The sequence below is a fragment of the Rhipicephalus microplus genome, chromosome 4 (genome assembly GCF_043290135.1).
Source record: "Rhipicephalus microplus isolate Deutch F79 chromosome 4, USDA_Rmic, whole genome shotgun sequence".
NCBI lineage: Eukaryota > Metazoa > Arthropoda > Arachnida > Ixodida > Ixodidae > Rhipicephalus > Rhipicephalus microplus.
In genome coordinates this window covers 33418133-33540638 of record NC_134703.1, presented here as the reverse complement: position 1 = coordinate 33540638, position 122506 = coordinate 33418133, and the positions used below count along the sequence as shown (strand labels likewise).

Sequence of the window (122506 nt, the reverse complement as noted above, 5' to 3'; positions counted from 1 at the left end):
GCAATACTGCACATTCAGTGATACTGTTAGCTCTCATTTGAAAGTGCGCAAAGTATGCTTTATAATGAAATATTACTATCATTTTCACAGTGGGCATATGAAGCAAGCTGCATCCATCGCTCATATAATTGATTGATATGTGGGGTTTAATGTTCTAAAACCACTATACGATTATGAGAGACGCCGTAGTGGAGGACTGTGGAAACTTCGACCACCTGGGGTGCTTTAAAGGTGCAGCCAAATCTGAGCACACGGACCTACAGCATTTTCGCCTCCATCGAACTTCGCTTATATAAGGAAAAGCATCTATCTTGCTTACAGACTCCTAATCAATTTTCTCAAGGAATAGTTGCAAATCCAGTGGCTCGTTTCCTTCAGGTACTTACACAGAACTGGCCGAGGCTGAAGGTAACCAATGACGTCGAGTTTGATCCCAATATTGGTGCATACACATCATGATTTTGAATCGTGTTCTGATTCTGCGACTTCAATGCGCTGACTTCGAATGGCTTTAAATAGCAGTCAACTGAAAGCTGCTTACTCCAAGGCTATATAAAGTGCTTCACCTGAGAAACTTGTGCTACAGCACCCTAATATGGTTACCGCCATGTGAATTCTCATTACAGCTTGCACGCAACATCAGATGCCAGCTCACATACACAATAAAGATAGCAATCTCTAACCCATCCTTTTAAGTAGATGCTTTGTCAACAAGAGGTGGAAGACATTCTTTGAAAGCATAGGCGGAGAGTTTTCGTACTCCCAGAGGAGGAGGGGCACCAGACTTGCATTTCCAGATTACTCTCTCTCTCTGCATATATATATTGTGAGAGAGAGAGAAAAATACTTATTGAAAGTATTAAGAAGATAATTAAGAAGACAGTATACATGTACATCCCTAACTTATCTTGCACATGAGCTGTGCAAATGCCACAATTTTCGTCACCCTGCGACTTAGTTTTCAAGGTGACAACGGTGCCAGGCTCCCTACTTGTCTTTGCCCAATGATCCGAATTTCAACGCCTGACAAGGAAAGGAAAGGGCATAAATAGTTCCCTGTGAAATAGCTGCAATAAAGGATGGCCAACAGTCCGTTGGTGGTGGATGAGAGCCTAAGCGAAGCTCTTAAAAGATATCCCGTTTGACCACCACGCAAGGGGGGGGGGGGGGGCTCTGTTTCTTATGATGCAGCCCTGAAAGGGCCCAAGGCCCTCAGCTCCCCTATACTCTCTGCCTATGTTTGAAAGGGTTAGTGATGAGAACGACAATAGCTGAAACTTATCTTTATTAACAGTACTATGCCTTTAGTATAAATCTTTGGAGCAAAGCTGAGATTCTAAGCCATGTTTGGCATGGCAATAACATGTGTCATACACTTTCCTGTACAACTACAACACACTGACAAATTGCATGTACAACAAATGCTTAACAAAAACAAAAACTTGCAACTGCATGAAATGTGCACAAGTGAGATGAATTCTTCCATGAATGAAAACACTCTTGCATGCCCAGCTTTTGTAATGTGTATTTACAGACTGTTGTCCACGATTAAAATAATTTCAAACTGCTGACTACAAGTGCACTTGCACCAATTCCAAATGTGAGCAACACGATTTTTCTGACAATAACTTGCTATTGAACTTTATTCTTGCGTGCTTTTCTACTTTTCAGCATGTTGTGAACTGGACATCTATTTTAAAACTGCAGTACAGCTGCTTATACCAGCAAGTGCATATACTGCTGTTACCTCAATAGTTGGTGAATATCGAGGCATGCAAAAGCTACAGACAGTAATCAAAAACTATGCCAAGGTATACGAAATAAACTATGAAAGACATGCGCGAGTTAAGCCGTGAGTGCGCGTGAGTGGTGCCAACAGCATGACTCTTGTGTCGAAATGCTAGTTGTCACCCAGGGCAGGCACACTTGCAAATGAAACGTCAGAAATTACCAATCATCAGCAAGCTGCGACAGTTTGCACGTCATCTCCTTGCTCAGTTGTGCTTTCGGGAACCCAAGCACATTAATGGCATCCACGATGTTCTCGGCCGGGAAGAGGTACACCATGTTAACATCCTTAGGGAGGAGGGGTGCCACGAGATTCCACGAGGCCTCGTCATCGCCTCGCCGCAAATGCTGTACCCCAAAGAAAATGCCGCGACGCTCGAGCTCCTCCAGCGCACTGTTACCTGGCCAGCCCAGCAGACCTGACAGGTCAAAAGCAAAGATGTACCGCCGGGAACGAAGTCGCACAACGTGCAGAGCGAAGGTGCTCGTGATTTGCACGCGTCGTGATGCCCGCACGCACAAGCCTTCCGCGTCGAGCAGTGCAGACAGCGACTTGCCATAGTCATTCACGAGCTGCGCGCGGGCTCCTTCCTCGTCCACAACGTTGCAAGTGAACCAGCAATCTTGAGCCATTTCGCGGAGCCGCTCACCAGCTGTCTTGCTCCATGCGCACACCTCTGCAGGCAGCTCCAGCTGTATCATCGTGCACTGTACAGGCAGATCACAGAAGCGCGACGCCAAGGGCCTCAGGTGACAGCGCTCGATCCACCGGCGTTCGCCGGTGTCCAACAAATCCACTTCCACGATGGTCTCGCCAACCAGATAGTCGACGACCCTGGCGCGCTGCCACGATTCCTCGAGGAAGGCGGCACACAGGCGACCCGAGGACGCGTTGAGGGGTCCGGGTGGCTTCTTCGGTGGCGTCCCGTAGAACCTGTCCATGGCTTCCGTCAGGCCACACAAGGGCTCGATTTGCTGCTGAACTGAGATTTCGGAGGGGCTGCGCACGTGGGAGACACGCACCCGCGACTGCGGCGGCAGTGGGGACGCGGGTGGCAATGACTGGGGACTTTCGACGTCGGTGGCTGGTAACAGAATAAGATCGCCCCTTGGGTCACGCCGGTCCACGCGAAACAGCGACGGGTAACGACGCACCAGGTGGAGTATGCCTTCGGTCAGCGGCCTGCCCAACAAGCGAGCGCTCACTTCGGCGAAATGCGACATGTACAGTCCTTCGGGGTATTGCTCCAGCACAGCAACGATGTCTTCCTGAGCTCGCGTGCGTTTCCGTTTTTTCTCGGCAGGCGAACGGATCTGGAGCTGTGCAACACATTCGTCCAGCGAGGCGAAGCCGTAACGCTCAACATTGAGTGACGTGCCGAAGCTCCGTAAGTACACATCGCGCAAGACACGCGCGTTCGTACATTTGTCGCCCATCAACTCCACAAGGTTTTCCTCCACAAGTTCGGGTAGCTGAGGCGCTCGAGCTTGCACCTTGGCCGGAGGCGATGTCGAAGTTGGAGGGTTTTCGCGTACTTTCTGAGCCTGCACCAATGTTTGCACATGGCGTAAGTTCTCGTCAATCTTGGCACTTACAAAAACGTCGTTTCCATTGTGTATCACGACTACTGTGTCAGTGAGGCTCTCTAGAAAGCTAACGCAGTCGGTGTAGTCGAACCTGCGGTAAGGAATCGCACAACCCTCTTGGGCTTTGTACTGCTTCATTAAGGTCAGGTACGGCGTGGGGTCATTGTTCACAACGAGCAAGGCGCGAATCACGCACTTTACGTCTGATAAATCACCTGACGAACTAGCCATGGCTTTGATAGCAGTGCTCAGTGAGCTGTTGGCCACAATTCACCAACAAAGGGTAAGCGAACCAGCTAAATGGGCTAAGTGTGTCGTAAACGAGCCCTGGACCCACACCTTTGACAACTCCACTCACTTCATCAGCTCCGTCCCGCAGTGGTTGGCCATGGTCACTACGGTTCCGTACGTGCGATGTTATTTTTTTCAGCAAGGTTTTCTTCCTCTATGATTTCCTTCCTCCATGCGCACGTGTGTGTCACAGTGCAGAGCAGTGTGTACAATGGTACCAACGCCTCCTCTAGAAAGATGCTTGCGACATCGCGCGCTTTCCTATGGGGACGAGAGGTTTCTCGTAGTTCGGTGCTTCATTCACAGGGAGCGCTCACAGCCAACACTATTGACACTACTGAGGTTATCTGATTGGGGGCTAAAGTCAAGGCACAAGTGAAAATTAAACTATTCACTGTACCAGTCCTCAACTGCACAAGTGAAAATTAAACTATTCACAGTACCAGTCCTCAACTTCACTCTAAAGAAAAAAAAAAAGATAAATCTAGTGGTTAGTTCACTAAGTATTAAGGCTAGGTAGCGTTAGCCGCCGCCCGATCTAAAGGATACAGCCACATTCATCCATCCACCCATCCATCCACTACTTTCGCACCCTACTTTCGCTCAATTAAAAAGTATGTAGAAAGTGACGCCATTGTGGTGATAATTATAGAAGTGTGGCAGCTTGGGTTAGTTGGTATTGCATGCCGATAGTTATAGCGCGAGAATAAAACGACGACACAGAGACCTTCGTGTCCTTCTTGTCTCTCTGTCGTCTTTTTGTTCTCGCGCTATAACTATCGTCATGATAGTTATAGCGCGAGAACAGAACGACGACACAGATACAAGAAGAACACGAGCGCTAACTTCCAACGCTCGTGTCCTTCTTGTCTCTGGGTCGTCGTTCTGTTCTCGCGCTATAACTATCAGCATGTCATACCAACTAGCCCAAGCTGCCACACTTCTAAGCCATTATTGAAACATAATTGGGTTGCCTCTGAGATGGCAATGCACATTGCTTTAATCTCAAAGGCGGCAAGGCCTAAAAACGGCCATTGCAACGAGCGCTTGCAGCTGACACTGTTTTTCAAAGCCCTAGGATTTAGATGATGGATGGTAGCGCAGACAACGAACACGGACAAGAGAAGGCACATAGACACAACACAGCGCTGTGTTGTGTCTATGTGCCTTCTCTTGTCCGTGTTCGTTGTCTGCGCTACCATCCATCATCATGCAACCATACCAACAAGCCCAAATTGCCACCCTCATTGACTAGGATTTAGAGACACGGAGGGCAAAATAGACTTTAAGCGGGTAGAATTAACTAGAAGGAGGTTATCTGAGTGGTAACTAAAAATCAAGGCACGAGTGAAAATTAAACCCTTCACTGCAAAGTACCAGTCCTTAATTTCACCATTTAAAGGAAAAAAAAAAAGAGATAAATCTAGTTTTGGTTCACTAATGACATCTTCGGCTGAGGTGCACTGGCACCGTGATGGTGGAAAAGAGTGTGGCAGCTTGGGCCAGTTGGTATGGCATGACGATAGTTATAGCGCGAGAACAAAACGACGACACAGAGAAGTGTCTTTCGTGTCCTTCTTGTCTCTGTGTCGTCGTTTTGTTCTCGCGCTATAACTATCGTGGTGGAAAGGAGTGTGGCAGCTTGGGCTAGTTGGTATGACATGACGGTAGTCACAACGCGAGAATAGAACGACGACACTGAGACTTCGTGTCCTTCTTGTCTCTGGATCGTCGTTCTGTTCTCGAGGTATAATGGAAGTTACGTCAAACACCGCCCGAGTTTCACGCCTCGCTACGGGTCAGCCGAACGTGTGAGCCACAAAACTCGAATCAGCTACAGCAGCGCTGTATGCAAGAGGCGTCAGTTAGCAGACGATATGGTACAGCCATATCAATCCACCCACACATCCATCGTGTTTGGGAGCAGAGGAGGAGAAAACAGAAGAGGGCCGAGAACACGGAGTCGAGAACCAGCTTTTCGGCTCAAGTCGCAGGCATCTTTCTAGCAGAGGCGTTGTCAAAATTATAGATAAAATTTTGTAGTTTCTCACAAAAGTACCTAGAAAAAAATCTGGCACCACCATCTATGCAACTTTTGCCGTTTACATCTGTCCACGGTCTCAAAAATAAGCCAAAAAGATCCAAGTTCCAGTCAAGTTCAAGCCGTTTCGTTTTTCTAGCGCCGTGTGTCAAGTTTCGCTTGCTGCTGTTGCTGGTTCGGTTTACAGTTCACGTCTGATAAGCCGGCGACACTCATGATTATACGGCAGCTGCTTTCGCTTAATTTTCGAGGTATTAAGCGCGTTCTAACCTGCGTTAGATCAGCTGCCACAAGTATGGAGCATGGGAAAGGTGGCAGTACGCTTTGCAGCGACGGGCTTGTGTGGATCGACTTGGAGGTACCCCTTAACGGGCTTTTGCTGTTTCATCAACCGTTATAATGTGAAGTAAAATGGAAAGACGAATTGCTAGGTGAATATGCATCATCACTCAAAGTTTAGAGCGCAAAACGAGACATGTACAAAAACGGGGAATGACACCAACGCTTTAATAACAAAATGGAGTTAGCCAATTCTCGCTTGAGAACGAAATCTACGATGACTGTCTGGCTGTCTTCAGTATTTCAATGATTATGAAGGATTCCGGCACAACGAGTCTGTCTGTCACCGCAAGCTGCTAAGTTTGACTGCACAATATCACGGGGATCATTTGCTGCTCGGTGACACATCAGTGGTGTGACCTGCAGGACAAGTTGCATCCTAAACCCTGCCAACCCTTACTTCCTGCTTTCACGAATTCTTCTGCTCAGTGAGAAATGTCGCGCTTGAATGGGAAAAGTGGAGATGATATATATTTGGGGCTGGGTGAAATCAAACCAGCATCATGTGTGTTCAGAATATCTGACGAAAGACAGTTTTCGCACTTACCGATTCAATGCTCCTGCTCCAGCCTAGCAAGAGGATAACTCACATTCTATGGTCTAAAATGCTCAGTACAACCCGTGTCACACTTATTAGCCTACTTTTCAAACTAATAATAATAAATCAAAACTAGACTGTGTTAATAAGGAAGTGAGGTGCTCCAGTGTGGCTCAGTGGTTAACGCCTCGAGTTCACAGTTAATAAGGAAGTGAGCTTACTGTCAAGGCACCATTAGCATTAGAGCTTAGTTTATGCTGCAATTCTAGTTCGTGTGAACTTGCTTTGCTATGTGCTCGCTGCCAAAGAAAGCAATAATTTCCGGAGAGTTGCCACAAGTTCATAATAACATCTAGTTAATTGTGCACATGCCTGTGCATATTTATAACAAGATTAGCGTAGAATTCGTGGAAGCGTCGCTGGCTAATGTGGTGGCGCATTGTGTGGCTACATTAATTCAATGCAAATCGCAGGAAGCTCAAAATTTGTCTTGACATCATTCGTGCCTAAACTTTTTAGTGTTCCCATTCTTTCATGCTTGATCGGGTGACACAAATTATCGCATGTGATCGAAATTTTAAAATGTGTCACCTCTGACCTCTCTCTATGTGGGCATCTACAGCTGACTGGCCTAGACCTGGAAAAAGACCGCATCATGGAGGTGGCTTGTGTGGTGACGGACAAGGATCTCAATGCTATCTCAGGGGTCAGTGGCTCCACTCTTAATATGCATCCAAATACATAAACTCTGCTGTCACTGTGATATGAGTCCAAGCTGATTGTTTATGTGCAACATTCACGAGGTGCTCACCTTTCAGATCTCACTTTGTTCACTCTTTCCTCAACCTGCCTCTTGGTGCTGTTACCTGCAAGCATGTACAAAAGATCGCTTTGCATGCATATTATGATTTCATCTTCATGTTATACACCGTACAACACTCATGATAGCGTATAACTCACAAAGCACTTATTTTCTTAGAAGAATGAAGGATGGAAAATGCACACAGGGCTCACTTGTTTTGCAAAACTTAAACTAATAGAGCTAGCAGAAATTAAAGCAAAAATAGGGTGGGGGACAAAGTGTAGTTTATACTGTAGTGCAGTAATATTCACATAAATGGCAAGAAATCAAAGTGAAAGAAGAACAGCTTGTGACCGGTAGGTGCCAAACCTGTAAAATGTTGGAATGAAGATGCTGTGGTCTGTGTAGTGAAAAAAAAATTATTAAATTTGTGTGTATATATGTGTGTGCGTGTACTTAGCTTGTAAATACACAGAAAGAGGCTCCTGATTGAGGTAGTGGGACCTCTTCCTATGCTTAACTGCAGTTGAGCAAAGCCTTAATCTGTGTTTCTGGGTGTGGTTGATAAGTACGAGCACACAACGAGGCACACGGCAAACCATATTTATGTCTTAGGCCTTCCTCACTGCTTCCATGGCTTTATCAAATTCGTCTAAAAATAGAGCATGCTTTTCCAACTAGTCGAAGAAAGGGCAGTCCTGTAGCTTAATATAAATATGGCGAGTGAATTCTGCTGAAGCAAGCTAGACAGTGCCGCCTTGATGAGAGGTAAAAGTGACCAATAACCCATTTGCATCTTTTAAAGCTGTTTTTACAGCTGATATTAGGCACTTATATTTTTACTAAATATAACTGGCGTCGGCAATTAAATTCAGAAGCGTAAGGTAGCACAAAACTGCTGCAACAGGATGTAAAGGAGGGCTACAGTGCAAGCTTATAACAAATGTGCATAAAATATACAAAACGATACGTCCTTGTCTTTTACTAATGTAATCTCCAGTATGCCACAAGGTACAGTTCTAGGACCCCTTCTCTTTTTAATTTATGCCAGTGACTTCCCCGATAATATTTTATCTAACATTCACCTCTGTGCAGACGACTGTGTAATCTACCAACCCATTACTAATGTTTCAGATACTGTTACTCTCCCGCATGACCTACTAAAGTTCAATGAGTGATGTCGCAAATGGCTCATAGTTTTTAATGATTATAATATTAAGACTGCTATTGTTTCATTTCACAGATGACAAAGTTTTCCCAATGCTAACCATAATATTAATGGCTCCGTAGTTTCTTTCCTCAGCTCTGTTAAATATCTTGGCGTTAAAATCTCACGGAATCCAAACTGGTCTCTTCACGTAATAAGTAAAATAATGAACAATGCTAACAGAGTCGTTGGTTACTTTCATTGTAACTTACATCTTGCCCCTCCATCAGTCAAATTATTAGTCTACAAAGAACTAATTTGCCCAGAACTACAGTATGCGTCTGCATTGTGGGACTCATAAGTCTATCAAACTAGTAAACTGCACAGTTAGATTCATCTACTCAGATTACTCATAACACACCAGTGTTACCACCCTTAAAGGGGCTGTTCAACATTATGCAACCCCTCATGTTTCATTCGTGGGTTGTGTAGACTGAAGTACAGACAGACTAATGCAGCAGAAACAGCGGCATGCAGTCTCAAGTTATTCGACGTAGACAATTCAAAATATAAGAAAAAAATGCCGACCCTCAACCTGATTTTGGTGGGGTTACTTGACCACATTTCACTGGCCTGTGACGTCAGAGTGCTGCCCCAATGAATTAAGATGGAAGCGCCTAGGTAGGAGAAGCTTGCTCCCTATTGTTGCTTGTTTTTTCGAAGTAACGTTGACCTCGTTGCCACAGTAACCAATGTGGTGGCTGCTGCCTGACTTGCCAGAACATGAGCGGGCGCTACTGTGTCGAAGTGAGGTATCTTCTGCTGGTTTTCGCAATGTTTCGAGTTACTCCCTCTGCTTATTCTGAGAAAGAAACTTGTGGAACGACCAGGATAGTGAGGTACTGTTGACACTTTGCGCTTTGTTCAGTGAGCCGCCCGACGACACAACAATGGTGCACTGCACCTTTTCAATAGTGCACGTGTGGAAAGAGACAGCTCGCAAACTCCTAAAAGCAAGAAGAAGGAAGAAAGAGAGAGAGGGCTTTCATATGGACGATGATCCGACCCACGCAGGCCAAAAGTCCAGTGGCGGAATGGCAGCCAGCCTCTCTGTTGTGCTTTGTAGTCGCAGTGATATTTTTTCGTTGTGCCCACGTCTGTTCAGGGTTTGATGAAAAAGCACAGAGAAGAAAAGTGAAGCAGAATGGTAACCTCAGCTTTAATCCGACACCACGATCCCTTCTAACGTTACATTCATCTAATCATATGGCGGCAACCTTTCAGCATCGTTTCCGCCCACAAAGTTCTGGGGAGCGCCACTATGTGGTGATGCGGTCGACAGCGATGTGGTGACTTTGTTGCGTGATTAAAATACTAAATTCATTGATATCAGTGCTTAGACCTATGCTAAAATAATCTCTATCTACTGTTCTGTGCAAACCACAAATAAAAAATAGGTGTTTCAATAGTGTCGGAGGACTTCTTTAAATGTAAAGCAAGTCTACCTATACCTATGCCGTAAGGTTTCTAGACTGTCCTTGTATCACAAAATGTATCGTACGTTTCATTATAACTTCCCCACTTAACCAGCCCATTGTACTTCAGCCTGCACAAGTCTCCACGAGGCTGTCTGCCCCCCTCCTGCTTACACGTCAGCCCACCATCATTCCTTTTTTTGCTCAGGCAGTTAGGTACTGGAATGATCTTCCCTCAAGTGTCATTCATCATTTAAATGCTTATTAACTGAGAAATTCCATAGAATTATTGTTTTATTAACTCTGTTTTATTTGCCCACATTCTCATGTAAAGCTCTCTGTAGGGGGAATTTGTGGCACTTTAAATAAATCAAAAGTGTCAAGGCACAACAACAGCAGTACATTGGTTGCACCGTGCTTTCAGAATTGTTACACTAAAGTATGATTGTATGTTTTGACTTAATGCAATAGATGCCATAACAAGTTTTATTGACTTGGTGTTACTTGAGTCTAACATTTACAGCGGAACCTATTATGAGCTCACAATTGATTTTGGTTGTGCAGTTGTTCGCCTTCGCCGCTGGCATTTGTTGCGGCCATAGAGTTTTCTGAATATCCACTAGAGGGACTGTGACACTAGTGTCTATGGGAGTTGCAATGCATGGCTCTTCAGCCAGCATGGGAATGATGGGTAGTACACGAATTTGTCTAATCTTCGTACCTCTGGCTTTATCTGTGTTGGAAAGGCTTGGAGCTGTTTTCTCACAAAACGAAAAAATCGGCAAATGTTCAGCGGTTGCGCTTCACCACCTTGTTTTTTTAGGCTTATCATTTCAAATATGTCCACGAAGTTCAAAAGGGTTTGTTCTTTCCTTCGAAACAAAGCCGAAACGCAACAATAAATGAAGCCGTAAGTGCGATTTGCTGCCCGCAAGTATGAAGACTGGGCCAATCCGTGTACTACCCACCATTCCCATGGGGGCTGAACGATCGCAGCGCGAAAGTCCCCTCTAGGTCATTTTAGAAAACTCTATGGTTGCAGCTATTGCACAGAACGAGAGAAAAAAAAAAAGCAAGATTCAACGCAGGCACTCTGCATCGTAGTCGGGTATTCTGATACAGAGGTGCTTAAAAGTTCTTGCAAGAATGTGCTACACAGGAGACCACCATGGTGGATCAGTGGTTATGGTGCTCCGTTGTTGACCCAAAGGTGATGGGTTCGATCCTAGCCGTGCTGGTCTCATCTCGATGGAGCCAATATGCTAGAGGCTCGTGTACTGCGCGATGTCGGTGCATGTTAAAGGACACCTTATGGTTGAATTTCTGGAGCCCTCCACCACGACATCTTTCTTGATCATGTCATGGTTTTGGGATATGAAACCTCAGATATTATTGTTATTATTATTATTATTATTATTATCACCCTACACATATGTCATGCCACGCAGGAAATAGATATAACACCAGGCGTCGCACAATTTCAGTTAAATAATTAATGGGTGTTTTAACTTTTTCCAGTGCGGTGGTCACCCCAGGTAATCACATTTTCTTCACTTTTTTCTCTTGAATTACGCGAGCCCTGGCTGTCCAATATTATGTGGTGCCTATTTTAAAGCACTTGGCAATCTAACAGAGATGACGGTACTTCATTTAGGCTTCAACGTAACATGTTAAGTTTGCTTTTTTCCGGCTGCCATCGTCCTTGAGGTGCATTAGACCTGGGATATTACTATAGATATATACGTATGGGCTGTTTCTATGCTGATAGTGGAGGAAAGCATGTTGTATGGGTAGCTAACACTAAGGACTTCAGAAATGAAGAGGTGTACTTTTGTTATAAGTGATTAGTAGAACCTTACAGCATTGACCACTTCGTATCTTTTAAACTAAAATTGGTAATTTTTCATTTCTTGCGAGAAAATCATTTTCTGCAAAATATTTTCCATTTCTTCAATAAAATTTTGTTTCTCACCAAAAATGGAGTTCTGTGCATGAAACAGTTAAAGCTTCTCCCTCATTACAAACGCCTTAGCCATAACTCATCATCATGGCCATGGCATCAAGAAAGCTACATAGGTGTGCACGTTGCCTTACAGGTGTGTTGTGCATATCTTGCTTCTGTGCAAAATGATAAATATGGCATAACCGGTACTTGTATACTTTGTAACATGTGAATGATTATGGTGTAGTGGGCATCTCGCAGCTGCACTCACAGTAGTCATTTCAACAAAGTGTACGTTGGACTCATCCAAAGTGGTTCCTCCAGCTTATGCCGTGACTGGGCTTTATGTTTCGTGCAGACCTGACTTTTTTTTGTGACAAAGTATGCAGTCACATATGAATTTCGTTGCAGATGGTCTGAATTTCACTTATGATGTCTCCGAGAAACACTGACTGTGACAAAGGAGCATAGTTTTTGAGGTATTACATGCTGTGACTGGGCTGTATGTTTCGTGCAGACCTGACTTTTTTTTTTTGTCACAAAGTATGCAGCGTTGTATGAATTCTGATGTAGATGGTCTGAATTTCACTTATGATGTCTCCAAGGAACACTGACTGTGACGAAGGAGCATAGTTTTTGAGGTATTACATTTTGAGGTATTACAGTTTGAGGTATCACAAAGTAATTACCACAAGCTTAAATTTTTGTTTTGCTTTCATGTACTTAGAAAGCTAGATTTTCTGCAGAATGTAACACCAGTAGGCTGCATTGAAGTATAGAGTTTGTTAATGTGTTCCTTTGGCTGCTATAAACTTGTTGGACCTTAGAAAACCACCAGGCATCCAAAAGGCTTTTGCAGTTAGCCATAAAATATGGTTGCTTAGCACGAAACAGTTGGAGGCCACAGGCGAATGAAGCATTAAAGCATTTCACGTTCCTCTTGCTCCTGTTATTTTTGTGCCAAGCGGTCATCATTCTCTCTAAATGCAAATAGGTATGCTAAGGATGTATTGCCATCCAATTTGTACATTCACCTTTTGGCGATACTACGTCCACTGGTTTTGATGCACGCAGGGTCTCAACTTGGTGTTGCACCAGCCAGATGACATTCTCACGAAGATGGGGGACTGGTGCAAGGAACATCATGGAAAGGTTCGTGCATGTCCACTCTATTGGTGTTATTCGCTCAGTTGGCCATAAAGAGTCACAGTTTTATCACAAGGGCAAAGCAGCGAATGCAGCACCAACAAATTAGTATGATACATGAAGTGAGTCTAGCAGCCAAATTTATTCAGACCAAGCCTAACGAAACCCTAAAAAGTGCTGGCTCAAGGGAGTGCAACCACTACCACAAGTTAAGTGGTTTTCACGCTATCACATCAGTACAAAGTAAGCTGTCAGAGCATGGCATGTACAAACCTAAAAGCTATCTGCTGATGCTAGTCAAGACTGTATGCGCAACCACGCCTATTGGATCAAAGTTAACAGTTTCTGCTTGAGCAACGCCTCTATTCCACCAGCCACCCTTCATGCTCTCTTGTGCTATGGAGCCGCCCAAAATTCATTTGCCTTAGAAAAAAGGTGGACGTAGCTAGAACCGGGGTCCATACTATAAGGTGGATGATAGAAAATTCTCCATTTGAATCTGTCCAACTATTGTAAAAGCAATGAAGCAGCTGAAGAGCATTTCTTTTGGAGTTAATCGGTGAAGCTCAACTTCAAGTGAGCAATAATTAAGGCTGTTTTTTGGTGTTTCTCTTAATTGACAAACACACAAAAAAACAACCTCATCCTATCTTGTTCATGTTTTATGTTTAATTTGCCCACCTCACCTTAGGGTTGTGAAGTATTTCAATTTTTTTAGAAAGCTCTCCATACCTGTTGTTTTTAATGGCTCGCTGTAGCCTTTTTAGACTTTCAAAATAACAACTTGCATTGATATTAGTGTCTATAGTATGAGGTCCACCAAAAGAATGTCTGTATGATCTTAAAAGGCAGCTGCTTTGACCTTAGGATATATTTTTTTCTAAATTACCCTTAAACTTTTTCAGGCAATTAAAAGAGCCGTGGAGAGTTTTGCATTCGTTTTACAAAGGCTGAAGCTTAAACTGCATATCGATCTTCTTTTGTTTTTCATAACAGTGTAATTGTAGCCCGAAAAAAACATGGACAAGAAAGAGTACATCACAAGCACTTGTAGTGTACTCTTTCTTTTTCGTGTCTTTTTTGCGCTACATTTACGCTGTTATGGATCAGTACCAACTCGCTCGCCTCTCCATTTTGTTTCACTTTTTTTTGTAAGTCTTTTGCAATTGTTAAAATAGTATGTGCCCTCTTTGTTTACAATTTCTGTGTGAAATGCAATTCATAGTTCTTTGCATTGTAATTTGTTTGTTGATGTCATAGCTAGCTATTAAACAGAAACGCAGCTCCTAGCCCACCGTCGTAGGGCGGCTTCTATAGTTGCACTTAAATATGCAAGTGACCGACATCAAGGAACGTGAAGCTACAACTTGTAGTGCTGCATTTCACAGAAGAAAGTGAATGTGTAAAACTGAGCTCATTTTTAGATCTCGGTGGTTGTTACTGCAGTTACATCTTTTACATGAGTGATGTGCTTCACAAAGATATAGTACATAGAGATTGAGACAGTGAGTTCTACCAGTGATTGATGGTCCTTTGCAAAACCACTATGTTTTTAGTGTTTTCAGAATTTCGAATGTGTGCAAGGGGGATTGAATGAAATAGGAACAATGTGGCATCTATATTATCGGCTGTTTTGCATTAGTTTTCAAGTGGCCCTATCCTGGATGACAATAAAAATGTCACTAGTATCACCCATGATATAATCAAGATTCGTTCTGGCATCTTTTTATTGCCACCAAAATCAGAGCGTGCCACGCGGTTCGAGTTTCTCTCCATGCCTTCGTACATTGCGGATTTCCTTGCCAGCTGCACTAATATTTTTACATTGTACGAACACTTACAATGCAGTCCACTTATAACGATACCACATATAACAATATATCGGTTATAACGGTGGGTGAACAGCTCTTCTCTGGCCTTGTCGATTACCACGCCAAGTGCACTGGTACTGATCGACGAGCTAGTAGACTTCATGCGTGCCCGAGGAATGCCGCCAGAGTATTCACAACAGCTTGAAGGTATGCGAACCGCGCTTGTTAAGCTGAAGCTTCCACGGAAGCAACTGTGGGTATCAGACTTCTTCATCGTGCCGAAGTCATAAATGCTCTTTGGAGTATAAAATAAGGTTATTTTTTTTTTTGGAAGCCTTTAATCTACATCATCTGTTCATTAGTGGAAAAAGCGAATTCAAGCACGGAGCTGCGAAAGGTATGCGTCTGGCGATGATTTTTTATGGCAGTCTTGATATAACGATCATCGGTTACAACGATCGTGTTTTGAGGTTTCCTCGACATCGTTATAAGTGGACTTCACTGTGTACTTTAGCAGGCATTTTAAGCCATCCTATTTCCCTTCAATAATTGATACATTGTGTTGTACACACAGTCGGGACTGACCGAGGCCTGCCGTAAGAGTCATCTGACACTCAAAGAGGCGGAAGACCAGCTTTGCAGTTATGTCGGGGGTCTGGTGACACCTGGCCAGTGTCCACTTGCTGGCAGCACAGTTTACATGGACCGTCGCTTTTTGCAGCGAGACATGCCCCGTCTTGACAGCTTGCTCCACTACCGCATTGTGGATGTCAGCACCGTCAAGGAGCTTGCAAGGTAATGTAATGGATTGTACTTGTTACCAAATTTTGCTTCATATAGTCAGCACGTTGCAGATGCTTGGTAATTCCAACTGTGCACCGTGAAAGCTGTCGAGATTTGATGGCTTCGTGTGATTAACTTTTTTTTTGTAGTTATCAATACCCTCGTCAGGCAACTGACATGTGTCATGTATATATATATATATATATATATATATATATATATATATATATATATATATATATATATATATATATATATATATATATATATATATATATATATATATATATATGAAATAGATGATCAGAGTTTCTTCCGGCTACCGTAATAAATGTTATAAACTTCGAGAATAGTGCAGTATAGGAAACAAAACAATAAAATATTTATTTAATCCTAACAGTTTCGACTGGTGGACCAGCCTTCTTCGGAGGATGTAAGTGAAATGATACAAGTTCCTGTAGCAGAGGGTCACCCTCACAGTTTAAAGACCCTCCAAAAAAAAAAAAAAAAGACAAGCGGGCGAACGAGGTAGCAACAGACAACAAGAAGCAGAAGAAGGAGAGAAACTAAAAAGGAGCGACGGAGAGCCGCCGGAAACGAGCGGGTAATTCTGGCATTGTTACTGGGTATAGGTAAGACGCGCCGCCAGCGGAGGCGACCAAGAAAAACGGAAAAATGTGGAACATGTTGCCGCTTACTCGCATCCCACACATGGATCGAGTTTAAGTTCACGTGGTTCGGCGGCTGGCCCGCGGCATCGGGCCACACACACACACACACACACACACAAGAAGCATACGACCCGCTCCAGCTTTCGGAATATAATATATAATATATATATATATATATATATATATTGTGACGAGGTTTATTAGTCGATAACGACAACGGCAAGACAGCGTGAAGAACCGTCCAGCAGAGATCAGCATAGCGAGCCGAAGCACGAGCCGAGAGAACCGGGCGTTGGCGATGCTGCTCGCCGCGGGCACATCTTCTTCTTCACAATCGCCCTCGCTGAAAAAGGAGCCATCCTGGCGACTTAAGAGGTTTCAGGCAGAGGCTCATGGTATGGTTTCAGTCGGGAAACATGGACGATGTCACGTGCGCGCCGACGCATGTCGTCCGATCTGGAAACTGGCTCAATTAGGAAATTAACCGGAGAGGTTTTCTCCAAAACGATGTAAGGCCCCTCGTACCGGGGGACAAGTTTCGAGGAGAGTCCCAGTGTTTGGTGTGGAATGGCGAGCCACACAAGAGACCCTGGGGCATAGCTGGGATCTGAAAGGGTGGTGCTACGGTGTTCTTTCTGGCGTTGCTGCTCTTTTGAGGTGAACGCACGGGCGAGCTGGCGGCACTCTTCGACTTGTCGAGAAGCATCGGAGACAGGTGGGCACTCGGAAGCATCAGGACGGTAGGGTAGTAGGGTGTCGATTGTATGGGAAGGCTCGCGTCCATAAAGAAGAAAGAAAGGTGAGAATCTCGTGGTGGTTTGAACTGCGGTGTTATATGCGAATGTGACGTATGGGAAAACACGGTCCCAGTTGCTATGATCAGATGCCACGTACATTGAGAGCATATCACCCAGCGTGCGGTTGAACCGTTCCGTTAGCCCGTTAGTCTGCGGGTGGTATGCTGTCGTTTTCCGATGAATGACGTGGCATTCCGAAAGCAGAGTTTCAACGACCTCGGAGAGGAAAGCGCGGCCTCTGTCACTAAGGAGCTCTCGAGGTGGACCATGTCGAAGGATAAAGCGACGTAAATTGAAAGAGGCGACATCCTGAGCTGTAGCGCTCAGCAAAGCGGCTGTTTCGGCGTAGCGTGTCAGGTGGTCAACTGCCACTATAATCCACCGATTACCATTTGATGTCAATGGAAGGGGGCCGTAGAGGTCAACGCCGACGCAATCAAATGGCTTGGCAGGGTATGGAAGTGGCTGCAATGCGCCAGTCGCGCGTGGCGCTGTTGATTTGCGTCGCTGGCAGTCAGGACAGCACTGCAGGAATTTGCGTACAAAATTGTACATGCCGCGCCAGTAATAGCGATGGCGAAGGCATATAAGTATGGCCAGAATTTTCCAAGCGCCCACACCAGAGCCAAACACTCTTTTTCTGTCACGCTGTAATTAGTTTCGACTTTCGTCAGAGTGCAGCTAGCGTAGGCTACAACGTATTCTGAATAGCCGGGCTTTCGTTGAGCGAGGACAGCGCCTAGCCCGACGTCGCTGGCGTCAGTGTGCACTTCGGTAGGAGCCATCGGGTCGAAAAGGTGAAGAATAGGTGGGGAGGTGAGCAGACGGCGTAGAGTAGTGAAGGCAACGTCACATGCAGGGGACCAGGAGGAGAGGTTCAAGTCACTGCGAAGAAGCTGGGTTAATGGTGACATGATAGATGCAAAATTGCGAACAAAGCGTCAGAAATACGAGCATAGGCCTACAAAACTGCGAAGTTCTTTCATGGTCGTCGGCTTGGGAAATTCTGCGACTGCTCGAAGTTTTGCTGGGTCAGGTAATACGCCGTGTTTGGACACAATGTGGCCTAGTATGACGAACTCGCGTGCAGCGAAGCGGCATTTTTTCAGGTTAAGCTGCAGGCCAGCGTTGCTCAGAAAAGTCAAAACGTGCCTAAGGCGAAGGAGATGCGTAGGAAAATCATGGGAGAAAACCACGACATCGTCGAGGTAACAGAGGCACATATTCCACTTGAGGCCACGTAGCATATTATCCATAAGACGTTCAAACGTGGCAGGCGCGTTACAAAGCCCAAAGGACATGACGTTAAACTCGTATAGTCCGTCTGGTGTAATAAATGCCGTTTTTTGGCGATCGGCTTCAGCCATTGGGACTTGCTAGTAGCCAGACCGCAAATCTAGCGACGAGAAAAATTCCGCTCCGTGAAGGGTGTCGATGGCGCCATCAATGCGCGGCAAAGGATAGACGTCCATGCGGGTTATCTTATCCAAACGACGATAGTCCACGCAAAATCGGATGGATCCGTCTTTCTTACGCACGGGGACGACAGGAGACGCCCAGGGGCTGTGAGATGGTCGAATGACTTCTCTACGAAGCATATCTTCGACTTGATCGTTGATGACGCGGCGCTCTTCAGCGGAGACACGGTATGGTCTTTGACGCAGTGGCTGATGTAGGCCGGTGTCAACATGATGTTTGACTTGTGACGTGCGGCCCAGTTGAGGCTGCGACACATCGAAAGAACTCCTGAACTCTTGCAGAAGATCCAGCAGGTCGGCATGTTCGGTGGGAGTGAGAGTGTTGACGATGGCGCTGGAAAACGTATCATTGGACGACTCCCCGAGTTCCGACAGTGCTTTTGGGTGGTCGCAGTAGTCATCCGGGACATCATTCAGAGCCGAAGGGTCGAGATCCTGCACGGGGCCGAGACATTCCTCCGCAAGCAAAGTGACAGGTGTGGAAAGCGGATTGCTTACGAACATATTGCTTCTTCCGGCGGCAAGGTCAATTGTTGCGAAAGGCAGCGGCAGAGCTTGACGACTCTTGAAGATATCGGAAGGCATAAAAAGGCATGTAGCGTCAGTGTAGGCGTTGCATGAAACGGGAACAAGGACGAAATTTCCAAGTGGAATATCAGTATCTTCATGAACGAGCAACTTCGCCGGCTGATGAAGAGCGTCAAGCAATGAGACATCACACAAGGGTGAAAACTCAACTTCGGCACGAGCGCAGTCGATGACGACATTATGGCGGGATAGGAAGTTCCACCCGAGGATGACGTCATGCGAACAGACAGCGAGAACAATAAAATCCACGATGTAAAGATTGCCTTCGATGGACACTCTTGCAGTGCAGGCTGCAGAGGCGTTACTTGCTCTGCGCTTGTGGTGTGGAGCGACAGTCTCGAAAGCGGCGTCGTGACTTTGCGCAATAAACGGCAGAGATTAGCGGCAATAACAGAAACAGCTGCGCCGGTGTCCACAAGGGCGAAAGTACAATAACCTTCAACAGTTACTGCGACCACGTTAGCAGGAGAGGGGCGAGGACTTAGACAGTTTGAAAACGGCGCAGTTCTTGCCTCTTGAACTGCGGTGCATAGTTTTCCTGTTCAGAGGGTCCGGGCCGGCGACGCATAGGGGAGGGCGATCGCCGACGAGGAGACGGTGCGCGCTGCGGCTGAAAGTCAAGGTGGTCAGAAGGGGTATAGCGAGGTGACGAGACCGGCCCGTATTGGTCGAAGGATTGGCTGCCGGGTTGCGACGACCGGGCATAGTTGCCGAACGTCTGAGGTCGACGGCGGCAGTAGCGGGCAACGTGTCCGGGAGTGAAGCAGGCGTAGCAAATTGGTCGGTTATCGGGCGTCCTCCATGGATTGGCGACTGGTGGTGTAGTATAAGCAGCCAGCTGTGCGCGCTGTGAGCGCGTGGTGTAGGGCAGTTGCGGAAGCCTACGCACAGCGTCTGCATATGTGAGCTGGGCGGCTACGGGCTGCATCTCTTGCGAACAGGCGACAGGAGGAGCCACAGGCTGCGCTGCATACGTTAGGGGTGCGGCCACAGGTTGAATCGCTGGCGGATAGGCGACAGGGGCACCTACCGGCTGTGCGACACGCGGGCAGTGGACACGGCTAGATAGAGGCGGCTCGTAGTGCGCAAGGGGAACAGCTTGTGCAACCTCTTCCGATATAGCAGTGCGAAGCGAGGCGGTTAGACGGGTGGTGGTCTCGTGAGCAAAATGCACTAAAGTTCCTCACGGACGAAGGCTCGGACTTGCTGAAGCAATGGTGAATTGTCAGGCATGGTGTCGAAACTGGACAGCGACTCACCACCACGCTGAGGTTGTCGAGTCAGAGAGCGTTGCTTCTTTAACTCGTCGTAGCTCTGACACAAGCTGACGACTTCAGAAACTGTGCTCGGATTTCTAGCCAAGAGCATTTGAAATGCGCCATCGTCGATGCCCTTCAGGATGTGTTTGACCTTGTCCGACTCGGGCATGGTGTCATTCGCGCGTCGACAAAAGTCGACGACATCCTCAATATAGCTGGTGAAATTTTCGCCAGTCTGCTGAGAGCGGACGCGTAAGCGCTGTTCTGCCCGCTGCTTGCGGACAGCCGGCCGACCAAACACTTCAGCACATGACGTCTTGAAGACGCTCCATGTGGAGATGTTGTGTTTGTGGTTGTTAAACCACAATTCTGCGATGCCGGTGAGATAAAATATGACATGGCCGAGCTTGTCGGCTTCATCCCACTTATTATTGGCGCTCACCAGCTCGTAGTGCTCAAGCCAGTCTTCCACGTCGGTCCCATCCACACCGCTGAAGACCTTCGGGTCCCGTAGCCTAGGATGACCAGGGCAGTTGAACTGGGGCGACGATGCCGATGGGTTGGCGTTGTCAGTCATGAGGGGCGGTAGCGTGCGGCTTCGCAGTTCCAGGGTGTAGCGACGGGGATAAACAGCACTCTCCACCAAATGTGACGAGGTTTATTAGTCGATAACGACAACGGCAAGACAGCGTGAAGAACTGTCCAGCAGAGCTCAGCACAGCAGTGAGCCGAAGCACGAGCCGAGAGAGCCGGGCGTTTGCGATGCTGCTCGCCGCGGGCACATCTTCTTCCTCACAATCTATATATATATATATGCATGCCTTAGGCGAATCCCACAATTTGTAAGCAGGCTACATGACCGGTGATTTTTTACATAGCTCCCATGAGCTGACTTCGTATTTATCATATTAAAGCCTTTGCAGCACCAAAGTGGGAATGAGCACATCTTTCCCTCTTCTTAGAGGTGATTGAAATTATGTGATTGCTTGTCTTCATTTCAGGCGATGGTTCAGGGAGGAGTATTACCAGGCTCTGAGGCTGAAGACAGCATCCCACAGGTACAGAGTTGATGCGAGGTTCAGAATGTTATGCATAGGGCATAGGCACACTCAGACAAGAAAGAAATGGAAGAACCAAGAGCACGAAGCCAGACCACATGTAGACTGCCGTCATTGTCATTCGGTTTGCCTTCCTTTCATAGTGCCTTATAACTCCTAGTTTGCTACACTAATGTCGAATTCCATTGGAAGAACAGGAGCACTCAAAAGCATGCTGAAAGTGCTCTCTTCAGAGCTGGCGTGATTCAATGGTTGAACAGCAACAGGAGCACTGTCTCCGAGTAACGTAGAGAGAGCACTTTTTCTGCATTGAGAGCAGCCAGGAGAAGTTTGTGGTGTTCTCGCCTGAAAAGCGGAGTGAGCACAGTCAACGAGAGTCATTTGACTAAATTTTTCTTGTCGGTAAGCACGGTGGCAACAACAGCAACCATGTTTAGCTTGATACCACTGTCATTTGCCGTATCGATATGTCAATATTCTAGCGACCCTAGTATTGGTGCCGTTTGTACGAGTGGGGACGATGATGGCTAGCAAGAGTACGCAGCTACATTTGCTTGATGCGTTGTTGCACAAATGTACTACATAACTGCGAATTAGGATAATTGTGAATATGCGATAGACAGACATTAAGCATACTTTGCTGCTGTCCTGTAGAGAATGCCGGCATTTCGAATATTTTGATCACGTGGCATATTTCCTCCCACTCGTCACCCTCTCACCTGCTCTTCGAAAGGGTGCTGCATTCCAGCGGCAGGTAGAGTGGCCCTGCTCTCAGTGCCCTGCTCCACCACTCCCACCTTCTGCTTCTGTTCTCTCAATGGAATTCACCATACTTTTAACTTTCCAACCAGCTACTATTATGAAGTATCATAAGGGCATGTGGCATGTTTTTTAATAGAGTGAATGAACTTTCTTAGTTGACCTCTTGTCATCAGAGCATGATACAAGTATTATTCTTATTCAGTAGAATCTGACTGATATGTTCTCAAGAAAAAACGCCAGGCCTGCGCAGTATAGGTGCAGCACAGTCACAGCGAAAGCTGGAAGAGCGGCCTTTCAGAGCTTTTTCAAAACACTCATTGGGTAACTACCGCAAGCACACTTGCTTGGTGCCCACTAGGGCTATAATAATAAACTTTTGGGCAGAAGGCTGGCATTCGCTATGCTATTTTTTGTCATTCTTCCGAGAAGCATAGTATCCGCTAAACACTTGCTAGAAATTTTGTGCAAATTGCCATGCAGTGGCTGACGACGATGAGGAATTATGGCTGAAGTGGGTATGCGCCACAGTTAATAGGGGAACAAGAACAAGCTATTGTGATGATTTGGAGCATCGACGGCCCACTCGTTACGCTATGCGCATTGTGCGATGACTGGTTGTTCTTTCGCTGTTGTAAAATGCTTTATAAGTTGTATTAACACGATTGCTTTCCAGGCATCAAGCCTGCCTAAGACAAGTTTCACAACAAGTCACAAGCACAGGTGTAGCTCAGTGGTAGAATACTGAGCTGGTACCCAGTGGACCCGGGTTCGAGCCCCACTGTGCCATTGGTGCTAGGTTATGCCTGCCTAAGGCAAGTTTAACAACAAGTTACAAAACTCAATGGTGGAATATTGGGCTGGCATCAGCGGACCCGGACTCAAGCCCCACTATGTCATTGGTGCAAGGGTTTTCCCTAATTTTGCGCAATGAGGTTACGGACACCGGCGGCGGACAACAACAACTGCGCGTGACCCGAAAAGTAATCTCATAGCAGCTTTAGCTGTAAAAAGAAAGAAGAACATTGAGAGAAAACGTGCTACCTTAAAAGCCTCCCTGCGGCACACCTCAGCAAGTCAAAATTACTGGCAAATAGGGCGGGGGTTGGAGGTGGTGCCTTTCCGGACAGGCGCCAAGATTCAAAATGGTGGCAGCGTCTTTCCGACAGAAGGAGATGAAGGTGGACTTTCTCAATACTCTGGTTCTCATCTGTGGTGTAGTGCATTACAACAACAAACACGGAGGCAACACAGTCAGACTGTGGGAAGAATCACATGGAAGCATCTTTGATGACGAGCCCACTCTAAAGCAACTGCTCTGGGCAACAGACACAGATCTTAAAGGCCTTACTTTTGCGAACTGCATGTGTCGTAGGTACTATCTTATGATTGCAAATGCGCATCTCAAAGGCCTTGCTCTGTTGCTCATGGCCAACTGAAAGTGGTGATGGTTGTCGTGGGCCAAGTTTGCGGTGGGATCACTGTGCAAGAAAAATAGAGAAGAAATGGTACCTCGGACCTCCTTATTTCAGGTAGCCGTGGGCCTTTGTAATCTCTCGCGCTCATTGAACCAGGCACCTTTCTTCAGGTCTGGGACCGATAACTTGGCCTCCCACTGCTGTTTTGTTTGCATAGTGGTGCTAGTGTTTTGCACACTTCCCCTACCATATGGCATAGAGCGCCTGGGACATCACAGTACTATAGCACTTGTACCGTGCGGGAAAAAAAAGTTTTTTTTGAGCCCCGATGTTGGGGATCCACTCTGGGCTGTCCAGGGGGTCCACGATGCAGCGATTGGGCTTGACCTGACTGTCCCAAAGTGGGAGTGTTGAGTCGTGCACCTCAGGACTTCAAATAATGTTTCTCATCCATTCATTTGATAAGTTTTTATTGTGGGCACTTCGAGAAAGGGTTGCTAGGCAGGATCGGATTGTCTTCATGCAGGGCAATGTTTAATGATCGCGGGGCATGATCAAGGTTCAGCAAGGGGGAATTATCAGAGACGGCCAATGCTATGCGCACAGTCATTCATTTCATAACGGCACGGTTGTAGTTTGGACCGAGAACCGAAGTAGGCTAGCAGTTCAGAAGGCGATGCTCACGAGTCTCGATTATGCTATCACGATCTGCTCTTGAAGGTGAAGCTCAATTAAGCGTGCTCAAATTTATTTAATTGGTGCACGGTGTGACGAGGAGCAGTCGCTGAAGTGAAGCAGCATACTTTCCAGCTGTAGGAGAAAGGGTGCTACTCAATGCTCTGATTGCATTCAGAGCAGTGGAGAGGGAGAGTATTTGGCTTATCCATGCCACGTGGGAACCCTACTCCAATGTGAGTAGATAGTCCTCATAAAGGTCAGGTAATAAGGACGCGCAAAATAACATTTGTGTATGCCGAGTAGTATATTGTTGCACGTATTCACGAAGAAAACGAGAACCAGTAAACGTGCTGGCTGCCCCAAGTGGCAGCTAGAACGAAGACGACGACGCTGCGAGAATCAACTTGTTGGCCGCTCCCGCACTGACCTTGCGACCTAATAAACGGCCCCTTCAGTCGTAAAAGTCTCTGTTTCCTTTGCGCATACAATATGTACATCTGTGGATGATGCTTCTGTTAAACAGGCTAAATACACAGAAGCTCGCTACTAGTGCATAGCATCTTGCTGCATCAATAGTAGTTGGTATGTGAATTCATTTTAAGTACAGCGGGATAGATCCCTCTAAGTACATTCTTGTGCACCTTAGCTGAGTTCCCCAGCGTAGGGTAGCAAACTGAGCATGTGTTTGGCTTACCTCCCTTCCTTCTCTTTTGTTGTTCTTGTCCTTCCTTCCATCCTTAGCTGAGTTGTTTTTTCGTGCCCTACTCAACATGAACCACCGACTTGGCAGTTAAGGTATAGTGCTGCCGAGCATGCCTGGGTTCGCTTCTGAACACTGCAGCCTTTTTCTTATTGTAGCAAGAATGCCAGCGTGCTGCGCTTTGTGTGACTTGTTGCTAACTCCGCGGTGTATCTACTATATCCAAAATTGCTTTGTGACATTAGACACCATCAAGCACTAGTGGCTGTGTACCGCACAGTTACAGAACGCCATTCCACCTTCGAGGATGTTGACTGTAATGCTGAACGCTGATAGATGAAAGCAACTATGTTTATACACCTTAGCAGTACATTGATTATAAGTCTGGACCCCTCTGCTTGTTGCTTGTGAAATACACCACATGATAAAACTGGCACGGTTTTCAGGGGCAGCATAGGGGCCTCTGTTCTTCTGTAGAGTAAGTGGTGTCTGAGTTGTTCTTTATAACGGTGTTTTAAATTTTGTGACATGCATGATTCGCATGCAGAGAGCAAGGTTTCTGTTCAGTAACATATTCCTCTCATCTTTTGCATTTCAGGGCCATGCCAGACATTCTAGAGAGCATAAAAGAGCTGAAGTTTTACCGGAACAAGATATTCATTGCAAAAGAGTCCAGCAGTCCAAGCAAAGTAGAAGTAAATATGTCTATTTAACAAACTTTGCCGCCTGTGGCAGTGTATAAGCGTTATATTTTTGAAAAGTTACTGTGGTACTCACACTTTCATATCATACACTGCATCATCACCATCATCATCATCAGCCTGACTGAACTCACGGCATGGCAAAGCCATCTTCCATTTTAATGTTATAGCGTCAAAGAGCTCGTTTCGCAGAAATTTTGGCATGGGCGTCGCTGGTTTTGAGTGAAATTCATCATCTCTGCATGACCGAAAAATTAAGAAAGATGCAAATAAAATTCCAGGTCTGACTGGGAACCCAACCAGAGTCTCTTGCGCGGCAAGTGAGTCTTCTACCACACAGCCACGCCTCTGCTTTTGAATACAGTGAAAATGACTTCCTCTGCTTGGAAATACAGTGAAAGTAACCTTCATGCTGTACAAATACATGCGTCCTGTGTACATGTTTCTCAATATACCATGAAATACTGTGGTAATAATGCCTACGACAAGCATACGTTGCCATCGAGCGTCAGAACATGGAATTATCACGACTTCATAGTTTAGAGGCAGTCACCCACTACAAAACGCACACACGCTACCGCACCTTTAAGGCCACGTAAGTGTGCATAGCAAGTTTGAAAAGATTTTATACTCTAAGTGTTTAAAGTACGCACTAAAAACAGAATATTGCTATCGCAATAATTTGTTCCTAAAGGTTCCCCAATTTTTTTTTCACCAATAAATTGGTTCCTGTAGTTGCTGATACCAAAATATCTGTCTAGACTTCCTAATTGCATTCGCCCACCTGACTTTCGGCCTCCCCCTTATGCAATTGCCTTCTCTTGGAATTCAGTCTGTTACTCTTAATGACCAGCATGCCTTCTTACTACAAGCTGTGCTCATGCCCATTTCTTCTTGATTTCATGTGAGATGTCCTTAGAACCCGTTTGCTCCCTGATCCTCTGCTCTCTTCTTGTGCCTTGATGTTACTTCTATCATTTTCCTTTTTGTGGCTCGCTGTGTCATCCTCAGTTTACGTTTAACCCTGTTCATAGGTTTCCAGGTTTTTGCTCCATATGTAATTACCAGCCATACACCATACTTAATTCAAAAAATTTTTGCTTTCCTTATGGAGTACTATGGTAGCTTTAAAGCTGCTGTAGCTTTCTACCGGTATTTTTATATACGGTTCGTCGACGTCTTGATTCCATAGTGCCTGTATGATTGCTGAGTTTTCTACCGAATATGCTTTCTCGTAGTCTATGAAGGTTCTGTACAGAGGATGGCTGCTATTTCTATATCACCTGATTGTGTGAATATGTTCATTAGGCATAATGCTTTCCAAGAATAGTCATTAGTGTCACATTCCACTTGCTTCGCTAGTTGGTGCATTCATGAACTGTGAGGTGCGAAAATACTCATCACTAACTGGGGTCCATGGATAAACCACTTTTTATTGTGTGTTAGTTCATTCCATGCGGTGCACATTATGGTGTGGCCGAAAAGTGACGGTTGGGCAGAAAAGGTCATTTCACAAGTGTCTCACTAACTTATAGAAAGCCTCAAGAATTTTATCGAGTCTATTTGAGCACTTGAGTGTATAGGTAAAAAAACATTCATTGCAGACATATGATTTGGTATGCACGACCAGATATGAGCAACTTAATGGCCTCTAACTGCCATCCTTAGCAGTGTAAATTGATATTTTGATGTGATTGCAGGGCCTGCATGCAATCATTTGGAGCCATGCCGATGGTAGTTTACTAAAACCTCTATAGTTGCTCAGACCATACTATATCAGGTATTCTGACTGCAGGCACTAAACACCACATCTTGAAGACAGTAGCACTACCGTGTCATGGTGGGTAACATTGGTCAAACAGCTGGAGAGGCACTCACAGGTGACGCGGTGAGGAAAATAGCAATGGCAGACTAGCTCCTTACTCAATGCCTATAAAACATAATGAGTAGAAACATATTGAAGAAAACTAAGTTAGTAGAACTCTCTGGTTTGAAAGCATCTGCTTCTAGAAGTTTCTAAGGGCTGTATCAGTGACGAGTTATGCTATGGCATCTTTGGCTCCGAGTCTTAGTGAAATGAGAGGACTAAAAAGGAATCCAGAAGCTTCGTATGAGGCACTTGAAATTTTAGAATTGCGTATTGAAGTTTGGGAATAAAAACGAGAGACGTGGGAATAAAACATTTTTTTTTTCTATTTAGGATTGGCCAGCTGAAAGGGATAGTCACATATTTATAGTTTTTTTTTTGCCCTTGCACTGCCTTTTACATCTAACATTCTTTTTACTCTGACAGTAAAACAATATAAAGCAGAAGCAAGGCAGGAGAAATAAAAAAATGTACTGTAAACCAGTTAGCAATAGCATAATTCTACTCTGGGTATAGTCGCCCAATATACTAAACCCTTCTTTAAACACTCCAACTAGCTTGTGAAAAGATTGTAAGGTATCTTCCATGTTGAAATCTCCAAAGGTGCACAGCACATCTTTTATTGTTTTCTCTCTCTATTTACACACAGAGAACACCAATAAAAATGTGCTGTGTATTTTTGGCAATTTCGACGTGAAAGTTACGGATGAAGGAGCACCAGGACATTGGCAAACTTGATTTGAGATACTGAGAGGATGGCACAGCAACGACAATATGTGCAACGTTTGATTGATATGTGGGGTTTAACGTCCCAAAACCACCATATGATTACGAGAGACGCCGTAGTGGAGGGCTCCGGAAATTTCGACCACCTGGGGTTCTTTAATGTGCACCCAAATCTGAGCACACGGGCCTACAACATTTCCGCCTCCATCGGAAATGCAGCCGCCGCAGCCGGGATTTGAACCCGCGACCTGCGGGTCAGCAGCCGAGTACCTTATAGCCACTAGACCACCGCGGCGGGGCATATGTGCAACGTTCGCAGTGCCATTGATATCTTTATGTGCTACACTTTCTTCACACAGCACCCATATGTGTTATCAGTGTATAATAAAACAGACTGGCTATGTACATGGTACTAGCGAGTAACAAACTCGAAAAGCTCGAAAAATAGCTGTAAAAGCGCTCCTAAGAGCTTTTGTTGCGAGTCAGATCGTCATCTCAAATTTCAGCTGTACTTGCTGGTAGAAGTACTTGCTCACACCCTTGTTTCTGCTGAATGTATAGCATCGTCGATCACCGATGCTGAGAACTACAAATTCGAACTTCCATAAGTAAACCCCACAATTTTAATTCGCGTTCATTATCCGGACGAAAGAGCTTTCCGCGAACGCTGCACGCATAATAACGAATCAAGTTTCTTTGGAAAGTGACAGAAATGGTGTTGTAAGGCCATAGACATGTTCGGAATTCAAACTAGAAAAAAAAAGCGTCTATAACTTGTTCAAAACAAGAACCGAAACACCATAATCACAAAACCGAAACTTATTTTGTACGCATGCGCGGTCAGCTGCTACGCACGGCGTACGTTTCATCACATGAGGCTCCGCGATAGTGGACACAACCTGACCGAACGTTCTTCGAGAAGTTAGTGTACCAAACGCTCTGGTGAAACGGTGCAAGCATGGTTGTCTTCGGTTGTGTGATGCTGGGCCAGGCAGCCAACGTTTGTTACTCTGCATCTGAGTGACGTATTCCCGGAGCTGATTTTCCCGATCGGTCGCGCCAGTCCTGTTGGTCCTGAACGGTAAGTAACCGCCGTGCGAAAGGTCACACGTTGACTTATGTTCTCAATTACTTTTTAATTTGTTTCGGCTTGGGTAGAACGCACGGCAATGACAAGGTGAATTCGAATAGATATAAACAACATTTGGATCTGCCCCGGAGAAAAGCGAAGAAGGATCTATCAGACGGTCAAATAATAATGTATAGGTGTTCTGTGGTCAAGGTTGCCTGGCTTGTTTTTTGATTCGCGACAAATTGGGTGAGCGTAAGTTTTTGTGTACTATCATAGCCTCCTATATATATATGTTGCCTGCCGGATGAGCGCAAAACGCCCGTCACCAACGTAGGGTTAAAGGTCTTTGTACTTGGCCTTCCTTTTATATCGGCAATTTTAGCGTTTGATTTACAAAGGCTGTGCCTTGCATTGCAGGGGTTGCGTGCTAAATGAGCGCCAAACGCCTGTCATTTGTGGCGGCGTCACTTACGTAGGACTAATTGTAATTACGTTTACGCCTTTTTAAAACTTTTTACGGTATTTTTGTTGCATATAAGCTCTAACAACGTAAAAACTTACCTGAAGACAACCCAACTTAAGTGGCGCCATCACCGCAGTTACGACGACGGCCGCTTCCCAAACCGTGTTCCCAAGTGACCGCCGATAATCCGGCAGGCAAGGGAAGTCTAGGAGGCTGTGGTACTATACACAGATGACGCATGCTGTATTAGTTGCAACACGCCTCCGTGAGTTGCAATAAGGTTGCATTATTATCGTTTGCTCGAGCGCGCGATAATTTGAGAAGCGTTTTAAAAGAGGGAGACAGAAAGTCATGGGCAGATAAGATTAACAAGTTTGCGACTGTAAAACGGCAGCAGCAAGCATAGGACCGAGTTGACTGGCGGAACATGGGAGGGGCCTTTGTCTTGCAGTGGACGTAGTCAGGCTGATGATGATGATGATGATGACGACGACGAAAGTAGAACACAGGAACTATAATGTATACGAAATGCTTTTTTCAGGCAGTATACAAAGTTTCAGAACTAAAAATATTATTACAGTAAGGCTCTGTTGTCTTCGCACAGGAGCTCCACGTCGCAGGTGAAATACTTTGAAGCAGCTGAAATGACACCGTTGCCACTAATTTACAAAAGCTCGTTAATCAGCTCTTTAATGACTCGAGGATATGATGGATAAATGGGTGGACGTGAAACTTCATTGATAGTCCTGAGGCGCAAGGCTCATGGTGCAGCTGGCTGCTTCCATGCATAGAGTTTCCTATAGGTCCATTCGTTTCACCTGCATTTTGTGAACCGCTGAAACAAATGGCAATGTGCGCACCACGTAAGCCAGTTCACGAGGTGCTGCACTTTGCCATTCGTTGACGATCTCTGAACCCTGCCATTCGTTTCAAAAGGTGCAGAAGAGGTGCAGCACTGGTTCACAGTTTTTCTGCACCTCCTACTCTGACGGTGCCGGCTTGGTGAAGCCGCACGTGCAGCTGTGCAGACGATGCAGCACTTAGGCGTAGGCGCCGTACCCGCCTATACCAATGCGGTGTGTTTTGCCCAGATGCTTGCGCCTCATAAACTGTCCGCATGTGCGGTTTTCCATCGTTCAGTGTTAGCTGAACGGTGTAAATTAAGCGAACAGAATTGTCGGCACATCGTCATTCGTTTCGGGTGTCGCGCTGCGCCTGCACCGCTGAACCAACGCAGCACAATTTCTGGACTTCGCGTGCACAGTCGTGAACCAGTTCTAATTGGTGCAGGTGAATCGAACGGACCTATTGTACCGAGTCCGTGCAGCACAATATGGCTGCAGCTGCCGCAGACAACACATCTGATTGCATTCGTGTCTGTTTTAGCGATGTGCAACAAGTACGAAAGTGAACATTTTGCGTGAGACACATGCCAAGCAACGCAAGCGGCGCCGTCTTTTACCAATCACAGCCTCCACTACCCTTGAGACAACCGACGAGAAGCATAGGGCTTGCACGACATCTGCACTCTCGTATTCATTTCCGCGTCTCGTCGCCGCTGCACTTGTTGAAAACGTCACCTGCACGAATACAACACCCCACATGACACCACTGTGAAGTAATTCTGGTGGGTGAATCGAATGGACCTTATATATATATACACTTGAGGGACCTCTGGCGCTGGTGTCTGTGGGAGCTGAAACGCATGGCGCTTCAGCGCCATGGGAATTATGGGTAGTACACGTGTTTATTTGCCTATAGTCCTCGTACATTACGTTTCTTTTGGCTGCGCGCGTAGCTTGAAGCTGCTTTGTCACAAAGCAACTATCGGCGTATGTTGAGCTGTAGCGCTTCATCACCTTCATCTTGTAGGCTTACCATTTCGAATAGGGTCACGAAGTTCAGAAAGGTTTGCTCTTTTCTTTGATACGATCAAAATAAAGGAAGCCATATGTGCTATTCGAGAACTGCAAGTACGAAGACTAGGCAAATCCGTGCATTACCCATCATTTCCATGGTCGCTGCACGATGGCAGCGCCAGAGTCATCTCTAGTTAATAATAGAAAACTCTATGCTCTCACGTTGACACAGTAAGTTATGCCCGGCCGCCGCATTGTGGGCCCTCGGGACAGCCTATATGTGCCATCATAGCCTATAGTTGGCATCGCAGCTCTCGATAGCGGATAGCCACTGTTCTTCGTTGGTTTGGTTCGAGCCCCGTTACGAGGGGCAAATCCAGAGCATATGGTCAAAGCTGTTTGTTACAGTGCTGCAAGAGCTATTGAGGTAATTGTCAGTATAAATTTGATCTAAGAAAGCCGGGATGGAATACGAACCCATCTGCAATAATGAGTGCACGTGCGTTTTTTTCCCTCTCTATCTACCCCCTCTTTATTGCCCCTATTTCCCCACCCCCAGTGCTGGGTAGCAAACCAGATGCCAATATCTGGCTAACCTCCCGGCCTACCTTTCTTTCTCTCTCTCTCTCTGAGAGTCAATACCTACGCCTTATTTAACTTCTTGTGAGGATGATCTGTTAATATCCACAACTGCGCGCCGGATGAGGGAGTTCTCCATGAACCTGGCGCCTTGGAGTGGGCCAGTTCGTTCAGATTGGCGGGGCCGCCCATGACGGATGCCATGTGAGCGGGAAACCTCGTGAGAGTGTGGGTGGGGTTGCTTTCGCGGAGTCGCTTGATATATTGTCATGTTCGTAATCGAGAAGAGCCAGGGCAATAGTCGCTTGTTTGGCTGGTCGTATAGACCCAACGTGGCTAAATTATGGAATTTCCGAATAATGCTTATTCGCACTACCGGTACGGAGCCTCTCCGTGGTTTCGGTGAGGAGGCGTTAGAGAGACGCCGTAACGCCGATAAAGTGCCGCGCGATGAAGTTGACCAACCCACGTCTGAAGGAGGGTAGAAGTCTGCCTGCTTGCGTTGATGATATATTGTTTCTGACCCAAGTCAGAAAGAAAGACGCACACGTCTTCCCGCGAAACGACTGTGCTTTGCTGAACCACTGTGATGCAAATGAGTTGTGTCGGTGTTCACCTGTGCTGCTCTTTGATTTCCATTCCATGCATGTGCACAGACGATATGGGCATTTAGTTATAGCGGTGCGCATTAATTTGTACTTCATTTTGAAAATGCCACTGTGCTAATGATCCAGTTTCGTGGTCCGAATCAATGACGAGTGGAGTCGCGTCTTCATTGTCGTCTTTTTTTTATTTTCAGCGCACGCACAATGGACGCACGATGTCCTATTCCGGAGATGAGAAAATGTGCGCAAGTGGGTCCCAGCCTTGACTTGCAGAGGAAACTTTCTGCGTTGCACAGTTTTCTGGCGACGCTGAAGGCAAGCGGCATTGATCTGTTCCAGCCCTGCGGAAGAAGCAACGGCGTGCCGTACTGCTGGACAGGATCGGAGGTGCTCGTGCTGAACGGCGTGCTCCTGAGTGTCTCATTGGAACTGCGCGAGGACAGCCCGGGTGTCTTGTCACTGGTCTCATTAGTAGCGCTAGGCAGGACCGACCTTTCTGATTCCGCACTCACGTGTGCGGTTTTTCTGGTGTACTGGCTCTTGTGCTACCACCGCTGCGTGCGAACCGTTCACCTGGATTTCGACGCAGTCCTGTGTCTCTGCACTCCTGTTGTCGTCGCCGAGGCGCTGCGACGCGGACCCAGCGTGTCGTGCCTCAGGCTCGATCTGCCCGGCATAGCAGAGAGGACGCACAACCTGGCGGTTCTGACGTCTGCGCTTGGGTCGATGGTCAGCCTGGAAATGCTGGATATTCAAGGAGTGACTCTAAGCTACGTGAGCGTTGGTGGCATCGTAGCAGCGTTGAAAAGTGGTCGCTTGCGCGCGTTAGTCCTGGGTACGTGTCCACAGGGGAAAAAAGTTGCCCTCAGGCTTTCTCGTGCCTTGAGGAAATGCACAAGTCTTCTGTCTCTGACCATAAATGGCAGGGCTAGAAGCCTTGCTCAGTCAGTCAGTCAGCAAACTTTTTTGGGTCAAATTCCATCTCTTCTGCAGACAAACATGACCCTGAGAAGTTTGTCGCTGTCGGGGGTAACAGGGGAGCTCGTCGGCAAAGTGTTACGCTGTTTGGCCCGCAACGATACCCTCAACGAGCTTTGCCTCAGCGACGCCCCCCGGGGTGATATGTCAGTGCCAGTTGGGTCCATTTACGAATTCACTGAGAACCGACACCTCAGGGTCCTGAAGTTGACGCAACTGAAGCTCGGTGATGCCGCTGCCATGGCGTTCGCGGAATTGCTCATTGACAATGTGACCTTAGAAGAAGTGGATTTTTCTGGTAGCAGTGTAGGAACCTTCGGCGCGCATGCACTTGCCAAAGCGCTCTGTATAAACAGGTCATTGAAGACGCTTTGCTTGGAACGGAGTAGCCTGACCGAACAGTCCGTGGAACTCTTTGCCAGAGCTCTCTCGCTGAATGACTACGTCGAGAAGGTCAGCCTTGGCAATGTGTTCTTACCTGAACAGTGGTGTGTGCCGGCAGAAATCTGTGACTTCAACAAGCTTTGTGGCCGCTTGGAAGTGACGTGGAACACATGGGGTCTCGAACAAACTAGCATCTGCTTGTCTACTGCGCAACCCAGGCAGGAGCGGATTAAGCTATGCTGGAATCGTCTAGCAACCATTGCTAGTGTTGGCACCATTTTCGCCGCTGCGTCTAGTTTAAGTTTTCTTAACGAGGTTGTCGTTGGGAATATCCATTCTGATGTGCGAGGCTTCTCAGAAGCCATCGCTGGCCTATTGGTGTCTACAAAAACGCTCAAGAAGCTGGAAATACGCGAGCTGTTTGCAACCAGCAGCATCGTCATTGCTATTTTGAACGCTTTGGCGCGAAATTCAACTGTGTGCTCCGCCTATTTTTCATGCAGCCTAAGTGACGTCGAAGTTGTCAATGCTTTGATGGCTGCGCTAAATACCAACGTCACGCTTCATTGTGTCAAGTTTCGAGGTCTCTACGTTCGCAACATGGCTAGGTTCGTACGTGGTATTGAAAAGAACGACGTCCTTACAGACTTTTCGTTCGACGGCATACCCGACAAGGAAGACGTTCAAGATCTTTGGAGACTGCTGTGGAGGAACAGGTGCATTCTCAGTCGAGCAGTAAAGCATGTTCAGGGTATCTCTGTGGACGAAGAGGCATTCAGTGTGCTCGCTGGTCGAGACTCTCTAATATGTGCACTCGTCAAGGTTACAGGAAAGACGTCGTCTGAGTGCAGTGACATTGTGAGGCGCATGGTGGACAAACGGCGGATAACCTGACTTACTATTGCGTAGCGTCGTCAATTTTTGAGCCTCGTGTTACTTGTTTTTCACACCAAAAGCTGAGTGACAGAATGGCATTAAACCAGTGCTTCGATACAGCCTTCTGCGCATTGTCGCCAAACACTTCGATTGACGAATATGCTGGGAGTGCACGTCTATCCATTGGATTTTTTTTTATCTGTGCAGTGCGTCCGCTTCCGAAATTGATTAACCTCAGGCGGGCCTACTTAGATCGTTTTTTTTTTCATTGTACAAAGAGAAATGCCTCGTTGTGAAACTCGTAAACTGGGTGTACACATCTGTCAAGCGAAACTTATGTGGGCCTTTTTCTGACAGCAATAAATATTTCGACCAGTCTTCGCATGATGGTCGCGACTTACATTTCTATAAAGGTATCATTTGTGAACTCGACAACTACGTTATCTCGTCTGGTAACGCAATAAGTGTATTTTAAATTGGTGCCTGTTGTAAATGAGGCGTGTTAGGTTCTGCGGTTTTAGGAATAACTTGTTTTACATAAAAAAAAGTGAAGCCGCTTAAGTGTTAACGTGATTGCGTTAAAGAGCTTGTTTTGCAGAATAATCGATGTCCACGTTAATGTGAACAAAAAATTGATGTTGTCCGTAACCGAAAAATTTCGAAAAATGCAAATAATGAAAATCTTTTGGTTCAAGTGAGAATTGAACCTGTGGGCCTTCTGCGTGGTGTTGTACCACAGGCCGAGTCACGCCTTCTTTCATTTTATGGTGTTCATTGAGATGACTATTAGAGTGCACATTACAAGGGCACAAATAGAGTCAAGCGAAAGTACACTCACATAGCTACAGTATGTGCGCAAGTGCGGTTTCCAAGGAAACACAGACTGCTAACACAAAGTGCTGTTGAACAACGAGAGTTCTTCATATCGGGCTAGCGACGTCATTGCTTGAAACAGTTTAGGAAGAAAAACACCCATGTTGTTAACTTTGATTTTAAGGAAGTTTTACGCGTACTTTTACAAACTCGGGAAGTACAATCTGCTTAAATTTTTTTTAAATTCTTTTGTAGACTTATGACAAACCACCTTTTTATGAGCATAGCTCTTCGTTGTATTCTTTTCTCTCGTGAAATTTCTGTGCAAGTAACATTATGTTGTGCACAATCGCTTCCTAGGCATGTCCTGCTGCTGTTTACGCGGCTATCTCATGTGTGCATTGTTAAACAGGAGCTGCCGAAGAAAGCTCTACACTCATAAAAGAAAGTACTTGCTAACTTTGGGGTAGAAATGGTTTGTCACATATGTACAACTCTGCAAGTGCAGTTAGTAACGGCAAGGGTGGTAACAGTTACTGTCTTTGCCGTTACTAACATTATTTAGTAAATTTTACTACTCTAGCCGTTACTAACCATAAGTAGTTTAAGAAAAAAAGTAGCAACTGGTGCTATACCGTGTTAATTTTGCCACATTATTTCACCATTGCTTATACTTGTCAAATTATGTCTCATACTGCACGACTTCGAACAATTTTCTTGCATGGTGTGCCATGATTCATGAAGACAAGTTCGGCGCGGCGTCTGCTGTGGTTTACACACATTTACCACAAGTGCTTGCGCTCCCGTTGGGTTATCTTGGGCTCGAAAAAGATACATGCCAACCACTGACGCTGGCAAAATGGCGATACTTGTGCGACGCTGGCTTTTCATTGTAATTTTACGGCGCTGGTATGACGTAGAACATGACGTTTCTGCTCGGGTCACGTGACCCGGAGCTGTCGAGCTGCAGAATACAATCAAAAGAGCCTCTACGAAGTCAACCATCTGCGCGGCGTTGCTTATTTGTATGCAGAAGCACGCTATCTCCCGCTTCGTTGAAGATATGCGAAAGTCCCATGGCCGACCCGTTATGCTTCGGTGGCAAGTGTACTACGTGACATTGATATCGTCTCGCCGACATCGTGTTTCGAGTGACGCCCGCAACTAGCTAACATTCGGAATCTACTTCTGCGTTAAGTCTTTCTGAGCCGTAAGTGCGACACAAACTTATTACATGAGGTTTGGTAAGCGGGGTCTTCGGCGCAGTACGACGCTGAACTTGAGCAATTGCGCGACGTGTTAACTATATAGCTTCAGCCTACAGGCATCTGTCGGAACCGGGCGTTCTAGATAACCTCAGTATCGGTAAGTAAAACCTACTACACAAATGTTGCGGCAGTCTCGCACTTACTTGCACTGTTATCCCTGTACCCATGGGATGTACTTTCTAATACTACCACCTGTTGCGAAATGTGGGTTGTCGGGACAGTTGGGGCATAGCTGGAAAAGTTGAGCGCAAAACAGGACACGTACCAATGAATAAGGGGCGGCCGCCCCTCTAGTGCACTCAGTTGGGCTAAGTATAAGAAGTTGGGAGTCGAGGTGATGTTGACGCAACTTGTACAGCCGCCATTTTTTTTTTTTAGCCTGAACGCGTGAGCGTCGACCGCTGAGTCAATAGGCGCCGATTCGTGGCGCCTTGGTGTCTGGTTACCGGAGCAGTGTGGCAGAAAACAACCGCATAGGACTGTTCATCGAGCATGGGCGTATATTCTTGCTCATTTCGCCGCCGTGCTTCGTTATACGGCGATAATAGACTGGGTTGTCGACGCTGGTGCGTTCAGGTTAACAAAAAAATGGATGGCAGTACACCAGCACTTAATCGACTATGTCGTATCCTTAAAAAAATCTATAAATATCCAAGTAGCAAGTGAAAAACGATCTAGAATGACGAATGAGATGGCATTGCCGTGTGTACGATACTATTTGTGTTTTGCATCAGTAAGTTTTGCGAAAGCTATGCCGAAAGAACGTGAAAAAGGAATTGGATACCAGATGACTAGCAAAATGACCAAGTAAAATAGGCTAGAGATGTTCGCGTGGAATGCTCGTGAGTGAAATGGGACGGTAATTAATGCAGGGTGCGCGGTACACTTGATTTGGTGTATACCTGTTTTATGATGTGAAATCGCCTACCCTATCTTTGATTCCGCCGAAATACACTTGCTTTGCGGAAACGTCGGGCCAATTTTGTCATAGTCAGAGAAAGAAGAAATTTTTGAGTTATTGATGAGTTAGCCGTCAGCACGGGTCACACGAACGCTTTGATGCGTGGCCTTTCTTCGCTGGATGGATGGATGGATGGATGGATGGATGTGGCTGTACCCTTTAGATCGGGCGGCGGCTAACGCCACCTAGCCGTAATACTTAGTGAACTAACTATTAGAGTTCTCTTTTTTTTTTCTTTTAAATAGTGAGGTTAAGGATTCGTACTTTGCAGTGAAGGGTTTAATTTTCACTCGTGCCTTGACTTTAGCCACCAATCAGATAACCTCTTTCTAGTTAAGTCTACCCGCTTAATGTCTATTTTGCCCTTCCTGACCCTAAACCCCAGTGCTTTGAAAAACTCTGCGCCATCATCCTGAACTATAAGGTGAAGCCCTTTACAGAACATTATCAAGTGTTCGGCAGTTTCTTCTTCTTTACACGCACTGCATACTGTGTCTACCCCTTCGTATTTGGCCCGATATGTCTTGGTTCGCAACACTCCCGTCCTGGCCTTGTTATGCCAGCGAGTCCTCGTCAAACGACCGTGCCTCTGAAAAAGGCAATCTGGGTCAAGGCCAGCCCGCAGTCTGCCTGGCGCGATCACCTCGACGGCGTGAACACGCGCGGCGCTCCTCTGGCGCACGTGCAGTGAGTCAGTTGCGCACGTGACAGCGAGCCGGCGTCCTCGTGTCAGGTGGTCTGACGCATGGCGCGGCGGCCCCCATTGGCGGAATCTGCCCGGACGACCCGCGGCGCTTCTGATTGGACACTTTGGTTGGACCCGGTGTAAATAAAAGAAGCCCTGCGGCGCGTCGCGATCGGCGGTCCTATGTGAGAGGCGTCCCCGTGTCGGAGTGCCGACATGTGTGTGAGTCAGCGGTCTTAGGCGAAAGACTGACCGATGTGTTAGAGAGAAGAGCTCGGCTCTTCGAGTCTCTGTCGGCCCCAGTGCCGAAATTGTAACGCCTCTGTAAATATGCTGTACATAAACCTTGTTTAACTCACCGTCATCTCGTCCGCTCGTCTTATCAGCTCTGCGCAGAAGCAGTCGCGAGCTGATAAACATACGCTACCAAACGGCTGGTGACCTTCCCGGCGGAGTTGAAAGCAGTGGCGCCTCCGGGGCCGTGTTGGCGTCGCCGTCTTTCGCAACAGTGGTGGCTTCGGCGGGATCGGTCCGCCGTTTCTCAACAGTGGTTGGCAGCTGCGGGATCGGCCGGCGTCAGCGACACCGATGCGGTGAGTGCCTGATGTTTTCCCCTCAGTTCACCAGACTACTCTAGCTCAGGTTGTAGTAGTTTAGAGAAGGGCTGTGTGAAGCATTGGAGTGAGCTTTGATCGTTTCAAGCAAAGTCGAAGTGCTTTGAAACCAAAGTTAATGCAGAGGGGGTAAACACGGCAGTGTTAAAATTGCTTGCGCGTCTTGCTAGTAGGCTTATAGTGGGTACGGCAAGTAGATTCTTAACAGGGGCAAACAGCAAGAGGCTAGTGTGAACGATGGAGAACCTTAAAGTGAAGGAACTCATCGAAATTTGTGAGGAACTCGGCATTACTTTGGGCCGTGCGAAACGAAAGCAAGCGATCCTTGAGATCATGAAGGATGAGGGAGTGTCGGCTGAGGAAGTCGATGAGGCCTGGGTGGATATTAAAGCACGCCGTGAGGAGGCTGAAAGGCGAGAAGTAGAAGCTCGCGAACGTGAGGAGGCTGAAAGGCGAGAAGCTCGTGAAGAGGCTGAAAGGCGCGAAGCTCGCGAACGTGAAGAAAGGCGCGAAGCTCGCGAACGTGAAGAAAGGCGCGAAGCTCGCGAACGTGAAGAAAGGCGAGAAGCTCGCGAGCGCGAGGAGGCCGAGAGACAAGAGCGCCTAGAGTTGAAACGACTAGAATTGGCAATCCTACAGTGTTCGCAGGCGCCTAGCGCAGCTTCTCCGACGATTCAGGTCAGCGGTATTAGAATTCGGGATCAACTGCCACCGTTCGTAGTAGGCGAGGACATGGCGAAGTATCTCGTCAAGTTTGAACACGTCTGTGAGCGAAATGCTTTGGAGCAGTCTCTTTGGGCGCAGAACCTGTTAGCTCTTCTTCCCGGCGAAGTGTCCGACGCATTAACTTGCTTGTCTAGGGAAGAGTTTGAGAGCTATGACGAGGTTAAGGAAGTGCTCTTGAGACGTTATAAGTTGTCACCCGAGGCTTTCAGGCAAAGGTTCCGGTATGCTGAAAAGGGGAATGAGTCACACGTTGACTTTGCGTTTCGTCTTAAAGCCGATTTAATTGAATGGCTCAAGGGCGAAGGTGTTTATGACGACCGCGATAAAGTGGTGGAATGCGTTGCATTGGAGCAATTCTACCGCTGCATCGAGGATAATGTCAGGCTTTGGCTGCAGGACAGACTTGGTGAAGTACAGCTAAACAAGGCAGCAGAGTTAGCTGAGGAGTATTATACTCGTCGAAAGTTGCACAGCAGGGCAGTGCGCGTTGAAAAGAATGAGAGAAAAGAGGGCTTTTCAAAGAAACCTGATCAACGGAGACCCGCTCCGCACCGTAATTTCAAGAAGGACCCGTCTCTTACGAAGGACAGTGTAGGGGAAGGGCAAACAGAAGCGGAGAAATCGAGTGAGGTTTCTACCACACAGGCATTAGAACCGGAAAACAAACGGAAGCCGCTAATCTGCTACAACTGTAAAAAGGAAGGGCACATCGCGAGAAACTGTCAGGAAAAGTTTGCCTTCGCAACGATCCGAGAATCAGAAAAAAACATGCGGTTGTTGGAGCCGTATCTCCAAGAAATTAGGGTCAATGAGAAAACGTGCCGAGCACTTAGAGACTCAGCGGCAACCATGGACGTTGTCCATCCTTCATTGGTGTCTCCGGATGACTTCACAGGAGAATGCGCGTGGATCAGGCAAGTCGCCGAGGAGCAGAGTGTTCGCTTACCAATCGCCACCGTTGTCATTAAAGGCCCGTTCGGTGAGCTTCGCACCGAAGCGGCTGTGTCTGCCGCGCTAAATGATCGTTTTTCTTATCTTTTCTCCAACAACTCGGAGCAGCTTCTTAAAGAGCAGGGCAAATCGTTCTTCCCCGGCTTTGCGTGCATGGCCCTCACGCGATCGCAAGCGCGAAAGCTTTCGCGGAGGCTGGACCTGGTTCCATGCGGTGAACTCTCAAGTGACCTTGTCGGCGGGTCGACGGAACCCCAGAAAGGAAAGTTTCCGCATGAGTCATGTGAGCAGTCACGCGAGCGGCCCGTCGCGGGAGCGGCCGGCGCGGTATGCGCTGGGGGAGACGACGTGGCGCCATTGAGTCAGAGCGAGAGGGTTGCAACGCTCTCGCCTGTAGCGGAAAGTTGGAGCGAGCTGCCGAGAGTTGATCGAGAGACGCTCATTCGAGGGCAGCGTGAGGATCTCTCGATTGAAGCGCTAGTGGAAAGCCAAATTGAAGCGCGAGTGGAAAGCCAGAAAAACGCGGCAAAAGTGCTGTCGAAGGAGCACTACGAGAAATCGGGGAAGAAGCGCGCTTTTGAAGTTGATAATCAGGTAATGCGGCGGCAGCCACCCAAAAGGAACAAGCTTGAGGTTGATTGGGAAGGGCCCGCCACAGTATTATCGAAGCCTTGCGATACAACTTATGAGGTGCAAGTAGGAAGGCGGCAGAACAAAATTTACAACTTGATGAAACCCAATGTTCAACATCAAGCGGTCGTAAATCAGCTGTTGAAGGCTTCAGAGGAAGAGGAAGCAGAAATTTTGAGTTCTAGTGAGGTAATTGAAGGGGGATCGAAAGTAATCCGGGAGCAGATAAACCTAGAGCCTAGCGTAAGTGAAGGAGGACCTGAGAAAGAGGACCTGAGAAAGATTGTTTCCGAGTTTGGGTATGTGTTTTCGGACTGCCCCGGAAACATGAGGGTGATCGAACACGATATCGAGCTAAGCGGTGAGGAGTCAATCAGTAGCAAGCCGTATCGTTGTTCTCCTGTGGAACGTCGCAAGTGTGAGCCGCTCTTGGTACCGCATAGGTATCGTCGCCTAAAAGTGACCGGTTACTGAAGTGGAGCATGTTGCTCCACAGCGCAACTTTGACGTTCGCTAAAGAAAAAAAAAAAGGAAAGGTAAACGTTAATGCAGGTGCATTGAGCAGTGCGTTTAGTTAGTACCTTCTCAACCTTTCGGTTTCTGGCTGGCGATTCGGGGCAAAATTTTGACCTCATCACGACCTGGCCTGAGCGCTCTCGTTCAGAGTGATCTCAAGGGGCCAACTTTATGTGGTATTCTAATCCGTTACGTTGTTGTACGTGAAAAAAAAAATTGAGTTGTCATTTTAGGGGTCTTTTGTCCCACATGTGCCTCTTGATGTAGAGGGAACAAAATTCCGATAGACACGTAGATAGGTATATGTTGTACTATACTTTGTCTGGTGTTCTGTCGGGTGACCGAGGGCACTTGCTTGTGTCGTGTGTTGTCTGTTGTCGAACCGTTCTTAGCAAGTTGCAGAACCATCGACAAGTGCTGAAACCGAAAATGGTCAGAAGAGACGAGCGAAGTGGGCCAGCAAGTTGTGGCGACAAGCCAGTGGAGCGGGGATCCGTCGTCAATGATGGGATGTGTTCCCGGAACAGTCTGGAGCTGTATTCTCCCCATGGCCCTGGAGGCGAACCTGGAGGGACCTGGCGAACGAGCGCACCTGACATCCGAGCCCCGTGGAAGCAGCTCGTCTTTCCGGTGCATTGTCTGGCGGCGGGGGTGCTGTTGTGCCAGCGAGTCCTCGTCAAACGACCGTGCCTCTGAAAAAGGCAATCTGGGTCAAGGCCAGCCCGCAGTCTGCCTGGCGCGATCACCTCGACGGCGTGAACACGCGCGGCGCTCCTCTGGCGCACGTGCAGTGAGTCAGTTGCGCACGTGACAGCGAGCCGGCGTCCTCGTGTCAGGTGGTCTGACGCATGGCGCGGCGGCCCCCATTGGCGGAATCTGCCCGGACGACCCGCGGCGCTTCTGATTGGACACTTTGGTTGGACCCGGTGTAAATAAAAGAAGCCCTGCGGCGCGTCGCGATCGGCGGTCCTATGTGAGAGGCGTCCCCGTGTCGGAGTGCCGACATGTGTGTGAGTCAGCGGTCTTAGGCGAAAGACTGACCGATGTGTTAGAGAGAAGAGCTCGGCTCTTCGAGTCTCTGTCGGCCCCAGTGCCGAAATTGTAACGCCTCTGTAAATATGCTGTACATAAACCTTGTTTAACTCACCGTCATCTCGTCCGCTCGTCTTATCAGCTCTGCGCAGAAGCAGTCGCGAGCTGATAAACATACGCTACCAAACGGCTGGTGACCTTCCCGGCGGAGTTGAAAGCAGTGGCGCCTCCGGGGCCGTGTTGGCGTCGCCGTCTTTCGCAACAGTGGTGGCTTCGGCGGGATCGGTCCGCCGTTTCTCAACAGCCTCAAACAGTACAGAACTACCCCGAGTATTATCATAGATCCTTTCCTTGGCAATTTCCTGCTTAAAAGTTCGATAGATCTCTAGTGCGGACTTCTTAATCATGCCAATTCTCCACATGTCAGTCTCCGTTTCCTTCACTTTCTTCTTAACCGATAGTTCTTTTTGGTTTGGCCACCTGCTGTTTTCTAAGTATTTACCAGTAAATTTTCTGGTTCGCTTCCTCCATTTTGTATCGATATTTTTCATGTACAAGTAGCTGAATACCTTCTTAGCCCAACGCTCCTCCCCCATTTCTCTCAATCGCTTCTCAAATTTTATCTTGCTGCTAGCTTCCCTGCCCTCAAATGATGTCCATCCCATATCACCTTGTACTCCTTGATTTGGTGTATTCCCGTGAGCTCCTAAGGCAAGCCTATCTATTCCACGTTGCTTAATTTCTAATCTTGCTTGAATTTCTGATCTCATGCACAAGACTGATTCGCTTCGACTAACGCCAGCGCCACCAAGCGTTGGACGCGGCATGTTTGCTGCAACTAACAGTAAACAGAGCGGGCGTCAATTTCGCTATAGTACATTACTCTTTTACTTCGGCCTGACCGGTGGGTCAAATGGTCAAATACTCTCGCTTGGATGGTCCGTTTTCGCCACGTTTCTGTCGCTGCTATAGGCTCTCGTAATTTCTTGCGTGTGGAAGCTGCGATTTCAAACTCGAAAGAAAGGGGCGGGAGGTATCGCACGGTTGTGATCCTCGTTAGTAGGCGCCATGTAAAGGAGCGGCAAATTCGAGAGCTCGCCATGTAAGAGAGCTCGTCATGTACGAGAGCTTACCATGAACGTAATGTAAATAAATCTTCAAGTGACGACTGAAAATAGCGCTAAGAAACGGGGACACAAGACGAGGACACACGGCACAGGCGCTAACTTCCAACATAATGTTTATTACCACCGCACGCTCGCCTATATCACAAAGAAAGATAACATCACATGACATGAAAGATGCGCACAAAAAATTAATTTTTTAGAAAATACAATTCTTTATCACTGAGCGTAAGAGAGGGAGTGCTGACGCACTTAGACCCCAGTGAAGCGATAGCCTCAGCCTCAATAATCTCTCTAGTAAGCTTTTCAAACATTCTCTTGATAACTGTGCATGCATTGAATATCGGCGCGCAGCCGCAGGATTTACAATGTATGGCCAACCAACTCCCCTGGCCGTTTTTTACATTATTACAATGTTCTCTTAATCGATCATTAAGGCAACGGCCCGTCTGTCCAATATACTCTTTACCACAAGAAAGCGGGATAAGATAAACAACGCATATGATGCAGGGAACATAAACAGTTCGATGCTTCTTACTACAACCTTCAGCTCCCAAGAAGTTGGTCAGCCTTCGTGGCCTTCATGACCGTGACGGAAAACCCAAAGGTTCCGTGGTGCAGGAGACGAAATGCGACTTTATGAGTCGCCTGACTAGGCCTCTTACAATTAAACTTTCAGCATTATTCAGGAATAAATACCAGTTGCTTTGAACGCTACTGTTGATCCGTTGTATGTAATGTCGTGGCTCTCGGCGCTGATCACCAGTAGTCGCTTCGGATCCCACCGCTGATCACCAGTTGTCGCGGACCGGGGTCTGCCCGGTCTTTTGTGGTAGCGTGGTGTAGCTTCGGGTGGAGGTAACGAACGCTCACAAGATGGGGATATGAAAAAACAAACACGTTTATGGCACTATTTACAATTATTTACAGCATGAGGTTAGGAGTTCACAAACCACGAGCGTGGTAGTTGAACCGTTACATGGTTCAGAGCCACGTCCGGCACTCTGCGGCGCCGTTATAAGCCCTGTCGGGCTCCTCCTTCTTGAGTGGAACACCAATCACACACACACACAACAGGCGAGGGGTACGAGCATGCACGGCCCACCTGAACATCCAATATTGAGTCGTGATCAATGCACTGCAAGGTGGCGCCAGAGGGGCTCTTCCTCGTCGTGTGTGTGCCGCTGGTCGATGGGTCCCAAGCTCCGGACAGCATACATCAAACGGTCCGCCGATCTGTCCGCTCAATTAGCAGGGCAATTTGTGGCGGTGGCCGCGGTTTCTTCCAAGAAAGATGCTGTCTTTGTTGTCCTCTCTGGAACGGCTTACGGCGTCGTGGCGACACGACGTCTCATCCTCCGGTTAGCAGGGACAATACCTGGCGGGCATAGACAGCCGGCCGGTCGGCTACTTGTTTGAGGATTAAAAGAGCGCCGCTCCCCCGTCAGCTCTGGACGCCGGTTCCGAGGGAACTGGGGTTCCAGGCGTGGGAGCGCTGCCCGGCTACGCTTCTCGGCGACAGCATGGCGCCTGCTTACGACGGTCATAACAGTAAGCACAATCAAATAATGAAATAGATGTTGTTTATTGCACACAGCTAAACGTACATGTTTGCATCGGTGAAACAGTTTTGAAGATTGTTATAGGCTGTGTTTGCATGAATGTTCAGGCATTACACGAAGGAGCGCTTGCATAGACGTACATGGCACTCATGTTGACGCGTTTAGCATGGAAACAGAACACTAGAGAAATTAACGAACAATTCGACAGGGCCACCGCTGATGATCTGTCAGCAGCTCGTCCGGCTTTCATCGTAACCAATCTTCGCATGCATGTGCAGGCAGGCAAAACAAGACGCTGAAGCCAAGTTCATGTACAGGCAGTCAAAACAAGATGCTGAAGCCAAGCTACTTCCAGAGCTTATGCGTGATAAGACCATAAAAATTCGCTACGAGCTCCACAGTCAACCAGCAAAAGTGTATATACAGTACGTTTGAGGGGCTTTTCACAGCTGAATAAGGACCGGTTTCATGATATACAGGAGTGCTGCTTACTTAGGACACAGATGGGCACTGTAGCGAAGCTGCACAAATAACACAGTTGCACCTTTCGAAGTTTATGAAAATTCTGCTGTAAAACACGACAGAAGAGAAAGAAGAAACAAAACTTTCACTATTGCGGCGTCTGGGCGTCGTCTTCGGTTGTCGTCAAAGGCTGCTGTGCCACGGGAGGGTAGAGAATCACGGCACCAGGAGGATGGAGCATCACTGCGTCGGGGGATGGCCGATTGCTGTTCAACTGGAACGAGAGCAGTGCTGGAACACCGACGGCGACTCCCACGCCAGCGTGGTTTCTTCGGAGAAGCATGTTGAACACGTTTGGAATGCGAATGGTCATGTCCATCGGAACCTTGTGGTCTTCGTAACCGTGTCTCGGTTGCTGTTGAGACTGCGCCGCTGAGACCGCCGCCAGAACAAGCGCGACAGCTGTCAATACACTGTGATGCATAACTTCGATCCACCGGCGTTGCTTTTTGTAAAAAGAATGCACGGTCCGCGCTCGTACAGTGACGTTTCTGAAGCGGCCCGGAAGTGCCGTATATATATATAAGGGTCGAGCTAATCTTTGTTCGACAGGGTAGAGATGTAACGATAACGGAATGATTCAGCGAACTGATTTTTCAGTTCGTTCACATCTAAGTATCATTTCAAAACATAATTATTGAATCATGCGTCCTTGGATATGACAGCAACAAAAGTTTTCAGGCTTGTCATGCGCCATTGTCATTCGTCTTGCCCCCCCCCCCCCCCCACTCCTTCACCCACATATCTGTTTTACAGAGTGAGCTGTCATGGTTATCTCTGACAACGATCCGCTTCAGACGTGCTTTTAAAGAGCCCTTATATTCGACAGTTTCTGATTACACGAAGTCAGTGGGCAAAGTAGGTCGCGCAAGCGATAAAACAATTAGCAAACCCGCAGTGTTCTGAAGGAAATCGTCGCATGGCAAATATCCGTAATAGTACAACTGTTAAGGTTTCACGTTCAAAGATCACGATATGATTGTGAGGGACGCCGTTGCGGAGAGCTCCGGATATACCATCTGGTGTTCCTTAGCATGCTTCTAAAGCTAAGTAAACGGGCCTCTATAGCATTTTCACCTCTATCGGAAGGCGGCCGCATAGACCAGCACTCGATCTCGTGACCTTAAAGTCTGCAGTCGATAGCCACGAGGCCACATACAGTTACAAATATGCACAATGGTCCCGACATAACTGGAGCAACAGACAAACCAAAATGCTGATGAAATATGAAAACTATTTTCGATGAACGCTCATTATTCCCGTACAGTATATAGGGGCGGTAACGTCATGCTTGGCATTGTAATAGGTGCCCCGCCGCGGTGGTCTAGTGGCTAAGGTACTCGGCTGCTGACCCGCAGGGCGCGGGTTCGAATCCCGGCTGCGGCGGCTGCATTTCCGATGGAGGCGGAAATGTTGTAGGCCCGTGTGCTCAGATTTGGGTGCACGTTAAAGAACCCCAGGTGGTCTAAATTTCCGGAGCCCTCCACTACGGCGTCTCTCATAATCATATAGTGGTTTTGGGACGTTAAACCCCACATATCAATCAATCAATCATTGTAATAGGGTTTCGATCATCAACTAAAATGATAAATAGGTGAATTTTTCAGTCGGGAAAACGTATCACTGCTTTTTAAATGGTATTCGCTAAAACATTAGCCATTGTAGTGTCTTGCTTTCCTTCTGTTTTATTCCACTTCCGAGTTTTGCTCTATTGTGATACGTTTAGTAGCAACGTAAGTTCGATGAACGTCGTGCGAGCATTGGAAACTTTCTATAGAAATGGAGCCTGCCATCGAACTCTTATTCTATACTCGAATATTCGATTCTTTTCGCTATATGTGGACTGATAAAACTTGTTAAAATTCTCCGAAGAGAGAGGGAGAGTGATGGTGCTGCGAGAACACAGCTGTTATTGCGCAAGGGCACTGTTTTCACGATTGAAATGTCACTCGTTTCGCTCAATAATTTAGTCGCTTCGTGAAAGTGGATCATAGTTGACAGTCTACGTATGGTTATATCTATTTTGGCTAACGTCATCGTATTTTTATTTTGTTGCAACAGTTAATGGTAGAGGTTCTGGCGTGTGTCGTATACAGAAAATGATCGTCATCATCAACCGGCACGCAGTCAGTCGCTGCGCAAGCACTCCGTACATATAGTTAACAGGAAAAGCTGCAACCATGCTACCTCTAATATGTGCTCCCTTATTATTATTTAGTGGACCAGTTTGGGGATCGAGTAATGGAATTTGCCTGATTTCTGCGGCGCATACTCCCTATAGAAGCCTTACAGCAGATCAATTACGGTCAAAGTTTGCCTGAAGGCGTGTAGAGAAAGGTAAACAGACGCATACTAAAAAAAAAAAAAGACCTTAAAGCAAGCTTAGCTATGAAAGAGACAGGTGAGTTAGTAATGACCTTGCCATGTCAGGGCGAGCTGCGTGCCAAGCAGCTCTGTTGTGAAACAGCCTTGCGTGAGTTAGTTCAAGCTTCTCAAATTTCTTGTTACTAAATCAAGTGGTGTGGTTTCTCATTTATTCTTCAGCGAATCTAAACACATATGTGAATGATAACATGTAGTCTGCTTGTTTTGCTGCAGCCCTTACCATCGTACCTTGGATCATTTCTATCCGTTCATTGTAATGTCCCACCAATTATCCGATTTCCTATCAGTGAATTACGTGCATGACTGTCTATGTATCGGTCTGATACATTGTCATGAAGCATCATATTTTTTTTTAAATGATGAAGCATTCGATATCGCATTCAATATTCGGCAGTACTTCTTTTTTTTTTCCAAAGGTTTCAAGGTGGGTGTAGCTTGGCTTGGAATATGCCCATACACTGTATGTTTTATGAACTGGCACGGCATGAGTACCGTTCTAGACTGCTGAAAAAAAAAAAATGATCGCGCTCCCTCTTTCGCACACTTCCTCAAACGCCGTCGTGAACCGCTGAAGAGTTTCATCGCCGAACTCCTCGCTAATTTGCTTTGCCGTTGTCTCTATGCATGTAATGTGTGCGTACGTTTCAATTGTTTGAACCATGTATGCATCTGTTAGCGCGTTGTCAGCATTTCTCCCTATGCAACCGTTTATACCCGCAGCATTAAAACAGAAGCACGTCTGAAAGTTACAAAAAAAATTGGGGGATTCTCCGCGATAACTACATGAACATGAGTGTGAACGAGGTTGACGTATCGCACAACCGGAAAGAGATACGTATTCAGGATATGCGATGGTAAATACAAAATGCGTCGTTTCTTCCGTAACAAACGGTGTCATAGTACGGCAAATAACCTCGATTCTGGACTGTTCACCTGCACTATAAGCGAGTTCACCAACTTCATGCGCGCAAAGACTAACAATCCAGAAGCACGGGGCGTGCGTAATGAATTCTTCCGTTCCCTTTCTTTCCGAAGTCCTCCATCACTTTATTTGTATGTTTCCGTTCGGCCTCCCCCACCACGCGATTCAGCTGGCCAGCTCACACACGCCCTCTTTGACAAACACAGAAAGCGAAACGCGGTTCGGCAGCTGCACAAGCTTCCGACCGATTCCTCGACCAGCCAAGCACGACTCTGCTGGCCACGGTTCGGGGCACTCACTTGCTCATTCCGAATGGTTTCTCCCACTGGCGTCACAACGTGCAAAGACGTCTTGCAAGACGACTTCGGCTTCGACCGCATTGTGTATTGACGGACGGTGCCACTTCTCATCAGATTTGAAAACAAGCTGCCCTCTTCATCGGATAAACCGCACCCGTAATTCATTGCGCAATCAGCCCATCGAGTCAGCTCTACGGTTAAAACTGTTGCTGAAAATTTTCTTTTTATACTGCCACCACTCGAAGTACGTTTCCGGGTCAAGAAAATTGCCACTTGTCCGTTTCCGCGCTCTATCTCTCTCTCGTTCCAAGGTGCGTGTGCTGATTCCGTGCGCTAACTTCGCTCACTTGACTCAGCATGCGAGCGGGTTCAGTGGTCGGGTTCGTGGCAGCCGCACTATCGGTCGTTCTCGTGATGCTGGCTTACGACGGCGTTCTCGCGGACACATCCGCGCAAGAGAGGGAACCGAGGCACTTCGGCTTGGCCCCGCTCAACCTGGGCATCAACATTCCCTACATATTCAACATGAGGCTCCTCACGTCGCCCACCAACACGGGCCTGGGCCTCAGCGTGCCCGCCATCTTCAACATGCAGCTGGACACCGGAGGACCGCACCAATTGCGCCCCACGGGATTGCGGCTGAACTTTTTCGGACGCAAGGGAGACGGCACTCGCAGAAGGCGTCCCAGCATCTTCAGGCTTGCGGAGGGCGACCAGCTCATCAGTGCCAGGAGCGCCGCAAGAACGACGCAGTCACCTGATCAGCCGTCGTCGTCGTGAACTGTACCTTCCGTAATGACAACAAAAGTTGTATTAGTTTATGGCTTCTCGGCGACGTTTTTTTTTCTTCTAGATTTCGGAGCTTTACTGGTCAACGCTCAACGTTTACATCCAGAGTATAGTAAAGGTATTGTTGAATGGGGATTTCGTTCTTATTGATGCTTTTTGTTACTGCATGCTGTAGCAGAGATCATATTGTGAACACTGCGGTGACACGTGTGCCCCCTTAAATGGAGAACACTCCGCAAGCCTGTAATTGTGAATGAGTGCCGGTGTACATATCGGGACATCTTTGTTTTATGCAAATTCTCAACTTGATCAAAACCAAACGCGTGCACGTTGGGGCACACTATAGCGGGACAAATACAATGCAGTCTTCAGAGCCGCGTTTTGTGACGCTACGCGGAAAGCGCTATCGGGGCGTTGCTTTCACTGATGTCACCGATAACCGTATCTCAAACTCGCTGTCTCTCAGTGTAACTAATCGTGATAAAAGAAAAAAAGGCTATCTTTGATCGAGGGCATGGATATCGCTCAAGATGAAAACGCAATTACCGCGTAGTCTGGCTTTTCTTTTTTAGATCTGTCTTTTGAACTTACCCTAAATTCCTATTGGAGGATCGAGTTCAGTGTCGCAGGACGACATTTCTCGGCTGCCACTCCCGTTGACGCTTTTAATCACTCACACGGCCGAATCACCTGAATCAGGACACTCGGGTAGTCTTATACTGCACCGTCAGCAACACACCTTATCAGGTGAGTGCGCATGGATCACACAGCGATCAATGTGCTTTCTTTCCGTTCGCTGTCACACACAGACATTCACTGCCTTCATTGGCTATTGTTCTTCGTCGTCTTGTTCTGTCGGCTCTTTTACATCATTTCTGCTTCATTCCACTCATAGCGGCTGACTCTGCTTTTCATACGAGGGCTTTCTATAAAGGAAATATATCTAGCAATCTGTATCGCATTGTTACGACCGAATACTTTGAAGAGCTCACCTTTGTTTACATCATGACTGATGTGTATGGTATACAAGGTGTTTCAAGACACGTGTCCAATATTCTTTAAAAATCGGGAAAAAGCGCTGTATAGTTGCTCGCTATCTTCACAGTTGCTTTTTTCTGTATAGTGGCAGGCATCTTAAGAAAGTTAAAGATAGCATTTGGAGCAGTAATTAGGAAAGTTAAATTAACTAGCTTTCACAATAGTGGAGTTTGGTAAAATGGCAGATTTAATGCTTTTCATGCGAAGAACTGATGGCTGCTTTGAGATTTATGAAAAGCGGCTTCTATAGTAACAGCTGCGAATTTACGAAATTCTCCCCGATTCTGCAATGAAACAGAAACACAAAAGAGCGCAACTGAAATGAGGAAGCGTTGTTGTATCAACCACCAACCGACTTCGATTGTGTGGGTGCCTGGGCTGCGCTCGCAATCACAGCACGCATGACCCATATACATTATCGAATAGAGAAAAACTGCACCACTGTAAACGCTCTTTTGAACAGTGACGTCATTGTAGTCGTCTGCTTGTTGCGCTCCCTCGTCCGCATGGTTTCGGTTTCGCCGCAGAATTTAGTAGAACTTCATTCATTCGTAGATATTACTAGACGTCCCTTTTCTGAAATCTCGAAGCACGTAAAATTCTAACCAATTGTTGCTGTACTGAATGCGAAACGGGCACAGATGTGTTGCCCTTAGGTACTGCCGATCTCAAAGTCACGTGCTCAATCCCGACCCCGGCGCTCACATTTCGATGAAGGCGAATTGAGGTATGTGTACTGTGAAATGTGAATGCACGTCAAATAACACCAGTCGAAGTTTTCGGAGCCCTCACCTGCAACGTCCTAGTCATGCCGCGATTTTGAGACGTTAATCCTTATATTATTATTATTATTATTATTATTATTATTATTATTATTATTATTATTATTATTATTATTATTATTATTATTATTATTATTATTATTATTATTATTATTAACTTTATTATTATTATTATTATTAACTTACCCTGATATTCATCATCAATGGACATATCGTGTTGTAAAAGACGCAGTGTAACTCACTGGTTATCTTGGAACATTTCCCCATCGATAGTACTATCTTCTTAACACGTACATGACCTAGCCGTGCTGACTTTTTCACAAAACAAGATCTATTTAGTTGAACGGGGTGTTTTATTTCGGTGCTTCATGACGTCATCCAGTGCTTGCAAAGCGTCCTATCGCGAAAAAAAAAAAAAGCCGCAGCGCGAAGCGGCACTTGCAATAACCGAATATATGCATTATTCGGCTCGGCTTTCGAAAATTTTAAAATAACTGACAAAAATGACATATCTTAATACTAACTACAACAATAAAATGATGCCGCGCTATTCTAAATAAACTATATATATATATATATATATATATATATATATATATATATATATATATATATATATATATATATATATATATATATATATATATATATATATATATATATATATATATATATATATATATATATATATATATATATATATATATATATATATATATATATATATATATATATATTTCTTCCTCATGTGTTATTTGTTGCTTCCATCCGTAACCACTCGCGCGACCCTTATGTTGTTACATTGTGACCACGCATCAAAAAAAAAAGTGTCAAAAGTTGGAACTAAATATTTACCGCTGGACGTAACTAGTCTGGGCAAGCGAATAGTTAGTCTATTTATCTTCCTAGCTCATGAGTGCTTAGCGAAACTCAAACATAACGATAACGGACAGTGCACATGATGTCACCCATCGTCGAATCTTATCTCTCGTGTCCAGATCATCTTATGTTTGCACTTGTTTTGTCGTACGTTCCAAAGTAAGGTCTGCTACTTAGATATATGCGACTATACTTCACCATTTTCGTCAGGCGCAAAATCTGATTAGATAATTAAGGTCGAGTAGTATCGATCTGAGTGAGCGTGTCACGCATTGAAGAATAACTTGATGAACACAGCGGCAGTCCGCTGAAAGAAAAGATAGCTATAAAACCGTAAATTATTGCGTGTCTGGTCATGCCGCACTTACGATGCATTAGCCTTTGCCGTTTTCTTATATGTTATGTTCATGCTGTTCTTTTTTTTTTCTCTAGATGCCACTTTAAATCAGTTTTTTAGTACCTTTTTGTACAACCCCCTGATCGAGTTACTTCAGAACGCGCACTCACTCACACACACACACACTCACTCACTCACACACACACACATACACATACACACACACACACACACACACGCACACACGCACACACACACACACACACACACAAAAGAAAAAAATACACACAAAAATGAGCTTCTCAACGGCTGCGGCATGGTGGCTCCCTTTATCGCCGTCCGAACGCGAAACACACTTATGAATTACGCCGGCACAAAGTTGGCACCGATGTGATGCATAACTAGCACAAACGTTTTCTAAGAAACGGAGATATCTAGTGACCTGTTACAGGACTAAAGAGAGTACCAATGCCTGCTGATACCGATATCCGCTGCCAAAAAATGGAAGACACTTTCCCATGTATCTCAAAAAAGGCTGCTGGTTTTTCGAGATAAACATACGAGAAGCCTGCTGACTCATGCCGCTGGATGAACGAGCGAAAATACAACACTCGTGTTCCTCAGTCGTCTCCTGTGTGTTTTCGTCAGATGAGCCAAGTAAGTAGCGATACTAAACACCCACAAAAGCTTATTTATTTAGAGTAGACTGCGATATGGCATATTATTAGTGCCTGCCATATTCTCAAAGAAGATGAGAAACTTCGGGAAAACGTTCCAGTCACTCAGTGTGCCGATGGCACAGGATAGCGACGGAAATACAGTGAACAGTAAGGTACAGGAAGTATTTCGAGAAGATAGGAGAAGTAAGGGAGTGTTCAAAGAGTCATTTACTCGGGACGCTTTCGTAATCTCACTGCCCCATGATTCATGGCCGATCCCTCGTGGCGGAGCCGGCCCTTTCCACTAGGGCACAGCAAACGTACCGTGTGCTTGCAGTAGTTACCCAATGAGTGTTTCTAAAAGGCTCTGAAAGGCCGCTCTTCTAGCTTTCGCTCTAACTGTGCAGCGCTTTCCGCGCAGGCCTGGTGTTTTTTTTTTGTTTATTTCGCGCGATGTTGTTATGGACACCGGCGGCGGCGGTGGACAACGTACTGCGCGTGACCCGAGCTGTGACCTCATAACAGCTTTCGCTGTAAAATGAAGTGCCATGCTACCACGACCTCCTCTATAAACCTCCTCTATAAGCTTATACAGGAGATCGTGCATATTATAAACTGTTTAGTGGCATTCCCAGAAACGTACGCGTGCGCACGTACTATTCTAACAATAATAAAAAAAACTTGGTATCATTGTCTGTTGTCATTACTGTTGTGTCTAACAAAGAAAGCGAGCCCTTAAATTTGAGTTTCCTTTCATTTATAGCGATGGTCTCGTTCTGACAGACTTGATGCCTCAATTGAGGTGGTATGCGAGGAATTGTTGGTCAGCTTCCATCTCGTTCTAAGACCGCATACGACGTGACGCCAAACAGGGAAAAAAATAGTGTTCTTACACTAGCCGTAATGGCAGTTGGCCTGCTGTGACTGATGCTATACCACGTTTAAGCGCACATATATAACTTAAAAAAAAATGGTCGGGCGGACGTCCGTCGCCGTATCCATGTCTCAGTGATAGAGCATTTGAAGCGTTATTTGATGGTCGCAGGCTCGGATCCTGCCAACGGCAAGTTATCTTTTCGTCACTTTTCTCTTTTACATTTACATTGCAATTACTTCTGATAACACCTACAATATTTTTCTTGGTATTATTGTCTGTCGGTCGGCAATAATAGAAAGAAATAGAAAGGAATAGAAAAAAAAATAAAGAAAGATAACCAAACAAGGACGCCAAGCTCTGCTCTTTCTGATTGATCGTGGCACCACTACTGCGAAGCTCTAGCTTAATTTTTTTGACGGTGTGGAACTGTACTCTCCGACGCGCGAACGCCGCAAAAACAAAGTGGACGCGCAGCTAGGGGTCACGTGATATATTCTTCTTTCACGCCAGCTTTCAATTTTCGCCTTAAGGCAAAGACAGGGCCGATTCGGCGTCACAGTATCCAGGAATACGTCTGTGGCACTGCGTTCCCGCGTTTCAGTATTTACTAAACAGGTGTAAGAACAGGAATGGCTTCTGTGAACGGGCCACTTGCGGGGGCGCCCAAACCGACCTTGGAGATAACGCTAATCGTCTTGCCCGATCGCGACGCTAATAATTCTTATCTTCGCGCACAATCTTTTCAGTAACGACCACGCGTGTGCATAAAACTCGCTCGGCTTCGCTGTGGTTGCGCCAACTTACCGTGGTGCAGGGTTAACTGTAGTTAAATTACGGGGTTACGTGCCAAAACCACTGTAAGGTTGCGAAGCACGTTTGGGGTGCGTCACTGTAGTACGTTTCATTTCCGATGGAGGCGGAAATGTTGTAGGTCCGTGTGCTCAGATTTGGGTGCACGTTAAAGAACCCCAGGTGGTTGAAATTTCCGAAGCCCTCCACTACGGCGTCTCTGATAATCATATGGTGGTTTTGGGACGTTAAACCCAACATAATCAATCAATCAATCAATCAATCACTGTAGTACGTTTAAATGGAGACTAAAGAGAAACAATGACTTGGTTTATATTGACAAACTGCACTTTCAGAAATCGAATGTCATATGTTTACCTAACATAAGTTCGTTATTAGCGGAGAAAATCAAGGTTGAAGTGTCAATTTTAAACTCCGCGCCGAAATCTCCGTGCTTCACGTCAGAATTTCAAAACTCATTTCTTATTTTCGTGACTTTGGCTCAAAATTATTTTCTGAAAATTTGCGTGCTAGGTCTCTGACACCCGAAGATTCAAACGTACTTTATTTTTATTTATTTGAAGTCACGTAGGACTCAGTAGACGTCTACAAAAATTATGACGGCACGGTGTTTGGTGCGGGAATATCAAGGTGGCGTCTCCGCTCGTATTTTCCTTTGGCGCGTTTTTTCGCTGAGATTGGTGTCTTCGGGATTGTGAATTGTGCTTTACTAATACGCGAAAAAACTTTTGCTTTTTAGCGTCCCTTTAACTATCTGGAATTCGTAACAGTGCACTTAGATGAAGCTTCATCTGCGCGTATGTGCTCCTTCAGCGAACCACGGCACCTGATGAAGATTAATGAAAACGTTCCTTCAAGGGCAGTGCCTGCAGCGTTAAAACGTCCTCTTTTTTTCCAAATCGCGCGGAGGTGCAAACGCAGACTTTTCCGTCTGGCGTTTTTTTCTTTTTGTTTCTTTTTCTTGTCGGTGGCCTTGCTTGCTTGCTTGTCCCTTGGAACTGGCTCCTACACACTATGGGGGATCGGCCAAGAAGCCGGTGGATAATGTAAATATAAGCATTAAAACAAAAGCAAGGAAGAGTGTCTTTCTGTAAAGAAAATAGAATTTCGTAATTTTGCTGACGTTGTAAACTTTATTAATTGATCGATATGAATTAAATATACTAATTTTTTGAACGTGGCTGATTTTGCTTCTTTGGGCATATATTGCTCATAAAGTATGAATTTAATGGTTTCGATTTTGGTCGTATGCCAATAGCGAAGTTGCTTTTCTTTTTCTGTCTTCCAAGTCGTGCATTCGAATTCACATGCCAACAACCGTGTGTAGTTCGACGCAGGTAAGAGAGGAAGAAGCGGGTAGCGGTGGCTATGGTTAAGGTGAGAATCTCCGCAGTCTTTTTTTTATGCATTTCATTTTTAAAGCGTCATCCCACGAGGGTTTGGGCATGCCTAGTATATATATAAGGGCTTTACATCCGATGGCTCTGTTGCATGCACAACATCTTTCCGAGTTGCAATGCTGGAGCAGTCAGAATAGAATGCACCGTTGAAGCAGTCAGCAAATGTTGTATTGTCGATCAAACGAGCTGATGCTACGATATTGGATCATGAGGGCATTATCTAAATGCAAAAAACTACCAAGCATTTCCCCGAGAATGAACATGCATGATTAAGTGCGAATGCACGGGGTGATGCTATGAGAGGGAGTAAAGTTAAAATCCGTTGGCATTTTCCAGTGAGTTAACGTAAACTCCCCCGTGTGATCACATTGTGATTCCCAGGAACCATTAGACCCTCTCGGGAGATCTTGTTGAGTTCACGCGTATATGTGAGAGTAAATTCGCACTATAATGATGTTTATGTCCGCGGCCCGCTTGCGCTCGGCATCACGGGCCCTTCGCCGCGCTGCCTTGTCTTCAACCGGCGCGACATCTTCAACGACACGTGCAATGCTCACATTCGATTGCGTTGTACTCGTTGTTGGAGATATCGCAGTCGAGGTTGATACCTGCGATGGATTTATACCCATGACGACTTGCAGATCTCGAGCAAGTCGTGGCTCCACGGAGCGGAGGGTGGAGCGCGCGCAATCACGTGGTGTGTGACGTGGCTGCGCCGTTGCTACAGACGCTTCCCTCCGCTCCTCACGCCGTTGCTAGGGGAGAGGAGAAGGCGCACCGCGGACGGCGGATTCAGGGTCGCTTATGAAGTGCATTCGCACTTAAAAGGATATCTGCTAGACAATTCGTACGGCACTGAGACTACCATATAGTTGACACACCACGATTCGATCAGGTGACCTTTTATTAAGAATGCAAGGATAAAAACCGAGGGGAATAATTGGGGCTGCTGACATAATAAAATTCGCTCATAATGGTGTGTGAGGGCCTTGCAACTGTTGGGGTTTCACGTCCCAAAAGCACCACCATATGATTACTAGAGAAGTCGTGTAGTGGCGGGCTCTGGAAAATTTGTCCTTCTTGGGTCCTTTTACGCTCACATATACATCTATAGGTACAAGGAACTAAAGCATTTTTGCGTCCATCGAAAATGTGGCCTCCACGGGCGGGATTTGATCACGTGACCGAGGAGTCGGCACTCGAGCGCTACGGGACCACCACGACGGGGGGTGTGAGGGTTCTATACCTTTGTTCACCACTTACAAGGAAGTCACGTTTCTGTTCGGTAACCTGTGGTTTATCGCATGTGTTTGATATGTGCGCATGTTGGGATTTGGCTTTACAAAAACAAAATAGCTTCTATTCAGCGCCAGCACATATCGCTAATGTGTCTCCCTTTTGCATTTGTTAATAGTATTAGAAAGTTTTCGACCCAGAGAAGTAGCGTCAAGGCCACTGCACATGCGCGAGACCCAAGCAGGGTTTGGGTTTTGCGTTGGGAACGCTATTTCTCGAACGTAGCGGGAGCGTAACGAACGTAACGTGACGGCACCCACTGAAGTGACGGCTCACCGGGCTGACCTAGAATAGGGAGGTGTCCAAAGTACCCATGGACCCTATAAACTCTTTGCTCTTGCTTGACCCAAAACGAGTACACGCAATAAGGCTTTGGGACCCCCAAACTTACGGGGCCCCGATTAGAAAACTCCCTAATATCTGGGTTTTTTTTCGTGCCGACTGGTTGTGCCCCCGCGATCTCCGACGACAGTGCACCTTTGGCCGACTGGGCTCCCCCTACGCCATCTTCTGACGTCGACAAGAGCTCTCGCCGTGTGGTGCCCCGTCCTCGTACTCCTGCGACCGTGTCCATCTTTCCTATCTCCTCTTTACTTCCGTCGCTCGCTGTCCCTGCGCCTCGCTCTCTCCTTCCTCTTTCTATATGTACCTTTTAATCCTATGTTTTCAATCCCTCCTCACCCCCATCCCTTGTGAGCTCCTGTTGAGGTGTCACACTCTGATGCAGACAGTTACGGGGCTCAGTTTTCTCTTCTTTGCCCTTTAAGAATGACATAAGAAATCTGGGCTTTTACGTTCCGAAACCACGATTTGACTGAGGAACGCCGTATTGTGAAGGGCTCCGGAAATTTAGACAATATAGTGTTCTTTAACGTACACTTACATCGCACACTACAGTACACCGGCCTCTAATCATTTCGCCGCCATCGATATGCGACCGCCACGGCCGAGATCGAACTCGATACTTTCGATGCAGCACTTGCGCACCGTAACCGCTGCACCACCGCGACGGACTTTAGTCTTCGTTGCTTTCCGCTGTGCATAATTAGTGTATATTAAGACCATCTAGAACGCGAGCTGATTCTTCGAGAGTGAGTAAAAGCCTAGCCCCCCCCCCCTTTTTTTTTTTTCTTCACGGAGATGGGGACGCTTTCGTTTGCATTAAACCAAGAAGGGAGAACAGGAATTGTGTTGTGCGGACAAGAAATCCATACTTACATCAGTTCGTATACTTCAGTATTCGATACACTGCATAACCTCGACACTTCATTACGTGTCGAAGAAAGTAATGTGTCTAGTTCGAGCCGGTCGACTGTTAAGACCACCGCGCAACACACTGTAAGCAAAAACTATCCGAGTTTAGGGTTTTTGCGGCTCATGACCTCTGAAAACTACCTTGGGTTTAAAATTACTACCTCACACGAGAGTAAAAGGCGGTCATGACATATTTTTACTACCATCTCTCAGAGAGGTAGTAAAACGATGTCACTATCCAATTTTACTCCTTAGGGAGTTTTGTGTCACGTGATAAAAAACCTATTGTGGAGAGTTTAAAGACACGTGATCAAGAAAACCTACATCACGTGATTAAAAACTCCCCATGCAGACTAACATGGCGGATGACCGAAGGTCCGACGCCCGTAATCAGACCATTGGTTCGCGCGAGTACGCAAGCACATGGCTGTATATATATGTGTGTTCTGTGGATACGCCTCGAGGAGCCAGGGCTAGAATTTGTGCCGACACGCATGCGCTCGCGTGGTGGCTGGAGAAGGGAACAACGCGAACGTTGAATCGAAGGCAAGCACAAAACTTAGATGCGCAATGTCGTGTGTAGAGCGCCATCTGTCTATTATACCGTACATGGTAGAGATAACTGCTGAGATATTTAATTTATTCTCTAGGCAGGATTAGTCGACGACTGGTTTACGCGTACGCTTCCATCACCATCGATATAGGTAACCCTCTACTGTAGGACCATGCATAGGACTTTTTAAGCTCCGCCGGTCTCTGGTTAACAAATTTGCCCTTATCTTACATCTTCACAAGTTCTACAGTATATGAACCACATCAGTACAGCAGTCTGTAAATTTATTGACGTGTTTTACAACACGCAAGTCCATCCTGTTTTCGTACTTGAAATATTCTCGCTTTTCTTCAGCATGGCGCATATCTTACCTATAGCTTGATGGCGGCCGTAAAAGCAATGGCTTGAAACAGCGGCTATGGAGATAGCGGCCCGATTCGAAGTACCAGGATACGGCGGGAGCGTATTACAGTAAAATCTGCGTGTAGCCTTTTGGTCGTATTGATTCTGCGCTGGGCGAATACAAACATGCGTACGCTTGACCGTGCAGCATCACCATGCGGTGTCTAAGAAGTTTTGTATGCCCCGCCGCGGTGGTTTAGTGGCTAAGGTACTCGGCTGCTGACCCGCAGGTCGCGAGATCGAATCCCGGCTGCGGCGGCTGCATTTGCGATGGAGGCGGAAATGTTGTAGCCCCGTGTGCTCAGATTTTGGGTGCACGTTAAAGAACGCCAGGTGGTCAAAATTTCCGGAGCCCTCCACTTTCATAATCATATGGTGGTTTTGGGACGTTAGACCCCAGAAATCAATCAACAAGTTTTGTACATTTAGGGTGCTGCTTATTACAAGAGAGGGCAGCACAGCATCTGTGTGGCCTCTATTTTATTTACCTTTGATATTTGTTAAATAAAAAATATTTGAATGAATTTTCGTCACTGAAATGCAAACCAAGTTGGCTTATAAAAACTGCTGCTAGGAACATAGGAGTTTAGAAAAAACTTAAAAATGTAGAATTTCTTCAAATATGATTTGCAGACATTTGTAGAAACGCAAGAGCTTGGTACGTGCTAGCGGGTTTAGCAATCGATTGCTGAGTGGGAAAACGAGAAACCATGCAGGCATGGCAAGCACCGTCAATATGCATATATCGCTCCTTATTGTGGAAGTTACGCATGTATCGTCCGCTTCATTGATCGTGTGTCGGACAGTGGCCAATTGGCATTTAAGAACGAGCACGCAAAGAACCGAGGTGTTCCGTGATGTGAAGGTCTTTCCTTATACAATGTCTGTGCAATAACTGGTCCGCCTACATCGGCTTTTACTGAACCGGTCAGTGTTGTTTGAAGCCCTATAGCTCCTCACTCTACATTTACCGCGAATCGCCCTGGAAGAACTTTGCAAATCTCGGATGTCGGAGTTCTGAAAACATTGCGACCTCAATCGTGTTCGTCGACGAAGCGACCGGCCTCCTTGACAGCGTGTTTATGTACGTTTCATAGTGAAGCGTACACTAACACACTGTATACTTAAGAAGGCAACTGCTGAAACGCAGGTCGCAGCGACTTTCCTCATTAGGGATTTCTTTTCACCTCTTCCTGCCTTCTTTTTCTCCTAAAATTCGGTGTTGTTTGATGTAGCGTGTTGCAAAATGTTCGCGGGAGCTGCAGTGTGGACAGAAGAGAGCTGATATGTGAGTGAAGTCATTCTGAAACATGTCATGGGGGTCGGCGTTTTGGTATTTAGTGATCGTGCAACTTACGGAGTCATTTTTTTCAGGAGTTTTCGCGCCTGATGACGACTACTGCGAGACTGTTGTGCTTGGTCTTTGTTGCCGTGCTTCTCGGAAGCAGCGATGGCCGGTTTCTGCTGTTGCAGAACAACAACAGGACCAGTGAGTTTTACTACGCCTTTGTCGCTTCCAGATATGGCTGATAATTCTTCGTTTGCACACTACGATGGGAACTTCTTGATGCAAATCTTGTAAATACAGCCTTTTCTTTAATGTTGGACGTTTCCATAGGTCGGCAGCAAAGGTAGATCTCACTAACACTCACCTAAGAAATATATTTCGCGCTTATCGGCTGACTCTGATTCATACTCGCCAACATTTTCCTACACCTGACTCACTAAGGCTTGAGCTAGCCAAAATGGTACTCACCCGGACTCACTCAAACTCACGGCTCGATCTAAATCTGAGCCAGTTTGCCGACCTATACACACAGAGTCGCAGTCGCATTATACGTGGAGTGTAGCTTGCGCCGAAGTTTGAAGATATATAAGAGCGTCATGTCACTGAACGCAACAAATACTGTTTACCGTCGCTTTGAGCAAACTGGACAATATCTAGAACTTCGCCTAATTTTATAATTATTTATTTTTAATTGAGTATGTTTTCACATATTATAATTAAAGCATATTATAGAAAACCACTAAAAACCGCTTTAAAGCTGTCGCTTTGGGCTGGACAAATGTATTTATCCAGCCTGAGAGGAATGCTGCAGTCAACCTTAATTAAGAGATTGGCGCACTTTACTCATTTTATTTATTGCTCACCATATTATAAAAGTCTCATCAGATGATGTTTTGGATGGCTGAAGCCAAAAGATCATTTGTTGTCAGAAATTCAGCAATCTGTCTGCATTTTTTTTTGCCATGTCGTAAATTCATTCATATACGAGCTTATTGAGTTCCTTTATTCAGAGACTGGATGTCGTGATTCTTACTTTAAAGATCGCAGAGTTTCATACGTCACGTGTGGCGTTACGTATGACCAAGGATTTATTTTGTTGGGCGCCAGATTTTATTACAATAGCTCGTTTATTGTTCTTGATATGCAGTTTAACGTGCACTTACATTGCCGCCGTTCCTTTGTGAATACTTCTTCGAATGGCAGGCGGCTGTGTGGACCCCACCGGAGAAATCGTTAACGAAGGGTTCAGCATCTCTCGAACACGTCCATGCCAGCTCGAGACGTGCCGCAATGGTTCGTGGGATATAGCCAGGTGGGCTCGTTTTTGCGTCTATTGCCGATATCCGGTTCACGTAATTCACCACGCTGATTAAGAACCAGTGTGCTCTGCCGCTTTAATTGCGCAATACATCTACCGCTTATTCGAGACAGGATGATTCCTAGCATGCCCTGCGTCAAGCAGCACACGCTCTTCAAACTACTTTCTTTAATGTCTTACCCAGGTCTAACTTACCAAATACCGTGATGTAACAACTGATCCTTTTAGATGCGAGGCTGTTTTTTGTTTGGCTTACTTGTGTAACACCGTACGGACGTGCGTTTGCACGAACTCACCGCAACGCGTTCCCCTCGCCGCAGGTTGTGGAGCGGTGCCAAGTAGGTCATGTCGCAGCTGCGTGTTGACGTCACGATCCCCTCGCATGCTTCCCTCGCAGGTGCGCGCTGACCTCACTCTCTTCCTCACCCGCAGCGCACTCGCCGCAGCGTCCGCAGCTGCCAGCCCCTATACGCCCACTCACAACACACTTCTCTCTGGCTTCACCCTCTCCACCGCCTGCAACGCTCGACTGCACGTCGAGTGGAAGCACTTTTTCCGGCTCGTTTATCTTCGATGAAACTTGCACCAAACCCAAGCTGCCTCCCGTGTCTTCGCGTTTCAAACAAACGTTTACTCTAGTAAGTGCCACACTGAGTTTCGCTTCAAACCGTTCTTTCAGCACCCGCGTCGACGCCTGTTTCAACTGAGTCAAAAACGCCGTGCGCACCGCTGCTGCTTCGCATTCCATCAGGGTTCCCTTCGGGAAGGTGGTTCATAATTTAAAATTATTCGCCGCCTAGGAGGTAATGCAGTTGGCCTTGGTGGTACCGGGTATGGTAGTCTGGAGGTGACCCGACGGTTCTATCCCAGCCGCGGCGAACACATTTCGATGAAGGCGAAATGCTAGTGGACCGTGTACTGTGCGAGGCCAGTGCACGGGTGGCGAAAATTTTCTGAGTTCACTACCGCGGCGTCCCTCATAATCGTATCGTCGCTTTGGGATATCAAAGCCTATAGATATTATTACGAGATAATGTAGGCAGTGACAAACGTCAGAAAAAAACCGCTTCAGATATCGTCGCTATCTTTTCGCGGTGCAAATTGATGGACCTGCATGTAAGGTCTTGATCGTCTTTTGGAGCTACCCTCGGAGAGGCTATCACATTGACGTTACACGCGCCAGGGTGAAAATACTTCCAGCAGATCTAAAGAACAATCTAGATTTCGCCTGTTATCGAAGCCACGTGTTTTTCTAGGCTGTCAGGCATTCCATAATAGAGGCGTGCCAGTGTTTGCAACCGATTTGGAAAAAGAACCTATGCAGCTGTCATGTAGAATATCCGAGTTGCGGAGTGCAGATCTGTTTCTATTGCTAAACATTTTGAGATTTATAAAAAAATTATTTCATATAGCAAGGCACCGCTTGTTTTATGGCTGATCCCCCATGGTGGGTTGCGCCACGTTGAAAGGGTCAACCAACCAATCAACCCTGTGACACCGCTCATTCTTTACGGGTTCTAAAATTTTTTTCGACATGTTGTGCGTGAAGTGCCACGCATTAATAGTGAAAATGTTCTATTATAGCTCGGAACAGTGTCGCAGCGCCTCTTTCAAAGTCGCCACGTACGGCTTATTTCGGTTCTCTCGTGAATTCATTTGGCAGCTAGAAACAGCCCGTCAGCATACTTTATGTGCCTACTTAAACTGCTGTGAAAGCATGTATGCATTGCACTTGTCTTAAACGTAACTTTGTGCGTGGATGAGCGGTGCTCGTTCCAACATCGGCCAAAAGTCGAAGTGAGAATGCATTGATTGCAGGTGCTTCGAAGACGTGGACCCGAAGTGCAAGGGGCAACTTGGAACCCGAGGACCTGGACCGTACCCGGACTGCTGCGCACTTGCTGTGTACTGCGCCGAACACTGAGTTTCAGCCGATGAGAGTGCCGCGAGAAAAAAAAGACTGTATATAGGCTTTGTTGAAATCTCGTTCGTAGAAGCCAAGAAAATTATTCGACGATTTTTTTACAGCAGAGCTGTTAATTTCGAGGTCTGGCGTGTGTCGTATAGATAGAAAATGATCGTCATCATGCTCACGGTCAATTACCACCCAAGCACTGCTTGCTAAAATATAAGTAACAAGAGAAGCTGTGACGTGCGCCTACTAATAGGTGGCTACCGAGTGTATGTCTCCTTGTTAAGTTTCAGTGGACCATTGTGAGGAGTACTGAGATTAGCCTAATTTCCGTGGTGTGTATACTCTACAGGAGTTCTACGACAAAGCTGTTATGGTTTTGATGTGCCTACAGGCATCGAGAGTAAGAGATAGACGCGGACTATAAAAAAAAAAAAATCAAAAGACCTATAGCATAGCCTTCAAGTCATATCAAATGCAGTACATGGTTGGGAACAAGAGCTGAAAAGGAGACGGCGAGAGGGTTAAAAGCTAGGCAAGTCGGAGCGAGCTAAACGTGTCCATCGGCCCTGCTGCAACCTAGCCTTGCCCGAGTTCGTGCAAGCTGTGCTTACTATTTGTATTTTTGCATCCGCAGGTTTCAGTTTCCATCGCCGCTTAGCATTAAAAAATTGTTCAGAGGTTTTGGTTGCAAAAACTACGTTATGAGGCGCCCCATATCGGAGAAACCCGCGCTAATTTAGACCGCGGGGTTCTTTAATGTGCACCAAATCTGCGCTCGTGAGTGTTTAAAGAACGTCTGCATCCCGTTCCTAAGTGCAGGTTTCTGTAGTACGAGTGATAAAATTCCTGTTCGTTCAGCTTTACTTATACCTAGAAGTAGGTCTTAGTTCGCAATCCATTAGCCCTCATAAAACCCGCGAAATTTCCAGGGTCGCAGCATTCAAGTATACTGTGAAATATGAGTATGACAAAAACATTTCAATTGTCGCCATAGTCGTCCAGAAGGATTTTATCACCTCAGTCATACAGTGAGAGGTGTGGATAAGGTGAGTCTGAAGGACCTGCCTTTCACAAAAAACTTGGAGGAATCCTTAGCCTGGTATCCCTGCAGCTGCCGCAGTGGCTTGGGCTCTGGCCACCAATGCCTGTTGGGCTTGGAGGTCAGAGCAGCTGAGCAGGACAGCCACCCAGTCCTCTCGTGACGGGTGGGGTTGGGGTGGGTAGGTGGGATCTGAAGGGCATGCCCACACCATGTCACAAGACTCCTCCGGCATGCTGAGACTGCCCCTTTACTTGTACTAGAGTGCTACCTGTACTCGGTCAGACCTGTTCTGTCATTGTTTATTCAATCTGCAGAGGCGCATGCACCGAAAAGACAAATAAGAATATGAATTTCGCCTTCGGTTCGCCTTAGGGCGAATGCTTCGAAGTACCACGCGAGTTTTTGTGCGGAAGCGTTTCATTACCAACTCAACGAGCAAATTGCATACCTGTACCACTGTCACGTTTGTGTCAGACAAATTGCTTTAAAAATGGATTCGTTCGAAACAAAACTTTTGTTGGTTGCGCCTGATTTCGAGAGAGCGCCCGACACTCAGAAGCTAAGTTTCTTACGCACATTGGGCGAAACAGTTCTTGCAAAATGGAACTATTTTAAGCATAGAAGTGCGTGGTGCCGGCGACGGAAAACAAACGCGTAAAGAGAGAACGGTTGCTATATGCATCGAGTTTCCTAATAAACACTAGAGGGAACTCTGGCGCTAGTGCCTATGGGAGCTGCAACGCACGGCGCTTCAGCGAGCATGGGAATGATGGGTAGTACACACATTTGTATAATTTTCGTACTTCTGGCCCGCTTCTGGCTACGTGTGTGTTCGTGTAGCCCGGAGTTGTTTTTTCACGAAAAAATAAATTAGCAACTGTGCTGAGTTTGCGCTTGACAACCTTATTCTTTCAGGTATATCATTTTGAATCGAGTCCCAAAGTTCAAAAGGGTTCGTTCTTTCCTTAAAAACAAAACCGTAACCAGCAATAAACGAAGCCGCAAGTACGATTCGTCTCCCGAAAGTACGAAGACTAGGCAAATGTGCGTACTACCCATTATTCCCATGAACACTGAACGATCGCAGTGCCAGAGTCCCCCCAAGTTAATTTTAGGAAACTCTTTGGCTATATGGACGCTTAGCTGAAATATTATGGGGTGCTGGAATAAAAAAAAAACTCCCAAGCATTTCCCCGAGGGTGAACATGGTTAAGTGCGAATACACGGGGTGATGCTATGAGGGGTATTTATTAATTCGCACGATTATATTTATTAATCACACTATGGTGCCTTTATGGTGTAATGGTTCCTGGGAATCGCAATTTGATCACACGGGGGAGTTTACGTTAACTCACTGGCGAATGCCAACGGATTTTAACTTTACTCCCCCTCACGACCCGCTCTCGACGGGAGACTGAGAGAGAAGGCGGGCGCGCGAGAGAGAGGGGTGCGCGCGCTGCTGCAGCGAACGAGGAGAGCGGAGGAGCGAACGAAGGGGGAGGGGGTATAAGGCGCGTTACTAGAGAGAAGACTGCGGACGCCACCGACGTCGGTAGATGGTTTGGGGTCGTTTGTAAAGTGTATTCACACTTAAAAGCAATTTAGGAAAAGTTACAAAGCGGACGTGTAGGATTGAACGCGCTAAGAAAATTCCGAGCTTGCGAAAATCCAATGTCGGACGCGCGCGTTTCGGCGGTCGCCTATGGCGCCATACTTTAAGCCGTTCCAGACGCCATCGAACGACAGGACAACCAGAAACGACAATGCATTATGGTGATGATGACGATGACGCTTTTATGTGGCGCTCACCTGGGAATGGATGGGTGAATAACCGGGTGGTAGAATGGTCAAGGCGAAAAGCTATGAAGCTAAATAAACCTGGGAAATTAGGCTAAACATGCAACATCAAATAAACGAAAATTATTTACAAGCAAGTGATCAGATTGTCATCTGGGCTTTCTGAGGGCAATAATGACGAAATCAAACTAAAGAAATGAATAGATAAATGTAGAATAGTATGGCAGCCTCTTTGGGTCATTTATATAGGTTGACGAAGACCGCAAAGCAGACTTCCCTGTTGCTTTAACTTAATAAAGTGCTGACAAATGATAAAATTACTGAAACATTTATTAGTAATCCCAACTTATGATATGAAGCAGTTATGTCTATTTCTCTCTTATTAAAACAATGGTGACGGAATGAAAAGCATTGCCCTACTGCTTCGATTTCCTCGAAAAACGTGACATGCATAAATGAGATGGCTCGAGAACAGCTTTATGCAAGTTGTGGCTCAAGTTCGGAATCGCACTGCGTAATCTGGTGTAAGAAAGTTTTGTAGTGCACACAGCAGATAACTGATTTTTTTATGTGTTAACTTTTGATATACACGCCACTGTTTATTCCAGCAGTATCTTAGATGTGCGAAGCCATTAAAACGTTCCACAGAAGGCCAAAGTGTTTCCTATAATGAGAACGAATGTTTCGAGTGACACAAACTCCAGACAGAAACTCCTACGACAGAAACGCGCGCTTCAACGGAGTGTTCTATACTCTCATATATTCACGGGCAGTTCATCGTTGGCGTCCTTTCATCGCTTTGGGGTCGTCTCGCAGGCTCCATTGCTGCCCATCGTTCTGCCATTTCCGTTTAGGCATTAAATGCACCAACTCATCAAATTATTAGCATACTTCAGAGAACCCCGCGTAAGGATATTGATATTAATATGTATTTTCACATGTCACGCCTCAGCTCCAATTCTGTAATCAGCTGGAAACTGTTCACTACTGCCCTCTTTCTTGACTTTTTCTAGAAAATCACATGCATTTCGTTTGGGGCCTACGCTCTTGCATGCATCCCCAGGCTCCATTGCATAGGAATTCTTAGGGAATCTAAAAGGTTGGTATCTCAAGCTGTATTGCTATTGGTTATTTAATTAATTTTTTCTAATATTGTTGGTCTCATTCTAACTCGCCCATCTCTAGCGGTTCCCCCATAGTGGGTATGAGCCACTCGTATGATTGACAATATTAATGTGCACAACCTTTAATCTCTTGAAATTCAAATTTATGTATTATTTATTCAGCAGCCTGGTAATGTTAACGTCTAGGACCTGATGAAATAATCCACTCACTTCTTGGCCATTCCCATGTATTGGGTATGAGCCACCACTACTGAGTTGAAGAACCTTTCGGGCATCCAGTAGGACGTATGTTTACAGGCACACCAAGTGAGCGCTCCCGCAAGTGCCTGCTGATGTATTTTTGTCAAGCATGATGACCTATTACAAACGCTATCGTAATGACTGCATGAACTGGCATGTCACAAACACTCAGAATAGTGCATGTGTCCACTGAGGTCGTATGCGGAGAGGCTGGGTTCGTTTATAAAGATGTCTTGCACTGACGCCATTGTAACGGTCACGTTGGAGCTCTGGTATGCTGGGACGCGAACTTTGTGATGTCATGTTAGTGCTATAGGTCCACTGAATAATCTTCTTTCGTTATTCATGCACAGTGGTTGAACAGCGTTCCAGAGGTGTCTTTATCACAACGAAGCAGGATTATCGCCACCTGATTATACTACCTTGCCGTTATTTATGTCGTCATGTTGGAGCTATGTTGTAAGTTTGTGACGTCACGTGTAAGCTATGGATAAAAAAAGGAAATAGTTTATCGTATAGGACATTGGGACTTTTGAACCATCCGCTTTGTTCATTGTTCATTCTGTCTGATTTGTTTCTCGCGCAAGTTATCTCTTGTGTTGTCGGTTGAGGGAAATGCACAGTAAAGTGGTTCACCCGAAAATTTTCCATCGGTAATACATTGATAATTTCAGAATCAAAGTTGAAACATTGTCTGCCAGGGCTTTCAATATAAAAAAAAACAAGAGAAAAACCTCTTCCGCTAGCCGTTGAATACACGTCGGCGACTACATCAGCACTTTTTTTTACGTTTACAGTGGCGCAGTAAGTATATCTCACTTTTATTTTTCAATCGATTTTGATAACCTCAGCCACTTTAAAAGTATCTATCTGTCTATCTATCTATCTATCTATCTATCTATCTATCTATCTATCTATCTATCTATCTATCTATCTATCTATCTATCTATCTATCTATCTATCTATCTATCTATCTATCTATCTATCTATCTATCTATCTATCTATCTATCTATCTATCTATCTATCTATCTATCTATCTATCTATCTATCTATCTATCTATCTATCTATCTATCTATCTATCTATCTATCTATCTATCTATCTATCTATCTATCTATCTATCTATCTATCTATCTATCTATCTATCTATCTATCTATCTATCTGTCTGTCTGTCTGTCTGTCTGTCTGTCTGTCTGTCTGTCTATCTATCTATCTATCTATCTATCTATCTATCTATCTATCTATCTATCTATCTATCTATCTATCTATCTATCTATCTGTCTGTCTGTCTGTCTGTCTGTGTGTGTGTGTGTGTGTGTGTGTGTGTGTGTCTGTCTGTCTGTCTGTCTGTCTGTCTCTCTCTCTCTCTCTCTGTGTGTGTGTGTGTGTGTGTGTGTGTGTGTGTGTGTGTGTGTGTGTGTGTGTGTGTGTCTGTGCGTGTGTCGGTCGCTACGTGCCCTGCCTATGATTTATTTTTCGTTATTTTGCCTGTGATGTCCTTAACATCCATTTGATCTTTACTAGTGGCATGACGTAAATAAAAGGCCAGCATGAATGACTAGTCGCATGAATATCAATAGAAGTATGTCATGTACAGTATGACGTGTGTACATGACCATGTCTTGGTGCGTTCGCGGTCTCCTCACTAATTTCTACATATGCCAAAGTTGGTATAGCGTGACATGAGTGTATGGCGAACATGCATTATAGGCCATAACACGAAATGAATGACGTGAGGTCAGGTACAGTCGGCGAAATATTTAGCTATCGTGCATGATCGGCAGTTTTTTCTGTGCATGTTTGTCATACGACTGAATTAAGCTTAAAAAAGTGAAGGCAAGTGTATTCCCACAATGCACGAGTCCACGAACGAATGTTTTGTAACTTTGTTCTATAATATTGCGCTGAAAGACAAAAAAGTGGCTGCTGCGTGCGATAAAGTTTTGACCGACTGTACTTCATGATTTCAATGACCAAGTCTTGGTACACTCCATGTCGTTGCATCACCTTAATATGCATGAACAATCATACGACATGAATGTACCACGAACGTAATAGAGAGATGATGCGTTATACTTATACCTTTAATTAGCATTGTATATATTTAACTTATGGCAGCCGTATTATAGTGAAGTACATTTAGCCGGATTGAAAGTTGGGCGAGTTGGTTCGGTTCCTTTCTTTAAAACGCGTGCAATGATGGTCACAAGAAAAAAGCGATAAACACACAGGGTGACGTGCTACTAATAACCGACAAATCACCACAGGTAGTGGAGTAGCCAGTTGGTGGCACACCGGGCTCGTGCCTCCCACCGCCCCCGAAATAACAAAGATCCCCCCCCCCCCCCCCAAAAAAAAAAGTTCTGCCTATGCCCATGACCACAGGTACCGAACGGAAACTCAGACGGAAATTATTGAAGCCTTTCAAATTAGCCAAGGAAGTTTGAGGTGCATAAGCCATTACTCCATCAGTTTACAGGAAAACGAGGTGGGGTTTCTACAACGACATGTGCGAGCAGATGATGTGATGCTTTAGGTAAGGGCCTGTTATCGATTGTCAGGGCGGGCGATTACTGGGATTGCGTTGTGTATATGTACATTCTGAATAAAAAAATGCCAGTTGTTAGTAGCACACCGTCCTGTGTTTATCACATGCACTTCTCTTGTGACAGTATTTCCGTGCATTTTCAAGCAGTGAGTTAACTACATATCATGACGTAAACGCCCTCATTTGTCTACAAGCCGAGTGATGCGGCGTTTATGCAGCTCCTCGAGGACGCTTCGCATTAGCACAACCGCTGTATAAAACTTTTTTTTTGTAATGTAGTAGCAGTGGCATTACATCGATCACCGCAGTGCGTGGGATGTGCCTGATTTGTCGCGGATGATTGATGTCGAAGTGTTTGTAGAAAGTTATCAAAAGCAAACAGTCTTAATACGCGATAACACTGTTTAAGTCCTTTGCGACAGTGCTTCATGCTGATTATAAATAAGATAAGGTGCGCAAACACGGACGCGGGAGGTTGGAACAACACAAATGCCTTTGGCGTCATCTTTTGTTGTGTATATATGGAAGGCTAAGCGATATCAAGAAAAGCGCGTTTGCGTTCTGTTGTTCTTTTGCGTCCGCACTTGTTAGCCTTATCTTATTTTATGATGAGTGTCATACTCACCGATTGTATCAGCTTTCGGTCGCTTAATGATGCGGCTGGCCGCTGGAATAGGCAACAATTTATGCCGGCTTGTAAGTCAGTGCCAACATGGGAGATGAAGAAAAAGGAGCTAAATGAAATGCGAGTTGTGAAGCGGCGTATCGGCGAAGCTAGGCTGAGTTTACATTGTGGCTCATTCTGTGTGCAGAGACACGGGCCGCAGGTGCGTTCGTTGCTTCACGTTCGTCGGCACTGTGGCCGTCGTCGCTTTGGCCACCTTCGCCGTCCTTGTCGTTCTCGGGGTAGTGAACATCAGTAAGTGTTCCCCTTATATAAATCACTCGTACAGTTGAAACGAACAGCCCAGACTTTTGAACAGTCTGTTTTTTTCTTAATCATGTGCTGTATCTAGTGAGTGCAAAATCTGCAACCAACCGAGTTATAAGGATCAAAATGAGTGGCTACCGTGACCGGTTCGTTCAAAGGTTCAAAACACCTGTGCGCTAGAGTATAAAGTTGGGCATGTTGGTAAGACATAGTTGATCGACGTAGCGCGTTTAGAAACATAGGACAAGGGAAGGGACAGAAGGGGGTGCTTACTTCCAACAAAATCTTTATTTCGAGGAGCGTACATATATATGCTCACAAAATTCGAAGACAACAGATAAACAGATGAAAACCCTCTATTGTCATGCACTAAAACTTATGATCACCTGTGCGCATGTGCGTAAATATTCCTTGTTGTGTTGTTACTACAATTCCGTAAAGTAAACTTTGAGCATTGCGTATAAACTCCCGGCGGGCTCCAAGCCGAAACAGGGCTGAATCTCAGTCATGGCAGCGACGCAATGCAACCGACAGAGAGCGTGGACGCAATTTAATGCATGTCTACCAAACTCGTTATGTCTTGCGCGAAGTCGGGTCCCTGACTATGTAACTTAATGCACTACCTAGTCCGAAGTAGGCTTTCGCCTTTAACTGTTATAAAGAGTGTGATACGTGACACACCAACGAACGTGTTTATTTGCGTCTAAACATTGCAGGTCATATTTCTACGCATTCGTGATACTCAAAAACAGGGGCCGGCGACCTCCGGCCCGTTGGGGACCATCATGGGGTCCTAGGCACGATGCCATGACTGCCTTCCCTCCCTTTGTCACTTCATATCTCGACTGTAAAGAAGTTCTTCCGAGGTCCCACAATTGTGATTTCTCTTTCACTTTAAATCAGCATGACTGCTACCCCAGTTTTTAACATTATTGACAATTCACCGAATTTCCTTTCTTTGTCAGCAAGGCACCCCACCCTTTTTCCCGATCTACCGTACGGCCCTCGGCATGTCTCCTTCATGCAACTCGACCACCAATATGCTGCCGACTGCGGCTAAATTTTAGGCACTGCGGCGTGCTCCCGACAGGGTTGCAGAAATTAGGTGCCTTTTCTCATCTTCTAACCACTACCCACCCTCGGCCTCAGAATGTTGCCGACCCTTGCACTAAGCGATAAGCGTATTGAGTGTTCTAAGTAAAAGTAGACGCCTGTCAGACCGTTTGAGTTGTTATGATCGCAGAGGTGCACTACGTGACGGCCGAGGCCAGGAAGGCAGATGAGAACATGACCAGCTGTTCTTCGAGCCAGAGCGCCAAGCCACCTCAACCCACCGACGGCACAGCGTACGTCGTGGCGAGCACGCTGACGAAGACGAAAAAGCGCGGCCCAGGAGACGAGCCTATCCCGGATCCTCGCTTTTGAGGACAATCTGTGCTCGGCGTGGCTGCAATGTATACGAACGCTCAATTTGCAGTTTTGCATGCATGTTAGCGAGAAGAAAGAAATCAAGAGACGACGAGACGAGATTTCGTAGTTGCCCTGAGCAGCACGCAAGTGTTCGTAAACTTTACGCGATGTTTACCACGTGGCGATATATTCTTTGTTTTTAACGTAGTGCGATGTGTTTTGCGAACCAGTAAAGAATAGAAATACCGGCTGCATACCGCATCTTATCTGCGTGGTCCGTGATGGGGTACGGCAACAGCATGCGTAGCTTCTTTTAACCCGAAAGTGTTTTATGCCGCGGTCCGCCACGGCTGCCTGACGTATTTCCGTCACGGATATGACGTTGCAAAATATTTAATAACAAATTGCTAAGAAAAAAAAATCCGGCAGATTCCAAGTACCTGGGAATCGACGTTATAAGAAGCATGCGGAGGGAACGTGACGGTGTTGCAACTTTTTTTATTGAGCTACACGTCATCAAATGATGCTAAATATATGTATAAATGTTGCACGCACAGACACATGCTGAAGAGTTGCAGATGTTTATATAACCAGCTGTTTGCACTTGCGCAACGATGCCAACTGGAACATGCGTATTGGCAACGCCAGAAGCTGATATGAAGCGCTGATGCTCGCGGGGATGCTGGCCCTGGACACTGCAACGTAAGTCACCTTCAGCACACAGAAACTAACCACAATTAACGTCAACCCGACGTGACGGCTGTATCAAAGGAGTAGATATGCAATGTTTTTAAAACTGGGCAGGCAGCACATCACCCAATATTGACGTTTCACGAAGATTAGCGTCTACTTGAAAAGTACTTCCGAGACCTGGCGTAGCTCTGAGGTAAAAGGCTTCGTTGCCACGCAGAATGCTTGGGTTCGATTCCAGCTGGGACCCTGACATTTATTATTTGCATTCGTCGGGTTGACGCTACCGATGTCAAGTATTTCTTAACGCTCGCGCGTTAAAAGTTTCCATGTGTGTTCTCGTCATTCCTGGGTACTAAAAAAAAAAGGCGCCAAGAAAGATACCAAGTATCAATCACCTGTGGCACATAACCACCCGTGGGTATGTGCCACTGTCTGGCGGGAAGTGTTTGGCGAAATGCGCGACGGGATTGTGACATTATTCATGTCTTCACCAGTGCGTCATATTCGTCAACCCACCTTACTCTCCCATGCTAATTTTGATTCACGCCAAGTTGAGGGGGTGACCCCGAGAGCACCCAAACGTAAGCGGCTAGATAGATAGATAGATAGATGATAGATGGTAGATGATAGATAGATAGATTCTCTGAAAGTTGCCGAAGTTCACTAAGAAATGCTTCGCATTTAAAGAAAACAGAAGAATAAGTTCCGCAGCGGGGCGTCGAACCAGTGACTTCGCGCTTCTCAGCGCGCGACGCTAAGCACTAAGCGACCGAGCCGGGCTTGTGCCTACCTAGTCCCGGCCTTCTCTCTTGTTGTTCTTGTCCTTCCTTCCTTCTTCTACACGTTAACGGCGAGCCATTGATATACGCCATGTACCACTGGCGGTCCTCAGAGCTCGGCACTTCCGCACGTTTTCATCAGTAGCGAAAGGGCACGACGAGCACGCGTTGTGCGCGCGCCCTCTAAAGGTCATTGTGCCGTGCCAGCCCGCGCGTCGATGTGCTCGCGCGCCTCCAGATGGCGCGATGAAAGGAACCCAAGCTCAAGTTTGCGGAGTGACGACAACGCCGCGGCTGGCTCTGGCGGCAAGCTCCGGAGAAATTGGGAATATGTGCCGCAGAGGGTGCGGGCAATTCAATGTGGCACAAAAGGTGACTAATAAAGAGAGCATGAGATTGCGGGATGCACCGTCTGCTACCGACTTCCGGTTCGAGAAGAGTAGACGATGGCGAACCACTTTGCTGCAAGCCTCGGATTATTCGGGATTAGCGCGTGGTCGCCCGTTTATCTTCGTCTTGATATACAATGGTCGGTTGTTCAGCCGTTGGCAGCTCCAACTCGAGGGCGAAACACAAACGGCGTGTATCTATTCCCATGGAAGGAAGAAAGAAAAAAAAATGAGGTAGGCCGCGGCTGTGAAGCGAGCCACAGCGACAGGTAGCCTTCGAGTACGGAACGTTGAAGCCAGAGTGTGCAAAACCATTTTATCACAGATACGCGTGCATTCCACACTTAAGAAGCTTACGCATGAATTTGCTGCGAATATTATATTGAGAAATAAATTGTCAAGCAAGCGCCTAGCGAATATATTAAGGTAATGCGCGGGTGAAACGACTTGCCATACGAGATGAGCGCCGGCCATTGCACTCATATATAGGACCAAAACCTAAAAGATTCACCCAATAGTAAGTTTACACGAAACGCTCGACGAGTCCGTTTGCGTTATCTTGGTCAAACTGTGCGCCAGGACGGCACCCAAAAGAAGTGCGTTAAAAAGCGCAGGGTTTTGATTATTCGGCGCCGTCTATGTCTGACTATATTGCTTATATGCCGCCGTGTCGTGCAGCTTGATCAAGATCAGCGTTTAAATAAGAATCTGGCTTCGACTAAGAAATACATCTTATAGCGCGCTGAAGGCTAGAAAAAAAAAAAGAGATAGCTCAACGCACTCAATAAGTGCAGCGCCTCATGCCGATCGACTGACGAGTTCAGCCGTAGCAGCGATCCCGAAATGAACTCTTAGCACACAGCACCAGTCATCCCCATCCGCTGAGATCCTTAAAATGGTGACTTTTTATCTGCAGTAACGTATCATACAATGAAAAGTGTTTTCTGTATCGAGTGATCTGCTAGCCAAACTGACAGTGTATATCCCCGAGCAGCATAAAAGCATTGCAGATCATTTTAGTGCGATAAAAAATTTTCCTTGCCGTTCATGGCTTTCGTATAGCTTGTCATCGTCACAGTCATGGTTAGCAAAAACAAAAAAAACGACTTCAAAAGCACTGCCATTGCACGAAAGGTTTTTTTTTTTTTTCAACGGAGCTGCACAAAAATTCGCGCGTGCAGCTGCTAACCCGCGTGGTACGTCGAACCGGAATCCGTCGTATCCCACAGTTCCGTACGATTGCCCATATTACCGGTCACCTATTCGTGATGCCAGCAGTTTGTTCAAGTGACGACAGAGTCAAATTATCTCTCGATTGGTCAATTTACGATGGATATCTGCTCTGAATCGTCACCTACCCTGCTTTGCCACGCAGTCGCATGCCCGGTCTGCCTTGTGTCGTGGCTATCGTGCGCGATAAACCGCATTCCGTGACTTCGTTTTCTGCGTTTGCGACTGCGCTAGAGGAAATAACAGTGTGTTGTAAATGTAAAAAAAAGCGTGATATGCTGTCTGGCTTAACGCTTCTGACAGTCCACGTGTTTTATAAAAAAACACAATAAGTGGTTAGCAGGAGATGGTGCTCAAGAAGGGTATTGATTGATTGATATGAGGGGTTTAACGTCCCAAAACCACCATATGATGTTGAGAGACGCCGTAGTGCTCCGGAAATTACGACCACTTGGGGTTCTTTAACGTGCACCCAAAGCTGAGCACACGGGCCTACAATATACAATGCAGCCGCCTCAGCCGGGATTCGAGCCCGCGACCTGCGGGTTAGCAGCAGAGTACCTTAGCCACTAGACCACCGCGGCGGGGCGCTCAGGAAGGGTAGTCAATGCGAGAAAGAATACTGTCTCGCCTCTGAACTTGGTGTGGTTTATGGGCCCTTTAACAGCAGGGGCTTTCTGCTTTATCCTACGCATAGACGGCACCCGAGCATACAAGGAAGAAAAGAAGCCGATACGACTGCCTTATTTTTGCAGCCAGGTCAAAAGTGCAACGTCAATGACGCTCGGACAGGCGCCATGGTGACCGTATACTCTTGTGCAGAGATAGTACCGAGCCCGCGCAATACCGAACGGCCGCGTACGGGAAAGTATTCAGGTGTAACACATATTGACTGTTGTAGCACAGTTGAGTATGTAGATAACTCCGGCAAAGCTGATAAAAAAAAGTGAAACGAGATAACGAAGATTCCATCAACGTCATTTTGTTTGTGGTCACCTTGCGGCCATGGTAAGCTTTTTTTCATTTCCTTTTTTTGTGTGCGGATGTTGGTACTGAAGTAAAGAGTTGTATGATTGGCGGCTCGCAGACAAGCAAGGACGAAGCAGTCATGGCGAATTTTGCTGAGAGTCCGAGCGACAGCATGCGCCACCGGTCTTGCCTTTCACCCGATATGGCGAATCGTGTCCCCTTCTCGGTACCGATATGAACGGAAAGAAACTTGTGCCGGCGGGACCAGTAAACTTTTGAATACGTTGACAAAAATGAACGAGATCAACAATTGCAGGCTTTGTATTTAACTATTATACGTATGACACCAATTCTCAATGACGGGCTCGGGACACCCTGCAACAAGGCAAAGAAAGGTAGCGATAGCTGATTGACCACTCTTAAGCGAAGCTTTCATGCCTCTCAAGTTGGCCCCACCACGTGAGTTTTTGCATACGCCATTTTCTAATAATTCATGATATTCAATTGATTCAAAGATAGACCCCGACAGGTTATTGACACAATTAGAGCGAGTGCCACGGTTAGAGCCCCTATGTCTCGCATTAGGGCCGCATTACATTTAGATAAGGAGCCCATTAGGGGCTGGGACTGTCGTATATGCTTGTCTGCTCTAACGTCGTCGCTTATCACACTGGCGAGACCCTGTATAGCATAGTTATGCTTAGTGTGTAGGATAGCCAAGGGTGCAGAGAAGGGAGGGTGAGGAAAGAAAGGAGGAGGGAAAGGGTGTAGCATACTATATTCATGTATCAGGTCGCGCAGACAAAACCACATATACAATGGCCAGGTGTACTATAATATATCAAGGCGCGGGAGAGATAAGTGAGAGTGATTAAGAGGGGAAAGCGTAAAATATAGTATAACCGAGCGTAGCATAGTATAGCAAAGGGTGGGGAAAGAAAGAGAGAGTGAGTGATGAGAGACTGATGTGGAGGAGAAGAAGGGTAATGCATCTATAGTATCAAGGCCAGCGGGTGCTTGCCCGTGAATTACTACTCCACACTTACTTCAGCTTTCACGTTGAGTGCAACTGTGAATCTTTCTTGTTCACCTTGACACCCTATGAAATGGCTTTTTCAAGCGTTGTTTCGTTGAAGCGATGTTTCCGTTACGTGCGAGTCTACGATAAGCCGTGGCTGAGCGTGCTGCCCGAGCTAATCGCGGAGACAACACGCCGTCACCGTGTCCTACAGACCTTATGCGAAATTGCTGCCATCTGTCGGCCGTCATGTGCATGTCGCCATGTTAGAGGCTCTAGTGCGGCGTTTTCCACACAGTTCACGTGTGTTTACTTATACTTAAGGCGTATCGACGTGATGCGTGCATTGGCTCATAATAGCGATGCCGTGCACGCAGAAGTGAAACCGGAATGCTAAAGGAAGAAAGATAAGGCGTAATCTTGGCCCCTTATTTTTTTCAAGCTGATGACGTTTTCGACATGTGCTCCGGCTACTGCACCCGAAATAAATACATGTTTGCGTTCTCATTTCTGAGCAAGTAAGACGTGCGATAGCATTGTATTCGTGTTCACTGAAGTTGCTGCACGCCGAAGCAAGACAGTTTTTGCAATGCTTTCACTAGCAGCCGCTTAACAAGTGAAGGCGACTCGTACGCTTCACGCGGAAGCCACATTCACGCAGCGAGCTTTATCGCAGCTAATTGCGCGTGCCTACACTTCATTTAATGTGTTGTTTTTTTATTACGTTTCGGTAACGGCACACGCTGAATTGGAAGGAAGTGTGCGTCATTTGTTCATTCTAAGATGGGAACCGCAATGTGACAGCGTCTTTCTCACCTTTGTTTCATGTTGTTTCGTTACCTCTTCTGGAATGACAAGTTGCCGTTTTGTGAAATGACTTGCGGAGGACTGCGAAAGTTCAAAATTCTATATTCTCGGCACACTGACTGATTTGCAGTGATATGACATGTGATAGCGATACAACACCTGTTGACCCTACGTATGTCTTTTAGAACAGCGCAGTGTGTGTGTGTGTGTGCGTGCGCGCGCGCGTGCGCGTCCAGAAATACAGCGTAACTGGCAGAAAGTATATGACAAATGAACGGCATGCTCAACGGGGACTTTACCTTTACTAAGGATTGCTTTCGTCTTGAACGAAATCTCGTTTTTGCATATAAAGAGCAAAGTACACTGGTGTGAAACGGGGCCACTACATAAGGGGAAACGTTACGCAGAAGTGAGCCCTGTCTCTCAGCAGTCGGAGCACCGAAAGAATCATGGCAGGCCTCCCCCATTAAGGGGGGCTTCACTTCACTAGAGAACATACGGGGCGCCGTAAGTAACGGCGAGGGGCGAACGCTAAGCGGTCCACATTTCACAAGCGCTCCCAGGCAGCTCTGCGAACGACCGGTGCAACCTTGAACAATGCCGGTTCCGCGTCGTCAGCTCCGCAGCGGGGGCTGGCCCACACCGACGGCGGCGTCACGCGTCGGCGCAGTGACCGCTGGCTGCGTCACGACGCTGGGCGAGGGCAGAGTGACCTAGCGAGGGGGGCACGGCGTTACGGTGCTGGCTGGCGAAGGCTGTCGCAGTTGAAGGTGAACACCAAACGGGAGCGCCGCCGCATCGCGAGAAGTTGGCCAACTTTCTCCAGTGCGAAGAGGAGCGCGCGTGGTTCCGAGTGGTTTGAGGGCGCCCGCAATGAGTCGCGGACTCTGTTCGCGTAATACCTCGGTCAACTGAAGCGCACGGCGCGTCGTCGACATGTCTTCGTCGCCGTGCTCGTGTTGTACTGAAAGACCGCCGGGCGTCTCCGGTCCACGTCGGGGGTCCAAGCGTCCCGACGATCCCGGATGGCGGCGCATGGTTCGACGTCGCGAGCATTCGGAACCTGTGACGCGCCTTCAAGGAGGCAGCTCTGCGCTGGTGAGACGCTGCCGCGACTTCTACGCACAGCGGCTTCGACAGTCTGAGCTGCTGAGGAATAAGTGGGCCTCCGGTGCAACGCTTGTGGTGCCATCGCAGCCCGACAGAGGAACGGCGGGCTCTGCGGAAGACGACGACGCAACGGCTTCGTCGGACAGCGAAGCCTCGTCCACTTGGCGTCGGTCCAGGTTTGACCTGGCTATGGACTCGCTCCGCAAGGAAATCGTGAGTTGATTCGCCACGCGTTGTGGGTACGCGTTTCTGTTTCAGGCTGACGATGGATTGCTCTCCGCGAAATATTGGTTTGAGGTAGTTGGTGTAGATGCGTACCCCAAGAAAGCTTTTTTAGGCGTGCACTAAACAGTGACAAAGAAACACGGGAAAAAGGACGGGCGCCAACTTCCTGCCAGTGTATTCCATTCGACAGAAACACATGTCGTGTACCTACACCCCCAGACACGTGGTCGAAGCATGCAATGGTCAATCAACTGCGCGTGATAATAATAGAATCTCTATTCGTGGTCACCGCGATAATCATGCTTGTAATCTTGAAGGGACAAAACGAGCGTACTAACACATGTGGCGTAGTCAAGCCAGGGGGTAGCACACCAAACGTGCCCCCCCCCCTCCCACGGAAAAAAATTCTCCCTACGCCCCTGACTCACCCAGCCGCAGGCCCTACAGTATTTTTCATTATGCTTTAATATTGTGGCGCTGCTGTCTGGTTCGACCGTTATAGATAACTGACCCGACGTACACGTCGCTGCCCTCGTGGTGGCTCCACGTGGGTATAGACGGAATTCGCCCTAAATGTTCTATGTTGCCGACTGCTCGTTGGCTGCGTAATGCTGTGCCTATGAAATCTTTCGGCAGTAGCAAAGCGGACACAAGAATAGCTTTCCTCTAAGTGTATGGATGCAAGTACAGGCTGCCTTGATATCTCATGTACCCATCGGCTGTTGACAAGCACCACTACAGTTTTTTTTTTCTTTTTGCTCTGATCTCATGCGTTATTGCGGTGGCTGCATTTCCGATGGAGGCGGGAATGTTGTAGGCCCGTGTGCTCAGATTTGGGTGTACGTTAAAGAACCCCAGGTGGTCAAAATTTCCGGAGCCCTGCACTACGGCGTCTCTCATAATGATATGGTGGTTTTGGGACGTTAAACTCCACATATCAATCAATATCGTGCGCTGTAGTCGTCAGTTAAGATGCATGCATAGTTAACGTAACTAGATACTATGTGCATGGTAGTGTTCATACATACACTATTTCATTCAGCCCCTTGATACAAGTGCAAACTTACAGAAATATACTCGCAATGGAAGCCCCAACATGTCTCGTCGTCTTCACGTGCCAAGCATGTACGTCGGTGTACAATGTATAGCACGGGGAAAACGGCAAATGTAAAGCCGCCTCGTGCAGGGATTGTAGTTGGACGGATTGAAATCACGGCGTGACTTCGGGATTTCACGGTTCACTGGCTCCTCAGACACAAGCAAACAAACAAAATCCAACTCTCTCTCTACAAGAAGATACTGTTACGTCACCCCCAAAAGTTCGTTCTGTCACTTCGATGCTCTCGAGCTTTTAGCGAAGCTTCGCTCATGCATTCTTCAGCTCGATCATTAAGGGGGCACTAAAAATAGAGATAAAAAAATATTTTTCTCGTATCAGTAATTTACTCATTCACGATACCAAAAACACCACGCTATCGGCGATAGACGATTGGTAAGCAGAAAAACCCGCGATAAGAGAACGCGAGTGGTGACGCCATCTTCAAGTTCCCGTGACGTCATAGATGTTAACAGAATCTGCTAAGGCGCGAGTAGTTTAGGCGGGATATTTAAAATCTGCAACGTCGTAATTGACATGCCACGATTAGGACAAACGTAAATGACACGTCATTCACGATATACACGGGAATAAATGTTTCACTAGCACTGCATGTGAATGCACATCAATGCAGGCGTGCCGAATATAAGATGATCGAACGACGTGTAATAACATGAATGTCATGATTTATCATGCTGATTTGCGCTCACTGCATGCTTCGCATTCCATCCATTCCCACTGCCAGTGCACGCGTGGGAAGGGTCAGATTTTTTTTTTTTTCACGTATTGCTATTGACTATTTGCTATGCTGATGTTTGTCACCCTGTATCGTGTCCTAGATAAATCGCGGTATGTGACGGTCGTCACAGGGCCAGTCTGTAATGACGGCATGGGCGACTGATCCCTTCGGGGTTCGTCAAAACGTGCTCGTTTCCTCGTTTAGGCTTATTTTGACGTTTTTGGCTTTTCCCATCGTGGTTGCACTTTATGATCTTCATCGCGCTGGTTTAAGATTCGTTCTGGAGAAATTTGGCGAATGAACGAACTGATACGTTGCAGTGGGGTGGCCAGCCTGTCATGATTGCTTCATTTTGAAAATTCGTAATTATAAATAAGGAACATGAAGCGAAAGGGAGAAGTAATTATTACGAATAAAAAAAATGGAGCCGTTACCTTACCGTATAAATGCGAACGTGCCCGACGTCTCTTTCTTTCTTTCTTTCTTTCTTTCTTTCTTTCTTTCTTTCTTTCTTTCTTTCTTTCTTTCTTTCTTATTTTCTTTCGTTCTTTCTTTCTTTCTTTCTTTCTTTCTTTCTTTCTTTCTTTCTTTCTTTCTTTCTTTCTTTCTTTGCGGTTGATCACGTACGAACTTGCTCCGGACTGCAAAGGTCTGTTGTGGAATTCAACATTGAAATTCGTTGCTGGTCGTGAAAAAGAGAGCGGAGGACGGATTCTTCGTATTGACTGTGCTGTATTTCATTATGAGACCGGTGATCTTCCTTTCCACGAAACGTGCGTCACCTGGCCCGTTTTTGCTCAAACGCTTTGCAATTCATTCAAGGCCGTTACATCGAAACTTTCGCAGACGGATAAGTCACCGTGAATTCAGTAACTTGTGTACTGAATTCCTGGTACAGTTTCTTGTGTACAGTTCCTGGTATACTGCGCACAAATAAAACGGGGAGAGGCAGCCTTTTTTAGTAGCTTTTCTTTTCTACGTTGTTACCAGGATCGTGGATCACCAGTCTGCCCAAACAGTGCACTCGGATTTGTGCAACTGTTGCTGAACTGACTTTTATTGAAAAGTGACATTGTCTTCCCTCTCCATTTCAGTATATTGCTCGTCCATACACGTCAGAACTGGCAGTCAGCCTTATAAGAAGCGGTAAAAGGGCGCTGGAAGATATTCTAAAAGGGCAAGAATCAAAAGTGCAAAATTACTTACTTTGCTTCACAATAATAACTTATTGTAATTGTTGGGATTTAATGTCCCAAAACCATGACATGATGATGAGAGACGCCGTAGTGAAGGACTCCAGTAATTCCGAGTACCTGGAAGCTAAGGTTCTTTAACGTGATCCTAAATGTAAGTATATGAGCCTTGGGCATTCTCACCCCCTTCGCAAATGTGGCTACCGCAGCCGGGATTCCATCCCGCGACCTGTAGTTCAAAGATCAGTTCAAAGAGCATGGCCAAAGATCACCGCGGCGAGGCTCGTAGCCGTGAGGTCACAAAAGGGATAATATAAGGGTAAAATTATGCGGGGTAAAAGTATTATCACGAAAAGTCAACACAGTTGCATGTATACATACGTTTCGTGTCGCTTGGTGACAAATAATTTACTCTTATTTGCGTGCACCTCGTGCAGCCTGACTGCCCGACAGCGATGTTGTTATTACGTCATAGGTTCGTTCCCTCTGGTGACTTTGACCTATATGTATACGTCGGACTGTGCAGTCACCTCACTTTGAAAGGCTCTCCCTGGATATCGGCACCGAATGGGTATTTTTACACAAACGGTAATACAAATCGGTGCAACGCGCTCCGAGGGACCACAGTAGTATTTCTGGAGTCCTTGAAACTAACGTTCCTAAACCGAGCAATGATGAAAACGTTTACAAAATTGTGTCAAATCCAAACAGGCGAGAGGTTTTCGTTTTGTTTTATCAGTCTATTTGACGTCGGTTAAAAAAACGCCGGTGACCTTGCTGCAAACCTGCATTGGCTTTGGCGCTACGGGATCTGCTGAATGCCTTGTCCGGCCGAAGTATCTGGCCTGGTCAGACCCTCGTGTGGCAAGGTCAGTCGAGGAGGACTGCGCGCACAATGACGGCCAGGAATGCGGTTCCCACCAAAGACGAGCTATTTCGCCTCACGACGCGACTCTCTTGCCTCCACGCTCCCGACACGCACGCCACTCTCGTTAACGGCGTCATAACAAAGATTGCGCAAGGAACATCGAATGCAGTAGTGGGCCCACTGCTAAATCGTTAAGCTTTCTTTTCATTCTCTTCCCGAACGGCTCACATTCAGGACTGTCCCAAAACATGTGCCGGATGCCGGCCCTGTTTTCCCAAAAAGTTTTTACGCTGCGAATAGGCAGTTTCAAGCTAGAGCACGCCAGGCTTCGCAATTGTCGCCACTGCGCAATCGCAAAACTTATATACTTACGCTAATCCAAAGCTGATGATGACCTAAATATGCCAGAAACGAAGGGAAGAATGCTACCATTTCACTCTGAACGGCGGATGAAATAAGCAAGTGTAGTATGAAGGAAGGAAGTTCAAATTCGAGGGCTCGTTTTCTTAGGCACAATAATAATGAGAACTAACAGACAATATTACCCCAAAAAAAGTATAGGGGGCGTTATTAGAAGCAATCGCAATGCAAATGTGAAGAAACAAAAGTGGGCGGAAAGACGACTTGCCACCGGCAGGATCCGAACCTGCGACCTTCGAATAACGCGTCCGATGCTCTACCACTGAGCTACGGTGGCGGCCATTTCCCAGTCCACTTTACATGACATGCCCCATATTTCTCTTGTCTTGTCTTTCTTTTCGCCCCTCTAGCCTCTTATCCAGAGGAGTGTTGCAAACTGGAAGTGCATGCCTGGTTAAGAACCTCCCCGTTTCTTCTCTCTCTTGAGGCGTCACAATCTAGTAAGTACAAGTGGATCGTCGGACTGAATGAGCTCTTTTGTGACCGTGCATTACAAATGAGGCTTTAGTCAGTAATTGTTGTTTAGTATAGCGTCATGAAGTATGAAAACCCCGGCAAGCTGCTGCAGTGTAATGGGCTTCACCTGTTATTATTTTTTGTGTGTTTTTACGGACTAGGCCTTCTGCGTGGCAATCTAGTATTAAAACCGCAGAGTTATGCCAGTGCTTGAAACTCCGTCGCAAAATAGACCCTGTACAGACGTCGAGTCGGTTAACATGCGTGATGTAGCGCGGTAGATGAGTTAATAAGCATGCGGGCATCGCACATTGCGAATAGCGCACCGAGTTGGTCGTTGCATGCTTCCAACTCATCACAAAGAATCCAAAAATGTTACAAAAGTCGAATGATTTCATGATAATATGTATTCTAACTTGGCATAACAAGCTATAACAAAAAAAAAACTACGTAAACGTTTGGCCACCTATGCGTGTTGCATTCTCAGTATGCAGTGGCACGAAACTAGTGGAGGTGGAGCAGTCCACTGTTGCGTGGAGAGACATACGAGAGAATGAGAAAAAAAAAAAAAAAGCCTTCCCTCATTCGATACCACCCAGATAGGGGGCGAAATTTCTACGTAGTTTTTCGTTGCACTTTGTTATTTTAAGTCAGAATGCACATTTTTAATCATTACAAAGTGCTCAGCAATAATAATTCATCATCGTCAGCCAAATCATCACACACAACGCCTTCTAGTGTGTAGCGGGTACCACGCTTTTTGCAGAATGACAAAGACACAATGGGTGATTCTCTACTTCATAAAAATTACGATGATTTATATGTAGTGGATACCCTGCAAGTGTGCTTGCATATTAGTTGCCCCAGAGATTCTATACAACGGAGTTTGGAGAGGCAGCTCTTCCAGTTTTCACTGCTACTGCGCTGGGTGTTCCGCGCGGGTTTAGCGGCATTTTTCTTTTTTTTTTTGTACCTTGTTGATGAGGGTGTGATACATAAAAGCGCCTGGTGTTTAGCACGAATTTTGAATCATCGAAACTTGAAATAGAACAAAAGAGAGATCGCTTGGGCGTGTCGGTGTTTTATCTTTCTTCATAAAACAGCGCAAGTAAGAACAAGGGACAAAAAAAAAAGATCAGGACAGTCGCTCACCTGTGCGCTTGTCCCGGTCCTTTTCGTTGCCCCATGTTCTTATTTGCGAACTAAGAACGCACTCCTCGCCCATGTCGTCCTTTATGAAAGGGAACACGCGAACGGCCTGCTCTTTTCGGCGGCTGCCTACAGCACCATCAACCGACAGCAGAAGAAAACGCGTTCGCTTTCAGCGTCATCTGTTGCCAAAAAATAACAATAACGAGTCATGGCGGGTAGACAAGTGCTGCTAGATTGCACTCCCTCTCTGCTCACGACTTGCGTAATTCACTGCAAACATATCAAATATCAAACGTTGTGCGCAACCACGGCGCGAGCTGCAGTAATAGCCTGATATCGCTCGCCAAGTGCGCAGGGAGGCAACGTAATCTAGCAGCGCTTGTCTACCGACCATGACTCGATGTCTTGCTTGGCAATAGATGGCGCCAAAAGCGAACGTGCTTTCTTCACTTGTCGGTTGAAGGTGCTGCAGGCAGCCGCCGCAGAGCGGCGGCCACGCGTTCGCGTGTTCCCGTTCATAAAGGACGACAGTGTACGCATCATATCTGACTGTCGTCTCGCCTTGCACTTTCCCGACTTCTCTCTCGGAAGTGTGACGGTTCGGGCTAGTTGGTATGCCACGACGATGGTTATAGCGCGAGAACAGAACGACGACAAAGGTTTCTCTCTGGGCACTTTTATTTGTTTTTTCTGCAACGTTAAACTCGTTTCGCCGCTGCGCTTCGGCCGTGTAGCGCTGCCGCGCGACCAGTTTCGCAGTGCGGGAAAACACAAGTAAACGAGAAATCACTCGAAGCATTCTTTCGAGGTGGCGGTGTCAACGGAGAAACTCGATTGCGGAGCAGTGCGAGTGGCTGGTATGCAACTGTAACTCGTTGCGCAACGGGGACGAGTGTCGTCTTTCTTTATTTTTCTGTCGCCAGAGGAGCTGCTGGAGGTCGCAGCGACGTGCTCCGCCTGAAGTATAGTGGTCACTCGATCTTCTTCGCTCATCGGCAAGGTCACTGGAAATATTCCTATTTATCTGTCTGTTTACTTATTTTCTCAGGGCCCGACAGTATGATAAAAGGGAGTGTATAAAAAATAGAACGCAGAATTGATGTTACTGGTTTACAACGCTATATAGCTAACGATTAAAAAACAAACAAAAAACACTGGCGATGTGTATGTATCTAGTAAGGCGTTCCTTCGAGGTCCGCAGGATATTTGAGCGGGAGGTGTATGTAGCATACACCTCCCGCTCATTATTACCGGCTTTATTATCATAGTGGAGGCGTGTATGAGTAAAAGAAGATGGGTGGGTGATGTAAATCATGCCACAGCTGCAAATGATAACTTAGGACTGCTCGGAACACTCGGCACAGTCACGGCGAAAGCTGGTACAGCGGCCTTTCGAAAGTTTTTTGTTCATTCTATAGTGGCAGCTTCTACCAATACACTGTCACCCACGCAACATACCATCATAACTTTTGTGGAGGCCCGTTCACTTGGATTTAGGTGCATGTTACAGAACCCCAGGTGGTCGAAATTTCCGTAGTCCTGAATTACCGCATCTCTCGAAATGATATGGCGGTTTTGGGACGTTAAATCCTTCATATCAATCAATTTTCGTGAAGTATAGGAAAGCACTCATTGCACCATCGTTCCCCATTTTGCGTAGAAGGGAGGCACCCAGTGCACATTATAAGGCATTATGTGCACTTTATCGATGCGGGGGCTAGTGACGACGAAGAATTCTGCGCTGAACCTTTTGTAATGGGTTGTAATCAGTCAACCACCAGTTAGTTGCGTGACTCGGATGGCATGCCTAACACCTGATTGTTAGTTTAATTTTACTCACCTACCTCGATATATTAGACATGTCTACTTGATTCCTTTTCGGCCATGAAGCCTGTGTAAAGTTTTATTTCTTTTTTTTTTTGCGGAGAAATTTCAGGCAGAAGAGTTGGTAGAAAACTCGACTGTCATGTAACAGGTTGGGTTCGAATCCGATATCCTGAATACATTTTTTATCATTTCGTTTTTCTCTCTTCTCGCGTGTTAGCGATTACGGACAACAACGGTGGCGGTGAACAACTGCGACCGCAAAAACGTCTGTTATTGTGATCTCAGAACGACTTTCGCTCTGAAAATGATAGCCCAAAATGAAAGAGAAGCAATTTTATTAAAGAGAAGCAATACCGTGAACATTTTGAGGCGAGATGCAGGTGAGGGTATTGCGGGAACATTTTTCACGAACTTCCTATACAATTATATATTTGTTAGTAGTAAATGTGGACCGAGCACTAACTTTGGCTTCTGGACAGAAGTGGAGTATACGTAAGTACGTATGACTTGAACAAGAGGAGGAGCTAGCCTCTTTTTGCTGTTGTAGATCGACCAAGAAGTCGCATGTTCTTGCTTTCTATGTTTCTCTTGCCTTTACGGAATTGGCCGAAAATCTGAAAATGAGGTCAAAATTAAAAAAAAAAAGTTCTGGAACCCTAAACCTTCGCCTTTAGGAGTAGATTGCGATAGCGACTTGCTGTTACTAGTGCATATTTTAAGCACATAGTGCATGAAACCTTTTTAGGATTTGCTATGCACCCACTATACGTGCCATTAAGAGAATAGGCGCAGTAGCGTGTGTGCCTTTTGTAGTGCGGTACTGGCTTTCAACCACGGATGCATTGTGATAATCACATATTCTGACGCCCGTTGGCAATGGACGCTTGTAACACGCAATATTGCTGCAATATTTCATGTTGCATTGTGAAGCATGTATCAATCGCCCCGCCGTGGTGGTCTAGTGGCTAAGGTACTCGGCTGCTGACCTGCAAGTCGCGGGATCGAATCCCGGCTGTGGCGGCTGCATTTCCGATGGAGGCGGAAATGTTGTAGGCCCGTGTGCTCAGGTTTAGGTGCACGTTAAAGAACCCCAGGTGGTCGAAATTTCCGGATCCCTCCATCACGGGGTCTCTCATAATCATATGGTGGTTTTAGGACGTTAAACCCCACAAATCAATCAATCAATGAATCAATCAATCAAGCATGTATCATGTATCAAACACACAGGACGCCTGTGTTTGTGGGGCATGAAAGCTATGCTTTCACTGCATTTCCAAGCAGAGGAAGTTCTTTTCACTGTTTTCACAAGCAGAGGCATGACTGTGTGGTAGGACATCCGCTTGCAACGCAAACGACCAGGGTTCGGTCCCCAATCGTACCCAAACAACCCTGGTTCGGTCCCCACTCTGCTCTAGGGTTTTTTTATCATTTATTTATTTTGTTTTTATCGTTCTATATTTTGCGGTCATGCATAAGAGGATGAGTTTTCGCTCACAACCAACGACGTCGACGCTGACACCGGAATGTCTGCGAAACGAGTTTTTTTAACGCGATAGCGTTGAAATGCAAATTGGTACTTAGTCATAGGTGTGTGCAAAAGGGGTGGGGGGCAAAAAAGCCAGCCTCATACACTGACATAATAGGGAAGGGGGGTGAAAGGGGGACGCACAATGTCAGCCCCGTACGTTGATATTTTATGGAAGGAGAACAGTGCGACGAACCTTCACCCCCCCCCCCCCCCCCCCGAAGAGAAACCGTTAATGTATACTACGATTAGTGTACAGGATTGCCGCGTTCCCGAAAGGTTGCCGACATGTATGTATAGTATTAAAGAAGCTTTACTGTGACGAGCTTTGAATGTGTGCTCGTGTGTGTGTGTGCGTGCAATCGTTACTATGAACTTCACGCTGCAGCTAGCTTGTTGGTGCAGTATCCTTCACTATACTTATGTCACCGATTTTGTGGGCGTGCTGCTTCTGTAAATAAATGGTTCTGTAAACTGAAGGAAAATTAAACTAAATTAAAAGCTAACTTTTCTTCCTCTGTGTGCGCCATGGAGAGCCTGTGCGTGCTCCGAACATAGAAGTATAGCCGCATGCTCCAAATTGAACAGATTTTGCCTGCTCCAACGGCTGCTCTGAGATGCCGTAAGGCATTCCCACCACTGTAACCCACCATTTTCTCACGCGGGGCATACACCGTGTATACACTCGGAGGCGAATGCGTAACACCGCGCGACTTTGCGTTCTGGGCACGTGCACTCGTGACCCACAATTTTCTGGCTTGCTTAAAGGAATGTTGTTTTGCGTGTTGCTCGTGGCCGTTGTGCCGTTGGCTGCCTTTGCGTGCCGCTAGAAGATGCTCGGCGTATCCCGTTTTATAGGTTCGCTGTTTTCTGCTTGGATCTGCAGAGGCAGCGAAGATTCGCTCTGACTAACATGACGCCGCCTTCGTTGCGCAAGTTCTCTATAGATCGCATCCGGTCTGCAGCTACAGCCACAGGACTACTCGCACTGCGGAGTGCGACACCTTTGCAACGTTGCTTCGGGAAGCCGCATTTTCTAGACGCAATACGTCTGTGTAAGCGCCCATTTATGGCATACATATACATGAAGGGCGACAACAAAGCCTGTAAACATGCCTGTCATGGGCGCAGGCACGCGTAGCCTTTCGAGCGCGTTCGTTCGGGTACGACATGTTTGGGTGGTTTGTTTGTGCTTGTGTATATTCGAGTTGAGCAGTGCGCTCAACGAAGCTTTTAGTTTTGCCAACTAAACTTCAACGGGCATTCTTCGCATGCGCGCTGTTACAACAAAGGAAAGACACACCGCTATGCGACAGTAGATTCTATTCCGTGTTCGCGTGGGCCAAAGCTTCTTTTTTTTTTTTCCAGGTCACTCTCATTACGATCTGTGATATTAAGGGGCGTCGTATCAGTTCCGTATCTGCTTTGATATGTATGGAGGTTGACACTGGCCGCAAATAGAACGCCTATATGATCCTTTCCGTTGTGGTCGCACTACTTTCCCTTCTTTCCCCATGTTTCTGTCTCCCTTCCTTCACTTGACCTTTATTTTTTATTTATTTATTTTGTTTTATTATTTCATTTTAGTATTTTTTTGAAGTTAAGAAAACCGTATATAAGCGTGTCAATAGGTGTTTAGCTTTACTGAGTGACGGAGGCGTCGATTTTATCGGGGCTTTTGTTCGGGCTTTTTATACTTTTTACCCTCGCGCGATTTTTCCGTTTTCCTCTCGGTCATTGTTCATTTTAGGGGCCAAGCACCCTATGGCGTGGCTTGTGCGTCCCCCGTTGTCGTAGTGCGTAACCTGCGGCACATGCCCGCATACCAGTGGCACATACCTACCCTCGGGCACATATACACATGTCCACATGTTACGAAAAACGTAGCACTGTGTGATTATCACGCTCTTGGTGTTAACATATCGCTGAGAGCATAGATGTGGTACATACTCTCGTTTGTCCTTAAATTGTCCGCTGGATGGTGGTACCTGTATATGAGAATATATGATAAAAAACTAAAAGCGAGATGGCGCTACTTGAAGTGTTCACTAGATAGACGGATGGACGCATGGACAGACAGACAGACAGACAGACAGACACAGACAGACAGACAGACAGACAGACAGACAGACAGACGGATGCACGGACGGACGGACGCATGAATGAACGCACCAACGGGCGCACGTACGGACGGACGGACGCACGAGCGGATCGACGAACGCTTCGCCCCACTCATCATCATTCATTTCGTGGATATGCTGCGATTTTTTTTAAAATGAGGTTCAATACCGGCTATGGGGGTCACATTTCGATGGAGGCGAAATGGTATCGAGGCCCGTCTACTGCTCGATGTAAGTCTACGTTAAAGAAGACCAGATGGTCGAAACTTCCGAAGCCCTCCACTATACGACGTCTCTCATAATCGTATCTTGGTTTGCGGACGTAAACCCCCAGATATAAAGAAAATCCTAAAGAAATAAAGTATTTTATAAATGCACTCAATCACAAAGGCTAATGTAGGTTCATGTCATTTGCCTTGTTTGGTCTTGCTGCCTGATACAGGGCTTTTTTTTTTTTTTTGAAATTTCAGTTTATGGTCCTTGTCATTGGAGATTGAATTTTATCTCGCAGTACGTAGGCGCGCATCGCCGTTGGTATCCGGCTTGAAGGCATATTTTGTTTTTCAAGATGTGTTGCATTATCTGCTCTGTTAAATGATATGACGGTCAAGTATGGCTCATAAAGAAAGCTTGTTGAACTGCAGATCAATTACCTTGTAACTCAGCGCTCATTATTATTATTATTATTATTATTATTATTATTATTATTATTATTATTATTATTATTATTATTATTATTATTATTATTATTATTATTCAGTTCCACATGGTAGCTTTGGACTCTGTCAGGCGTGAACGTACCGTTGCACAAGCTCGCCATCGACAGTTTACACGACTCGTGTTGAGGAACATTTGTGAACATTTCGTTAATTTTTTTCCCCTACACCATTACGCAGTGTTTGGCGAGCGTTTGCCATTTCACAACGTTCACTTGCGCGCGCGTGAAACGAAACCACACGAGACATGGCTGACAAAAGAGCGGACGTGTCGGCCGTTGTCGCGTGCTCGACTCACGGGTCGAGGTCGTCGGCGAGGCAGCATCCCGATGTACAAAAAAGCGTGCAGCGCTGGAAAGAGTGCACTGTATGTTTTGCTTGCTTGTTGGTGTATACTTCACGCTACCCTGACACACGCAGCGCTGCACACAATTCGTGTTGTGCTCGTAATAACTGTTGAAACAGAAAGAACGCAAAGACGAAAAAGAAAAAAAAGTAACCGTGCAGCTTTCGCTAGGAGCGCGAGCCTGGAGCTAACAGCGGAGCTAGTGTTCCACCTAGATTTTTTAAAGCTACCTCAAATAACGCCAAGTCTTTGCTAGAAATGCCAAGTTTTTAGAAGTCGACTTAAGTATGGCTAGGCTTGGCTATTCTCTGGTTTTGGTCTGTTCTCTACACTGCGCACTTGTTACGTGGTTGTGACGGGAGCATGTCAAGTGAGTGGCTGTTAGGTGATTTTGACTGGAGCATGTAATAGGACTATTGGTTACGTGACGTCATTTTAGTCGATATAGCCGTTACGTGGCTTTTGGTGCAATCATGTGAGGTGACTAGGCTTCGGTGGGATCCCGTATCATGACTAGCCATTACACGACTATCTGTTGCGTGGTTTTCGTTGGGGACATGTAAGGTGAGTAGTGGTTGCATAATGTTACGTGAATTTAGCCGCGTGACTGTAGTTGTTACCTGGCTAATCTGGGACGACTGGTCCACCGGTGGTCTAGAGGCTGGTTCACACGGCACAGATCGCGCGATTCAGTTATAGTCGCAAACAGTCGCTTTGGTCTAAATGCCACTGATTTGGCCCAGTGACCCGCTGCTCGGCATTTCAGTCGCACAACTGCAGCCACAAACAGTTTAAGCGATAAGATGCGTGGGAACAGTACGTGGGCTTATTTTACGGGGCAGCGGCAGTGCGAGCAGACGGGGAATTAGGGTACAGCGCCTTTCGCAAGCAGGACGTCCAACGCCCTCGGTTTCGTTTTGGCAGCCACTTGAAAATAGTCGCACGACCGGCGCTATAGTCGCAAGCGTGAGCGAGCCTTTAGTTCACACGAATTCGGCCTGAAGCCCGTGGACTGACCCCGGTATTCACAAACACTCCTCGACTCGACTTCCATCCTTCACTTGACAGAGCTGAGCACTGCGCCACCGCCCGGCTGACAATGACGCTGCGCTATTCAAGAACCGCGGCGGATTACTGCTGATATGCAGTGACTTGCCGCGCCTAGAGACGGCGCTCCCATCGGCTTTCTCGAGTGAAGGTGAAGGGTTGAGTGAAAGGACGTTCTAGAATACCGGGGTTAAGCCGGTACTGAGCGCTACCAGCTTCGCCTTCCTTGCAATTCTTCTCGATTGATGGTGTTCGAGGGAGCAGAAGCATTTCGCCATCATTTTTTTCAACAACTGCATCGTTAAATACTTCTCAGGATCACATACGCAAGTATATCTTAAGCAAACTAACGGGAACCTTCGGTTACATAAACGAAGCATGCAACAGCAGGAGCGACCTGTGTCGAGTCAACGACATTCTGTCGACGTCGTGAAAATGCGCAGAGCGTGTGAACACGCTTTATTGATACCGATGCAAGTCCCGATTAGGCGTGCAAGATGCGGCATATAGTTGTTCTAAAATGACTTCCGCGCTAGAGTTGAAACCGCGTGTATTTTTGTGCGTACCAGATAAGCATATTGGTGTGGTCTGTAGTCGCTTGTGTAACCGGAAGAAGCGGGATTGTCCGGTCATTCGGAGCCCGTCGTGCTTTTTAAAGAAACGATAACGTCGCATCGAAGTTTCTCAAACTCTCAGCGCTTCACGGTGTCTGCATGCCGAGTGTGCGAATGTCTGAACTTGTCAGCCGGCTTCCACGAGACGACGCGGCGCGCCATTATCGGCCGCCGGGGACGCGCAGCGAGTCGAATCGGTCCCGTCATTGTTCGTCGGCCGGAAACGAACGCGTGGTCACGGTTTTCGCGTGGTCACGGCTTTCGGCCACAACACGCGGAAGTACGTGCGATGCAGGCGGTGCGAAAACCGTCGCGGCAAGGGGACGACAAGCGCAGCGATTCCTCGGCTCTCGAACACGTCCCTTATTCCGGGGCTTCGTTGTTGTGGGACATTTCGACGGCTCACTGCGAGTGTCCCCGCGTTTACGGTTGATAGCCGCGTCCAAAGCTTTCTGCGTTCGTGTTTCAATTGGCTCTTGACTATCCCTGCGATGATTCTCGAAATGGCATACTGTTTTGGGCTAGCCGGTATTGATTCGAGATACCAACTATATAGCGATTTGTCTCGCATCGGTAAGTTGCAGTTTCACAATGCCTGAGGCACCACTTTGACTGCGATATGGCACTATGTAAGGGGAAAAAAGACCATCGAGAAGAAAATACACGTGGCAGGGAAGACTTGAACTTTCCGTTCACATCTTCCTAAAGTGCTCGAACAAAGCCATGCCCCCGCGGCAAGGGTCAGAACACCAGGGTTATAGTGAACTATACCAGGGGCGATGGGAAGCTGTTCTGTGCAGCTCACAACTGGATCTGCGGCTTTGGTCAGTTGGCTGGGCTTGGGAGGTCACCGAAGCACGAAAGTGTCCGGCCTTCTGGAGCGACCTGAAGACCCATATCGTGGAGAAATGTACTTAAGGAAAGGGTGGACCCTCCCGTCGGGTCCTGCGGCCCGGTTACTGCACTGCTTTCAGCTCCCCGAGCGGCTAGTATAGGACCGATAATGCATTCCGAGAATTCGGACGATAGTCGCAGTGGAAGAAATTAACGAATAAAAAAAAATAGCCCAGCTTTCCCCTGAGGCGTAATGGTAAAGAGAGAGCGCAGCTGTTGAGCACCTCTGCAGTCACGGCTTTTGCCGTTTCGCTGTTTTGCAAATTTTCTCTTTCTTTCTCGCTTTCGTCCTTTTCCTATCTTCTCTTCGTTTTTTTGTGTATGCCTTCTTCATCTCTCTTTATTTCTATTTCTCTCTCTCTTGTGGCCTTCTATATTTTTCACTCTTCTTTTTTTATCTCTTCTGATCACTCTCTATTTCGCCTTCTTTCTTTGACTCTGTCTTCTCTCCTTCTTTTTCTCTCTGTCGTTGTTCTGCTTCGTGCTGTCTTCGTTCTGTCTTCGTTCTGCGTTTTCTTTCATTCTATATATATGTTATGCTTTACTGTCTCCCCTCCTCCTCACCCTCACTCCCCTTTCCCACCTCCATGCTTTACCATACTGTACCAGAATATATGCTGTTCCTGGCTAACATATCTGGATAGCAGTCTTTCTCTTTGCCTCTGTTCATTTCTGTTCCTTTCTCTTTCTCGGTCTTTTTGTCTGTATGTTTTGCTTCCTTCTCTCCCTATGTGTATTCGTCACTCAGGTGCAACGCTGTTGAAGCTATGCAGGAATTTTTGGTCTTCAAAATTTTGTGGTTGTCATTTCGTGGTCGTAAAAGCTTCAATAAGCGGCAATAACAAAACAATACGGGATCTTGAACAGCATATTGATAGCTGTATTAGAGAATTCCTTTCCTCTTCACAAAACCTCTTCACGGATAACTCAGCCTCACACACACACAAAAAAAGAGGTAGTCGCATTATGGGCGGCAGAGCCTTGAACTATTTCTTGGTGCGAGCGCAATTAGTTCAAGAAGTCTCCCTGGCCTCAACGGCATTGCGCCTGATGCACGTGCTGCCATGATGACATGTCTGAAGACAGTGAGTGGCCGACGGTGACCGTCGACGCATTTCACGGGCACCCCGCCTCCGCGTTAGCAACCGCCATCCTCGACGGCCTACTTTCTCGCCTGCACTTGCTTTCCTTGATGCGAGAGTGGCGCTCCCGCGAGGCACAGGAAAAAATCTGGCCGTGACTTCGCCAAGTGCTACTTCGACGTCATGGACCTGGCCGCCCTTTCGGGCGAGTTCGTGCTGCAATAAGTGACCGCCGGTACAGCGAAAACCGAGCGGTGGTCGCCCACATTTCGTCACCGTTGCCCCGTACTGCTAATGCTCAGGCGAACATCAGTCGGTTTTTCGCTCACGCAGGAATAATGGCGGCGTGCGGCTGTTGTGTCCTCCTCTAATGCCGGATGCGTTGGGCTCGACTTCTAGTGCCGCGGATCACCCACCCGTTGTTCTCTTGTGTGTATTGGGACAGATGTACCGAGGGAACACTCTCGAGAAGGTGGTTCCACTTCTTCCCGACGACGCTGCGCCTTTTCTACTCACTAATACACAGAATGTCGTTTTATTTTAATGCTATAGCTTTGGAATTTGTTGAATGACGTCGTCAGGACAAGTATACGCGTCTAGGAAGCATTGCAGCGACGTTTATGTGACTAAAAGACAGAGGGTCACTTTAGCATTCACACAGTGGCGAAGCGCCAGTGGGTAGCAAATCGGGCCGTGCCCCCCCCCCCCCCTCAATTTTTTTTCGCCATGACATACAGTGCGTAAAATTACTATTTCAAGGGGGTGCCTCACCCCTTGACATCTCTATCTATCTATCTATCTATCTATCTATCTATCTATCTATCTATCTATCTATCTATCTATCTATCTATCTATCTATCTATCTATCTATCTATCTATCTATCTATCTATCTATCTATCTATCTATCTATCTATCTATCTATCTATCTATCTATCTATCTATCTATCTATTTATCTATCTGTCTATCTATCTATCTGTCTATCTATCTGTCTGTCTATCTATCTGTCTATCTATCTATCTATCTATCTATCTATCTATCTATCTATCTATCTATCTATCTATCTATCTATCTATCTATCTATCTATCTATCTATCTATTTATGTATTTATCTATTTATCTATTTACCTATCTATCTATTTATCTATCTATCTATTTATCTATCTATCAATTTATCTATCTATCAATTTATTTATCTATTTATCTATTTATTTATCTATTTATCCATTTCTCTGTCTGTCTGTCTGTCTCGTGATCACCCCCTTAGATTGGGCTAAACATAAATTAGTATGTGAGTAAGATGATTTGACGAATGCGACTCGCTGGTTATGAGATGAATAATGCGACAGTCCGGTCGCGTACGTCCTCAAAGCCTTTCAGACACGTGGCGCACATACCCGCGGGCGGGTATATGCCGCGGCTATTCGGGTATGCGTGACAGGTTAGTAGTAGTTTGTCTTTTCTGGAACGGTGAGAACACACATTGGTGATATTAATGCGATAAAGGAGTGTTCAGGGCTGCCCTCCTCACTGGTGTTGATTACCGTTTCTGGTGCTGGTAATATCCATGTTGCTCTTGGCATCGTTATGACTATAAACAACTGGTTATGTAAAACATATGCGACTTTTCAACGTATGTCTGTGCATACAATTGTCTGTGTCTTTAGCGTCGTTTTCTTATGCTTCGCTCAATAAAAAAAATTACAATAGTCGCCTTCCATCTGCATGCTTTGAATAACATCGATTCCCAAAGTACTTGGAATCTGCCGAATTTCCAGGCTTCACTTTGTTAATGCTGGTATTTCGTTCACTGCCATGATCGCATGACGAACATAACGCATTTGTCTTAATAACTGAACACTGCTGCGATAAATGATGTGGTCTCGAAATTATCATTCAACTCGCCCACTGCAGTGCCTTGCCGTACATCTTGAGTCGCGCCAACATGGTGGCCAAGATGTATACTACACGTACACATAAAGCCCATTTGGAGGACTAACAGCTCTGTCATTCAATTTTCATTTCTATAAGCGATCTTTAGACAACACATGCTGGCCATCTTTGAAGCGCGGAATACTGCGACAAAAAGGCAGAAAAGGCAGTACTGCGACAAAAAAGGCTAGCGCTCGTGTCCTCCTTGTCTCTTTGTCGTCGTTCTGTTCTCGCGCTCTAACTATCGTCGCGACGTATCGTGCAACGGGTCCACATCAGGACATTGTTTACAAGGAAGCGGAGAGTGGTTTTACCATAACTGCAGCTCCGTGGTACGAGGCTGTTTTTCGTCCTTGCTCATTCCCACGGCTGGGCGCGGTGCCTAGAGCGCAATGGTTGGCGTGGATAAACGATAATTGGGATGGAAGAATAGGCGGCGAGACGAATGCGCCGTTTCCTCGTGCGCCCGCGTGGGTAGTTGCCCGTTTGGGACGAGTCTGCCTCGGCATTGAGAAATGAAAACGACACGAAAGGAGGCCTGGCAGCAGCGGACGCAGCTCAAGGCGGCGGAAGATAAACGAACCGCTGGAAGCAGCGCTGCTTTACCGAGTGCCTGTGCGCCACCCGCGTGGATACCCACTTTCGTACACGCGCGCACACGCAAATGCAGGCAAATATACACACACGCATGCACGCATGCGCGTGCTTCTGTGTGTTAGAGGAAATTAGGAGCTCACCTAGTTAGACACAGCCTTGATGATAAGTAACAGACAATGAAACCAAACGAACTGCAGAGAACTTTAGTTGTAGTCTTAGTTAGACGCAACCTGCATGATAACCAACAGACAATGAAACCAAACGAACTGCAGAGAACTCTAGCTGTAGTCTTATTATAACTGTAGTGTAGTTGACATAACTGAATTTGGTGGAGTGTTGTATATATATATATATATATATATATATATATATATATATATATATATATATATATATATATATATATATATATATATACACGTCATGCAGCGGTAGTAGGTTCGGTCCATGACGGCGACACGTAGTCGCGTGGTATATTTTCGTGTCTCGCGGGCATTGAAGTAAGCAGAAACATCCACCAATGCATACCGAAAAATCCACATCACAAAACGCTGCGCGTGAAGAGCGAGGACCAGAGAGGGAAACAAAAACACGAAAAAGAACGCCATAGGAAAGGTGAATTGCTGTGCAGCTGTATATACCGTAATGAACGCAACACACACACACAATATATATATATATATATATATATATATATATATATATATATATATATATATATATATATGTGTGTGTGTGTGTGTGTGTGTGTGTGTGTGTGTGTGTGTGTGTGTGTGTGTGTGTGTGTGTGTACAGCAATCGAGAGCTCAAACGTGATAATACGGAAGCTCCACTCTTGCTCGGCGGGAGGCTCCAAAACCAATTCAAGCTCCGATAGCAAGAATTGCATTCAGGTCGACGGCGGTATGCAGACATTAAGGCCGGCGAAGGCCCGACGACAGCGCACGCATGCCTGTCTATACCCGGGCTCTAACGCACCAAGCTCTCAATGACGAAGGACGGTTCATTGTTCTGGCCTCTCGAGAGCTTTTCCTGATGACCGGCCTAATGGTAGCGGGGCTTCACGAGGTAGGCGTTGGCCCCGCCCAGCGTGGAAAAGCTGCGCCGACCGGAGCTCTCGAAGCGTTTTCTTCAAGTGGCGAGGCGGAGTTTCGTGAGGTCATGATCATAAATGGCGTACGTGTTTGACCCGTATCGTATATTTCGGCCAATAACTTTTGATGGCCGCCAAATTCAAGCACCGCAGAAGGCACTCTCCTGTTGCCTCTTTTCACGGCGTCACCAAACCACATCGCGGCAGTGAGATATATTCTACGCTATATAGCTGCGAGGTCAGGACTTATAGATCTACATTGTCGTTGTTGTTGGGCTCAAAAGGGCTTGACGCAGCCAACGTTGGACCTTCCTGCGTTATATTGTTCGGACGGACAAATCATTGTTTCAAATCTTTATAGCAATATATTTCGCCTTCATGGTTTGACTATTAGATAAAATTAAGGTCCAGGCTTTTATGTTTCATTTTTGCGCCGAAACTTACTTGTTAACTTCAATGTGACCTCACGAATTTCGATGTCTTCCTGCGAGTTTTGGTTGCATTGGTTTAATGAAATTTTCGGAAGCTTACTATGTTAAGGCTTTCGGTCCCTTAAAACGCCATGTAACTTTTCTTTAGCGACTAAGCCTTGCGTGCCTTAGCAGACGCGGTAAAAATCATCGCGGGTTGGTACGGTAACTTCAAAGGCGGCGTCTTCACTACCGTTTTCTTTTTCGCTTGTTCTTATCGCCTGCCAGGAGTATACTCTGGCAGTGAGTGTGGTGCTTTAGCATAGTGAAATATTAACTTCAGTATAATTTCTGGAGTTTAATGCCCCATAACTGGGAAATTCAAGATTTTTTTTCTTCTTTAGAATCCGTTTAATAACGCATACTCATAGCATCCGTGGGGGGTGCCATGCAACAATTATTGAAGAAATATTGTGCCCACCAATATGAGGAGTACAATTATTAAATCGTTTTCTTAAAACTCTATGCAGAGCTGCTTGATGGAGCGGGACAACGCGCTGTTCGGCCAGCTGCTGGGCCTGCACCAGAGTATCGCGGAACTGAGGCGCGAGGCGAGCCAGCCGGCGGAGACAACGAGCAGCTCGCAGAAGCCACCCAGCCGTCCCGCCTCCCTCGAGTCTCTCGCGTCTTCTTCGTCTTCGTCCGAGCCGGGCTGTCGAAGGTGCTCTGTTGCCGGCGGTCAGCTGAGGCGGAGGCGGGCCCTGTCGCAGACGTACGATTCGGGCGTGCAGTTGCACTACGGCTCGAGCCATTCCGAGTCCGATCACGAGGTGTTCGTCTGAACGCTGTCTGTCGACGACAGAAAACACTGGTGTGGCTCACGTTTAGCCATCCATGCACGTCGCGTCAATTACGAGTGCTTGTGCCCTTTGTCTGGATATGCTAATCGCACGTGCTCCGTGGAATGAACAGTACAGTTTGCATTGCGTCAGCCGGACTTTCTTGCTAAGTTTCACGGGCTTAGCGAAGTAAATGCGTGTTTTTTTTTTTTGGTTTCTTCGCGTGTATTTTATACATTTTTTTGTGTAGGAACGGTGGTGTTGTGCTCACAAGACTTATGCGACAACTTCAAACACTGTGGATCTCTCGTGCTATTTGACTAATGCAACCGAACTGAGTATGTATGACTGAAGTGCATGAGCCTGACTATGTGATAGATTTTCGATACTTTCCTAGCTTACGGCGCAAAAGCCATGAGCAGTAGTCAAACCATATTTCGTCGGGGTGACAATGCCACAGATTGTGACCGTGAGGTGTTCTTGGAATCCGGCGATGAAATTCTGTTACGAGCCGCCACAATTTACAAGCTGTTGACTCAGTTGCCCTGAACTTTGTTAATACTGCCTACGACAAGAGACGAAAAGTTACGCAATTTTCTACGCAACGGTGTTTCAACGTCTCGACAAACAAGTACTCTGCTTCACTGCTTCTATATGTTTACTACAGAAGACAAAGGTATCGAAAACTGCCGCTAAAGGGTCGTCCTGTTGAAGAGTATTGTGGTATGACTCAGCAACCCTCTTGTCCTGTGTGTTCGCCGTGTTGGTTTATAAGAATTTATAGCTGTGTTAGTTCGTAATACATTTTGGTAAGAGCTTCAGAGGGAGAGGAAAACATACAAACACCCAAAAATCTAACCAATATCCCTCTTTTCACCTAGTTACTTGTGTGAAAATTAGATACCTATGTTTATTTGTGTGTATGTTGCAGCACTCTTCACGTTTCATTGCCCCGCCTGTGTGGAATTTGCGAAAACTGTTAGCTGATGTGGTAAGCAGATACGCACTCTACGCTATGCATCATCGATTGACGTATATCATTTGTCTTTCTTTAGAGCTGTTACAAAATAAAGTAGTGTTTTGTTTGAAGCACTCTGCTGGTGCTTTACTTGGCGACAAAAAGAAGTTACAGACCGCGAACGGTGCTACACATGCGCCGTGTCCTTGTCTCGAAAATTTGAGTTCTGGCATAATATGTGTAACCAGGTACCCCGTCAACCTCCGCTGTACAAAAAAAAATGATTTGCCTGCACACACTGCAATTACACTATAAGCTACAAAAAAAAAAACGTACTACGTAGCGAAACATTCTCTCGTTCTTTAACACGAAAGTGTTTCATGCTGGGATTCGTCATAACTTCAGTGACGTATGTCTTTCAAAAAGAAAAGCAAAAAACAACAAAAACGGCGTCGAAAATATGTAAAGGAGTGTGGGGTCAAAAGTTCCCTGGTCACGCTATCGTACATGGAATAGGGGCCTGGAACTTTTGATTCACCCCTCCTCCTGCACATGATCAGATGCCAAAAACGAACAACAAAAATGTTCTGTCAACAGCCCTCGAACCCACAACACGCCGGCACGTTAATTGCTGCGTCATGGTCACACAGTGTGGAAGCTCTTTGTACTCTACTTGTTTGTACGTACACTGCTCTTCTATCGTTCTCGTTTTCATTCCCATTCCCTTATCGCCAGTGCAGGGTAGCAAACCGGACGCTCATCTGGTTAACCTCCCTGTCCTTCTTCTTCTTTATTTCTTTCTCCCTATCTCGCACTTTCCTCCCGTAGTGATTCTGATCGGCGGGGTGACGGCACCCGCTGGCAGCGGCAAAGCGAAGTAATGCGTCATGACCGTGGGCTCCGTGATTACCTCCTGGAACACGTCGTTGCTACGTGTCTGTCTCGTTCGGCATCTTTCCGATAAGAAAAGTGCAATTTCGTCAACGCCTTAACACACCGTGTGGTGGCCTAAGCGTCGACCTCGCTCGTAGCATCTATTCGTACCAAAAATAGCTGTTTGACGCGAGCCTGCATCTCGCGGCTGTATCGCCGAGTTCCCCGCTATCTCCGAGAAGAATACGATGCGCATCGCAGAGGAAATGCGCATCGCTATTTCCTCTGTCGTGTGCTCAGATTTGGGTGCACGTTAAAGAACCCCAGGTGGTCGAAATTTCCGGAGCCTTCCACTACACTCTAAAGAAAGAGCGAGTAAAAAGGGTGTCTTTTTGTCCCACAACAATAATCGTCATCTATATTGCGTTCCATCCTTGCGCTATCGCCCCGCGCCCGGTACATTCCGGTCACGATCGACATGCCCATTATCAGGGTTACATTGGATTCTCGATAGGAAAGCGGCCAGCGCCAAGTTTTCAAGAAAGGAAGCGCACGCAAGTCTGATGACGATTATTGTTATGGGACAAAAAGACACCCTTTTTACTCGATATTTTAGATGCGGAGCATCTTATACTCGCGCCTTGTAGTGCGCCGTCCGCGCACTACAAGGCGCGAGTATAAGCTGACATTCAACAGCTGACAGTGCATGCGCCGTCGTGCTGTATATATACTCAAGGTCGGCGCTCGCTCGCTCAGTTGCCGCTCGTCGGTTGGTTTGTACGGCGCGTCGACGTCCAAGGTCGCGGTGAAATGAATTCCAACGAATCCACAAACACAATGATCGACGTCCCTTCGACCAGCGCTGCCCTTTCGCATACGTGTGTACGTGTTCACTCATTTAACACCCCCTCCTACAACCACGTTAACCAATTTAGCCATCGACCCAAGTAAGTCGCAATTTAACACCCCATTTCACAACCACGTTAACCAATTTAGCCATCGACCCAAGTAAGTCGCACTTTAACACCCCGTTAACCAATTATATGGTCCGCATCCTCCTCAGTGTTCCCCCGAGGGAAGCTGCGGGCAATTTTTTTTGAGTGTACGGCGTCTCTCATAATCAAATGGTGGTTTTGGGACGTTAAACCCCACATATCAATCATCATCAAATCAGCTATTTCCTCTGTCCGCCTCAGTGTATCAGTGGCTAGGGTGCTCGGCTGCTGACTGCGAAGGTCGTGAGTTCGATACCGACCGCGGCGGTCGCATTTCAATGGAGATAAAATGGTAGAGGCCCATGTACTGGGCGATATCAGTGCGCGCTCAAAAACACCAGGTGGTCGAAATTTCCGGAGTCCTCCATTACGGCGGCGTCTCTCATAATCATATCGTGGTTTTGGATCGTAAAACTCTACATATTATTATTATTATTATTATTATTATTATTATTATTATTATTATTATTATTATTATTATTATTATTATTATTATTATTATTATTATTATTATATTATTATTATTATTATTATTATTATTATTATTATTATTATTATTATTATTATTATTATTATTATTATTATTATTATTATTGCTGTCACACCACTTTATCTAATTACGCTCTCACCGTTAAAACAACTCTGCGACGCTTTTCCGTCGCATTCTTCAGCGCTAGAGTCTACGTGGCACCGAATATTGAGACGAACGCAAAAAAGAATGATCCAAATCGCTACATGGTAACGGAAGTTGTTTCCCTTCGTGGGCATTTCGATTTCCGGCACTTTCTTAACGTCCATCGGCTCTTTCTATTCGTAAGCTGATAGTGGGCGCAAGCCACAATTCTCGGCGTGGGCCACGGTGACGAAGGCCCACCATGACTCTGCTGGAGTTCACCGGCTGCTCGCTGCTGGGCTTCGGGCCGACGCTGTCGATGTTCGTGCTCACCGTGGCGGGACAGCCGAGCCGCGTGATCGTGTTCGTGACGGGTTCCTTCTTCTGGCTGCTCTCGCTGCTGCTCGCCTCTTTCGCCTGGCTGCTACTTGTGCCCCTGCACCATTACAGCGCGCCAGGGGTCGCCATCGCTGTCCTCTCACAGGCACGCTCCATTCTGTTGGCAATTACACGTATACGTAGCATCTATCTATCTATCTATCTATCTATCTATCTATCTATCTATCTATCTATCTATCTATCTATCTATCTATCTATCTATCTATCTATCTATCTATCTATCTGTTCATCTATCTATCTATCTATCTATCTATCTATCTATCTATCTATCTATCTATCTATCTATCTATCTATCTAATCTATCTGTTCATGTATCTATCTATCTATCTAATCTATCTGTTCATGTATCTATCTATCAAAACTAATATGTAGAATCACGACCTGCGCCCTCATGAGCTTTTCATCAAACGAAAGATATACAGGCAATGATTTTTATAAATGCAGTCAAACACACTTACAACGATACCGCTCTTAAAATACATCCTCTGTAACTATGTGATGTTGCTGCACCTTCAACTTTTGCATGTTGTTTATGGTGAAGTAACCCGCTTACAGCTACGTTCACGTGTCGCATTATTGGTTATAACAATGAATTCTAAATGTTGTGCCTCCTTGATGAAACCCAATGGGACGAGAAATCTTTGAGAAGAAAGAAGAAAACGAAAAATTCAATTATCCGCCCACAACCCAGCGTTCCCCAGCGCCCCTTCGGAACCACAATATGCTTCACCACGCAGCGTTGTGGCATTGCTGCAAGGCCGAGGTTTCGAAATCCGCTACGGTGTGGCAGCGGCGGTCGATGCAACTTGAGTAAAAATACTGAGGTTTGGAAGAGTTTCAGCCTCAAAAACTTTAGACATTGTCGTAAGTGGACTCTAGGTGGCTTGTGGTGGTCCTGTGGAAGTGTCCGAATTCGTGAACATGTCTGAAAAATACACAGCTTTGTCCTCCCTAAATGGGCCCTGCAACAATTTCTGAGTATGGTCAGAAAATGCTGCCGATTGGTAGAAGAGGCGCCCCAGAACATGTGAGCTAAATATTTTAATGTGATATGTGCCCTAGAATTCACAATAAATCATCAAAGGCAGCTAAAAACTGCTTTCTCTTCTCTCGACAAATTACCGAAGACGCTCGAAAATCACTCGTAGAAGGCCATCTATCAGCCATTGGCTGATTTGAACATGGCACTCTGTCATTACAGGGATCGCCGCAGGAGGCCGCGACTTGTCCACGTGGGCATGCACGACCACACTGAAAAGGCCGCGTCAAAAGAACAAAAGTGCTCAATGTCACGAGGCGCGCGTGACGTATTTTCTTCGCCCCTGTCATGCCTCCCTGCTTAGCTTCCAGCACTTTCGTCGGGATGAGGGAAGACAAATATTTGCTACTGTGCTCGTTATACTGGACGCACTCCTAAAATTCTTGCGGCGTTGAATTCGTGTCGGAATAAGCTCTTTAAGTGAATCCATTTCATGGTTACTGGAAAAAGTGTTTCAGGGCCCCTTTAACACTGATGTCTTTTGGTCTATCCCATCTGATACTATAGTTTTATCATAAGAACTTGCCGACCCCTATGTTATTTCTTTCGTTCAACTCGTTTAAAGCAATTATCGGTTATAAGAAAGGAATTTTCAAGGCAATTGAGCATTGATAAAAGGTATTTGTTATATCGTTAAATATTAGTAGCGGAAATACATGCAAGATCAAGCTGATTAGTGTTGTTCTTTTTACAATGCATGCGGGTGATTCAACAGAATCAAGACGCTTGAATGCTATAGAAATCCTCTTATAGACCACTCTATAGCCAGATTTCAGTTAACATTTTTCCCACAGGAGTGCTTCCGGCTTCTCTTCTTCCGTGTGCTGCATAAGGCCGAACGCTTGCTGAACGCGGTAGCGTTGACTGGTTCTGAGAATGCTATGCGATCTCGCCTGGCGTTCGCCTACACGGCTGGCCTCGCTTTTGGAGCCATGAGCGCTCTCTTCTCGCTCCTCGGCCAACTTACCGATGCTCTAGGACCCGGAACGGCCAGCATTTTCGGTGGTACGCCACGACGTCTAAGTGTGGTAGCAGTCACTGCAGGAACCTTCAGGTATATATGTGCGAATGCATCATGCATATCACGTGGAGCAAAGGAAAACGCGCAATCTCCTTTGGGAGTAAAGTTATGCGTAAGCGTAGAGTTATATTTTATAGGAAGCTCCTGCCATTGCGACTTTCTCTGGAACTTGCAGTGAACACGAATGGTTAGCAATGTAGAAATACAAGGTCACTGAGGGATAAAAACCTTACACTTTGCGTATTTGCATGATTCGCTGTGAATGTCAAAAGGCAATGTTCCACCAGCCGTCTTTTTCGTGTATAGCGTTGAATTTTCAGCGCAGTGCCAGAACCACTATAGGACCTTCAGAATTACGTGTCTATGCATTTATAGTAAATGAACACACCACCTAATATTGTATCGCGCCCCAGATATGCACACTATGTGCTTTTTCATCGACAATGTACACAAAGTGTGAACGCAGCCACTAGTTTAAGATGGCAGGGCGTTCAGCGAGTGCTTAAACTTTGGCCAGGTGGCTGAATCGTGAGACGGACGGACGGACGGGTGGGACCGACCGACCGACCGACCGACCGACTGACCGACCGACCGACCGACCGACCGACAGAGACAGCGACAGAGACACAGACACACGCAGAGACAAAAACAGACACAGACACACACAGAGACAGAGACAGACACAGACAGACAGACCAAAATTTCTCCGTTCAAAGAGCCTGGTCACAATAAAGTTCATTTCTCCCTCTCAAATATTCCGAGAAAGGCGGTCGTCTTTAAAAACTTTCTAGGGTGACTGCATAGTTAATCCAAAAAGGGTGCTTGGCTCCCACAAGAAATAGCTTGCAAAAGTTTGCACATGGCACGGCAAAAAGGGTGCTTTCCTCCCCAGTGGAGGAAAGCGCCCTTTTTGGGAGTAACTACAAAAATGTATTCATCGTGTGCAAACTACCCGTCAGTGCATGTATACATAACCCCGTTTCCTTCCAAACAGTGCCATATTATAGCAGGGCATGGTGTAGTGGTGAGTGTACGCGCATGCCGACCCAGTGGTAGTGATGAGTTAGAAATGTGCTTGCTGTAAATGTTCTGAAACTCGCTTCTGAGGTGATCGACTCTATGTGTGTCGTACATCTATAATCACATAAACCTCGAAATGCTGGTTAAGTCAAACAAGAACTCATTTTTCTCTCGCAGCATGTACCATACAGTTGCTCCATTCAAGAGTATCGGGAAGCAGCAACTGTTAGTAACCGCGACGGGTGGAGTAACAGTTAGTCCCTTCGCAGTTACGCCCAAGAGGGAGGAATATCTGTGGCAGGTTATAGTTACTCCCTAAAGGAGCAACTTTGATACTCCTCTTCCTCTTAACACAAATGGTGAGAGGATAACTGCAGACGTGACACGTGAGCTTTTTCTAACGTATATTTGCGACAGCGTTGGAAGTGTGTCGAGAAAACCAGCATGGGCATCTGCAGCGTTTCGGCAAGTGTTCGTACTTCAGAAAGACTCCCCGAGGTCTGTTGTACGAGATTTCTGCTCGTGATGTTATTGCGCAGTGTGCTGCATGTCTTCTGGGCCCTGGTCTCCTTCCACGCGCTTGACACGCGCCAATGGTCAATGCTCGTCTTCGCGCCAGCCGCTCACGTGGCCGCATCAGCGGCGGCGCTGTTCACACCCGACGGCGAATACGTCATCTTCGTGGGCGCCCTCTGTGCTGTCCTGGCGGTGTCCGCGGCGATGGCGTTCCACGCGGCCGGAGGCAGCGCAAAAAACGTTGCCATTTTATTTGCGCGTGGCTCCAAGGGATGAGCCACGCCTGAAACATCGATGATTTGTGACTGTATGAAGCAACGCTACCGCCAAACGTTGTTGTATTTTTGCGTTGAGCTTTCATAATTTAACCGGTTCGTTAAATGAAAATTGATTTTTTTTTCACATCGGAGCTTACGCAGCCGTTCTTCTGATAACGGTTTCAATGAAGGTTTTGCCTAAAACTCGTCCGGTCGGGAATGCGCATTGTATATACGTGGTCGGTGTATTCATTTTACCTTTAATTGACTATATTCATTTTATCTTTAGTTGACTATAGCAACACTTTCTTCAAGCGCGACCTACATCGGCATAATGTACTATAAATGACAGTGAAAAATAAAGGCTAACGGACCTTGTTCTGGGGCACCTCGTGTGCATGTGACGCCGCCATCTCCGCCATGGATGGCGGGCAGGGTAGCGGACTATCGCGTTGGACCCGGTTCGCCGGCAACCACTCTTCACTCTGCACTGCAGAGAAAAGGCCCGTGTATTCGTGTATTAACGTGCGCGATACCGAGTTCAGCGTTTGCATATAAAGCCGTGGCTGGGGTCCAATTAACAATTTGAGAATATTTCTATTCTGCCAGGATAGTGCAGTGCATGGGTGCAGACGAACGTGGTGTGAGAAGCGTTGAGCATGGCTTTGCTAGATAATGCCGGTGGTGTGCGATCAACGACAACAAAAAGCCCCCCTCGTCCTCGCTGAACAAATGACTCGTTCAAAGAAGAGAAATGACTGATGTAATAACGTCGCGTCCGCAGATTGCACTTTGATGATAATACGTGGGGTTTAACGTCCCAAAGCCACCATATGATTATCAGAGACGCCGTAATGTAGGGCTCTGTAAGTTTAGACCACCTGGGGTTCTTTAACGTGCACCCAAATCTGAGCACACGGGCTTACAACATTTCCACCTCTATCGGAAATGCAGCCGCCGCAGCCGGGATTCAATCCCGTGACCCGCAGGTCAGCAGCCGAATATGCCTTAGGCACTAGACCACCGTGGCGGGGATAGATTTCAGTTTCGGTATTGCGCTGTTGTTTCTAAGCGCAAGAAAGCCAGCCAAAACGTTCTCATTTTGCGGACATTTTGGTTTCCAAATTGCTGAGCTACTTTCTGCACGACGATTTCAAAGCACCCCCACATTCTTGGCTTGTATGTGTCCAGCATCTGTCGGTCAATTTCCCAGTTACTGCTCTCTAATCCTTCGGTCCGATAGCGGGCGCATTCATTAAGCTGCTGTTTCGCGCCGTTGTTTGTGCGGTGTCAACCATAGGTCGGCGAACACACTCAGTAGATTTTCTCAGACCCACATCGCGCCGCGAGTCTTAGTTTAAGTTGAGTCCATGTGAGTAATATTTTGGTGAGCTTGAGTACAAGTGAGTCTGGTTAAGGAAAATTTGAGTGATGCTAGGTCCGAGTTAGTTCGGTTGATGAAAGTACTGGTGCGTCCGTGAGTGTAGCTATAAGCGCAAACTATATTTGATGAGTGAGTTGGTCCTATATATCCACTCATCTTCAGCGCTACTATCGGGCTTATGTCGGCTTACGTTTATACCGGGTCTATTCGGATACATCTCAACGCACTATCGTTCATGCGCCGCATCAATGTTTCAATGTTTATTGATCGGAGGTGTGCGTTAGGGGTGTCATGACCTTCCGTCGCAAGCTCTTTCATGTGAAGTTCTTGATAGAAATAAGCTTTTCTAGTCGCGGTGAAGACTGCAGGAGTACTGAAGAGCTCACCCCCCCCCCCCCCTCACCACCACCCCTTCGCCTCCGGGCAGCTTCATGGCGGCAGAGCACCCCAGGCACCCGCTCGTGATAACCTTTCAAGAGCATGGCTTGGGTACCCATTCATCCACCTAAAACTGACTCCTGGCTGTCCTGTTCAGTAGCTGCTTGATCGGAGGCTCGTTATGCCAGCCTTTTTTTTCCTTTCAGGTTTATAAATTTTGAATCGTGGGCCAGTGACCAGTCAAAACATTCAGTGTAAAATACCCCTAAAGTGGATTTGTATGGGTGGAAGGTGTTGTGTTGATGAACGACTGAAGCGACAGAAGCTACGGCAAGTTAAATGAAGTCTTTAAGCGCAAAACTGCTAGCCGGACTGGTTTGAAAATATTTAATCTTTTAAGCACTTTGCGCGAAAAAACAAGAACAAAGGAACGAGAACATGTATAAGCGAGTGCTCTCTACCAACTGATTTTTTTTAATTGCATATACTCAATGTTTGCAACATGATCTTGATGAATGCAGTTGCTATAGACACGCTGATCTGAAGCATTGTAATCGCGTGTGATTGTTCTATACGGGAGTGACGTGTTTTTGTTACAAGATCACGCAGATCAAGTTGGATACTTGAGCAGATATATTTTCAAAAATAAAGCAGCTAAATTGCGCTTGTCCGTGTGCGTTCTTTTTTTTTCGTCCTTGTTTTTTTTTTCGTGCAAAGTTGTTAAAAGATATTTAACCACGTCGCAACTTGTTTTTATCAAACAAAAATACATGTGAAACTTACAAAGCATCCCCGAAACAGATAATGAATGCCTTTGCAGAGAGTTTCTCCCCCCCCCCCCCCCAAAAAAAAAAGAGAGAAAAGGCGTAATTTCTTCGTGCTTAAAAAACTGCTGAGAAACGATGGTGCGCTTTTTTATTTATATGCAAGGGGTTCTACAGCCAGTTTGATGATCGAGGAGCCACTCAAATACTCGTCCAGAAAAGCACTTCTGGTGAAGAAAAAAATTCGTAACTCCAGCTTCGTACAAGGTGCAGTGGTAGCAAATTGTATTTCCTAACACTTGTTAATGATTTTTGTCCATCCTATCTTGAATTTACTGGTATAATTGAAGTTTCCTAGTGCAGAACGTGCTCCTTGCGATCCGCCTTGGTGACGTATGCCAACAAGCAGACACAGGCTGCCTTAGGGTTTTGGTGTTAACATCAGCCTGTCCACCCTGAAGGCGTTGCCGTGACTTCTATGGTTTGTATCCATGAAATACAAATCTCAGCTGTTCTGTTGTTCCGGAGGTGGAGAAGTGGGAGCAGCGGCCTTGCAGCATGAAATTTTTGATGAACTTAAATAAATCGAGCTTCTCTTCTTCCGTCAGCAGAGGGTAGAAAGGAGTGGTGATTGCGAACAAGCCTGAAAAGCAGAAAAATCAAATTCTCAACATAACAAAACAAAAATCTGCCCTGTTTTGTTTATGCTTCCTTATTTTTATTTTTTTCGCAAGAAGCCATAGAACTGTGGTGCATGTGAGAGAGAGAGAGAGAGAGATAAAGATGCAAGGAAAGGCAGGGAGTTTAACCAGACGAACATCCGGTTTGCTACCCTGCACTGGGGAAGGGATAAAGGGGAGAAAAGAGGTTGCAGAGAGATGAGAAGGTACACACAATCACGAGCACACTCGGGGAGCACACACAGTCTACAGACGGTCGCTCAGGTTTGTTGACTTAAGGTAAAGTAGCAGTGCTTTAGTTGCTTTCTGCGCAACTGAGGCAGATGCCCAAGGTCCTAGTATCTTCTGCACACAAAATGGTCCAGGGTCAAGTTGATTCAAAACCATCCGGAGCTGGCATCGCTGTGTGTCGTAGCAAGCGCAGCTGCACAGGACGTGTTCGATGGTCTCTTCAGCTCCGCAGTAGTCGCATGTAGGAGTGTCTGCCATACCAATGCGAAAGGAGTACACCTTTGTAAATGCAACACTTTTGTAAGTGCATGTGATTGCGGAAGGTTTTGGTAAAGATGAATCAACTGCACCTCCAGTCTAAGCCTTCTTCATTTTTACACTGAACGAAATACAGCACAAAAGAGTAGCAAGAACCATGAAAGCAACTATTCAGGTATGCATGCAGAGTTTTTAGGCAGCTACTTAAAATTTCTTTATATATACAGCCAGGGTCTTTGTCGATAGCGCAAATATGTCCAGGGAAGGGATAATTATAATGATGATTTGTGGGGTTTCACTTCCCCAAACCACCATATGATTAGAAGTGCAAATGATAAACTGCATATAGCAATGCCAATGCTTTGAACGACATTATTCTATTTATTACTAATTTATTGTTACGGCAACACCTACCTGAGTTTTAGCAAGGTGGGATACAATACTCGAAAGAAAATGCAACAAATAATGGCCCTCAAAGCACATGTACATGCAATTATTACAGTAAAAAAACTCCGAAAAATTAGAATCAGTCATTATTCAAAGCGTTTATAAAATGCTCAATTGAATCAAAACAGGCAACATGCATGCAATACATACAGCCGCTATGAAAACCAATTGTATTTCAGCCATCAAGAAGAGGTGATAATGCTGACAAAGAATGTGCTTGAACGATGTAGCTGCTAAGTTTACTCCAATCTCTGACTGTTCGCGGAAAAAAGTATACTTGAAAGACTCGTTATGAAAACAAAAAAGCGTCCATGCCTTTGGAACGTTGAATAATCGTAAAAAAATAAAATATGCACGCTCATGGGAGGCCTAGGTCCAGCGGCGTAAACTTGCTGGTTTCCATACAAAACTTATTCCTCCTCCACCTCGCTAACTTCGACATTACAGTGCCCTTAAACTAGTTGATATAAAAATTTCAGACGTGATGAGCGGCTTCTTTCAGAAAACCGGGTTAGATTAACTCGAGCTTGTAAACTGGGTTCTTGCTAAAGGGTAATATATATTGCGAAGGATTTTTCCGCTATTCCATGATGTGGTGGTAGGGTTTAACAAAAAGAGTCCTTATAGTAAATATCAGTGAGAAAATACACCATCGCTCTTTGTGTCGTACAACTATTCAGAAGTTTAAACACATGCTTTCGCTATGAATATACGGCGATAGTTAAACAAAAACAGTCGCTTCTGATTGGTTGAATTGGAAAAGTATCGTGGAGGAAAGAAGGGAAACTGCAAGGGATAGTTTTTTTGTTATACTCGACATTAACGAGAAATAACAAAAAATTATGCCTAGGAAAGCATGGGTGATGTTGTTTGCAATGATTATGATGGAAACGTTTTCTTCACATTTGTTGTGAAGAAAACATTTCCATCATATTCATTACAAATATTGTTTGTAGTAATTATGAGGGATGTTGTTTGGGGGATGTTGTTTGTAATAATTATGATGCAGTACATCATAATTATTACAAACAACATCTCCCATGCTTTCCTTTCGGCATCATTGTCTGTAAAAAGAACGGAAAGATAACTTGCTGCCGGTGGCGACTGCACCTGCAACTTCATTCTGTCCTTGGCAATATTGTCAGTTAGTTTTAGGGGCGAAGCTCCTTATAGCGTGGCTTGTGCGTCCCTCGTTGTCGTGTGTACCCACCGTCGGCACCTATTCGAGAGAGCCGTCCCTAGAATGTCAGCTGGACGGTGATACTTGTATATGATGAATACATGGTGAAAAGATGTGAGATGGTGGTAGAGTGTTCACCAGATAGATGGACGAACGGACGGACGGACGGAGTGATGGACGGACGGACGGACGGACGGACGGATGGACAGTCAGACAGGCAGGCAGGCAGGCAGATGGGCGGACGCACGGATGGACGGACGGATGGACAGGCAGAGGGACGGCTGCACGAACAGGCGCACGAACGGATTGACAAACACAGACGACTCATGGGCGGACGGACGCATCGACGGGCACACCGATGGACGTACCCACAAACGAATGCGCGGACGGACGCCAGCGAGCACGAATGGACGGACGGAAGCATGGACGGACTGACGAACGCTTTGCCCCACCAATCATCATTCACTCCGTGGATATGCTGTGATTTTTTTAAATAACAAAATACATTGTGATATTAAGACGCTTCAGATTTTTTTTTCTTTGAGCCATTGTCAAGCAGGGTCTTTCATAAGAACGCAGGTGTGATCGTGTATGTCCCGTAGGGACATGTTTATTTGCAATGTCAATATCGTTACTGAAGTGTGCCTACAAAGATATTCTTTACACACACATAACTACGAGGATATACAAACATAATTTACACTACAATTACTACCAATAAGAAACATTTACATTACAGATATTCCTAATAAGTTTAATAACGTCCCCTGTACTTTCCTCGGCAACGTCGTTAGTTCTCATTCATATTGTGTCTTACAAAGAAGAAACGAGCCTTACAAAGATAACTCGGATAAGAAAAAAAAAATAAGAGTGTGTCGCATACTCACGAGCAACGTCGTCGATATTGGCACTTTTGACGTTGATTCGAACCAATTCGCAGCTCAGTGGAACAATCCCCGTTTGCTTGACAAGCTCGGAGACGTTCTTTCTCAAAGAGACAGCGTCGTCAAGTTCGTGGTATACTGGCACGGACATCACCTGTCGACAATTTGGAAAAGAACACTTTCACAGGCTGTGGCTTCGACCTGTTTATCGGGACTGTTGTACGAATATTAACAATTCGCTTTCTCATTATTTTCGTAAATTGAAGCCCCTTGTAAACCGTGCAACGTTTTGTATGCTCCCTTTACGCAAAGCCCCGAATGAGCGTCTATAGGGTACCCTACTTGAATTAATTAATTAATTATTGATTAATTATTTATTTACCGCGCGAGTAAGAAATCCTTTTTTATTTTGAAATTTGCAACCGAAAAGGGTATGAAAATGAGCCTGAACGTTGCATTTGGCCAAGATGGATTCAGTTTCTCACTTTAGAGAAACTAAAGTGAGCAGAAAAAAATTATCCCTGTTGGTTCGGCTCGACAACTTTGCTCGAAGCTCCCATTTCCTGCACTTCTGGCCCCACCTCGTTTCATCATTTTTATGTCCCTCTATGCAGAGTATAGCAGCACCGTTAGTACCCGGAGGCAGGCAGTATCTTGCCCCCGGGTGGTCGTTGTGCGATTGTACGACGTTGTAAAGTAAATATACAATCCAATCTACCCCGAGTGTTGAAGAGATATTACTGAGCATGGACAGGCACGACAGCGCACATCCTGTGTTTGCTGTCCTGCCTATATTGTATACACGGTTGACGACCTCGTGAAATGGGTTCCGATGATATCGCTGCATCTACGTTATTAGTAGATACTTTTCAGCCAGCCCCTGTCTCAAACATGACATCACAGAAACTGCCGTCGCTATCCACTTCGAAACGGCGGGTAAACCAAGGCGGTTTTAAAAAAAAATTGCTGGAGTGGAAATTCTTGCTCACAAGTGAAGCTGTGCCAACCGTTAGATGGCGGCTACGGTAGCCATCTTACTAGGGGCATGAGCTGTTCACAGTCGGCGATTGAGAAGGAGCGTTGTCCTCGCACGCCCGACGAGTTTAACGTGGCAACATTTCAGGGTCACATTGTGCTAAAAGTGTATCCTTGTGTTACTAGTTTTCTTAAGTAAGCCTCAAATTCAAGGCAAATTTTATTGCAGATTAAGTCTCCAACACTAGTCTCTGCGGAATATTTCTTCGGAAACAACTACCTTTCAAATTATAATCGACATAGCCTTTAGATTAACAGCTCAAAGCTACTGGATGTCTAAGTGGGCAGCACTAGAAAATAGCATGTTCCTGAGATCTGTGGAGGGCGAAAGCTGGCTTCACTACTGCTGGCAAAGCATTGCGGGGGCTTCGCACTCCAGCCATTTTTTTTTTAAACCTCCTTGGTACAAACATGCGTTTTTAACGCAAAGACGTGCGCTGTAGGTTCCCCATCGGGTCGGGGGTGGGGTGACGAACACTGATCGGAGTGCCCCCTTCCTTTATTAAGTCCGAGCATTGAGCAGAGTTTGTGCTCTCCCCAACCACCCGTCTCTCTCTCTCTCTCTCTCTCTCTTAAACTAAGGCGGCAGCACCGTCCCTGCTCTCCCCCCTCTGCATGCGCTCAGCTATGGTTAGACTACTTTTTAAAGAGAAAAATGACGCAAAAAAGACACAATAAATCAGTTTATATTTATAAATAATTATATTCTAACAATTATAATGTCAATACTTTCGCAGTCATAAGCTCAACAATAGAAGACAAAATCAAGGTCAAAGTTGAAATTTCAAGTTCGCGCCGAAATCTCAGCGTGTAACGTCACGGACTTCATGTTCAGCATTTTAGAGACATTGGCTCCACGAAATTTTGTTAATCTTAATACGTTATAGCCGCCTCAAAGCGCAATGTACTTGATTTTGATTGACCAGGAACTACGTAGAACCTAGTAGATGCCTTCAAAATCTATGGCGTCAGGATTTGATGCGGGAATGTCAAAGTGATGTCGGCATTCGTATAATTTTCTCTTTGCACGTTTTGCCATTTCCCAAGCGTGTTTCCACGACAAGCGTGTTGACATTAGAATTGTAAGAGAACAATTTTCTAATACAAAAAAATCTGTTTCTCTCTAATGTCGCTTCAACCAGTCGGCCACCGCTCTGAAAGATTACAGAATAGTACATGTCTCGATAAAAATATGTGGATGTAGCTAGGCTTCATGTGGGCCTCTTTAGCTGAAGTAATGTTCAACGCCAGCGTTTACTTACATCGCGGTATTTTGCCCACGATTCACTCTCCAGGAAGGCTCGATTCAGCATAGCTGGTCCCGGCTGCGGGTTGTAAACTATAAGGCACTCGCCTCCAGGTGTCATCAGGCGCTCGATGTTCTTAAGCGCAGCTGCCCTGTCTTGTATCCAATGGAGGACGAGAAAAGAGTATATCCTCTGAAATCGGCTTTCCTCTGCGATGAACCGGTCGACGTCCTTGTCCACAGTTATGTCCAGTAGTCGGTGATCGATCTTGGCGTGACCGTGCACCCTTGCCGCCTAATCCACCATTGCAGCCGAGTTGTCGCAAGCCACGAGTCTCTTCAGCGTCGGTGGGCACAAGGGAAGCAGGTAGTTGCGCGTAAAGTTGCCCGGTCCGCAACCGACGTCAAGGTACTGGTGCTCGCTCGCGCCACTGCTATTCGAGCACGTAAAAAACGACGCCTGCCAAGCCTTGAGAAGCTCGACAGTGGCTTGTCGATCGGGTTGCCTAACTTCGTCGTAGACCTTCGGTACGTTGGGATGGGTGAAGGGCTGTGTTGCACCAGCAACGGGTTTTCTGTGCGTAGCCATGGCGTCTCAGAACTACCTGTGCCGTTAAGGTAAGAGAGCGCAGTGAAACAAGCCTGAAAAGGAGCGAAGGAATTGATTACACTTTGCACCACATTCCATTTTCATTTGGCCCAATAGAAAAGAAATGTTTAAGACTTTTTCCTTTGAATAGGAGCGTGCGTACAACCATGTACTAGACTACCGATCAGGTAAGTTGGCATTGGTAGAGCTCAATGGTTTGTTTGTGAGACGAGTGGATGATGAATGGTTTAGTATTTCCAGCACGTCTCGACATTGCCCCACAAGCATGCCCGGACCAAACTCTGAGCGGTCATTTTGCTCTGTGTGTTAGAAGAAAAAAAATCCTGAACCCTTACCAAACTTCTTTCCAGTACTTTAAGGAATTTAATAGAAAGAAATTTTTTTAAGAACCGACGGTTATGGTATTGGGGCAACGCCAGCTGTGATTGCAGCCACGTAACCTTCCCCGAATCTGTCAGTGAGTGCTACGCACGCCACTCTGTGTATGGCAGACGTGGCGAACCAAGCGAAACGCCCACAGCCGCGTCACGACAAGCGAAGCCAGTCCGCGGCCGGGCTAGAGAAGTGGCACGAACACGCTGTCTTGCCGTGGCCAGTCGTAATGTACGCGACAGATCTGCACGCACACGAGCTTCGACCGAGGGACCAGTGCCAGCGTTCATGGCGCAAGAAAGCGAGGTTAGAGGCTATAGTGGCTCGTAATATCAACGGACTCCGCTTGCTTTCGTCTTCGTTCGCACTATTTCACACACTGTCCCCACTTGTTCGCTCTATCTGTTACGCCGCCAGCGCCAACGGCGACGCCTCTCAACTCTCTCAATCGGGGCTTACGCGGGATTTTTTTCGGAGGGAAGTACCTCTATTATTTCGGGTAGGGCACCCCTTTATTATGGTCATTTTCCACTTTCTATGTCATGGTGAGCAAAAAAATTCGGGGGCAGGCAAGGGCCCGGTGTGCCACAGTCTGGCTACGCACGCGGGAACGGGAGCCAAACAGGTGCGCCAAGTACTCACCTTATGCACCGAAGAAAAATGCTTACAGCGCAGGATGTTACCGCCTAGACTGACAAGCTATTCTCTTGTAATCCACTCGCCCCTTCTCGTCATCTTCTCTCTTTTTTTTACATCTTTTTATCCCCCATCTCCTCTCCTAACAGATTTGAGGCATGTGCCCCACGGCAGGAGGCAGAAAACAGTGTCCCGTTATTCTTTTTTCTATTAAGGATGACTGCCAGTTGGGCGTGTTGGTAATGGTTCATGATGAGACAAGCGCAAAAAATATACACACACTCACAGAGGACACAGACAAGCGCTTACTAGCAACTGAAACTTTTTTTCGAAGCGAACACTAATAAATACATCACACGCATGTGGGTCACTCCCAACTTCCCCTGTCACCATCAAAAACGTGACATTGAAAAATATGTAGGCGCCCACAATCGGAAACAAACACGTACCAAGAACGAAGAAAAAAACGTAACACAGAAAAAAAACACTGGGTTATGTGACGTCCAAAAAAGCGAATTCCGCATCTGTTAGTAGAACTGACGCTTGGCTGACGCAACTGTTCCCTCCTTTCCTTATTCTATACGCTTCCATTATTTCTCTCGTTGTCCGCTTGTTGTGCCTGTCAATTATTCGTGTGTCGTAAAATTTCGGTTGGCATGTGCCTTCCTTGCAGTGCATCGCTAAGTGTGAGTAAGGGGCCCCCTTTAGTGAACTCTCATGTTCACGAAGGCACACATTTATGCACCGACCCGTCTGACCAACGTATTCCTTTCCACCTGTGAAAGGAGTTCCGTATACAACATCTTTTTTTGCACTCAACGTACCTCCTGCCTTGCTTTATGCTGCATTTATTCGATTCTCCAGTTCCTTTCTTGTTAACTAGCCTTTCCACTGCTGGACAAATCTTTGATAACTTGTTTTTAGCTGAAAAAACGACCCGCACGCCATACCTCAATGCAACTTTTTTCAATTTATGTGAAATATTGTGCTCTTTCACCCTCAACTTGTCTCCTCTCTTGGCTTGTGCCAATGATTGCATTTTTTACTTCCCGACGATTCTTCTCACAGGCCAAAAGGATACAATCATCTTGGTAAGTGGCTCCCCTCAAGCGCTTGATCTGCGCGGAAACACTCTCATTCAATGAGTGTACGCACAATTTTATGAGGGCAGCTTTGATGCAAGAAGTTGCAATCCCATTCTTTACTATCTTCGAATGTGCCGAATGATAGCTCAGCGATGGTTTTTCTGATCTAGGGTGATACATCCAACACGTGTGAAAAGGAGACAAATTAATTTTTATTTCTAGGTCCAGAAACTGAATGCGTCGTTCCTTTGGCACCTCAAAGGCAAACTGTAAGCCACACCCGTTTTTCCTAAAAGCTTTTAAAACAGTCATTAACGTGCTCATACCCGGATCGTTTTTTACCAAAACAAGGTAGTCATCTACAAATCTACACAGCTTCAGATCCATACCATCTAGCTCTTTACCTACTGCTGTGTCAAGTTTGCTCAAAAAAACATTGCATAAGATGGGGGCGACACTAGACCCAATGCAAATCCCATCCTTCTGGACGTACACTTCTTCGTTCCACCCCACTAGCGTGGACCCCAGATAAAT

The 122506-nt window shown here is 46.3% G+C and overlaps 6 protein-coding genes and 1 long non-coding RNA gene across 11 annotated transcripts; 6 read left to right on the top strand and 1 right to left on the bottom strand.

The window, feature by feature from the left end:
• The first annotated feature begins 5816 nt into the window (after window positions 1-5816).
• Window positions 5817-25813, top strand: LOC119171852 (oligoribonuclease, mitochondrial). 4 transcript variants are annotated; one of them, XM_037422713.2, is made up of 6 exons: window positions 5820-6065; window positions 7207-7290; window positions 13025-13102; window positions 15482-15702; window positions 21485-21541; window positions 25695-25813. In XM_037422713.2, exons 1-6 carry the CDS (start codon window positions 5922-5924, stop codon window positions 25807-25809), a joined length of 699 nt encoding a protein of 232 aa, XP_037278610.2. In that variant the 5' UTR covers window positions 5820-5921; the 3' UTR covers window positions 25810-25813. The 4 variants fall into 4 exon arrangements, with proteins under 4 accessions (XP_075748618.1, XP_037278611.2, XP_037278610.2 ...); XM_075892504.1 differs by having other exon boundaries at window positions 5999-6138; XM_075892503.1 differs by lacking the exon at window positions 13025-13102 and having other exon boundaries at window positions 5817-6065.
• Window positions 25814-29237: 3424 nt separating this feature from the next.
• LOC142814220 (uncharacterized) lies at window positions 29238-35586 on the top strand. The gene is made up of 2 exons (XM_075892499.1): window positions 29238-29471; window positions 33163-35586. The coding sequence occupies exon 2, from the start codon at window positions 33173-33175 to the stop codon at window positions 35222-35224; it is 2052 nt and encodes a 683-aa protein (XP_075748614.1). The 5' UTR covers window positions 29238-29471; window positions 33163-33172; the 3' UTR covers window positions 35225-35586.
• A 280-nt stretch (window positions 35587-35866) lies between these two features.
• On the top strand, window positions 35867-70659 carry LOC119171851 (uncharacterized). Of its 2 annotated transcripts, none has more exons than XM_075892501.1 (4): window positions 35867-37229; window positions 62667-62781; window positions 63784-63892; window positions 65717-70659. In XM_075892501.1, the coding sequence occupies exons 2-4, from the start codon at window positions 62682-62684 to the stop codon at window positions 65820-65822; spliced, it is 315 nt and encodes a 104-aa protein (XP_075748616.1). In that variant the 5' UTR covers window positions 35867-37229; window positions 62667-62681; the 3' UTR covers window positions 65823-70659. The 2 variants fall into 2 exon arrangements, with proteins under 2 accessions (XP_075748616.1, XP_075748615.1); XM_075892500.1 differs by lacking the exon at window positions 35867-37229 and adding an exon at window positions 57422-57764.
• Window positions 70660-72393: 1734 nt separating this feature from the next.
• Window positions 72394-75158, top strand: LOC119171608 (uncharacterized). The gene is made up of 2 exons (XR_012894712.1): window positions 72394-73484; window positions 74740-75158. It is a non-coding gene; the product is annotated as an uncharacterized LOC119171608 (long non-coding RNA).
• Window positions 75159-81593: 6435 nt separating this feature from the next.
• On the top strand, window positions 81594-103226 carry LOC119171850 (uncharacterized). The gene is made up of 2 exons (XM_037422710.2): window positions 81594-82114; window positions 102783-103226. The coding sequence occupies exons 1-2, from the start codon at window positions 81728-81730 to the stop codon at window positions 103092-103094; spliced, it is 699 nt and encodes a 232-aa protein (XP_037278607.2). The 5' UTR covers window positions 81594-81727; the 3' UTR covers window positions 103095-103226.
• Window positions 103227-106792: 3566 nt separating this feature from the next.
• On the top strand, window positions 106793-110801 carry LOC119171607 (uncharacterized). The gene is made up of 2 exons (XM_075893016.1): window positions 106793-107028; window positions 110549-110801. Exons 1-2 carry the CDS (start codon window positions 106793-106795, stop codon window positions 110799-110801), a joined length of 489 nt encoding a protein of 162 aa, XP_075749131.1.
• A 2633-nt stretch (window positions 110802-113434) lies between these two features.
• On the bottom strand, window positions 113435-121203 carry LOC119171606 (juvenile hormone acid O-methyltransferase). Its single transcript, XM_037422383.2, is given in 3 exon segments — window positions 113435-113951; window positions 116992-117142; window positions 119286-121203. Coding segments are annotated over 3 exon segments (891 nt in total). The 5' UTR covers window positions 119859-121203; the 3' UTR covers window positions 113435-113784.
• Window positions 121204-122506: the final 1303 nt, after the last annotated feature.

Excerpts from the sequence above, each read along its gene's own strand:
- LOC119171852 (XM_037422713.2), top strand. The coding sequence starts at position 5,922 with ATGATTATACGGCAGCTGCTTTCGCTTAATTTTCGAGGTATTAAGCGC. Across the intron at positions 6,066-7,206 it reads TTGTGTGGATCGACTTGGAG|CTGACTGGCCTAGACCTGGA; the intron begins GTACCCCTTAAC and ends GGGCATCTACAG. Across the intron at positions 7,291-13,024 it reads ATCTCAATGCTATCTCAGGG|GGTCTCAACTTGGTGTTGCA; the intron begins GTCAGTGGCTCC and ends TGATGCACGCAG.
- LOC142814220 (XM_075892499.1), top strand. The coding sequence starts at position 33,173 with ATGGACGCACGATGTCCTATTCCGGAGATGAGAAAATGTGCGCAAGTG.
- LOC119171851 (XM_075892500.1), top strand. Across the intron at positions 62,782-63,783 it reads GCAGAACAACAACAGGACCA|GCGGCTGTGTGGACCCCACC; the intron begins GTGAGTTTTACT and ends TTCGAATGGCAG. Across the intron at positions 63,893-65,716 it reads GGTTCGTGGGATATAGCCAG|GTGCTTCGAAGACGTGGACC; the intron begins GTGGGCTCGTTT and ends CATTGATTGCAG.
- LOC119171850 (XM_037422710.2), top strand. The coding sequence starts at position 81,728 with ATGTCTTCGTCGCCGTGCTCGTGTTGTACTGAAAGACCGCCGGGCGTC. Across the intron at positions 82,115-102,782 it reads ACTCGCTCCGCAAGGAAATC|AGCTGCTTGATGGAGCGGGA; the intron begins GTGAGTTGATTC and ends AACTCTATGCAG.
- LOC119171607 (XM_075893016.1), top strand. The coding sequence starts at position 106,793 with ATGACTCTGCTGGAGTTCACCGGCTGCTCGCTGCTGGGCTTCGGGCCG. Across the intron at positions 107,029-110,548 it reads TCACAGGCACGCTCCATTCT|TGTGCTGCATGTCTTCTGGG; the intron begins GTTGGCAATTAC and ends GTTATTGCGCAG.